The 144,179-nt window shown below is 36.5% G+C and overlaps 1 protein-coding gene across 1 annotated transcript; it reads left to right on the top strand.

The window, feature by feature from the left end:
- Positions 1-53,903: 53,903 nt before the first annotated feature.
- On the top strand, positions 53,904-141,556 carry lamc3 (laminin, gamma 3). The gene is made up of 28 exons (XM_051110486.1): positions 53,904-54,685; positions 60,071-60,375; positions 83,243-83,373; positions 84,031-84,197; positions 89,227-89,415; positions 89,871-89,988; positions 92,354-92,452; positions 93,231-93,367; positions 93,899-94,015; positions 105,933-106,131; positions 108,818-108,921; positions 113,494-113,721; positions 129,648-129,836; positions 130,059-130,310; positions 130,805-130,958; positions 131,334-131,476; positions 132,813-132,991; positions 133,419-133,611; positions 134,986-135,227; positions 135,330-135,406; positions 135,491-135,625; positions 135,740-135,992; positions 136,393-136,536; positions 136,784-136,886; positions 138,446-138,648; positions 138,920-139,063; positions 139,325-139,427; positions 140,669-141,556. Exons 1-28 carry the CDS (start codon positions 54,316-54,318, stop codon positions 140,917-140,919), a joined length of 4,929 nt encoding a protein of 1,642 aa, XP_050966443.1. The 5' UTR covers positions 53,904-54,315; the 3' UTR covers positions 140,920-141,556.
- Positions 141,557-144,179: the final 2,623 nt, after the last annotated feature.

Below are 144,179 nucleotides of genomic sequence, written 5' to 3'. Positions count from 1 at the left end.
ACTATAAGAGCTGCATTTAGAAATCAGTTCACATGAATTAGGCTTTGACAACATTTCAAACAACAAATAATGAGATATTTTTAGACATTTCTGGAGATTTGTGTATATGCAGAAATGGAAAGGTATGAAATGAAAAATATTAGATAAATACTAATATTAAAAATATTAGATAATAATTAATCTACTATGGTTTGAAATCGTTATTTGTACAACGTTTACAGTGTAGCACCACCGGCTTTCAACACAAACACACACACACACACACTCACATCCTAATAAGAATGTCACCAAATCATTCTACATAGTAGATAAAATTGAATTTTCTCCCCCTCTCTGTCTGCGAGACACACCGTGCCAATATATTAGTTTTTTTAGGAGGTTTTCCAAAACAACTAAAGCGCCTGCTGTAGTTGGTGCGACGAGGTGAAAATTGACTTGCTATTTCTGATAATTTCGGGGCAAATGGCTCATATATCTTGCTCGGATTTGGAGCAGCTTTGCTGAGTAGATGTTTTGGGTCTGGGCCAGCTCTTGTCCCTTTAGTGCAGAATAGAGTTCTAGAGTGTTCCGTAGAGAGGAGAGGTAATAGAGTCTAAGAGCAAAGAGGGTATCACTAAAGGGAGTTAAATGAGATCTCTTAAAACATCTTTGAGTATGCCAAAGAGTCTTCCTGTGCAATATGAGAGCGCTGACTGGACAATCTCTCTCTCGCTCTCTCTCTCTGTCTGTGGCTCTCACGTACTCAAACACACAAATGCAAGTCTCTTACATTAAATAAATAAGGAAGCATCTCTTTATTATTCCTGTCATTTCAGCTGTGTTGATCCTTTTTCAGAAGTAGATTAAAAAAGAAGCAGCAGCCGAACGGCAGGACACTCTGAGACACTTTGAGACACTGCTTTTGTTTTGGACGGTTTCATTAAGAGCAGGTGCAAAACAGAAGGAGAGAGTGACACAGTCATACCATCCATAGGCTTCAACAAACGTTTTTTTGTCAGCTCCGTCCACAGGCTTATTTGACCATTTGGTATTCATAGGCACTAATGCAACTCTCTCTCTCGCTCCTTTTGCTCATACACACACACACAGACACATTCACCCTCAAAAGACTTGTTCTCTGTCTATTTCTCATTGCTATTCCTCTATGATGCTCTTGAGCCGCCACTGAATTACCAAGTCAATTTGCAGTGCTTAATAAAAGACTGTCCCTCTTTGAAGCCAGAAAAGGGATGTGAAAAAAGAGGCTAGAACAAGTTTGGCCTTGCCCTCTAGACCCCAGGGCGTGCTTTTCTTGATATAATTATTCAATTCACACAAAAATCTACAAACAACCATTAACAAGGATGACGTGATCAGACAGCTTCTGACACAACAGAGCAGCATATATATTCTAGAGCCCAGGCATAGACTTAAATCTTGGCCTTTAGCACAAAGATATGGCATGTTTTACGTGGCATACAAAGCCAAAAATACTGTGTGTTTATGTTGTCGCCCATTTTAACAGGTTGTAGTTATGCTTGAGCTAGGTGTGAAACAGGCCTAAGGAGCCGTTCACACAAAATGTGATTTGCATTTCACTACACTGCTTTTTCATTGTTTCTCTTTGTAAACATGTTCTTGACGGGCGTATTTAACAGTTGCGCTCGTGTCGTTTCGCATATGACACGCCATTCTAAAAATGCAGTGCTTAAGTTATAAGAAGTTTAACTTTTAAAAAAAAAATCCCACTGCTCTGTGTTTGAAACTGTTCTGTGTAAATGGTCACAAATTCTGTTATAGAGACAGTAAAGTAAAGGGCTTATTCACCACCTAATACAGACTTTAATGAGGCCTTTTGGGTTAAGAGAGCAACTGCATTGGTAGAAATTACAAGCGTGTGAAATGGCATCAAAGATAAAGGAAAAGTGTGGGAATGAAATTGATTTATTATACATTGTTAGCAATTAAATTTGACTCAGGAAGCAACCACAAAACCTGACTCTGCATTTCCCTGTACTTAAATCTGTTTTCAGTTGTAATTTCAGTCAAACATTGATTACTTTTGCTTTTTTAACATTCATCTGACTTCCCTGACATTTCCACAATTCTTAAAGGAATAGTTTACCCTGATTATTTATGTATGACTTTCCAGGATTTATAAACATTCCAGGATTTTTCTCTATTTAATGCAAGTTTACGGGGTTCAACATAGTCAATTTTCAACATGCCAAATCATAAGGGATTTTAAAGGATTAGTTTATTTCAGAATAAAAATATTCTGCTAATTTACTCACCCCCATGTCATCCAAGATGTTCATGTCTTTCTTTCCTCAGATGAAAAGAAATTAAGGTTTTTGAGGAAAACATTTCAGGATTTTTTTTTTTTTTCCATATAGTGGATTTCAATGGTGCCCAGCAGGATGAAGGTCCAACTTGCAGTTTCAAAGCAGCTTCAAAGGGCTCTACACGATTCCAGCTGAGGAATAAGGGGAAGTGATTCATATATATATACTTTTGTTTTGCCAATTGTTTTGCTAAAGACCTTAATTTCTTGGCTGGGATTGTGTAGAGCCCTTTGAAGCTGCATTGAAACTGCAGTTTTGACCTTCAACCCGTTGGCCACCACTGAAGTCCACTATATGGATAAAATACTGGGGCCTCATTTATCAACAGTGCATAGAAAAGGTTCTATATTTTGTCCTTATATGCACACACATTTCTATATTTTAGGGCTGCACAATAAAAATGGAAATGAAATTTTAATCACGATTAATCGAAAGCTGCGATTGTCATGCATCTCTTTCAGTGACACATGGTTCTGTGATCTGCAGAAAATCTCCATTTGAAGGCCAGAGGGCGCTGAAAAAGACAGCCAGGAAATCACAATCGCTGCAGCTGAATAAACTCAAGATTTCACTGCTTTCAATGATTCAACGTGACTAATAAACACACGACTATGACAATGACTGGTTTATCTGAGTTCTAATTTTCCTTATAATACAGTATATAATAATGTAATGCCTTTATCACCGTTTAGAATACTATAAATACTATGCATGCCTTAAAAAAGCCACATCATCTCACAGAAGGATTTATTTCAAACACTCGACTGACGTTGTGAAGTGAGTTTGGAGTAAAAACATGTTATTAAATGTGGTATTTTCATGTGCTTTCAGATGTGGCAGCATTTCTACACAGAGCCGTAGTTTACTGAGAAGCTACGCAAACAGCTGTCATTATCGCGAACCGTTTCCATCGATTTCATAATTGCGCAATTAAATTTTCTGCCATAATGAACATGATATAGCGTAGCTTTTCAGTGAACTATGGCTCTGTTTATTAAATGCTGCTCCATCTGAAAGCAGCTACTGGAGATTTACTACTGATTACACAACCAGCTTCACGGAAAAAATGCGCATGACAATCCCCTTGATTAATCGTGTAGCCCTACTATATATAAGTACAAGTTGGTAGATTTCACACTTTGCATGAAACTGTTCTTACACACGCATCTGTGTGTACGCGCTGTTGATAAATGAGGGCCCTGGAATGTTTTCCAAAAAAATTTCTTTTCAACTGAAGAAAAAAAAGACATGGACATGTTGGATGACATAGGGGTGAGTGAACTATCAACTAACTAATCCTTTAAGGAACACAGTGAACCAATCAGATTGTGGATAAATAATCAGTAATTTTTTTATTGTAAATATTTTTGGGTGAACTATTCTTTTAACCGACAGAATGTACAAGTAGAAATGTACCGTACATAAAATATTGTCTGTGGTATCCCATAAGTATAGCCTGACAGATTGCCAATATTTTAGAAATGCAACCTCCCATGTGATTTTTACCTCCTGTGTTCATTCAGAATCGAATATTTTATGGAAGTAAACATCACCGATAGCAGGGCTGATAAATCGAGGTGCATGAAGAATCTTTGATGAAGTGAGTATTTTGAACACTCATATTGGATTTTTAGTGCACCCAGAGATGTATGTGTTTGTTCTGTCACTGACTCTAATCTGTTATCCTGAAGGATCTGCTGATGTAGAATTGATTGAGAACAGGTAGTTATTTAACAGATTTTTTTTTTTTTTTTTTTTTTTTTTTTTTTATCTAAAGCAACTTGTATGACATCTGTTAGAGGGACAGCTACACTAAAAGAACCTGGGGTTAAGTGCCATACTCAAGGGCACAATACCTAATTATTGTGGCACTATTTGGTTGAAATGGCCTTCTCTTGACACTGTGACTGAATGGAGGTCTAAGATGCTTCCATGGAAGGGTTGCTAGCTGAAATGGGCCTTTCCTTGTGAGTGAATTAATCTGTTTTCCACCAACAGTCTATTTTTTTTCTTACCTCAGCAGCTGTGCAGCACTGAATTGCATTGGTTGTGTGTACATAAACCCTTACAGCTGCAATTAAACGGCCAATATGTTATACCGAGAGACTCCAGCTGGAGCGACTCTTTTCCACAGCAAGTGCCAAATACCAAAGTGATCTTCAGTATGATAGACTCCTGTTTTGACCATTTGGGTTATTTGACCCATGCATGATTTGGAACCCATGTTGCTATAGTATATTTTGAGATATATTATTCCTTTGTTCTCAGACAGTGATAAAATATTTGTCTCATGCCCAGTTTATATGATCAGTAGATCAGGACATTGATTTAAACTTAAGTAATTGAGCAAAAGCCTGTGGATGTTATACCGATGAACTTATTCAGCTACTATATATTCAAATTGATGCTCGAGTGGGTTTTGGAAGGGTACTTTACATGAAGTCTTGAAGTAGATGCAAATCTATTCATGTACGTATCATAGTTATGTTCTGCATTTATCAGTTCATTCTTTTCTGTTTCACCTTCATTTGTCATCACACTTTCTACTTGCTTTCAAATCTACATATTTTATCATCAGTCTCTACTTTTCCCAGGTGGATTTTGCTATTACTGGTTTGGGCACTGGTATGTACATGTGGTTGCATAAAACAGGTATGACATCTTGGGTGCTTTGCTGGTCAGAAATAATGGTCTTTTTGTCTTTGGTGTGTTCTGGCTTTTGTAAATGCTGGAGCCTTTATCCTGGAGTCCTTAATTCCTTTTAAGGACTTATGTAATGTAATATAATAAAGAACGAGTGGAAAAAATGGACCATATAGAATATGATAGTTACAATTAGCCTTTCGGTGACATCTCAGGAGATTAAACATTCTCCCTGCACTCCCTTAAATGTCATCTAAGACAGAATTATACACTGAGTTAAAACCATGTTGAGGTGTACTCTGTTGTGTTGCGTGCATAGCAACACAGTTGTATCTACCTGAGGATGTGTTTGCGCATGTCACATGATGTTAATATGCCAGTCTACAATAGATGTGTTCAATATGTAGTACTAAAACCAGGAACAGAATTAGCTTTTTTGACACATGGGTTCATTCTGCAATTTCCTAGAGTTTTTAGTATAGCAGTTTCTGTGACTAAATTAGGATCTGTGGTTAATGTTACTTGAAGAGATTTTTGTGTTTTGTTCTTATAACATAAAATACACATGGTCAAGATTAGCTGTCCAATGAATTACCCATCAATCGCCAAGCACACAGACCATGAGCAGTAGTGTTGGCTGTTTTTTTAGTAGAAGTTTGTCAGACATTCAGGACCGGCACCAAGGGGGCAGGCATTCGTGGGCCTATAACCACCAGGTTACAGGTTACTGTTGTCTCTATTTCGGTTATACACTCACATCGCATTGCTGTGCTATGTGGGTCATAAAAAAAACAGATCGTTTACACGCATTTTTAAGCACTGCAGTTTAAAACAACTGATTTTAAGCTATTGAAACGCATTCAACAGCGAAGGAGCTCATTTCCCTACATGCACGCTCTGCCTGAGATACTGTTTCTAAGCGCTGTCAGAGAGGCGCTATTTTTGCTGCTTTATAGGCCTTGAACGTTAAATATACACATTTGTATGTGTCCAAATGGCTGTCTTTGCAAGTATCCTCATAAACACAGTCATTTAGGTCTTAAGTGAAAGCAAACAGCTGAGAAAGACAACACATGTATATTGGATCCAAGCAGCTCTTAAAGTGACAGCAGTCATTTGTGTTAATCAAACATCAATAGAGGAAATCTCTCTCACATTTGTAAATTTAATAAGAATAATAAATATATATTTAATTTACACAGGGAAGAATATGCAGTGTTGTTATACATTTAATTACTTAATACAATGAAAATGCAGCATTTCTTTATTTTTTATCTACTGTAGTTTTTTTTTTTTTTTTTTGTCCTATTGCTTGTAATTATTTTCTTATTCCTATTTAATCGCTGATTGTGTAATTGTATTCAGTGAGCTTAAGGTTTTTGTTGTTGTTGTTGTTGTTTTTATTTTATTTAGGCTAGTATTGTTTTGTTTTGGGTTTTTTTGTGATATTGTCTGGTTATAAGAATTAAGAAATTTCTATGGTATCAAAACTTTTGACATCATAACAACTTTATTGTTATGTAGTCATTTAAGGAAAAATGACTACAATGTGATATATATTATTACCACAAAATAAAATTACTCATATTGTGATAAAAGATTTTCGTCATATCACCCATCCCTATGTAGGCCTATTCAAGAAATGAAGCAATAAGTTTAAAAAATAACATAGCTGCTTCAAAATTCGCGCTTGAGGTAGGGCTGCATAATTAATTACATTTCTAATCGTGATTACAATTACAGATGCCACAATTATGTAATCATTCAAAGGCACAATTACAAAAAAAAAAAAAAAAATAATAATAATCCACTTACATTATTCTGCTTGCTTAGGATGTGGGGTGTGGGCGTGGGTGTTTTTTTCCTACAGGTTATCTTAAGAGAAGACGGACGAAAAATGAAAAGTTGTGATTTTCTTGGTCGATATGTCTAGGAACTATACTCTCATTTCGGCGTAATAATCAAGGAACTTTGCTGTCGTACCATGGGTGCAGCAGGTGCAATGATATTAAGCAGCCATCTACTCTGCCGGCTGCAACTCGGCGCTGCGTACGTTTCAAATAGGAAAAATATTGAAACTTTTGGTCATTTTTGAGCGAGATGCTAATGGTCTATGCTAATCCATGCTAAAAGTGCTACTGCCAGACCCGGAGATTGGCTGAATGGATTCAAAAACGGTAAAACTCAACTGTTTAACTCTAGGGAGTTAACTCTAAGCTGTCATTTTTGGAGACATAATGTCAAGTATTCTTAACCATAGGCTTTTTTTACTCACTACTATTCTAAAATCTAAAATACTCAAGAGAGAACCCATGCCGAATTAGTCTTCCAGGTTGGCCTTCAAATTGCCATCACAACTGAACAGCTGGATAGAGATGTAGATACTGCTGCAATTTCCTGAACATGATTTGTGGAATTCACCGGATAAGTCTCCACTGAAAAAAAAAATGGACATGATTGTCTGTCACATTAAAATGGGAGAAGTAAATGTTCTGATAATAAGAAAAATAAGTTACATAGGTGATGACTGAGATAAGATATTGATTGAGGCTAAATTAAGAAGTACTACACTACCATTCCAAATTTTGGGGTCAGTATTTTTGAAATTTTTTAAAGAAATTAATGTTTTTATGCAGCCATGATGCAAAAGTGAATACATACATTTGTAATGTTACAAAAATGAGTAACTGAAATAAATGCTGCTCTTGTCAACTTTTTAATCCAAAAAAAAGTATCACAGTTCTCAAGAAATGTTTCTTGAACAGCAGATCAACAAAATGATTTCTGATGAATCATGTGACACTGAAGACTGGAGTAATGCGTGCTAAAAATTACATTTTAAAATGTAATTCAAATTACTTAATTCAATTATTTAAGATTGTAATACTGTTTTAACTGTGTTTTTGATACAATAAATGTAGCCTTGGAGAGCATAAGAGACCTCTTTCAAAAACATTAAAAAATCTTACCAACCCCAAATGTTTGAATGGTACTGCATGTTATACTTTAGCACTGTGGTAATGGATGGTTAACTGAACATAATATTTGTGCGGTACCATTTCAATCACATTTCAGTGAGGATGTCAGAGCATGACATACGCGATGATGTAAAACACCCAGTCAGCGCTGTCAATCATGATCTAAGTCTTATTGTAAAGTCTGAATAAACGACCATTGATATCATACAGTCTGTTTTGTTTTTTTACCACAATCCCACCTGGGTCATATTGTGCAGTCTGACAAGCAATCATACGGGACAGGGAAAACTAAGTGTACACCTGTCTTAAGTGCTCTATTCCATTATCCCCAGATTTTTTTTTTTTTTTTTTCATTGCAGTGCTTATTCCCGTTCCCTTTTTCTTTTTCTATTTCAATTACTTCTCAGTAAGTAACTAGAGTTCTGCAATGACTTGTCCATTACACAACGATGAGTATCAACCCTCTCTCTCTCTTCTCATGTCTTAGACCATCTCAGCCTCATCCAGGAATGTGCCATCACATCCGATCTGGCTGTGTATCACTCACACTCCCTAGATTTAATTAGCAGCGGATTGGAGAGGCTGCCCTGGGGAAACAAGTTTTCTTTAGTCTTAATTAGTCTGTTAACTTCATCAGAGAGGCAGCACATTGTATGAACCCACAAGAGAAGAGGAGAATATGACAGACTGGTTATTTTATTATGCAAAGAAGCTTACCTGTGAGAGCTTTTGCACTTTTAGTCAACCGTCTATTATAATGAAAGTAATCAATGTATACGTGAAAACCTGGCTGGTGAGCATATGTTTGCTTATATTTAATATTTCCATATTTAACGCATGAATTCTGCCCCAGCAAAGCAGAACCACAGAACAAGAAGATAAGAGGGATAATGTGACTTTTCAGAGCTCTCTAGACAGATGGGATTGAAATCTTGCTTAAACACTTGGGATTATTGGAGCACTGTCACAGACATGCAGTAATCTAAAGAATTAAAAGGATTGTTCACTCAAAAATAAAAATGCTGAATTCACGCTGCAAAAAAATAAATAGTTGAGAAAATGTTAAAGAGCAGGTCATATGGGTTTTGCACAGTTGGTAATCAAAAAAGTTCATATTGTCTCTTAAAAGAAAGAGTAGACTCAGAATTGCCGTAACAAATCATCATATTTTCGAATCTTCTGCCTCTTACCGATCTACGTCACTGGGTAACACATTAGCATAATCCCCACCCGCCCACAAAAACGTTAGTTATTGTGTTTACATCATATTGAGAAGACACTGTGCTCAACGATACCACAGAAATACAATTCAAACCTTTTGTTGGGCATTTTTGTAGTGTAATTTTAGGTTTCCAGGTAAACCACAATATTGCTGTCTTGCTGAAATACTTTTAATAATTCGCTGTGAACCCACTATTTACTAAGAATGCGTGTAACCAAGGTAATGGTAACCATCCATTACCTTGTTCTGATTATTTAAAATAAATATTTAAAAGTTAAGACAAAGAGCGTCTTTTTCTGTCATTCTTCAGACATTACAGTAGATGTATTTTGGTTTACAAAGTGTGTTGTTTCATCAGTTAGTTATGTTAGCACTCAGTTAACGTATACAACATTATTGTTTTGTTAAGTGTTTACAGTTTAGCAGCTACACTTTAGCTGTGGGCACAAATCGCTTGCATAAGTGTTAAACAAAATGTTTTTATGTCATTATTTTAAGAATAACAGATTGGAGCATTATATTATTGATTCATGTAAAGGTGTATGCTAGGGTTGCCAGGTTGCTACAACAAAACCCGCCCAATTGTTACTCAAAACTAGTTACTCAAAACTAGTCCAATTGCATTTTGAGGGGGGTCCCCCATTAAACGTTTTGGGGTGTAAAATACACACACATCTTACGACAGTAACTACATAATTTATTCATGCTACAGTGCATGCTGTGAACTCACAAAGCCCCACAAAGACTGGGGCAGTCATGACCCAATGGTTAGAGAGTCAGACATATAACCTAAAGGTCACAGGTTTGAGTCCTTTCATTGCCTTTCCTTAACATTTCTGCAATGGTGTAATTCTGTTGGTCTGACAAGGCTTTTTATGTAGTTTGTTTCAAGAAATTGCATTTCTTAGTATTTACGACTCAAAAGATTTCATAAACTGGAAAATATGCAGTTGCTTTTTATTACAGTGCAATGTCATGTTGTTCCAAAGCTCTATATATTCAGGGGTTTTTTTTATTTTTCTGCTGATTTGTCCATGCAATGAAAGTCAACATTAGTCTCCTACTGATACTGACTTTGATTGTATGGACAAAAAAGCATTCCACAGAAGAAACAAAGTCATACAGGTTTGGAATGAAGCAGGTATGTTAGTTGGTATTCTTGAATCCAAATTTAGAATGAATCCTTTTTATGTGTTGCTCAAGATGTTCTTATTTCTTTGTGTGTGAGACAAAAGAAGATGAATTTGACAGGTATGCAGGGCAGGAGTGGATTTATGGCCGCTTTATCAGCTGGCATTTACAGACAGTAATGACAAGTGACAAAGAGAAGAAGGATGAGGACTACAAGAAAGAATGACAGAAAGACTGATAGAAGGTAAGAGTGAGAAGGTGGTGGCATTTGAATGTTTGGCAAAAGCCCATACATGGTTGACAGATCCTTGAAGGAGTTGAATTTAGCATTAAAACCCCACTGACAAGTGTGTGTGTTTATGTGCATGTCTATGTCTATATTTCTCTACGAGAGGCTGGAAGTCACTAATTCTAATATTTGTTGAGGATCTCGCAGACACGCTGACACAGCTTACTGTTCTCCGAGTTCATTTCTCGGTAGTTAGTCAGAGTCCTTTCGCCCTTGGTGACATGCCTCAGCCTGAGTTTAAGATAATTAAATGCTCTGAATAGCACCAGCAGCTCTGACCTGCAACATGTGAGTATTACCGTGGCCTCAGGCACGCTTCAGGGGTGTTGAATGCTGTGTATACACCATTTCCCTAGTGTACTTCTTTGTAAACGTGCAGAGCTGTGAGGCATTCTTTTGCACAGCCTTATCTTTTACCCTCAACCCAATTACACTCATTAGAGTCTATTAGATTTGTAGGGCTCTAAGGGTTCAAGATTTACTCTATAGGCTCACATAAATCCATTTGGGACATGTTAGGACTGCGCATGGAAGCCAGTTTCTACCTCAGAGTAAAAAAAAGGGCAACTGGGATATAGTTTAATTTAAGAATTAAACTCACACTGTGAGAAATAAAGTTGCAAATGCAGGATATAAAGTCATATTATGAGATTTAAAGCCACAATTCTACAATTATTCTGTAAGAAAAATAAAGTCAAAATTGTGAAACATACACTACTTCTTTGCGCATATGTGAATTTTCTGCTCGAGGGTGCCTTCTGACGTCCAGTATGAATGAAACCCATCCTATTTTGCGTAAAAATTGGAAAAATAATACCTCTCTCAAAAGAATATTAAGCAGACATTTAATAATCCACGCTTTTTCCAGTGTACAGAGGTTTACAGAAGTATTTTGTTGTTCATTAGATGCAAAAAAACACTCTGATGTGGCAAGCTATCAAAACCGAACTGAAAACCGTGGTTAAAAACCGAGGTACATATTGAACCGTGGACTAACTGTATTGTTGCATCCCTAGTACCTACTAACATTCATCAACCTCAAACATGGCTTTCATCTGAAAGATGTATGTAGTAGCAATTTTGCATGGCAGCTCAATCTAATGTAAATATACCAAAATGTGCACTATTCAAGTGTGTGTGCGGAGTGTGGAAGCTGAATAGTAGCACGCTCACTGCATGACAGATGGAGGCGCTGATGCGGTCACTTGCTCTTAAAATACTCCGTCATTTTTGGTCATGCAGATAAAAGTAATACATCTTTTGAAACTGTAAAGATTTAACGTTTATGTCTGTGCAATCAGAATAACAACAAATGTTGTGCTTTTGTAAAATAATGTGAATAAACAGAATGCGCTTTTCTCTGTCTCTGTGAACTTGAACGTGAAACTTTGAAACTTCGTGTATACTTGCCTTACAGACATGAAAAATATATCTATAGGAAGTGGAATGTCTACTTTAACATGAACCAATTCAAATAGAAAACAAATATTTTCAGATTATGTAATCCTTATGAAACATGCATAAAGGCGCAGCCACTACTGCGGAGTGTCGTCCGACTTCATCTCTTAAGCCGAAAACAAAGAAAGCACTAGTTTATCAATAAATTATTAAAACATTAATGCAGTCTCCTTGCCATTTTTCCCTGACACATTCATAATTATTATATCTGCCAGTGCACTGTGGCAAGCTTTTTTGTGTGTGTGTGCTTTAGGGCTTATCCGGCTAAGTAGGCAATTAAAGGCTCATTATTATGATTTATATGTTTTATTAATAAACATGCGACTAATAGTCTCTAATAAAAATCTTTAGTCATGGCCAGCCCTAATTTTTTTATGTTTTTGAAAGTAGTCTCCTATGCTCAGCAGCATTTATTTGATAAAAAAATACAGTAAAAACAGTAATACTGTGAAATATTGTTTTCATTTTTTAGTGTTATTCAGTTTTCAGCAGCCATTCAGTGTCACATGATGATGATTGAGAAATTATTCTAATATGCTGATTTGCTGCTCAAGAAGTATTTCTTATTATTGTCAATGTTGAACAGTTGTGCTACTCAATAAAAAATATGATACTTTTTTTCAGAATTCTTTGATGATTAGAACGTTTAAAAGAACAGTATTTAAAGTAAAAAAAAACTTCTGGAGCATTATAAATGTTTAACTGTCACTTTTAGTCAATTGAATGTATCCTTACTGAATATAATTATGAATTTCTTTTGAAATTTCTGGCAGTCACAATTACAAGAACTGAAGGTGAAATTATGAGAGTTGTCAAAGTTGTGCGCTAAAAATTTGTAATTACCTTTTCATTTTTATTTTTAAACAGATGCAGACTGCTGTGAGAGCAGACAGAGAAAGCGAGACAAAAGGTCAAATGATTTTGAAAGGAGCGACCTCGCCATTTGTAATTATTTTTTTAATAGTGTTGATGAACATAACAGAAACAAAGTTTACATTTTTCATATACATAAAGGCTATACCATTGAAAACAATTATCATTTAGAAAGAGAAATAAATGGAAGTGATGGTAAAGAGAGAATTACCATAAAAACACTGATTTTGTGCAACCTCTGGTGATACTCTGAATCCCAGCAGTGCTATGTTGAGGTCAGGAATTGCAAAACACATTAGCTGTGCTTAGATTTAGTTCCCATTACAGGCAACGGAGTTCAAGGAGAATCTAACTGCAAAAATATGGCTGCTTTTATTTCTTTAGTGGTGCTTGCCAGAAAAGCAGACAGGAAAAAAAATATGTTTTGTGAATTACAGAGGATGGTTTTAAAATTAGTTTATGGTACCAACTCTTATTATTCATTTAAGAGGTACTGAAATCTTCTCTTAATCTTGGAGTGATGATGACAGATCCTTTTTGAAAGCGTGCGACAGCTCGTAGGTTGTCTGAGGGAGAGATCCAAAGCTTGGGGCCATAGTGACTAAAGGTTGATGTAATAACGGCCTGATATTGATGTTGTATTTTGCACTGTGACAGAACTGACAGAACAGTAACAAGGCATGTCAAAAGTATGCATCAGTATGTGTTGATACCCTGTTCTGACTGTGAATCAGGAATCCAGCTTTGATCCAGATCCATCCAGCTTTTCATAAACACATTTCACTCTGTGTCTCTGTATTTCTTTATGTTCAGCATCTCACTTTTTCACTTTCTGCTTCAGTCTGACCTTTAACTCCATCCTAATCCTTTCATCATTCCTCCTTTTCAGTCTTTCCCCGTTTTGGTCTTACTTACCGCTACTGGATAAAAGCTCACATCGGGAAGGCTGACCAATACAAAACCATTAAACATATCAAAACTTTGATATAATTTGATATAATTAATTGCATATACAAACTACCATTCATAAGCTTAGGGTCTGAATGTTTTTGAAAGACTGAAAGAATCATCATTTGATTAAAAAAAAAAAAAAATGGTAAAACAGTAATATTGTGATATATATATATATATATATATATATATATATATATATATAGTAACTTTAAAGTGCTATTTATTCCTGTAATGGCAAAGTTAACGTTAAGCATAAATTGACCTCTCTCAATCAAAATAAATAAATAAACTAAGTCAAGTAGCGTTTACACTGCCGTTCAACAGTTTTCAGGATTCTTTGATGAATAAAAAGTAAAAAAGAACAGCATTTATTCAAAATGAAACAAACAATTATTTAAACAAAATAAATCTTTTCTAACTATATAAGTCTTTCCTATCACTTTTTATTAGGGCTGGCAAAAGATTAATTATGATTAATAATAAAAAATATAAAAAAATAAAAGTTTGAGTTTGCCTAATATATGTACTTTGTGTAATTATTATGCATATATAAATACAAGCACATTCATGTATATATTTAAGAAATATTTACAAGTATATGTTTTTAAGATAATTTTTATAGAATATATATTATATATAAATAAAATATTTTGTACATAACATATTTCTCTTAAATGTATACATTAATTTGTGTGTATTTATATAATTACACACAGTACAAACATATTAGGCAAGCTCAAACTTTTATTTTGTGTGATTAATCGTGATTAATCATTTGACAGCCCTACTTTTTTATCAATTTAACACATCCTTGCTGAATAAAAGTATTAATTAATTAATTAAAGAACGGCAATGCATATTGTTACAAAAGATTTCTATTTAAATAAATGCAGTTTTATTCTATCAACAATCCTGAAAAAAAAGGTTCCAAAAAATATTAAGCTGCACAACTGTTTCAAACATTAATAATAAATCAGCATATTTGAATGATTTCTGAAGGATCATGTGACGCTGAAGACTAGAGTAATGATGCTGAAAATTCAGCTTTGCATCACAGGGATAAATTACATTTTAAAGTATATTAAAATAGAAAAACACTATTTTAAATTGCAATAATATTTCACAATATTACTGTTTATATATATATATATATATATATATATTTTTATATATATTTTATATCAAATAAACGCAGCCTGGATGAGCAGAAATGACTTCTTTAAAAAAAAATTAAATTAAATTAAATAAAAAAATAAAAAAAAAACATTAATCTCAAACTTCTGAAATTTTTGTAACAAAGTGACTGAACAAAAATCACTTTCAGTATATCACATTTGTGTGTGTGTTGTGGTATGTGTTCTTTATGTCACAATATTTTCCTCATTTTTTCTCACAAAGCACACAACCGCAACCCTCTTATGACTTTCTCCGGTTTCTAGTGTTTTTATTACAAGGATTCTTGCTTTATTTCCCTGTTCATCTCTTCTTTTTGTTTTTACATTGTTATACCCACGAGAGCTATAGTAAAACATTCTCGTGTGTGGGTAAGGCAGTAATGGGTTTCTTCAAAGAGCATGGATGAATACGTTTCTCGGAAAGGGCAGACACACACTCAGACATTTACTTCAAATCTCTATATTTCCACTCATAAAAAGTGACAAGTATATTATGCCATTTTAAGAATCGAGACGTCGCAGCCGCTGCAAAGGCTGTTCGGCTGAAAAAGACGGGCAACATTAGAGCTCTGAGGCAATTATAAGAGAGTTAATGAGAGGATGAGCAGAATGAAGAATCCTGACAGCCACTGTCTTGACAGACAGAAATGTACCTGGAAAAAGGAAGAAGGTGTTTTAGCACAGAAATGAGCTGAATGCTCTTGACACATGAGTTTAAGGAAGGCTGAGTTATGTTTGCTTCTCAGGCAGAAAAAGATATGTTAGCAGACGGATATTATAGGTTCTGTGACAAGCAACGCCTCATCACTGTGCCCTGCGCTCTAGAGGTGTATAGGACCGCAAGAGGGAAGATATAAAACACAGAGAGGTGTAGAGGGGCGCAGGTGGACAAGTAGGTATGGCTGAGAAGAGTTTCTTCATGCGGCTATGGCTGTACAAGGGTGTGCAGGAACCAGATGACATTTACTTTCTTCTCCCCAAGTTTGGGGAGGCCTATTGACAGCGGTAAATGGTGACTACATGTCTCATCACATTTGTGTCAAGATTATAATTTTGCATTTTGGTCCCACTTTATATTAGGTGGCCATAACTACTATGTACTTACATTTAAATTGATTCATTTGATACAATGCACTTATTGTGCATTGCATTCATACGTTTTATATTGTACTTACATTGTAAAATTTCTGTAATTATTTATAGTAACACTGTTGATCTATCCTTTACACCTTAAAGGAGAAGTCCACTTACAGAACAGAAATTGACAGATAATGTACTCACCCCCTTGTCATCCAAGATGTTCATGTCTTTCTTCAGTCGTAAAGAAATTGTTTTTTGAGGCAAGCATTTCAGGATTTTTCTCCATATAGTGGACTGCTATGGTGCCCTGAGTTTAAACTTCCAAAATGCAGTTTAAATGCGGTTGTAAATGATCCCAGTAGAGGAAGAAGGTTCTTATTTAGGGAAACGATCAGTTGTTTTCATAAATATAATACAATTTATATACTTTTTAATGTCAAAAGCTCGTCTTGTCTTACTCTGCCTGAACTTTTTTTCCGATTCATGACAGTTAGGGTATGTTGAAAAACTTCCATCTCATGTTCTCCCTCAACTTCAAAATCATCCTATATCGCTGTTTTACCTTATTAAGGATGTTTGATCTTTTTTGCATGTTCACTTTGAAAAGACTGGGTCGGTACTTCTGCTGCGATGTAGGAAGATTTTGAAATGATTTTTTAAGTTGAGGGAGAAAATACGATTGGAGATTTTCAACATACCCTAACTGTCTTGAGTCAGAATACACAGAGTTCAGGGAGAGCAAGACAAGACAAGCGTTTGAGATTAAAAAGTATTTAAATTGTATTCTTTTAATGAAAATAACCGATCATTTCGCTAGATAAGAGACCATTCTTCCTCCGCTGAAATCATTTACAACCGCATTTGGGCGTTTAAAGCTGCATTTAAACTGCATTTTGGAAGTTCAAAATTGAGGCACCATAGCAGTCCATTATGTGATATATATTTCCTGTAAATTTTTGTTCTGGAAGTGACAAAAATCCAGAACAAAAAATTTGATAATTTACTCACCTCCTTGTCATTCAAGATGTTCATGTCTTTGTTTCTTGAGGAAAATATTCCCAAATTTTTCTCCATTTCTCCAAGTTTAAACTTTCAAAATGTAGTTTAAATGCAGCTTCAAATGGCTCTAAACGATCCCAGCCGAGGAAGAAGCGTCTTATCTAACGAAACAATCTGTCATTTTTTAAATAAATTGACAGTTTATTTACTTTTTAACCTCAAACACTAGTCTTGCCTTGTCTCTGCATTGCACATGCGTAGTCTGTGTAATCCAGGTCAATACAGTTAGGGTGTGTCAAAAACTCCCGCCTCGTTTTCTTCTTCAGTGTCGTCCTACATTGCTGTTTTACCTTTTTTTGTAAAGGGCGTTTGATCTTCTCTGTATGTTCACTTTGTAAACAATGGGTCAGTACTTCTGCAGCGACGTAGGATGATTTTGAAGTTGGGAAAGAAAACGAGATGGGAGTTTTTCGACATACCCTAACTATATTGACCGTATTGAACCGGAAAAAAACACAGACTTAGACAAAATGAGCATTTTAGGTTGAAAAGTATATAAATTGTCAATTTGTTTCGAAAATGACTGATTATTTTGCTAGATAAGACTCTTCCTTCTCAGTTGGGATTATATAGAGCCATTAGAAGCTGCATTTAAACTGCATTTTGGAAATTCAAATTTGAGGGCACCATAGAAGTCCACTATCTGGAGAAAAATTCTGTAATTCCTCAAGAAACATCATTTCTTTACGACTGAGGAAAGAAAGACATGAACATCTTGAATGACAAGGGTGTTAGTAAATTATATGTACATTTTTGTTCTGAAAGTGGACTCCTTTAACCCGCCCTTAAACCTACCCATACCACCAAACGTGTCCCTAACACTACCTGTATTTCAATAGCAGCAAGTATGTTTTGCAATAAAATATGAACATAAGTACTTTGTACTTATTTTTTATGTAAGTACATAGAAGTTAAGGCCATCTAATATAAAGTTGGTCCAGTTTTTTATATATAGTACTGTGCAAAAGTTTTAGGCCACTAGTATTTTCACCAGCTAAAAAATGGTTTAAAGTAAGTTATTTCTATCTTTTGCTGTAGTGTGTCAGTAAAAAAATATCGGTTTACATTTCCAAACATTCTGTTTGTGTAACAGGATTCGAGGGAAGTGTGTAAGATCCAGATGCGACCTTTATTAAAACACAGCGTAGTCAAGACAGGCAGGGTCAATCTCTAAACAAACAGTAACATGTAGGCAAGACAAAAGCAAGATCCAAAATAAACAGGCCGAAGGTCAAAGTCCAAGTGAGCAGTCCAAAAGTAACAAATAAACAAGGCTATGAAACTAGGCAAAAACTATGGCAATGAAACAGAACAAAACAATGGCAAAAACAAGGCAAAACTATGACAAAACCGTGAAAATAGCAAAACAAGGCAATGAAATAGGAAAAACGCTTGGTAGAGTCCGCACAGGCAAAACAATACTTCGCAGGGTCCTGTTTGGTGTAGGCCTCCTTAAATGGCCACCAAACAGGAAGTAAAAACAGTCCAGGAGGGTGGGGGAACAGAGGCAAAACAGGGGGTGGGACGGTCCGTGCAGAGGAGGTGGGCCTGGATCGTGGAGCAGGGACAGACAGTGAAGCACTGGAGGACCTGGACTGTGGATCAGTGGCAGACAGTGGAAACTTGGAGGACCAGGGCCGTGGAGCTGTGGCAGACAGTGGAAGCCTGGAGGACCTGGGCCGTGGAGCTGTGGCAGACAGTGGAACCTTGGAGGACCTGGGCCGTGGAGCTGTGGCAGACAGTGGAACACTGGAGCAGAAGTCCACCATGTTTGATTCGGAGGAGCCTGGAGCCATGGTGGAGCAGGGAGAACAAGCAGCCATGGCGGGGTAGGTTGAGCAGGCAGAGCAGGAGGCCATGGCGGGGCAGGCAGAGCAGGTAGAGCAGGGAGCCATGGCGAGGCAGGCAGAGCAGGTACAGCAGGGAGCCATGGCGAGGCAGGCAAAACAGGGAGCCATGGCGGAACAAACAGAACAGACAGAGCAGACAGGAGCAAAGATATCCACAGTGGAACTAGTGACATCCACAGCAGAGCATAGGGTTCATGATAAGCCTTCTTGGCCGTAACATGATGGGCAGAGAGTTCATAGGAGGACGCCGCCCCCATAGGAGGTTCTGCAGCCGGAGCCACCACCTCCAGGGGCATTGGCGCAGACTCGTGGTCAGACGTGGCAGCAAGTTCATGAGTGGACGCTGCCTCCTTTGGAGGATCTACAGCATTAGCTGACATAGGCGTGAATTCATGGTCAGACGTGGCAGTGAGTTCATTAATGGACGCCACCTCCTTAGGAGGTTCTACAGAGCATGCTGACACCTCAGGAGGTATTGGCGTAAATTCTTGGACAGACGAGGCCTCTGGAGCAGACTCGTGGACAGACGAGGCCTCTGGAGCAGACTCGTGGACAGACGAGGCCTCTGGAGTGCAGTGTGTGGCCCACACGCTCAAAATGGCAACAGCCATTGCAGGCAGCACAGTAGATAGTGGGATCCTGCCGGTCTTGAGGGTGTGGACGCTGTGGACATGTGGCTTGGGAGCATGGGCTCTGCGTGGCTTGGGAGCGTGGGCTCCGCGTGGCTTGGGATGTCAGCTGATACGCGACGATGCTCTGGATGATCAGCTGAGACATGACGCGGCTTTGGAAGGTCAGACGGGACCTGGCAGTGTTCTGTACTAGCAGCCATGTCGTGAAGAGGCTCTATTAGGAGCGCAGCTGTGTCTTGACGTGACTCAGAGTGGTCTGCTGTGACTTGACGTGACTCAGGGAGGTCTGCCGTGACTTGACGTGACTCAGGGAGGTCTGCCGTGACTTGACGTGACTCAGGGAGGTCTGCCGTGATTTGACGTGACTCAGAGAGGTCAGCTGTGGCTTGACTTGGTTCATGAAGGTCAGCTGTGGCTTGACTTGGCTCATGAAGGTCAGCTGTGGCTTGACTTGGCTCAGGAACAACAGCAGTAACTTGACTTGACTCAGGAACAACAGCTGTGACTTGGCTTGACTCATGGGGAAGAGCTGTGACTTGGCTTGGCTCATGGGGAACAGCTGTGACTTGGCTTGACTCATGGGGAACAGCTGTGACTTGGCTTGACTCATTGAGGACAGCTGTGACTTGACTTGATTCAGAAGTAACAGCTGTAACTTGACGTGGCTCAGGAAACACAGCTGTCACTTGACTTGGCACTGAAAGTGCAGCCCTGACTTGACTTGAGGATCAGACATCACTTGATTTGCTTTGGGTGTGGCAGATATGGGATGAGATTCAAATGACATGATTTTGGACTGATGAGGCTCAGGTGTGGCAGCCATCTTGTGAACAGGCTTGGGGACAGCAGCCATCTTGTGAACAGGCTTGGGGATGGCGGCCATCTTGTGAACAGGCTCGGGGATGGCGGCCATCTTGTGGACTGGCTCTGGGACGGCGACCATCTTGTGGACTGGCTCTGGGACGGCGGCCATCTTGTGGACTGGCTTGGAGATGGTAGCCATCTTGTGAGCTGGCTGTGGGAGGGCAGCCATGACAGGAACAGACTCTGGACGGGCAGGCATGGCGTGAGCAGGCCCTGGAGCGGCAGGCATGGTGTGAGCAGGCTCTGGAGTGGCAGGTATGGCGTGAGCAGGCCCTGGAGCGGCAGAAGACGTGACGGGAGCAGGCTTTGGTTTGGTGGGTATAGTGTGAACTAGCTCTGGCTTGGTAGGCTTGGCATGAGAGGGCTCTGGTGTAGCAGACATGACATGAGCAGGTTTTGGTTTAGCAGGCATGACGTGAGTAGACTGTGGCTTGGCAGGCATGGCGTGAGCAGGTTGTGGTATGGGGGTTACTGCAGGGTTGCGGGGTCCCTCGTCCGCAATCCCAACAGTAAAAGGTGATCCACTTAATAGCAGAGCATAATCAATATATTGTTCCAGAGACCAGTTTATTTTCCCTCCAGGTAGGTAGGAACGAACCGGATCGTTTAATCCGTGGCGGAAAATGTCCTTAAGCGCCACGTCATTAAAAGTCACCAGATAGCACAGCTCACAAAAATCAATTACATAATCCTCAACAGGCCGGTTACCTTGGCGGAGACAGAAGAGGCGTGATGCTGGATCCATGGTTGTCTATGTACAAAAGCCGCTGGATCTTTGGTAGGCGAAGTATTCTGTAACGGGACTCCAGGGAAGCGTGTAATCTGATCCAGATGCGAGCTTTATTAAAACAGAGCATAGTCAAGACAGGCAGGGTCAATCTCTAAACAAACAGTAACACGTAGGCAAGACAAATGCAAGATCCAAAATAAACAGGCCGAAGGTCAAAGTCCAAGTGAGCAGTCCAAATGTAACAAATAAACAAGGCTATGAAACTAGACAAAAACTATAGCAATGAAACAGAACAAAACAATGGCAAAAACAAGGCAAAACTATGACAAGAAACAAAACCGTGAAAATAGCAAAACAAGGCAATGAAATAGGAAAAACGCTTGGTAGAGTCCGCACAGGCAAAGCAATACTTCACAGGGTCCTGTTTGGTGTAGGCCTCCTTAAATGGCCACGAAACAGGAAGTAACCCCTGAAGCAGCAGAGGGAGCGGTAACAGAGAGTCAATGGGTGAGGGCTCCCTCTGCTGGCGTGGCGTTACAGTTTGCCATTAATTGTAATAATCTAGTGAGATTTTTGTTTGCACAAGGAGTCTGAGAACAGCCAGTGCTCCACACAGACATCTGATCTCACCATCATCCAGTCTTCCTGAAATGACATGAAGACAGAACAAACTGAAACTGAGAAGAACTGTGGCAATGTCTCCAAGATGCTTCAAGAGACCTACCTGCTAAGCTACCTGGAAAATTTTGCGCAAGTGCACCTAGGGCAAAAGCTGCTGTAAACGCAAAGAATGGTTGCATCAAGTGTTGATTTCATTTAGTTAATAGAAGGTAATTGATAAAGAATATCTATTTATGACAGCATCCTCATTTTACAGCATTTTTACACAAGTGCTTAAAACTTTTAACAGTGCTGCAGCTTTGCAGGTAAGTTTCTTGAAGCATCCTGGAGACTTTGTCACAGTTCTTCTGGATTTAGTCTGTCTGAGTTTGTTCAGTTTCTTCATGTCATTCCAGACAGACTGGATGATGATGAGATCAGATCTCTGTGCAGAGCACTCGCTGTTGTCAGACTCCTTGTGCAAACAAAAATCTCACTGGATTATTACGATTAATGGCAAAATGAATGTTTGGAAATGTAATCTGATATTTTCTACTGACACACTACGGCAAAAGACTTTAACTGACTTTAAACCATTTTTTAGCTGATGAAAATACTAGTGGCCTAAGACTTTTGCACAGTACTGTGTATATATTTTTTCCATTTTTAATTTGTTTATTTTTAGTTAGCTTCAGCAGGTTTTATTTATGTTTTTCCTATTCATATTATTTTGGCATATTTTAGTCAGATGTCATCTAGGTATTCTATACATATAGAAAATTTGCATGCTGTATAGTATACACACTAGAGTTGTCAGAAAACTGTTTACCTGATAAGATGTAATAAAATATTTACCATTAAAAATGCAGTAGCTACACTACCATTCAAAAGTTTGCAGTCAGTAAGATTTTTAAGATGTTTTTTTAAAGCAGTCGTATGCTGGCCAAGGCTGCACAGTATTACATATTTAGTAAATATATACATTAAAAGTAATGATTTTAAAATGTAATTTATTTTCTTCTGATGGCAAAGCAAATTTTTTTTAGTGTCGCATGATCCTTTATAAATCATTATAATATGCTGATTTGGTGGTCAAGAAACATTTAACAGTTGTGCTGCTTGATATTTTTGTGGAAACCATGATACATTTTTTTCATGATTCTTTCATGAATAGAGCGCTCAAAAGAACAGCATATATTTTATATATAATTTTATGAAAGTGTATGTGATGATGAAAACAAATATGGCATTTATTTTTATTACTTTATTTAAAGGGATATTTCACCCAAACATGGAAATTCTGTCATTAATTACTCACCTTCATGTCGTTCCAAACCCAAAAGACCTTTGTTCAGAACTTCAGAACACAAATTAAGATATTTTTGATAAAATCTCTCTACAGGGTCAAAAAGCTGTATGATTTCATCAGAAATATCTTAATTTGTGTTCCAAAGAAAAACGAAGGTCTGAAGGGTTTGGAACTGGATCTGTTTACAAATATACTGACAAAATTCAATATTTTCAAAAAATAATCAATAATCAGTCTAGTTTTTGTACACTTATTTCACACATTTACATAACACTTGCAAACAGGCACAAAATTCCTGAATGAAACCTTACCAAACTGTTGGCCTAATGACACCTATTCATGCTGCTGGCATACTTTTCTCTCAAATTAAATTGGCGACAGTTCTAAGACAGCTTTTCCCACAATGCATTTCATGTCCTGTAATAAGAAATTTGTCAGCTTCAAATTAGCTCTCTCAGACAATTGAAAATGACTTGCATATATCTGCATATTAACATGGACTTCTATAATATGTGCTGCAAGCGTTTGTCACACTATAAATGTAACACACGCACCCATAAGTCCAGCAGACGCCCTCCATTCACTTCACTTCAACTGCACATTGCGCTCTCGCTGGAGACATTCTCTTGAAGAATAGTGCAGCCTTGGAATCTAAAATCCCCATTTACAGTCTATGTGTGTGAGTGAGGGTAAAAGAGAGATGATGATGAGCATCCTTTGTTCTTCTGGGTCTTTTATTCAGTCCAACATCTATCATCAGCATGTATCACATAACCTTCAGAATTATTCAAAGAGAAATAGCAAGAAAATAGAAATAGCATGTGTTATAAACACAAAAAAAAGTGGCTAACAAAAGAAGGAAAGAACTTAACTAGACTGGACTTTGTGGATATTTGAAGAAAATAAACACAGTCGAATTTGATGTGTTAGGCAGGGGTCTTTAACCTTTTTAGGCCAAGGACATCTTCGTGGGCAAAATTTATATATAGATACAATGAAAAGAAAAATTAGGGTAGACATCAGTAAGCTGATATTCATTTTCATTTCATGGCAGATGTTTTTTTTTTTTTTTTAGCATTTCAAGTTAAGAAATTAATATGGGCAAACCAACAATGATAAAACTATAAACAAGTAAAATAAAACAAATAACAAAAAAAGTGGGATAGCATTAGCATTGTTTTCTAAAATTATTAGGAAAATGTGTCTAAATGTAATTTTAAATGTAATTTTTGTAGCTTTTCATGCACGGTTGATTTTTGGTATGGAAAGAGGTGGGAAAAGTTATGTTAGTGAAACTTTTGATTTTCACCCTTTTTTGATGGAGGAAAAAAAAATACACTGTATAATTGCTTTTCGATGAGCTGTTCCTTTTAAACTTGTAGTCTGTATGTTTTCTAAAATTAAATGTGCAATTATTTTTTAAAGTCAACCTATCTATATTTTTCATGTGTGCTGATTCAATAGAATAAAGAAATTGCATCATTTAAAATTTACATTATTTTAATATCAATGGTACATTATAGCCTTTATATTTAAATGTAAGAATAAATCATGACTGAACTTTAGCTTATTATATTTTTTAATGCGTATTTAATTTAATTCTTTTTTTTCCCACAAAAAATTGTTTGAGATCAAACAATAATTGGTGGATCCCCTGCAGTTTTGCCTTAGACCCCTTAGACTTAGCTGAAGTCCCCTGCTGTTAGAGAACAAGAGAGATCAAAAAATCTAAATTAGGAATGCGAAAGTTATTTGTGTGTGTGTGTGTGTGTGTGTGTGTGCATGTGTGAAAGAGAAGGATATCAAGCAGATGTAAGTGGAAGTGTGTGCGGCTGTGTGAGTTCATGCGTACCCAAGTACAGCATGTTTGCCTCTATTAAAACAGCATAAACACTGGCATGGCTCCGATTGCTGCAGTGTTGCTTTGCACTGTATTGTTGTACTGATACCAACTCTGGGTGTGAGGAAATTCATTAAGAAATCATTTAAAACTCGCTCTCTCCGGGAGTGGAAATTCTGGGCATCATTCCAGCTTGAGATTTATGTGCGACATGTGAAGCGTCTCCTGGCCCTTTGAGACAAGAAGCTAAAGATTTTATTTTATTTGTGTACACATGTAATAGCCGAAATAGGGAATTAGACTTAGCACGAGACAATCTGTCAACATCTATATGTATGTTAACACATATTTAACGATTTTCATTAACCTTAGAAAGCTGTACAAATTGGGTCAATCTCTTTGTGCATCTGTTGAAGTCGCTGAGATTAAAACCATCTAATGTTTATATCCACTTTATTTAGACTCCAGTCCTCATTTTGATAAGTTTTGGAATTGAATGAGATACAATGAGGATTTTGAGTTCCATATTGTGTTTTTCTTGATTAATAGTAAATATTGACCCTGCAACACACTGTAGGCTTATTGGAAAAATGTGCCTATACCTACAATTTTGCCAATCTCCCAAATAATACCTATACATAGAATTCACTGCAGTTTCAAGCTGAAATGAACACTAGTGGCACCTGTAACTTTTATTTATTTTCCCGCAAAACATAATTACAGGGCAAATAATTGATTAATAAAGATGTTTTCTCACAGTTCCTTGCATAATAGTATGACTTCAAAACACTTTTACCTTATTTGCATAATTTGTAAACAAATACTTTTTCATATCAACTCCAGGTGTATGGCTTTTCTAGTAAACTTGCTCTGTCTCAACTACAAGTCTTACAAAACAAGAGACATAAAAGATTTCACAAACTTACAGAGTCATGCCTAAAATGGCATAGCTGCTTAATTCAGAAAATGTGTTTATATACTTTCGTTAACACTATTGGTTAGGTTTATAGTGCAGGTGTTGTGCATTATTTTCCAACATGATAGAACATTAACATTTTAACACCACTCACCGGAGATTTTATTTCAGAACTGCCACGTTAAGTACAACATTTAACATTAAAACATTGCTAGATTCACATATGAATATGGCAGTGTTTTATTGTTAGACATTTCACTGTGAAAGCACACCAAATGTGCAAAAGGCAGCATAATATCATTTTCCAGAAGTGTTATCACAGGTACATTTTTATTGTAGTTTTTCCTGTTGAGCCTAGGTTGTACAACATCACAATATCAGTTTATATTTGTTTAGTTCATTTCATCAAAAAATCTAAATCTGCTCTAACATAGAGTTTAAGTGTTGATTATTAAAACTATTTTCAGTCACTTTTTTTTCCCTCATTTTTGACAAAAGAAAAAAATATATAAATTGGGTAAGTAACTGGTCAGAATTATTTTTTATAGGGTCATATTTAGAAAACAAGTATCCTAATAATGCAATAAGATGTCATCTAAAAATATTAGGCTGATGATACACGGGGCAACTTTTTGACCAGTGTTGCTTTTGTGCTTTCCTATTGAGATTGGGTACAAATTTCTATTTCAATACTATAGAACGGTCATGTGTCTCGCCCGGTTGCCAGTATACGGTAATATTGCTTAAAAAGTTGCCCTGTGTATCATTAGCCTTAGGGAAATGTCTATTTGTGAAGGTTGTCAACCTATATTTAGCTTTTCATGCACACCTGTTGATCACCTTGTATAGTCTGGGATAAGAACAGGAAGTTTGATGATTTCCTCCTGAAGTGCCACACATCTAATGGTATTAGTTCCAGCCTGGTTCACTGTTTTGTTTGGTCTGTATGCAAGTAATGTCTTTAGTGTTCATTTAGAGTTCATTTTAGTGTTAATTTAAAATGAGACAAATCTGCTACTATTTTAATCTCCAATCTGTTATTTATCAGTTTAAATAGTTTATTAATGCTTCGCAAACCATCACTAACCAGTTTTAAATTCCAGTCGCGCAGATGGGGAAAGTTGTAACACTGCGATACAATGTGCCCCGCTATTATTAAACGATAATATTCTATGACATTAGCGATGTAATTTACACAATTAACTTTTTAGTGAATTTTAATGAGAAACCACAAGAAACAAGTGAATAAAGTCTGACAATTGATGTTTAATGTTCAGAAATTAATATTTCAAGAAATATTAATTTCTGCATTTTGGCTCGTTTATGAGTCTCGTGTTTTATGAGAGCTGTGTGTGGAGGGAAGGGAGTGTATCTCTGTGTTTTCCTGAATGTGAATGTGTTTCTTAATGTGCGCATATTGTTTTGAACTATACTGTATAGCTGTGTGTTGCGATCAGGGATGTCCCAAGCATGGTTGCGATGTGTTCATTGTCAAACTCCAAAATTAGATTATTTTTAATTCTTAAAAAAATGCCATTATTTTATTTGAAAAAGTTGATAGTTTTATTTTATTGACAAAATATTTTAGTTTCTCTTGTATATATTTTTCATTAGATCAGATAACATTTTAAACTGTCATATGTTCATGTTACAACATGCCTCTCCTACTGCAGTATGTTTGTTCATGTTGGTTTCTTTGTGTGTGCTTTTGCGACTAGTTTTTATTTTTCTGTGAGTCAGGTGAGTCAACTAACGCAACCTTGATACTGTCAGTTATCAGTCACCATTTAACACAGAAAGTAACAAAATCAGAATCATTCTCACCAAAGTTTCGGTGCTGCCCTAGTTATTGTTTGTTATTGATGTTTTAATCAGGTTACTTGACCGGTCGGGCAAGTAAAATTCTCTTTCACTTGCCCCTTTACAAAATCCTCTAATCCCGGACAAGTGGACAAGCGTTAAAGTCGAGCCCTGAAATGTGTATGTTGTATACAAAATAAATGTATTTTAAATACATTTGAATATATATATATATATATATTTTTTTTTTTTCACTTGGGTTGTACCGTTTGGTTTTTTTGGTAGCCCTGTATTTTTCCAGTATATGTAAGCATGAAAAGTACTGATGTGAATGCTAAGAAACATGCAGCAAAGTCAACAGCTCAAGCTCTTGGGGGACATGAGCAGCAATTCAAATTGATCTGCTTCTACTTACTCAACCAGGACGTGCTGGCCAAGCCAGAAACCAATGAAAGGTCCACTTGTCGAAACGGCCTCGGGTGAAACTGGATGTATATGAGGAACTTCGTTAGAGATCAAAGTAACATGCAAGAGCAGGTCTGAAGGTGAGAGGGGTTTAAATACTGAACTCGGTCTCAGATAAAAGCCAAGCAGCTTCTCTTTGAATTCACAGAGGAAAAATAGGTTTCGATATCGCCCCACATGAAAGATGTGTCAGACTGAACTGTGTACAGGTCAGAGAGGCTTCAGTGTTGGGCGGCCCCCCAGATGAAAGCAACACTATTTATGGGTCAAAGCATTTAAAGTGCTCTTACAGAGACGCGTATGTGTGCATGCATGCACGTCACTGCTTGATCAAAAGCAATATTCTTCATTTCTCTCCTCATAATAACAAAGACACGCACTGGCTTTCTGATCTTTCGCTTCAGTGATGTTTTTCTCTTCTTGAAACACATTTTAAAATCAAACATCAATATTTAAGGTTAATGATGGTGGCAAAGAAAGTGAGAGGAAATCTGGATGAAGGTTGTACTTGTTTGAACTGAACTTTATTTTATACAACATTAGTTTTAAAAGGATGTGAAGCATTTGAACTTACTGGATTCTTACTGTTAATTTATAAAGATAAACGTGAACATCATCGCCTTATGAAGCTCAGAGCGGGTTTATTACAACACAACATTCAGATTTCTTTCTGATTGTGATTATGAGGGAAACTATTGCTGGGTTTTACAATTTAACACCACTGGCGTTTAACACGCTTGGTTTGTTTACTTATTCCAATACATTATGCATCCCATTTATATTTTGCATTTTATTTGTCAGTTTATGCAAAGTAGGCCCACCAATAACACCCTAGCTATTGCAGCCAAACTAACAAAAAAATAAAGACAATGAAATTATGAGGTTTTCCTCTAGATATTTTGGTAGCCCTGAAGTGCAAAAAACTCCCCAACTCCCAAACCAAATCAGAAAACAAATCAATTCCACAAACATAATAACAGTTTTTGTTTTCAGAATTATTGTTTAGCACTTCAGGGCCACCATATGTTTTACTTCAAGGGTGTCCAATCGTACTCCTGGAGGGTCAGTGTCCTGTGGAGTCTACATCCGTCACTAATTACAACACATTAACTACTTATGAAGGTCTTTTGAGTTGCTAGAAATGTCCAGGTGTGTTAGAGCAGGTTGAAGCTAAACTCTACATAACGTTGGCCCTCCAGGAGCAGGACTGGACACTCTTGTTTTACTGTGTCAAAACTAGCCAACATGCTAATATGCCTGACACTCCAGATAACACAACAGAGTTACCTTTCACCATTATTGTGACTGTGATAAAGCTTGAGCAGTGCTGACTATTGAACGGTTTAATTGGAGTTAATCTATCAAAGTCTTCTCTCCATGCCCTCAACTCTGGTCCGTATCACACGTTAATATTTTATAATGAACCCCGTGGAGAACTGAACTAGATTGGAGCTTTGAGGCACTGTGGTTTAGCTTTTCCTGTCACCTGCTGATTTATCTTGATCGCTCCATTCATGTTTATCTTTATTGTTTACGACTGCCTCCTCGGTTCCTTTAGCTAATTACACTTGGAGGTCACTGATATCAGACTAATTATAGGAAGTGGATTATTGTCATTAGTAGAGTTATTTACTCTCCCCTCTCTCTCTGTGTGTGTGTGTACATGTTTGTCTGTTTCACATATGTGCAGGGGATGCTCTCTTTAAGTTTGTATTGATGTTAAGCTTTAAGAATGTCCTCTAGAGGGCACACAGGATCTGATTTCAGCATGAAGCTTGATCCATTCATGTTTACATTTATTCATTAAGCAAATGTTTTATCCAAAGTGATTCACAAAACAATAGAACACAAGTGATTTATCAGTAACTTGAGAAGAGCTGCAATACACAATTTTACAATTTGATATAGACCTTTTTCCTAAATGCGGAAGTCACACCTAACTTTTAACCGGAAGGATGCTTTGCTTTTCCAGTCTCCAGTGTTTCTAGTCAAATTAGCGTATATTCCGAGCTGATAATCTAATGTTAAACCTATTAAAATGTTTTTAAAAAGCACATGGCTCCATAGCGCCATCAATTTGCAATGTCGCAATGACCATCATTTGTTACTGCTTCACTCCACAAAGTGTGTAGATGACACAAAGCTGCCATTGTTACAGAAACAGAAGAGCATCCAAGAATTAGAATTTGTAATGGCGGCACTAATCGTTTAGTCAGGAAAAAGTTCTATAGTACAAACATTGTATTGTGAAACAATGTATGTAGTGCTCATGAAAGAGTCTTTTGGTTGAAGTTGGAAGTTTGAAAAAGTGATTATGTGCCTCTTTAAGCCTCACACACTGACCTTAGAAAACCTGAATAACAGTAAGCTTTTCATGTCCAAGTTGTCTCAATGCTAAATATGGAATGTTGAGTTTGGTGCCCATCATTTATACAAATGCTTTCTGTTATGTTTTCTACTGTTTTCTTGATTTCATCCCATTGCTGAAAGGCTCAAATTGATTTAAGTAGTGTCTGAACGAACAAATCTGTACATAATACGTCCCTTGACACTTTTCATCTTTTCATTTTGATGAAAAAGTATCAACCTCAGGCCTGTAGTTTCCTGTTGATGTTGATCTGACTACAATTTTTAAGAAGCTCTCATTAAAGTTTCTTGCATCTCCTTCACTTTGCCTGAATCTGAGTCTCTTAAATGGATGATTCACCCACACTCTAAAAAATTCTGGGTTAAAAACAACCATTTCTGGGTTATTTGGCAACCCAGCGCTGGGTAAATGTTGGACAGAACACATGGCTGGGTTATTCTGACCCAGCTTGTTGGGGTTTATACATTAATTATTATTATTATTTATTTATTTTTTTACGTAGTGCTGGGTCAGTCAACCTATTGAAGGTTTTTCATTTTAAATAATAAAAATGCACTCTAAAATCTGTTTACTGTATGCAGGACAAGCACAGTTCATATACAGTATTTTTTATTCAATGTCAAGTCAGTTGTTTACAATCTTAAATCTTAAATAAAAAAAAAATGTTCAGTTAAGGTTTTAGGATGTGACAGGAGCAGTAAGAGCAGCCAATGGGAATGTTAAGTCAGTCGTTTAACAATCATAAAATCTTAAAAAACATGCAGTAAAGGTTTTAGGACATGACAGGAGCAGCAAGAGCAGCCAATATGGGAATCTGTGGGAAGACAACTGCTATCAGTAGGCTGTTCCAGTTTATTAAATGACTTATATTCATGACTTATTTTATATTCATGTTCGAAAAGTCAATCAAAAACAGCTTTACCTTGTGCCATCTTGTCTGTCCGACATTTAAGTTTCAACTCGTCAAACGCATAGCGTGATCACAGCTGTAACAAAGGGCGCACTAGATCAATAGTACTCCTATAGAGGGTATGCACATGACGTCACCTTCAGCTGGAGTGCGTGCGGCTCAGCCCACTGAGTGGCAAAAAGACTGAATGGCAGCATTGGTTTCAACATGAATGCGACAGAACACACAAATTAAATCTAAAATGAGAAACCTGAGGCATATTTTTATAGGATGCCAAAAGCTACAGAAAGGAAAAGCAAATGGATCGCTGCAATTCTAAGAAACAAGAGACTCTAGGCGACGAAACATGGATTTACATTGATATAAGTTATCACCGGGGTTTAGACCAACCTATTTTGTTTTTACAAAATGAGTTCACAGGCAAATCTGCTTTGTATATTTCCCCAATGTTGAAATCATGCACATATAAATGTAAGGAAACACGATTCCTGGCTGCATATCAGTATCCATGGACTACTGGATATTTTGTAAGTTGTAAGGAACATCATATCGAGTCAAGAAAAATGTGTTTTCTGAGCTTCTCTATTAAATCTGTTCACGCAGCAGCTCTTTTGCCACTCTGTCCGGCTGAAGGAGTGTGTTTCGGCGGGAAAGTGACATCAGTGCAAACCCTGTATTGTAGTCTGTGGGGCGCACTGAAAATTTGTCACATATAACAGTGAAGTCTTGTCCTATTTCAGCCCTGGTCATATTTGTATGGCAGGAGGTGAAATTTCCACGGTGGTGCTGGCACTTCATTCACTTTGAGTGTAGATCTGATGAATGCTGCATTTAAGGCTAGCATTTCAAACAGGCATTAACTGGGACATATATTTAAACAAAACAAAAAAAGTTTTCCTATTTATACAGTAATAATTTGATAGGAATACAACGTGAACATACCTTAATTTCATTCAGGAAGTTTTCTATGAGTCAAGTTTTCTCTCAGGACAGAAGACACAAAATGACCGCTGACAGTTTTAACCAGTTTGGCACAGACTACCCAATATTGGGTTACACTGACCCAGTTTGGGGTAGGTATGTGAGGGTGTTCATCAGTTGTATTAACAGTAAAAATTACCCAGCAGTTGAGTTACAGAAATACTAAAAATAACCCAATAAAATGACCCAACAAGCTGAACGCAGCATTTGGGTTAAAAAATAAATAAATAACCCACAGATTTTTGAGTGGGTAAAAAATTATATAGCATTTTTAGAGTGCAAAAATGAATAATTTGTCATAATTTACTCCCCTTTGAGTCTTTCCAAACCTGTATGTGTTTATTTTGTCTCCTGACCATAAAATACAATATTTTGCTGAGTTCTAGTTTCAGTCACTATTGATTTCTGTTGTATAGGGGAAAAACACAAAGGCATTTCTCAAAATATATATTCTTTTATGTTACAAAGAAGAAAGAAATGATGTAATGAGTAAATGATGACTTTTTTAAAAATCCCTTTATATTAGCTCTTGGTCTAATGAAGGCTTTCATGTGCTGAGCATTTATTTACATGTTGTGAATAACATCTCTTTATATTCAGGTATCTAAGTCTCCCCTAAATCTCTCTATTCTCCCTTCATGATTCTTCTCACGCTTCATTTCCAGTGCTGAGCGTGCCGAACGACTTGAATACAATAACATCAAACCAATTCTTGCTAATATATTAGCATTATAGCAACTCCTACGTGCCACTTTACAAAATAATTCCATTACCTGTCCATTGCAGTCACTGAAACATGAATATTGAGTCTATCGGATCCACAGGTGTACAATAAAATGGCTGTAAAGAATCTCAAAGGCATGACGGCCTACACTTATAGAAAAACAGGTTCATTAGGCAGCTATATCGAACCATTTCTTCCCAGAGTGTAACATGAACCCTCCACAAAATTGAGGTGAGTAAAGTCATTATGCATGTTAAATAAGATTAGGTATTTTAATGCCCATGAACAGTCCTTTCAAAAGTGTGAAAAAAGCTAGTTACAAACAGTTTCAGCACAAATGTGAGCTGGATGCACAGCTACATAGAGGATGAAGTGTCTCAGGGGGTGGTTGAGAAGAGAGAGATGTGTGAATCAGAGGCTGCTGGAAAGCTGCAGAGTTTTCAGCAAGGCTATAGGAGAAAAACTACAACTGAATGTTGATCAGGTGTCGACCTGTAGCACTGAACCCGGATTAGCTGCAGAGTACAGCTCTGAAAAATAAATCATCATGATGTTTTGATGTGTGTGGCTAATAAGAAGTTATCGTTAATAAAAGTTATGTGTGGGAGGGGAGGATAATGAGCGTCAGAGAAAGTGTGCCAATAAGTTCCGTTCACGTTGATAGCAATTTAAAGTTACAAAGCGAGCTTAAGTTGTTAGTTCAAATTGAGAGTTTCCAATTTCTGGCGTTGTGCAAGATCGCATTTTTCCAGTTTTCTTAACCAGACTAACTTACTTTGCACACAAAAAGTATTCTCGTTGCTTCATAACGTTACCGTTGAACCACTGGTGTCACATGGACTATTTTATCGAAGTCCTTACTGCCTTTCTGGGCCTTGAGTGTGTCAGTTGCATTGTCAATTTGTGTTCTGAAGATGAACGAAGCTTATATGGGTTTGGAATGACAAGAGCGTGAGTAATTAATAACAGAATTTTCATTTTTGCGTGAACTATCCCTTGAAAACTTAGCTGGTTTCACTCTAAGAAGCGTGAATTGATATATTATTGAAACATAATTTCGACAGATATCTACAGACAGACATCTTAATCAGGTTGGTAGGAACTGTACTTACCTAACTAGAAACAGCCCAGGGACATCATAAAAATGTCCGCAGAGTGAAAAGACTTGCCTTTAGGGACTTAGTCTACAGGAGGGAATTATTGACCCATCATAGTCAGGTTCAGTGATACTGTGAGAAATGTTCTTATTATGTCTACATTTCTTAACGGGAGCTAAATATCGAGCCTCAGTCGGGGTCAGTTGTCTAGGTAGAATGAGTCGGTCATTAAGAAATGATTTACTCTTTAGTCGTTTGAAAAATGGGCAGTTAGAGAGTAGCTCATTTACTTTCCCTGTCAATGGGACATGTTGTTCTCGCTGTATGAATCCTGAAGGTGAATGATATATATAAATGTGGGTGGTTCTTGACAGCTCTATAAACCTAATAATCGTAAAACGCCCATAGGCACGCTCGTTGAACCTCATTGAACAATTTCATGGCCAAGAGTTCTTAATCTGTCTATGGGTGTTATAAAGCTACACTTGAAACGTACAGTATATCATGCCAGTCAAATGCACTTTGATACTATTTCGTATGAAATAGTTACGTTTCTTAAAGGGGAAATCGGATTCAAAATTCAATTTTACATAGTGTTTTGCTTTTAAATGCAGTGTGTGGACTACTCTACAATGATAAAAATCCATTTACAATTATTTTTAATTCCCAATATTACTTAAACACTCTCAATTATCAGTATGATGTCATACTGCTCAGGCCCCACCCACAAATGCTGACAGACTGTCCCGTATTAACATATTTCCACCCTCAGCCAGTTACACACTGTCCACCATTTTCTCCATGCTCAAAAAGCTGTAGCGACAATAGTGCAGTGCAGGTGTTTTGTATTTGGATGTAAAAGTGAACATAAGACTCATTTTATCCCAACATCAAAGCCACTGAGAACGCAGTGGATTAGTTTTGCTTTTGACTGTAACGCGCCACTGAATACACAACATACGGAAGAGGGGGTGGAGTGAGCAGTAGCTCATTATCATTTAAAGAGAAATGCACAGAAACGGGTCGCTGTGAACAGAGCTGTTTTTGACAAGGTTTGACAAAGGTGTTGTTTTACACTACCATTAAAGAACTAAAGTATGTTGCAGACATTTCATGAAGACCCTAAAGAATCATACCAACTTGTGGAAAATTGGCAACGAATGTCCCCTTTACTGTTTTTGAAAGAAGACTCAGTAACACTTTACTTAAAAGGTTAGTTCACCCAAAATTTAAAATACTCACCGTCATGGGACCCGAGGTGTATATGACTTTCTTCTTTCAGATGAATGCAATCAGAGTTATTATAAAAAGGTCCTGGCTCTTTCAAGTTTTATCATGGTAATAGGCAGGTGTTCCTCTTCAACAGGTCAAAACAAGTCCAATAAAGTGCATCCATCAATAATAAAAAGTGCTCCACATGGCTCCGGGAGGTGAATAAAGGCCTGCTGTAGCGAATCAATGCGTTGTTGTAAGAAAAATATTCATACTCAAAACGTAGTAATCATTTTAATCTAACTTGTGCTCACTGTTGTATGCAGATGCAGCTCTGGGCAGATGATGTAGGTTGTCAGCATTGCGCATGCGCCTGTGAGTCTCATGAAAACCAATGTTTGTTAACAGGAGCAACAGAAGAAAAGTTTCCTTACTTTAGCAAAGGAAAACCAGTCTCCTCTTGGCTTATATTAAAATCCTCCAACATTCTTCTTTATAAATCCTCATTTTCCGCTTCTAATTCGTGACCTTTGTTTTGGTTTCTACCCTGCGCATTCGCGTTTGTCTCTTCTGAGCGACGCATGAGCAAGCCGATGTCCTACGGCATCTGCCCGGAGCTGCTTCCGTGTACAACAGTGAGCGCAAGCTAGATTAAAGTGATTATTGCACTTTAAATATGGATATTTTTCTTACAAAAACACATCAATTCGCTTCAGGAGGCCTTTGTTTCCCCCAGAGCTGTGTGAGGCACTTTTTATTATTGATGGATGGACGCACTTTATTGGACTTGTTTTGACCTGTTGAAGAGAAACACCCACCTATTGCCATGGTAAAGCTTGAAAGAGCCATATTTAAATATAACTCAGATTGAATTCATCTGAAAGAAGGAAGCCATATATACGTAGAATGCTGTGAGGGTGAGTAAATATTTGGTTAATTTGAATTTTTGGGTGAACTATGCCTTTAAATCTTTATGTATGCTTTATGTATAATCAATGCATTATAAAGGTATTCATAATGTGCATCATAATGCATTATATCTTTTTATACATAACTGTAATCTAAGTTAAAATGCGTTATAATACTTAAAAATTTGTTTACGTGTTTTAATGCATTATATTTTATAAAGGTCTAAGAATGAAATAGTCTGAGTATTATAATGTATAATAAATGTGGTTGCAATTATTTATGACATCATACAGTGCATTAAAATGTGGTTTTCAATGCACAATTAATGCATTAGCACTATTTTATAATGCATAATAAATAATATAAATTTTAACTTTACTTTAAGTAAAGTATTACTGAAGTCTCTTGTGCTCGCCAAGTCAAAAATACAGCAAAAATAGTTACATTGCAAAATAATATTGCAGTTATTGCAAATATTATAATAAATGCATTCTATTTTAATATTTAAATGTAATTTATTCCTGTGACAAAGCTAATTAGCAAAAAATATTATGCACCGGAACTGTTTTCACCATTGATAATAATACAAAATATTAAAATGATTTCTGAAGGACAAAATATTAAAATGATTTCTGAAGGATCATGTGACACTGAAGACTGGAGTAATGGCTGCTGAAAATTCAGCTTTGCCATCACAGGAATAAATTACATTTTAAATATTAAAATAAAAAAATAAAATAAAAAAATATTATTTTAGATTGTAATAACATTTCACAATATTGCATTACTGTAAATGCAGCTTAGGTAAGCATAAGAGGCTTCTTTCTCAAAAACATTAAGAAATCTTAATTATTCCAAACTTTTGACTGTAAGTACACACCCTGACTTCTAAAAAAAAAAATAAATAAATAAGTGTGTGTGTATACAATATAAAATGTTCACTTCAAACACACACACACACACACACACACACACTCTTTACTCTCTACTCATCTGGAAATTCAATTTTCTTTAAAAGTGCACAAGTTGTTTGATAAATGTTTTAAACGCATCAGAAAACAGGTATGCATTGACGACTATATGGAAAATGTGTAAGCGAAGGTGTGTGGTTAGCAGCAGTGCTGACTTGCATTTGGAGATGATATTATCTACATCTCATTTAGGAAGCAGAGAGCCAGAGCGCTGCCTATATAGTCCTGGCCCTCCGTCAGTGGTGATATAGGGCACATCACACACAACCTCTGGTACCCGTACTGGAGTTTTTGTGAGTGCATGAAGTGGAAAAAAGTATGTAGGGAGGGAGATGAGTCTTGACTGCCCTCAGGCTGTAATCTTCCTGCCTGGTCTCCCTCATTGAGCGTGCAGACGTTGCCACTGCAAAGGAACGTCAGACACGACTGCACTTAATTAATGTATGGCTACATCCCGAGAAGTGTGAGCTAAAGGCAGAGAATGCAAATATGTCTACTTCTTTACACCAGGACAATCTACTGTACCCAAAGAATAACATTCACGGTCTGTAGATACTAAAAACAGGCACAGATAGGGTAGAAAAACAATAGTAGAAGCACAACGTGGCCTAACAAACACCACACAACCCCAGGAGTCTAGTATTGACGTTCCACTTATTATTCTACAATTAACGCTCCTCAGGGGGGAATTAGCCGGAAATCTCATTACTACACAAAAACCATAACTCCACATGAGTGATGGTAAACAGTGTTCAGTGCTTAGGGAGAGCTGATGATGGTGACGGCTTGGCTTTTTCATTCCTTATTGACACGCTGCATGCTTCCTGCACAAGTCGTCTAATCGCAGCGCACACCCCATAAATCATATTATGGCTTTAAAAACCCCTCTGTCAATTGAGCATGTTTGATAACAGTGATTGGATTGAGAACTGGCTTATTTGCATGAGGGCTAGGCTGCATGGAGGACTGGTTTGCTGGGTGTAAGTACATTTTGTAATTCAGACTGAAACAGATTGATGGGAGTTTGGTCCATGTTTGTATGTTGTTTTGGCACTGAAACAAGTGCTCCATCCAAGTACATAAGATGTTTTAATCATTTACGTGACTTTTTATAGGAATTTATTGTGTAAACATGCTTCTTTCATGGTTTATCCCCATGTCTAATTCTAGCTCAAGAGGCTGTATGTGGTTCTCATGTGCATCTTGGTGTTTTCATTCATTCATTTGTTTGTTTGTCCCAATGATGAGCATAAGAAAATGAGGCTGGAACCCTGGCTAGTGGTGCTCAGTGTTATTATTTATTCACTGTTATAATAATGTTTTGTTAATGTTGATTTAGTTTTTAATTTTTAAATTTTGTTGTGTGCTTTTTTAAATTGTATATTTAGTCAAGTCACCTTTATTTATATAGTGCTTTTTACAATATAGATTGTATCAAAGCAGCTTTACAGTATTAAACAGCAAACAATGTGTTGATAATGCAAAAGGACAGTAGTAAATAATCAATTTTCAGTTAAAGTCAGTTCATCGTTGATTCAGTGATGTCATCGTTCAAGCTAAGTTCAGTTCAGATAGCTAACTTAGCTAACTTAATATAACCTAAACTTATTTCAGTTAGTTGTCAAAGCATCATTTCTTTTTTCTTCTTTCCAATTTGTTATGTTTAAGTTTTAAAAAGTTTAGTTAACATAATGCTATGATGCTGCTTGTCTCAGAGAAATTTGTTGGTTGCTCTTTTTATGACATAACTTTCTGGAATACTTATCTTTCTCTCTCTCTACATTGTAATAATAAAAAAAAAAAAACTATGACATTTACGGTAAAATGCCGGCAGCTGTGGTTGCCAGAACTTTACTGCTAAAAAGCAACATTTTAGGCTTTCCAGACTTAACTTAAATTCACAGTAAAAAAAAAAAAAAACATTTGAATATATGAAAATATTAATAAGAAATATATAAAAGGTGCTAAAACTAAACACTAACTACTAAAAACCATCGTGAACACGCATGACACTGAAATAATGCAAAATGCATTAATTTAACAACATTAGATGTAAGATAAAACCCTAATGTACACAACTGAAAAAAAAAAAAAAAAACTAAGAAGAAATGGTTATCTCAGTGAAAAAAAACATCAAATATGAACTGTCATGCAGAGAATTCTAGGTTATTCACTGTAGGTTATACAATGACTTGTTTTTCTTCTTTTTCATTTCCAAAAACATTATTTTAACCATATTTTTCCTGTAAAATGACATTAAATGTAATTAAGGTTTCACCGTATATAGTAAGTAAACCTATGAGCAATTAACAGGTTTTTACTGTAGCATTTTACAGTCTTTTATAGAGTTTTGTATATAGTTGAGGTCAAAACTTTACATACACCTTGCAGAATCTGCAAAATGTTAAATATTTTACCAAAATAAGAGGGATGATACAAAATGCATGTTATTTTTTATTTAGTACTGACCTGAATAAGATATTTCACATTAAAGATGTTTACATATTGTCCACAAAAGAAAATAATAGTTGAATTTATAATAATGACAGTGTTCAAAAGTTTACATACGCCTGATTACTGTTGTTACCTGAATGATCCACAGCTTTCTGTTGTTGTTGTTTGTTTGTTTGTTTTGTTTTATTTTGTTTTTTAGTGATAGTTGTTCATGAGTCCCTGTTGTCCTGAACAGTTAAACTGCCTGCTGTTATTCAGAACTTCTTTGGGTTTTCAGCATCTTTGTGTATTTGAACCCTTTCCAACAATGGCTGCATGATTTCACACTGAGGACAACTGAGAAACTCATATGCAACTATTACAGAAGGCTCAAACACTCACTCTGTAATAGTTGCATATGAGTCCCTCAGTTGTCCTCAGTGTGAAAAGAAAGATCTCAAAATTGTACAGTCATTGTTGGAAAGGGTTCAAATACACAAAAATGCTGAAAAACCAAAGAATTTGTGGGCCTGAAGGATTTTTCTGAAGAACAGCGGGCAGTTTAACTGTTCAGGACTCATGAACAGCTATCACTAAAAAAAAATTAAAAAAACACAGCTGTGGATCATTCAGGTAACAACACAGTATTAAGAATGAAGTGTATGTAAACTTTTGAACAGGGTTATTTTAATAAATTCAACTATTTTCTCTTATGGACAATATGTAAACATCTTTTATGTGAAATATGTTATTCAGGTAAGTGCTAAATAAAACATAACATGCATTTTGTACGATCCCTCTCATTTTGGTAAAATAATTAAGATTTTGCAGATTGTAAACTTTTGACCTCAGCTGTATATTGTATGTAGTGTATATTGTTTGTTCAATTTTTAGTCATGTAAGTACAGTGCAAATTGAACATTTTAAGAGACGAGAAAAAATATGTTAAGAGAACAGTAATGGTAGGTACAGGTCACATGAAAGATAAGAAGTGAGTAAGAGAAACAGTGAGAAAGTAAAGCATGCAGTGAGCATGTGCATTATTGAGGCTGTGTGTCAGTGAATGTGTAACTGCGTTAGAGAGTTGAAGAGATGCAAACGTCCACCTGAGAAGGGAATAAAGACAGTCAAGAGAGACATATGGACCAGCGTGTGAAGAACAGCTCCTTCATTCTGTCTCTTATCGCAGAGAACGTGCTCGCTCTCTGATTGACTGACTAATCTCCACCACTGACAGCAGAACACCAGTGTGTGTGTGTTTGTGTGTGCGGCAGAGAAATACATATAAAGGGCACAAAGGAGCAAACTGATGAATAAATGCACAATTGCCCAAGGCACCTCGCCTCGGGGAGAAAGAGAGAAAGTGAGAGTGAGAGAAGTGTAGATGGAAAGAAGTGAGGAGAATGAATTCTGACAGCTCCTGAAGAGGAAGACACAGAGCTAAAACAAGGATTACAAAAGTCTGAGGAAAGATAAATACAAATGCAAGCACACACACTGTGAGCAAACAAATAACACAATGATTGTCCTGAGGTAAGACAAGGGGGCGGCGTAAGTTATGCCTGTTGAGAAAGACCACATTTTCTTTTGAAAGAACACACACGTAGTTGCAAACAAAAAGACGGGAGAAAACGAGAGAGAGAGAGAGAGACGGAGAGTAAATAATAGGGTTCCAAAGCATTTTTAAAATAACAATTGAGATATTAAACCTTAAAAACTGCGGCGAACAAAGATAGACAGTGAACACTAGCATGACAAAAAGCTATGAAAAAAGTTTAAGAAAGAAAGATGTGGCAGTGACGGGCTCTTTCTATAATACTATTTGGGATGAAATATTAAACAGGTTTTAAAGATTGAAATCAAATTAATTAATTTTCTTTTATCACAGTATGAGTGATTAAATGAAGACAGTTTTATCATTTCACTATGCTGTCATTTTTACTATATGCATTTCTGAAATAAAACATTTTAAAAGTATTTTTAAAAATAATATGTTTATTGTTTATCTCATAGAAATGTTAATTTTATTATTTTGTTTTAATTGGCTTTTTTTTTCTAAAATTGGCTTTTTGTTGGGACAATAACAGCATGCAATTATAAGCAATTGATGATTTTTTTCTTTTCTGTTTTTTTCCCTTTTTTTAAAAATTAATTGGTGTTTCACCTTACAATATTCTGTTATTACAGATTTGGTAAGACAGGACTGCTATTACAATTTACAAAACAAGTAAAAAAATAAGTAAATATACAGTACTCTAAATTGGCAGCCTCATGTGAACTTCCAGGCTGTTTTTTCCAGGCAGAACAATTTTCTGAAAGTCTGGTTTAACTTTTGTAGAAAACTTGAGAAACATAGAGCACAATTTTTTAAAGGTGCTCAAAATGCACCGCATGACAAGAATAACCTAGTAATCCACCTTACACACCACTTTTTCAAAGTCATTTATGCTTTCTCTAACTCATCACTTTATGCTGATGACATTGATTTTTTACTGCTTGAACATCTACAAATTAATTCTGGGGTTAATACAATGCAGTGCTATTAATTATTCATTTAATTGCAATGCGCTAATGCGTAGCAGCAAGCTGTCCCTATTTCTATGGAATTCCCATCGCTGTGGATATGGTACAGTCATTACGGCAATGTTATTAATTTACCGGTAAGAACATGGCAGTAGCACAGAGAGCCAGACAAAAGCTGTTTTTAGCAGCAGGGCATGTAATATTCACTTAGAAGGTTGTTTTTAATTGTATGATCGCAATATTAGCCAGGATGGAGGTATGACGTTAGTAAAATGAGTAATTATTGAGCTGCAGCAGACCTCATTTACATTTATGCTCCTAGCAGACACTTACTTACCAACGAAACTTATAATAAAGTGCCTAATATCACAAAAGAGGAAATTAACAAACCCAGCAAGAAGGGTCAGTACTCAAGACTATAGGGGAAAAATTACTAGGAAACCACTGGCTTCTAAAATATATATGAAATAATGTTTTTTGAGGAAAACATTTCAGGAATTTTCTCCATATAGTGGACTTCTATGGTACCTGTGAGTTTGAACTTCCAAAATGCAGTTTAAATGCAGCTTAAAAGGGCTCTAAACCAAGGAAGAAGGGTCTTATCTAGCAAAACGATTGGTTATTTTCTAAAAACAAATTACAGTTTATATACTTTTTAACCTCAATTGCTTGTCTTGTCTAGCTCTTTGACGTACATGCATACTCTGTGCACTCATCTGTGCCATCTCTCTGTGCCATCTCATTTTCTCCTCCAATTTCAAAATCGTCCTGCATCGCTGCAGAAGTACCGACCCAATGTTTACAAAGTGAACATGCAAAGAAAGCCAAACGCACTTAAAAAAAAAAGGTACAACAGCGATGTAGGACGTTTTTGAAGTTGGAGGAAAATAACCAATTGTTTCGCTAGATAAGACACTTATTCCTCAGCTGGGATCGTTTAGAGCCTCTTGAAGCTGCATTTAAACTACATTTTGGAAGATCAAACTTATGTGCACCATAGAAGTCCACTGTATAGAGAGAAATCCTGATATGTTTTCCTCTTCACGACTGAAGAAAGAAACAGATGAACATCTTGGATGAGAGGGCGAGTAAATTATCTGTAATCTTTTGTTCTGGAAGGGAACTTATCCTTTAAGTAGATCATGTTACATGAAGATATTTGTAAATTTCCTACCGTAAATATATCAAAACTTAATTTTTGATTAGTAATATGCATTGCTAAGAACTTAATTTGGACTACTTTAAAGGCAATTTTCTCAATATTTAGATTTTTTGAACCATTTAATTCCAGATTTGCAAATAACTGTATCTCAACCAGATATTGTCCTATCCTAACAAACATCAATGGAAAGCTCATTTATTCAGCTTTCAGATGATGTAGAAATCTCAGTTTTAACAAATTGACCCTTATGACTAATTTTCTGGTCCAGGGTCACATATGAAACTGCCACTTGTGTTTTTAGTTGATAAATTACAGTTCAGCTTGTTCAGAAGCGATTCTTGTTTCAAGCTGCCATTAAATTGATTCAGCTTATTTGTGACATATAGCCTAAATGTCACTCTCAGAATATTTAACAAAAAAAGTCAAATACTGTGTTCTAAAATGTTATTGTTCCAAAATGTCAGCCTTGTCAGAATTGGAAACCAAGAAATGATTTGCAGTTCAGTGAGGAAGTTGGTTGCAAACTCAGTAACAGTTCTGACAGATTCACTCACTTTGATTTGTGCCAAATGAGAGAGGCCATGCTTCCATTTCACAAAAAAAAAAAAAAAAAAAAAAAATATATATATATATATATATATATATATATATATATATATACATATATATATATATATATATAAACTTGGTTTATAAATGTTGTTGAATGCTGAATAATGAATACCACTATAATTTATGCTTTTTTTTCCTGATATTTCAGCAGGTGAATCTTAAAGAGGCATGTCTTGACATTTGTTGTTTTTGGTGGCAATAAGCTTGCTAATGTAATTTGCTTCATTTGGCTAGTAAGGTCTTTTGAGATGATGGCATAATGTATAAATTTATTCTTGGCATCCTCATACAATTAGGCAAGTATTGGACTTTCTCTCAGGGGTGGCGACAGACAAGACCACCAAAGCATAAAAATGCACATTGCTGTGGCGATTTGAATATTTAAAACACCATTAGCATGTACTGTGCATATCTAAGATCTGAACTGCATGTCTAGAAAAGTGTGCACGTGCACGCGGGGACCAAGTCCAGAGTGGTCTCTTGAGGAATGTGAAAAATCGGTTTCAAAATTAAGGATGACAGCTATACCAAATTCCACCGGAGATGTGAATGCTTGTAATTTACAGAAATCAAATCAGTTAAATGTATGTGTCTTTTAACCTCTCACAATTTTTCTAGTCCAGATCTGTCATTCACTGTGTATTTTTTCTGCCTATCATTCTCCACATTTTTCCCTTTCTCTTTCATCTGTGGGGTACGGGGTTGATGCTGTGGCTTCCTGCTGGTTCTTTTACTTTGTTTGAAAAACAGGACTTTATACAGGGAAGACAGATGAAGAGAAAAGAGAGAAATAAGGGGCATGATGATCTCCACCTCTCACTCCACTGCCCTGAAGTTTAGTTTGCATCCCACAGAGACTGTCTGGTCAAGACGACCAATAATGAACTTTTGGATCTTATAAAGGTCACATACACACACCCTGAACCCCACACAGAGTAGTGTGGATATATACTATATATACTGTGCCAACCCAACACAACACAACACAACACAGTATCAAACAGAAATGTCCTTAAAGGATTAGTTCACTTCCGAAACAAAAATTTATAGATAATTTACTCACCCCCTTGTCATCCAAGATGTTCGCAAGTCGTTCTTTCTTCAGTCGTAAAGAAATTATGTTTTTTGAGGAAAACATATCAGGATTTCTCTCCATTTAATGGACTTCTATGGTGCCCGCGAGTTTGAACTTCCAAAATGCAGTTTAAATGCAGCTTCGAAGGGCTCTAAATGATCCCCGCCGAGGAAGACAGGTTTTATCTAGCTAATCTGTTATTTTCTAAAATAATTGACAATTTATATACTTTTTAACGTTAAACAAATGTCGAAAAACTCCCATCTCATTTTCTTCTTCAATGTCAAAATCATCCTACATCGCTGCAGAAGTACCAACCCAGTGTTTACAAAGTGAACAAGCAAAGAAGATCAAACACCCTTTACAAAAACAATGATTTTAAAAAATGACATGGGAGTTTTTCAACATACCTTAACTGTCATGAACCAAGTTCATGCTGAGCTAGACAAGACGAGCATTTGAGGTTAAAAAGTATATAAATTGTAAAAACATTTTCAAAAAATAACCGTGTCGTTTCGCTAGATAAGACCCTTCTTCCTCGGTTGGGATCGTTTAGAGCCCTTTGAAGCTGCATTTAAACTGCATTTTGGAAGTTAAAACTCGGGGGCACCATAGAAGTCCATTATATGGAGAAAAATCCCAAAATGTTTTTTGATGAAAAAAAATATTTCTTTAAGCCTGAAGAGAGAAAGATATGAACATTATCTGTAAATTTTTGTTCTGGAAGTGAACTACTCCTTTAAAATCAAGTCTGCTTTGGTAATATTAGACATAGTAGTAGATGACTGGCTTATTAGTGGCTTTAAAGGGATAGTTCACCCAAAAATGAAAATTCTGTCATTAATTACTCACCCTTGTGTCATTCCAAACCCATAAAACCTTCATTCATCTTCAGAACAAAAATGATAAAAGATATTTTCAATGAAATCCAAGTGGTGCTCTTGTGAACGTGTGCCGAAGACTGACAGGAAAGCGTAGATATTGTTAAATAAAGTTGCTATTTATGTTTTCTTTGCTCACAAAAAGTATTCTCATGGCTTTATAAAAATACAGTTCAACCACTGATGTCACATGGACTGTCCTTGCTACCTTTCTGGGCCTTGAACATGATAGTTGCATTGCTGTCAGTGCAGGTTTAGAAAGCTCTCGGATTTCATCAAAAATATCTTAATGTCTTCAAAGATAAACAAAGGTCTTCCGTGTTTGAAACGACATGAAGTTGAGTAATTAATGACAGAATATTCATCTTTGAGTGTACTATCCCTTTAAGCATAATGATTGATGTTCTTATTAAAAACTGGTCCTAGCTGGTCTGGGCACAACAAATTTATAGCTGGTCTTAGGGATCTGTGTCATGGGCTTGTCTGGTCACTGAAGCGTTTGCAGAGTTTGGTCGATCATGGATGTAGGTCCACGATCTGATCTGGATACAAACCGGATCCGGCTGACTATAGTAAACTTGGGATAAGGATGAGACAGGCAGACTAATATAAACATAGATGCCATTTCTTTTTCAGTGTTTGTCTTTGAACGAGACATGAACATCTTTTCCATTGAGAGCAGACACTGAGCTCTGAGTCAGCAAGCCTTTTTTGAAATGCTGTGAACTGAAAACCCAGCTGTGAGAACCTCTCTTTGAAAGAACAGAAATTATTGCGAATATTAATTGTGTGCATGTGTGTGAACATCTATCTTAAGAATTCATTATGCATGTGGGTACTTTAGGACAAGTTCATTTATTAACTAAATGAATAATCTTTTAGATGATTTATGGTGACTGGAGCTTCAAGCCAAAAGTCAGTTAAAACGCCACAGTTTTTAATTGGTCTAGGAGGACAGCGAGAAGGAAAAGACCGTGATGTTACTACGGAAACCATGAACCTCTGCATGAAACATATTCAGCCGAATATTCACTCATTATGTGAAGTGTATTTGACATTTACTTGTATGAAAACTAGTTCCCTGTTTACGGACCATATGACCACATAGAATGCAAGATAAAGCACTGGAATTGAACCTGTGCGTATCACAATCAAAATCAGTGATAAAAACTGTTTCATGCAAACTCTCTAATCATCAGCTTTCTATGATTCATACATCAACATCTGGCAGTGTTTATAAATAGCTGGGTCGGCTAAATACTAAGTACATGCAGATGACCTGCATGAAAGTACAATAGTCAAGGTACTGGAATTTGTTTTGCACCAGGCATGAAATGCATTCCCTCCCTGGAATGAATAGATAGTTCTAAAAATGAATTTCCAAGTCGCTTTTATGTGTTTTCATTTGAATGACTTTGTAGGAGTCATTCATTTTAAGATAATGAAATCATTGGACTTTGTATAGTCTGACTGAAATAGAAGACCTAGAACTCATACACAGCCTTTTCTTGGGCAGTCTGAAGATAAGCAGAAGGAAAAGTAAAAGCACTCCTGTTTTATTGGTGCCACTGCTCTTAATTCTGGGGCTAATGGTGAAGCAGCCATGCCATTTATCTCCCATAGCGTTCTCAATTTGACCTTTACAGATGCTTATCACTGACCGCAATCTGTTCTGCTCCTTCTGTCTTTACAAGTCTTTTTTGCTGCTGCTCCATTTCTCCTTCTTTTTTGTCTCTATCGTTTACCATTTTCAGTTCAATGTTGTTCAGCTTTATTGGTATGACATCTGTAGGACATATTGTCTCTTTCTTGCACTCTTCCTCTCACCAGTTCATCTATCTATCTATCTATCTATCTATCATATCACTGTATTGGTATAAATATTGTACCGTCTTTTTCACTGTCATGTTCGATTTTAATAGTCATCTGTCATTTTAGATAATTATCACAAATGCAATATATGCATTTGCTTTCTGGTTAGATAACCATGTTTAATTTCATCTCATTTGATTCTAATTTGTTTTTGCACAAAACACACAATTGTTGTTTTTTTTTTTTTTTTTTTTTTTTTTATCTGTGTGTAAATGCGTTTAAATATACATCCATTTGTGAGCCGAGCACATTTGAGTTTGCTCTCTTTTCTCCCTAAGGAATGAAGGCCACAGTTCATTCAGTTCATTCAATGTACTTAAACTGCAATCAAAACTCAGGTGAGAATGAAACCATCTTTGGTTTTAAATAGAGGTGTAGAATGGAGTGGATTTTAATGGAGTGAAGCAGGATGCTCCAAGGGGTGTACTGCAAGTGCTCTACATCTGTGTTCTCACTTTTTCAGTCACCGCACACTCAAGATTCATTAGGGTTCTGTATGAAATCTTTTCATCTAACAGTGTGGATGCACACCTTGATGGAGTGGTCTCATCTTTTCTATATCTGGTTGTCTCCACCACCCCCATCCCTCTATTATTGTCATTTGTTTTTCATCTTTATGTAACATGTAGCCTACCTTCTATCTATGCATCCACCCACCTTTCCTTCTTCCATCACCTAATTGTCTTCTTCTGTCTTACTCTCATCATGTCTTCACACATGTCAAATGTGTCATTGCTCTCTTTCTCAGTCTCATTTGCCTCAACTTCCTTGGTCTTGTTTGAGCCTGTCTTTCCATAATGTGACAATCCATTGTGCAATTAAAGCCCCCCACTGTCACACAAGAGCACACATATTCCCCCTGTCTCTCTCTGTTTCATCTAGATTAGTACCTTTTCTGTTCACCTTCTGTAATTCCTAAATTGGCAGACAAAATCATTCATAAATCATACACTTTGGCACTTGTTCTCATAGTGTCTGTGTGTTTGTGCTGGTGACTGACTAAGCACCATGTTCAGGTGCTTATGGCTCATTTCCCCTTAATAATATCAATTCATTTTTAAAGCACACACACATCTAGCTTGCCCATTCATCTAAAAGCAAATCAGCTCAAATAATATTGTAAGTCTTGTCCTTTTCAGAGATTGTTACATGTCCTTTCTCAGCTGTAGGGGTTGTTTTTTGTACACATAGGAAACCTTGTACATGGACATGTATGCATAGTGCATATTTCTGAAGCTTTATACATTCATTGTTGCTGGGCGATATACTGGTTCAAAATGGTAAACCGGTTTGAATTACGCACACAGTGTAAAGCAATGTAAACAATGTTGTAAGTTGAGAGGAGATTCCCACTAACTATATAGCCTACACTTATGACTAATGGTTGGGGAACTTTTAGAACTATTAACACACGACTAATTCTTTAACAAGGTGTATACCCTGTGTATTGCCATCAATAAAATGCACCTGTGTTCGTTGTCCATAACATACACCTGCCCATACCATAACCCCACCACCACCGTGGGCCATGACATCAAACCGCTCACCCACACGACGCCATACACGCTGTCTGCCATCTGCCCTGTACAGTTAAAACCAGGATTCATCCATGAAGAGAACACCTCTCCAAAGTGCCAGACGCCATCGAATGCGAGCATTTGTCCACTCAAGTCGGTTACAGCGATGAACTGCAGTCAGGTTGAGACCCCGATGAGGACGACAAGCATGCAGATGAGCTTCCTTGAGACGGTTTCTGACAGTTTGTGCAGAAATTCTTTGGTTATGCAAACCAATTGTTGCAGCAACTGTCTGGGTGACTGGTCTCAGATGATCTTGGAGGTGAAGATGCTGAATGTGGAGGTACTGGGCTGGTGTGGTTACACATCATCTGAACTTGCAACATCTGTGGCATTGTGCTGTGTGATAAAACTGCACATTTAGAGTGGTCTTTTATTGTGACCAGCCTAAGGCACAGCTGTACAATAATCATGCTGTCTAATCAGCATCTTGATATGCCACACCTGTGAGGTGGATAGATTATCTTGGCAAAGGAGAAGTGCTCACTAACACAGATTTAGACAGATTTGTGAACAATATTTGAGAGAAATAGGCCTTTTTTGTACATAGAAAAAGTCTTAGATCTTTGTGTTCAGCTCATGAAAAATGGGGGCAAAAACAAAAGTGCTGCATTTATAATTTTGGTCAGTGTAGAAAGTAAGGACTAGTGTGAGGAAGTTTTCAATTCCAGTTTAAACAGAAAAAAACAATATATGCACAGTTGTACAACGAGTGAAGCTGTCTCAAACCACTTATACAAAAGCTTGTTTAATTGTTTGTTGGAAATTTGTTTTACACAATAATATATATACTGGAATTTTTGAAATGATTTGATTTGGTTGGTTGTTTGATTGAACTTTTAATTTTAATATTGACACATGAGCAGTACAGAACAGTCCGGTATCTTTGAAATAAAACACAAAACAAAATAAATAATTTAATAAATGCAAACGGTATATAAAATATGTATAAATAACATCAACGTGCGTCATTTATTGGACATTAGATATATGACGCACACAAGTCTCTGAAGCACTTTAGATGCACTAATCAAAGCCACTAAGGTACAGTTGAGTGAAAATGTAAAAACTGCAGTGTTATTCCAGCACAGAGCAATGAAAGCGAGGGACATCCTAATGAAGGCTTTTATAATGACTATTCCCTGACTTAATAAACCATCAGCTAATCAGACAGGGACGAAAGGTCAAAAGACAAAGGATAAAGAAAAACATTGCGTACATATAAAAATCGCTGGACCTTCATAAAACCCTCTTAACTTGTCTTCGCCTTTTTTTTTTTTTTTGGTAAATAAATGTAGGTAGTAAAGCCATATAGAGTGACCATTCCCATCGTTTGTAACTTAAGGTTTTGGTTCACGTACAAAAAAAACACTTTGTTATAACAGATTTTGTGTAGCAAATGATGAATGAATATCTGGCCCCTTACCCCTGCACTTTTCTCTCCCCTGAATGTTTAGCAGGTCCTCTGAGTGAAGTGTGCTCATTCATCTTGATAAAATAATGATGGGCTGTTTTTACAGCAGTTCTAGCTCTGAGGTGCTGCCCGGTAGCACAATACTATAAAACCACTATTGCACCCTGCATACTTGACAAAGCTGAGACAAAGCTGATTAAATGTCAGTTTACCAGTACAGCTTCAACTGCAGACATGTAAATGTATAAGAGAGAATTTTTGAATTTGTAAAAAGCAGTCATTACAGAGAAACAATGTAAAACTCAATACACTTATTGGTTTTCATTTGCTATCTGATTTTGTGCTGCAATGAAAGCTAAACTGTCATCATTTATTTTTACAGCCACTTATCTCTTCATTAAAATGTATGGTAATGCTTTTGAAACAGTAAAATGCAGAATCCTGTTGGAATGAAAAACATTCACACCTTGAAATATAATCCACTTATCCAGCTATATTGCAAGCCTGACACTTTACATTTGGCGAGTTAAATATGAGACACATCATTGCATATGCCTGAATGATGCTGTCTTTTGCATTGCAGTCTAAACACAGCGGAAATTGTGCCGCAGCGGAATTGAATTACTGTCCAATCACAGTCCTGTCAATGAAAAGCAATGTCATGAGTGTGGTGCATTTATTCTACATGTTTCTCTGTAATGATTGTATTTCTGTGTGGTGTGAATTTTCCTTCATATAAAAGGTTCCCAGAAAGGAAAATCAATCATTCTATTCTCTTTACTGCATACCGTGTCCTTTAAACAAATGATTATGTTGTTGCTTGAGATTACCTTGACTTAATGAGTGCACACAATCAAATTACACTCAACTGAAATGAATAGTTACATTGCCATTTACCACAAACACTGCAAGTATGTCAGTTTGTTTGCTGAAGGAAGGAGTCGAGTGCCGGTGATTGCTTCAAATATTTATGTTTACATAGGAAACTTCAGGTTATTTGCATGTGTAAATATTCATTGACTGGTATTCGAAAAAATGTGCCTCTATAGGTTTTATCATCACTGGTTGCTATTCGCAAGGAGATCTATAATCCTTGGAGAAAGTTATCCATTTCCCATCCCACTGGCACTCTCTCGGCTGTCACAGTGTATCCTAAAAGTTTTTTGTTTTGCAAAAGAGGGTGTGATTTAAAAAGTAAGGAAAGATTGGAAGATTACCCTAACATTTTGCCCCACAATGTTGCAGAGAACAATAAATCTAATGTGTAAATGTATGCATTTCAATAGTTTTTATAATTTGTTAATTCATTGTTCAGATACACTCTAAAAAATGCTGGGTTAAAAACAACCATTTCTGAGTTATTTGGCAACTCATCGCTGGCTAAATATTGGACAGAACACTTGTTGTGTTTTATATATTAACCCATTTGCTGGGTTGTTTTCTCTCTACACAGAACGCAAAATGTATATCCAGTTTTAACGGGTTCGCCACATACAGCCCAACACTGGGTTACACTGACCCAGCATTGGGTAGGTATGTGAGGGGGTTCATCATTTATATTGACAGTAAAAATGACCCAGCAGCAGAGTTACAGAAAACTACCCAGCACCTAGGTAAAAAAAAATATATATTAAGAATAACACAATAAAATGACACAACAACCTGAACCCAGCATTTGGGTTAAAAAAAAAAATAACCCATCATTTTTTAGAGTGCAGAAAAACTACCCAGCATCTGAACAAAAATGTAAAACAAACAAAAAAATAATAATAATAAAATAAAAATAACTCCAAAAATTGACCCAACAGACTGAACCCAGCATTTGAGTTAAAAAAAAAATAAAAATAAAAATAACTCCAGCACTTGAGTTTTAAAAATAACCCAATAAAATGACCCAACATTCTGCAGCATTTGGGTTAAGAAACTAACTCAGCATTTCTTTAGAGTAAAAATGTTAAAAATAACCCAATAAAATGACCCAACATTCTGAACCCAGCATTTGGGTTACAAAACATAACCCAGCATTTCTTTAGAGTACAGAAAACTACCCAGCACCTGAGTAAAAATAACCCAATAAAATGACCCAACAGGCTGAACCCAGCATTTGGGTAACAAAAATAACCCAGCATTTCTTTAGAGTGCAGAAAACTACCCAGCACCTGAGTAAAAATAACCCAATAAAATGACCCAACAGGCTGAACCCAGCATTTGGGTTAAAAAAATAAATAACCCAGCATTATTTAAAGTGCAGAAAAACTACCCAGCACCTGGGTAAAAATGTTAAAAAATAACCAAATAAAATGACCCAACAAGTTGATTTTCGTTAAAAAAAAAAAAAGAACCCAGCATTTTTCGAGTGCAGAAAACTACCCAGCACCTGAGTAAACATGTTAAAAATAACTCTCTAAAATGACCCAAAAGGCTGAACCCAGCATTTGGGTTAAAAATAACTGAAGTGCATTAATGCATTAATTCTATGTTCTATGAATTATTATTATTATGGGAATAATATACTAGCCTGAATTTTAAATGAAGGGATTGTCATAAAATAATGGACTCATTCAGATTACTTAATTAATTAAATAAAACAAATGGTGTAGAAACATTTTTAATCATAAATTGCTATTAAATGTCACAATTAATCCCAAAGAAACAAAGTAATGTTGAATTAAATGTAAAATTCTGAAGCAGAACAAAGTGTTTTGTGCTGTGTGTTGTAGTTACAGGCATCCCCCAGCAGGGATACTGGGGTCATAATAACCAGCTAAACCTTGACCCCTCGGTTGTTTTATGATGTATACTTGCTAACAGTGGTTTCTCTGTACCCTTTCAAAAGAGGGCGCTGCTCTTCCAAACTCTCTCACTCCTCTTTCTACTTTTTTTCATACTCTCATGTTGTCCCTCCCTCTATTTATCTAATTATTGGTCAACCGCAGTTGACTTCCCTCTAGCCCCCTCTCTCCTCCCTCTACTTTGTCTGTCTGCGAATCCACATGAGGGGAGCTTGTGTCCCAGACTTCTTAGAGTTGAAACACATGCTGATAGAAAGAAAAAAGCACTGAAGACAAAGGCTGAGGATGGAGGAATATTCCAGTTTCTTTATACCTTTTCTTCTTAACTGAATGTATGTGTGCATGCAACTATTGTGTACTGAATGAAACTTTCTTGCTGCATGCAAACTTGACTTGAATTGTTTCTGCATTACAAAAAATGTGTGTATCTGCATGTGTGTTTGCTATATCCCATACTTTATTATGCTTGCCTTTGAACACTGAACTACTGAACTTCCCTTGAAGTTTTTTCCCTGTAGCATGTGGCTCTGATTTAGATTATTTGCTAGACTTGTTTTGGTTCGCTCGGCTCTTTTGAAGTTGTTTCTGTTTCAGACCGTTGCACTGAAGAATGGATTCCTCTGCACTTCACTCTCTTTTATTTCTGCTTTTCACCTTCTTCTCCCATGTTCTTGGTGGAATGGACTCCTGTTACGATGAGGAGGGCGTCCCGAGCCGCTGTTTGCCTAAATTTGAAAACGCGGCCTTCAATCGTACAGTGATCGTTTCGAATGTGTGCGGTATCCCACCTGAGGACTATTGCATGCAGACGGGGTCCACGCGGTCGTGTCACTTCTGTGATGCCTTGGACTTGGAACTGAATCGCAACGCCACTTACCTGACGGACTTCCACACGGATGAAGAGCCCACCTGGTGGCAGAGCCAGTCCATGTTCTATGGAGTTCAGTATCCTAATTCAGTCAACATCACACTGCATCTTGGTAAGACACCCAGTTTGGGCTTTAATATCAATCAAAAAATGGGAAACGAAGCCTATTTGTGCACATGGAATGTACAAAAACCATAAACCAAGTGTTGTACTTAATTGTGCTAAAATGTGTATTTGAATATATGTATTTTTTATATTACAATCAACACTTTTGAGACCATAAATCACTATCTAGACACTATCTTTCCATCATAACAAGTATGTGAATGTGGGCCATCCAAATGCATCCTATTCTTTATCTTACTAAACCTACATGTAGGTCTATCTATTTTTTATTATATTAAACATTTACCCCAGCATTATACTGTGTAAACTGAATGTTATCTGAACAGCATCTAAGAAGCAAGAGGCTTGCTAGTCACAATGAGTTTCCCAGCTGTGAATCTGATGCTGTCTGTAAATGTGAACACCTCTGAAATCTAATGTCATTTTGGTGGCCCATAAGATGAGATGACTCTGATATCTCAGCAGGTTTCTGGTTTTATTACATTATTGCCCTGCAGACTTTACGCTACAGTGTTTTCAATCACAAGCATTCCCATATGTCTAGAATGTAACTATTATGAAACTTAATGTTATTTGTATTCTGAAAGGTGAATTTTTGTTCTTGTTTTTCTGCTTGAACTCTCAGAGACCCAGCAGATTAGAATTGCAATGTTTTTAAACAGCAATTAAAAAATACTTAACTTTCACTGAATATGGGTAAACACGGTAGATGACATTCTAAAATCGATCAAAACAATGGCTTTGGTTATTAGTATATTAACTGCCACAGCTTTCTAAAATCACGCAAAACAACATACAAGCCAGCAGACACAATTTGTAACAAATTCATCTATTTACGAAAAAATGTAAACATTTATAGTATATATATACTGCCATTCAAAAGTTTGGAATCAGTAAGATTTATGCTTTTTAAAGAATTTCTTCTGCTTATCAAGACTGCATTAAATTTAATGCAGATAAACTGTAATATTGTGAAATATTATTGGAATTTAAAATAATGGGTTTCTATTTTAATATACTTATAATTTATTTCTTTGATGCATAGCTGAATTTTCAGCATCATAAGTCTTCAGGGTCACTTGATCCTTTAGAACTCATTCTTATATGCTGATTTATCATCAGTGCTGGAAACACTTGTGCTGCTTAATATTTTTTTGGAACCTGTGATACTTTTTTCAGAATTCTTTGATGAATAAAAGTTAAAAAGAACATTTATTCAAAATATAATTGTTTTTTTAACAATATACACTACTGTTCAAAGGTTTGGGGTCTGTCTTTTTGTTCTTTTTTTTAAAAAAAGAAATTAATACTTTTATTCAAAAAGGACGGGTTAAATTGATACAAAGTGCTAGTAAAGACTTATATTGTAAGAAAAGATTTATATTTTGAATAAATGCTGTTCTTTCAAGCTTTTTATTCATCAAAGAAATCCTGAAAAAAATGGTTCCAAAAATATGAAGCAGTGCAACTGTTTATTTGATAATAAATAAGCATATTAGAATCATTTCTAAAGGATAATGTGACATTGAATACTGAATGCCTGATAAAAGTTTAGCTTTGTATCAAAGGAATAAATTATATTTTAAAGTATATTAAAATAGAAAACTTCTGTTTTGAATTGCAATAATATTTCACAATATTACCGTTTTTCTTTTGATCAAATATACTCAGATTTTAAGAGCAGAAAAAGACTTCTTTAAAAACATTAAGAATCCTACTGATCCCAAACTTTTGAACGGCAGTGTATATATAATTTATATATAATTAAGCCTTGCATGCCCTGACATTCTGGACATTTTTCGAAGCAAAGCACTATGCATTAGGGGTCAAACCTTTTTCTATTTTTCTTAAAGCTCATTATTATCATTATTGTCTTATTGATATAACATTTAATAGTGTGTTTGTTTAATTAAGTAATATTAAAATAACTATTTTAATTAAAATACGTTTTGATATGAATGTTTACCACAGTATTTAAATGGTCAAATAGTGAATTTGTTAACTTATCGTGACTGTAAAACTTTAACTTACTGTATCAAAAAACAGTGTTGAAATTTTGCAACTCTAAATGCCCAGCATTTCCATTTTTCAAAGTTTTTCCATATTATACCCTTTTGCAAATTTTACCTCAAAGAAATTGTTTTTATAACAAATAGCTTCCTAAAGACATGTTTAAGGGTAAAGCCAAAGTCATTGGTTCAGTTCCCAGGGAATGCACAAACTGATCAAATGTATATCCTGAATGTAGTGTGAACAGCTTTAAAAATGCAATAAGTTACAAAGTCAGTGTGAAAAACAAAGACACACATAAACTGTGGATGGTCTCTTCACATGTTATAGGCTACAGATGGTTTCTTCCTGTCTCAGTGGGAGGTTGTAAGCTGCGGTATGAAGCAGACTTGGTTTTGTAAGAAGTCTGGCTATGAAGGCTACAGTATTGAGCATGTAGTTGCATCTTTTCCTCAATGCTAAAACTGTTGATTCATAACGCAAACAAACACCTGTCATTCGGATTCTCTTGTCATAAAACGAGCTGTAATCACAGTGCATGTGCTTCTGCACATCAAAAGTTCAGATGTGATTTGGTGATTCTCTTGGAAGCACATTTTGTGAAAGAGAGAGAGGAAAAAAAGGAGATGAAAGGGCACTGAAATTATGTTTAAACAGGCTAATCAGGCATAAAAGTGTATTTGCTCACATTCAAAAATGCCTTGCAGTTGGGTGTCTATGAAAGGCCTTCTCACATTTCCAAACCAAACAGATACATCCTAGGGAGGCCGACACAGACAGATAGACACACGCACTGTGGAGAGAGTGATGGGGGGTGGTACAGAAAACGTTACAAAGAATAAGACAAGCACAAAAAGCAGCAGAGGTCCAGTGGCAGGTCAGGTCTTTCCCATACACACATGTAAACATACACAAACACACACTTGCAAACTTCTAAGGAATGTTTCCACATCTGGTTTCCATTGTGGGTTTCATTCAAAGATGTTCAAAGGTCCGATATGAGATACAGATGTTTGCTGCAAAATACTTCAACGGAACATTAAAGATTGTTGTGTGCAAATCAGTGTTTAAGAACATGTTCACTTGGAAATCTTATATATGTAGATGTTGAAAGAATACAGTTAATTACTAAACATTTTCCAGTTGGTCTGCATATCTTCAGGTTTTTATGTAGTGCACTGAAAATTGTGAATCTTAACAGGATTTTGTTTTCCATTCGTTTACCATCTCTTTTTCTCCAAATCTTAATAAAAGAAAAAATTGTTTCAGTTTTACTATACACAGACGTGATTACTTTATAGTTTATTTATAAATATTGAGTCTGGGCAGGTTGAGTCGAGTTCAGAACCAAACAAACGCACACATATCTGCGGATACGTTTAGTCTACTGCATCATGGTGGCTTTCTGTGAAGGTACAAATGAATACACATTAAACCTGTGGGTGACATACACATTATATGTATGTACATATTCAAATTCAAGTGCTGCTGAGTGATTTATTGTTTTTTGTTTTTTTTTCCTTTCTTTTTTTTCCAGTGTGTTTCATCATCATGATTAGAGCTGGAGACCAACTCTTGTTTTTGTTTTTTTCCTCTTGCCCGTTTTTCTCCATTTCCTTCCTTTTTTTTTCTCCAGCCAAGATAATCTTCTGACATGCTGAGATGAAATTATGCTTAAACGATTTCAACATGGCAACCGAAATGGTGTGAGTGAGCATGTCTATGTAGTATATGACAGAAATTATGATTTATAAAAGAGAGATACAAAGATTTAAAAAAAGATATATCCTTCTTTCTGTGGTAGGGACTCTTTCTGCAAATTACATCATTATGCCAATAGGTGGCGACAAGTGACTTATGTCTTTATGAGTGAGTCAGTGAGTCATTGAAGGAATGGTTCATTCAAAAACTGATAAATTCATTAAAATACTTGACTGTTCCAACTTGGAATAGCATATTAGCCTACTATTCTTATTATATCTTAAAGGGCACTTATGCCCCGTTTTACAAGATGTAGGGTACAATAGGGCTCTTTCCTCTAAACCACTAGATGGCACGAAAACGTGACGTAGCACTTTCTAGAACATTCGCTTTTCAAGATGCACATGCAAATTTGTCTGATCCTTGACGTGATCGCGTGCCACAGTGCAAAGTTGATTCTGTACTTACTTCATCTAATATTTGATGTTTTTTAAAATGTTGTAGATTTAAGTGGCAAATGAGAATCGCTAAAATGAATGCATATATTTTGAGACAAATTTCTTCTTAATGATTTTCAGTTTTGTTTAAGATAATTAAAGCAACAGTTTTTAAATAAAGAAAGAATATGTGAAAGTATTGATTCAATTCATTTTGAAAATGCCTATTTTGAGTGGAATCAGGAACATTCTGTTTTATCTTTAAATGCAAATGAGCTGCTCCTCCCCGCCCCTTTTCCAGAATAGAACTGTGCTTTTACAGCTTGTACAAGCACCTTTTACACCTTGAATACTGTTAAAAAACATCTGTTTGGTTTTGATTATCATTGTCCTAAAATCATGCATTTTAAAGCCATATTAGTTTCTGTTATAAGGTTTTCCCAGCACACACATCCTAAGCACACACACAGAAAGCAACGAGACTTCCAGTTCTTTAACCACTGTAGGGAAATAACGAGAAGAATAACAATGTGCAGTAAATTGTAAAAATGTAAATGGTGCTGTTTGTCTGTATATATCAGTATGGTTGTGTTATTGTTGCTATTTAGACTACATGCAGTCAGTTACCAGCTGTAGAGTTTATTAGTTGATGACGACCTGATGATCATGTGGTAGCAACACTGGTAATAAGTATATTAGTTTTACAGGAAAGGTAGCAGATTGTAAAATACGGCAGAACAACAGTAGACTTTCTGTTGACTAAATATAAATGGACTTAAACTAAATAACTGTCTTTTTGTCACAGTTATATCTCTTTCATTGCACTGGCTGCAGGAACAGTCCCTTTGAAGAAACCCAGGGTTAACGACTTCTCAGGAACTCTCCAGTTCATTTGGACACTTATATTCAAGCAGCAATTAAACTGATAAAGTACCACCAAGGCACAAGCTCCACATATTCTCGTCAGACACACAAGAAAGCTACTTTCTGCTCTAAATTGGATAAAGTGTCCTCATCCTCTTTTTCCGTTTTCATCCTTAATTTTCTTTTGGGTTGATCTTTCACCTGCTCACTCTCAATTTTACCAATCACCACTGACATAATAAAAACTAAGGGACATTTAATAACCTGGACTTTAATTCTCAGACTACGAAGGTACTGAATTTTGTGTGACCTGTCCATAATAATTGTATTGACATAAACACTTTTGTTGTTTTTCCAAGGCAAGTCCTTTGAGATCACATATGTGCGTCTGAAGTTCTACACCAGCCGACCAGAGAGCTTCGCCATCTACAAGCGAACCGGGGAGAATGGACAATGGCAGCCGTATCAATATTACAGCGCTTCCTGTCGGAAGATGTACGGGAGGGACAATAAGGGCTTCATACGTCCAGGTGAGAATGAAAGGACGGCACTCTGCACGGATGAATTTAGTGACATCTCACCACTAACTGGCGGAAATGTGGCCTTCTCCACACTGGAGGGACGACCCAGTGCCTACAACTTCGACCAGAGTCCTGTGTTACAGGTATGTCATGCTATTTTATGAGAGTTTGGATGTCTTGTAATTCTACGGTTTATATTTAACCCATCTGGATGCGTCTTTTAGCATGCCAAATACAAACACAAACTATTTCTAATGTAAACCCGAGGCATTTACAGTGTGTATGTGTGCAAAATATTTATCTTCATGGCTTGTTGACAGTAGCTTGCTGTTTTAGTTAGCGGCTCCTCTCCTTGGCCTTTAGATATGCAGATGGGTGTGCTTTGTTGTTGCAGAGGAGAGCTTTAAGGGAAATATACCTCACTGTCAAGCTTCTCTAAGTTTCAAACTTTCACAGCAGAATCTCACAGGCTAAACATGAGTGTGCTCAGCATGCCGTGCAACTAAATACAGCCTGCAACCTTTTCCGAAGATTTCTTTGTACACAGTGATGCAGTCACAGTCGTCAGATGAAGTTCAGAAAATCACAGATGACAGGCAACTGCCAGAGCTAACCCAACTCTTTGATACACTGTATATGATACACATACATATGGGTGTTTCTGCAACTATGGACATTTTGGTCCTGAGGAATATAAACTCTTGTTTCACACTTTCACTAGCTTGTCTGCTAGAAATTTCCAATGGTGTGCACACATACCTGACAGAAAAGTTTTGTCTTTAGCATTTTTTTTTTTAAAGTCATGAACGTTTTCACTACAGTGTCACTTCCAAAATATCTGAGGTGATGTATTGTGGTTTCTATCTTTCTTTAATGGATAATTACATTTTTAAGATTTTTATAATGCAATGACCAACTTTTTTATCTTGGTAAATGCATTTATGTCACCTTAATACTAAAAATGTTTTAACATTTTGCATATTTTGACAAAATTGTGATGGAAAATGTAACACAATAATTGGGTCCTGAGCACTGGTGCTGTGAGGACCCTATTGTAATTGCTCAGATTCTTCTTCTTCTTCTCTAAAATGAATTGCATTTTTAGGGCCTAAACATGCTCGATAACTCGGAAAACTTTGCACACAAGTCAAAAGTGGTGAAAATGTACATCTGATATGGGTTTCAGATGTGGGTGTGGCAAAATAGTGCCACCTATAAAATTTCAACAAAGTGCCCTTTGAGCTATGTTTCACACACATGTACGAAAATCAGTAGACACATGTAACACACCAGTACCTACAAAAAAGTCCTTGGTGCGAAGTCCGTAACCCAACAGGAAGTCTGTTATTTAGAATTTTCTCTGCAAGTTCTGTGCCATTTTTGGCCATTTCAGGCATTTCCTCCTAGTGATTTAAACAGATCAACACCAAATTTGGTCAGTCTAATCTAAAGCCCTTTGTGACTTTAAATTGCGAAGATCTTGAGTTTTTGTTGAAGGGTGTGTCAGTGGCGGCCTGAGAAACTTTGATGTTTCGCCATGAAAAAAGTTGTTGTTATAATTCAGGCGTCCGATCTGCACCAAAATTCACGTTTGATAAGAATCCTGTTCTGAACACATGCCCATGACCATATTCGGTTATAGCCATAGCACCACCTACTGGCAACAGGAAGTGTCTGACCCAAACTTCACACGTTCGACAAGAGTCCTGGCTTGAACACATCTAAAGGCCAATATTCTGTTATAATCATAGCACCACCTGCTGGCAACAGAAAATGACTTGTTTTACACTAACTTACACATGCAATATCCAATCTACACCAAACTTCACACGTTTGGTAAGAGTCCTGGTTTGAAGACATCTACATGCCAATATTCAGTTATCAATATAATCAATAATAGATTTATATAGAGCCTGTTTAAATCTATAAAATGTACATACAATCCATTTGGAAATCATTTAAAAATTAAATTATGTTGAAGACATGCTAAAATGTTTACAAGACAGATTTAACGTGACCTTCAAAAAAAAAAAAAAATCTATTCTGACTGGAACATTAAAGTGTCCAAAGTTGAAAAGTGCCCATATATTGAAATGGGTGAAGCCTAAATCAAACCATATTTGACAGGATATTAGATCATCAGTACCTGCAAGAAGAGCACTCAGAATAAGAGCTCACCGCCTCCACATCTATTTTTGTAACAAGAAAATGGATGGAAGGAAAAGAAAGTATCCTCGATAACAGAAGGGTCATAGCGATTGAAACTGATGTGATTATGCCTCATGAAGTGTTTGAATGCAGCTTTCTAAAAAAAAGTAATGCAAATATTAAATTGCATGATTATTGTTAAGATTTAAAACAGAAGATGTTACAATTGAGCAGGAGATAAGGATTTTAGCCTGTGATTTTTGACTGTAATGAATGTGTTTTGGTTCAGTGCAGCAAAGTTTAAATGACTTGTGATTTAAATGATTTTATTTGTCTCATAATGATCAGATATAAGTAGGTGGCTAAAATCCATTCACAAAATGTTTGAGGCCCCATTTACACCTGTATCAAGCGCTGATCTTATCACAAAAAAATGGATGTTAATGGGTAAACAGGGACCTCGACATTCAGCGACTGAACAGGCATAAAGATGTTTGGACCTACTGAGGTTTGTTGTGGAATTTTGAACAGGCCTATTTTAGGTAAAAGCTTTTTCACTTTCAGTCTCTTCATCATCCTCTTTTCTTTCACTGTTTCAAAGAAAAACAGCCAGCCTGTCTGTTTACAAAAATAAAAGCCACTAGAGGAGGACAAGAGAAGGGATGTCATTTTGTTTAAGAGCAGAGATAACAGTTTGACTTCTTGTGATTGAGGCTTGTAGCCTGATGTGTGAAATAGAATCTCCCTATCACACAGATGGGAGATGAATTGGGTTTTTAAAATCAGTATGTAAGGAGACTCCAGTGGCCTCACAAAAAAGGAGAAGGAACTGGAAGAGAGTGCTTGACTTGATGTAGTCCAGCTGCTGGGCTGAGAGGTAAATAGTAATCAGCATATGTGTATACACATACACACACTGTCCAGTGTGTCTTCCACTATGGACTTGGATCCTGAAGGCTAAGCTATTATATTTATGCATTTAGCAATTGCTTTAATTCATGACAATTCATCAAAGAGCCAGTGGGATTCATTATACACAATGCCAGGTTTATTAGACAATTATATTATGAAGCAAGCTATAGAAGAAATGCAAAAACTTCAGTTTAATTCTGGCTGCATCTTTGAGCTAGTGGAGTGAAATCAGGAGATCTGACGATAACCATTTTATTCAGTGAAGCCTGTTTTAGTTTGACCTGTTTATAATGGCTAATAGCTCAGAATCTATTTCTCACACTTGCGTCTGTATTGCTCCTCATAATGGGCTCTGTGAAAGTGGAAATGGATCGTCTGCAGACAGAAGAAGAGCTAAGATTCTCCAATTACCCAAATGTCACCCTGTTGCTAGCCTGGTTATTTGAATTAATTTACTTGTGATTTCCTGTGATTGACATGAGGGAATGCAGAGAGCAGGAAGGATGGAAATAAATGAGATGAGAGTTGAAAATAATCACTTATGAGAATGTAATACTTCTGGTTTCAGTAAAGTAGCACGTGTAATGCAGATATGTACTGTAGTATGCACTTTAAGAATTGTTTTACCAAAATCTAATAAGCATATTCAGGCTACATTTACATTAGCGCATTTCAGTTTTAAAACGCATAACTTTTGCTACAGTTACGCATGTTGTTTACACTAATCCAGCATTTTCAGCCCTTGAAAATGTTGGACTTCAGCACTACTTCCGCACAATTAAAGTGCATTAAGTACAAAATTAGTTTCTCCAGTTTAGCAGACTGTAAATATAACTGTTTAGTACACTAAAGGTACAATTGCCGGGGATTTTTTATTAAGTACATACTATGTAAATGTATTTGTATTATACTTAGCATTAAATAAATGTATTTTAAATACATTTTAGTACATTTATTTTTCACTAGGGTTACTATCAATAAGCAGAAAATTAGGAGTATATTGAGAGAGAGCTCTTAATTAATAGTGAATATGTTTTCTCTAATATAAAGTGTTTTTATGGTTTACCAGCTGGAAAAGAATCACTCTAAAAGTAATTACAATACCTTTGTTCTGTGCTGTTTTTGTTGGAGTTGTGGTATGGAGACTGCCATTTTCTTCAAGTTGTTTTTATTGGTTTTATTTTTATACAGGGCTCAATTCTTGATTTAAAAATGTTTGATTACTTTGCATTCTAGAGTTGTGCAAAATACAGATTTGAAATTTGAGTTGAATTGGCCACACTCTACAGAAAGCTGAGTTAGAATGACAGGAAGTAGAATTTACTGAATCACAATTCAGTAAAACAAAAGTAATGCCTACACAGAAATGTGTTAAAGGAGAAGTTCACTTACAGAACAAAAATTTACAGATAATTTATTCACCCCCTTGTCATCCAAGAAATTCATGTCTTTCTTTCCTCAGTCGTAAAGAAATTATGTTTTTTTGAGGAAAACATTTCAGGATTTCTCTCCATACAGTGCACTTCAATGGTACCCTTGATTTTGAACGTCCAAAATGCAGTAGGCTCTAAACGATCTGAGGAAGAAGGGTCTTATCTAGTGAAACAATCAATCATTTTCTAAAAAAATTACAATTTATATACTTCTTAACCTCAAATGCTCGTCTTATAGCTCTGTGTATTCCAGTGCTTCTCCAAATTCAGGATCGTCCTACATTGATGTTTTACCTTTTTTTTTGTTTTGTTTTGTTTTTTCTTTTGTAATGGGCGTTTGATTTTCTTTGCATGTTCATTTTGTATACACCGGTCTGGTACTTCTGCAGCGATGTAGGACGTTTTTGAAATTGGAGGAGAAAATGAGATGGGACTTTTTTAACCTACTCTAATGGTCTTGAACCCGAATACACAGACAAGCATTTTAGGTTTAAACTTATATAAATTGTCATCTTTTTTAAAAAAAAATAACCAATCGTTTCGCTAGATAAGACCTTTCTTCCTCTGCTGGGATTGTTTGGAGCCGTTTGAAGCTGCATTGAAACTGCATTTTGGAAATTCAAACTTGCGGGCACCATAGAAGTCAGAGAAATCCTAAAATGTTTACTCAAAAAACATTATTTCTTTATGACTGAAGAGAGAAAGACGTGAACATCTTGGATGACAAGGGGGTGAGTAAATTATCTGTAAATTTTTGTTCTGGAAGTGAGCTAATCCTTTAAATATAAAGATGTATACGTATAAATGAAGTACAAAATGTTATCGGTGACATTTCCAACAGATTCATTTGGATACACATGCACATCTACACAATGTACACATATGCAATACCTTTTCTTATTACCTTACCTTGATTTTACTTTCAGATTTGAATTGCAGTTCAGTTCACTGTTTGCTGTAATACAAATTTCAGCTCAATTCAAAAGGCTCACAACCCTGTTTCAGACAAAGTCCATGACTGATCAATTATAAATACTTAATAGTATTGTGACATGCTTGAGATAGAGAGTCAAGGATTTGCGTACATGAAAACATTTTTTTACAGTTTCTTCTCTGCCCTACACAAACACACACTCTTGAACTCCTTCCTCCATTTATCTCCCTTTGCGCTCATTACTTTAATCACTAATTCGTTCACTCTGTAATTAGGGAGTGGAAGTAGTGATTTAGCCACTCTGTGAAACAGAGGGGAAGTCAAGTGTCTTTCATTTTCTTGCCTCCCCTCTTTTCTAAAGTCCAAAGCCCTGAACTTTCCACTGCCACCAGGTTTCTTTTACAGTACAGTTTTATTTATGGCAGCCCCAGTCTGACTGCTGTGATCAGATGCTTCTAGGGGAATAAATTCTCCCCCGCTTCCACATGAAAGGCATCGCTTACCTAAGATCCAAAAACTTGCTACATTTTCTGTTGTTTATATTGAGGAAAGATCTCATTTACTCTGTGTTTTTTAATATTTCAGTAGTCTGCTTTGACTTATAGTTTATGATGTTATGACTATATGCTGAGTACGGGTCACGTAGGATAGCTAAATTAAATATTTTGAGACACGAAAGGAAACGACAAACATCTACCACACATGGAAAAGTTTAAGTATTTTCGCTGACTGAGTGCCATTCTTAATTCTTTGCTTCCGGAGTTCACTCACTGCATGTGTGCTGTTTTTAAATGGAGATATCTAGCACATATAAAAATATCATCTTACAAAAATAATATCGTAACTTTTGTTTCTTTTGCTCTAAACATAACATTTTTTATATTCAGCTATATTTATAAGATTCGTTTTAAAATGCTTTACTTCTCTTGTTAGCTTTTAATTGATTCTAGCAGGTATGAATGTTTTGAATTAGTCTTCTGAACGTTGATATGTGTTTTAGTTTTATGCATATGTACGCGACTTACTCTGTCCGTCAGACTGCGCCGAATCTCATTTTAGCAGTTAGATTTATTAAGGTAATGTGAAACGTAATACATCTGTAGGCTGAAACTCATATTACATTCAGTCACTTGTTGGAAAGCATCTGAGCGGGAAGTAATGTAAATATGTTGTGGCGTATCTCTCTGGATTCAGATTCGGCTGTTATTTTCTGTTACCACCCAAGCTTTCATAACTCGTCTGACGGTTTTGTGGCAGTGCAGTTCTGCATTTTTGTGATCGTTAACAAGAATGATGGCACAGCACGCTTCCCATTTCCCCTCTCCGTCACTTCTTTGATGATTGATCGTTTTTAGCTTTCAAAACCTCTGTCAGATTTTTTAATAGCTGAGCTTTCCCTAATGGCCCAGTTGCCCATAGATTTCTGCTCAGTGAGGCGTTCTTCGACATGCTGATTATAAAGCAAGTCCTGATCAATACGCAAGCCAGTTTACATGGAGGTGGTGACAAATCTTGGTGACAAAACTAAATCTTTTGTTTTTTTGTTTGTTTATTTGTATCCACGTGGAGTATTCTTATCTTTTTTCTCATTCTCTCATTTTTTTCTCTATCTTTGCACGCCTCTATGTTAACGAGAAAATGAGCCCACATTCACTTCTAATCTGAATGAAAGTGAGATCAATGAAGTCAAACCCTTTCATTACCACACACACACACATCTCTCTCTCCATCTTATTTCTCCCACCGACATATTGTTAAATTAAAATGTGAAAAGGGAAAATGACTCATTTGACTAGCCATTTACAACTCTTAGTTTTTTCTTCAGCTGAGGCAGCCTGAATTTTCATGGAGATGAGCTGAATTCTGTGGATGTTATGAAGATGAGCTGACCTTTGTTAATATGGCAGACATGACTTGTGAAGCATGTTCTTCATTATGGCAACTTGCCTTTTTCAGTCTAGACAGATAACATTTTAAAGTCCCTTCAGCTCACCTCCTCAGCCCAAATAAAATCTTCCATAGTGAGCTTTAAAGAAAAAAAAAGCAAGATCACTGATATGAACATATAATTGCAGAAAGGCAGTATATTTTTCCCTTAATCCTCAAAGATCTGAGCATTAATACTGACGTATTACTAATGTAATACTGATTTTCTGCAACAGATGTCAGTTACAAGATTGTCTTTATGAACATTGATATTTTTGGTGAATGTAATCTGTTTTTAATCACTACAGTATATTGATCACATATCACATATTTAAAAAAAATTAAATTGCGACTTTTTATATCACAATTCTGACTTTTCTCAGAATTGTGTGATACAAACTCACAATTGTGGGTTATAAAGTCAGAATTGCATATATTTTGAATTATTAATAATTCACAATTATTACTTGTTTTCCTCAGAATTGTGAGTTTATATCTCGCAACTCTGACTTTTTTTGATATATGTTGGGAGATATAAACTCACAATTCTGAGGAAAACAAGTAATAATTGTGAATTATTAATAATTCAAAAAGTAATAATTGTGAATCTTTGAGTAATAATTCTGAGTCTTTTTCCCTCAAAATTGGACTTTATAACGCACAGTTGGTATATATCACAATTCCGAGAAAAAAGTCAGAACTGCGCATTTATGTCTCACAATTCTGAGTAGGAATATAAAGGAATATATCACTTATATAATAACGCAGGCAGTGTTGGGTAAGCAAGTAAAAAAAAAAGTAATTAATTACTAGTTACTAATTACATCTTTAACAGTTTAATTAGATTATTGTACAAATTACCCTCTCCAAAAAGTATTTAATTACTTTTTACTAATTACTTTCTAAATCCTATATCAACCTCGACAAGTTAATGATAGAAGGATAGACATGAAGTAGTTCTTTTAATTCTTTCAAATAAATAATAAATAACTACGTAAATTAATCTGGTCACATTTTAGATTAGGATCCAACTATTAACTATATTGCCTCAATATACTCCTAATTACTGCTTATTAATACTTTGTAAAGTAGTTGTTAAGTTTAAGAGCTGGGTAGGAACTGGGTAGGTTTAAGGATTTAGAATAAGGTCTTGCAGAATAAGACACTAATAATATGTGCTTTACATAAGAAGTAGATTAGATTAGCATCTAATACATAAGAAGTAACTGTAATTAAATTACAAAAAAAAAACCTTACTTTTTCAAATGAAAAGTAATTAAATTACAATAACTAATTACTTAGTAACTTATACACTGATTGCAGGTCAATATTATTAATTCCTTGGAAAATGGCATTTGTTTCAAAAGTATTAGCCATGTAGCAAGTAGCAGTGACCTTATTGTGTGACTTTAGCTAACTATGTCATATTCAGTATTTCTTTTTAAAATGCATAAATTGCTTGCTGCGCACTTCAGCTGCTGCTGTATGCCATTTTTATATTTACATTTATTCATTTAGCAGACATTTTTATCTAAAATTACTTGCAAATAGATAACAATAGATACATACCACCATGCCAAGTTTCAAGAGTAAACTGGAGCAGTGCAGAAGATAGCAAGCAGAATAGTAGAGAAAGAAGAGTTTGTTTGTGTTTACCTACTTAACCATATTTTGGGGACAAATATGTACCCAGAATTTAGCTAAATCTGACAAGACTTTCAGGGCCATCCACATTTGTAAAACCACAGTTTATACATGGTAACACTTTCATTTAGGGAACCAATTCTCACTATTAACTAGTTGCTTATTGGCATGCATATTACTAGCATACTGACTGTTTATTAGCACTTATAAAGAACATACTGTATTAATGGCTTATTCTGCACAGTCATATTTTAAATTCCTTAATTCTACCTCATACATAAACTTAACAACTGTATTACTAACTATTATAATAAGGACCGAATTATACGTTTTACAACCACATTTGGGATCATTTGAAGCCGCATTTAAACTGCATCAAACTCGGGGCACCATAGCAGTCCATTATATGGAGAAAAATGCTTCTTTAGGACTGAAGAAAGAAAGACATGAACATCATGGATGACAAGGGGGTGAGTACATTATATGTGAATCTTTGTTTTGGAAGTGAACTTCTCCTTTAAGTTAACGCGTTAGACTGACAGCCCTATTATAAACACTAATAAAGAGCCAACATGCAAGTAATGTAAGCAACTAGTTAATAGCCAGAATAGGTCCTTAAAATAAAGTGTTACCTTCTTAACAAATTTTCATGAGTAAAGCACAAAAAAGAGGCGCACCCTGACACATATTCGACCCTGTCTGTCTCCTCTGTGAATCCATCCATATTTCATCAGCTTTAACGGCAGCAGACAGCATCCTGCCTTTAATATTAGCATTTAATCCCAGTGTGTCTCCTACAGCGCTTTCCGTAGAAAAAATTTAACAGACACCCTTTTCCACTCTTAAACCTCTCAGAAGAAAAAAGGGGAGAAAAGGAAGGAAGTTTGAACTTCAAATCTGATGACAGAGACGAGAGGCCCCCTGGGTTGTATTTCCATTCTCAGAATAATTTGAGAGTGGGAAAAAAAGAAAGCTCAAAGAGAAAAAAAATAGCACTCAAATCAACTGCAATACGCTCTATACAGTCATGTCTGCTTATACTAAACCTTTTTATGAAGGTTGTACAAAATCTTTAAATTTAATACTGGTGTTCAGTGGTATTATTTCTTATGTTTTTAATTTAGGGCAATTTGATGACGCATATAATTAATTCTCTAACACAGCATTTACAACTGGGCCCAGTTCCACAGGGGGTTTAAATCAGCCTAGCCCACCCAATTATCAGATTAGCATCTAATTATTTGATCTGCATTGGATTACTCTCGTAGTTCTGTTTAATTTGTTGTTCTTCTGTCACTAGTCACTAATTCAATTGTTTCTTTTTGTTATTAAAGTGGAATCACTTCTCCATGGGGGAGGAGCCAGATGTCAATCTATTAATATATGCATGCTTTCCCTTTTTCATCATTACTAAACAAATTGGCTGGAATAAAAAACCCTCACCTTGTAACCTGATACTTGATGGTTTCTTGCAAAGTAATGGGTTACTTCAAAGGGAGATATTTGTATGTTTTTTTAGTCTGAAAGGCATTATTATATTTTTTCCCCCACCAAAAAAAATCCATGTTGAAGATGAAAGTTGTCCTATGAATTCAAATTTAATTTGTTCAGTCATCCATTAAATCGCCGTGCATGCTCTCTCTCTCTTTCTCTCTCACTCGGTTGAGGCTGGAGAGCTGGGTGTTAAATTGGAACGCCAGGTTTGAATGAGAATGAGAGATAGAGCACATAAAGCGAGCAACACACAGTGAACTTAAGCAATCAAATTAAAAAAAGTTATTCAGTTTGAAATGAGGGACAAGCTTCTTCCTGATGCATTCTAATCATAAAGGCCCTCCTGGCTGTGACCCACGTAAGAGGGGAGGAAAGGAAGATGGCAAAGGGATGAAAAAATGGTGCACCGCATGATGTGAAAACAGGAAATGCAATTGAGAGGCAAATGGCTAGGGGGCGGGGGTGAATAATTCACAGAAAAGCGGCACAAAAAGTAGAAAGTGCGACTCCTCTAAACTCTTCAAAGAAGAAAGAGAAATTAAAACAGACAGAAGATTGAGAACCGAGAGACTATTTCTTAATTTTCGCTTAAACGCTTTGTACTTAGTCAGCAGTTTTTATGAACTCATCAGGCAAACCGGTAGAAGCAAATGAAGACTAATTAAGTGCGTGCTGCCGTTTGTGCAAAGAACCGCCAATAAACGATCTAATAATTAACCTTTCAAAGATTACTTCCATCCTGCCATGTAAATAATATCTCAAAGAGCAACTCGCTCGAGACAATTAGGCATAGTTCAGCTGGCATTAATCAAGAAAAAATGGCATGCAAATTTTTTTTTTTTTTTTCATTATGATCTGCATTCACTTTGAATGTCACTGCCATAGAGTACTGGATTATTTGTATCAGAGTAGTAGCCTAACCCTTTGCGCTTCTTTAATGGAAATTAGAACGCTTGTTCTATAAGAAGTTATTTATTTCTTAAAGGAGAAGTCCACTTCCAGAACAACAATTTACAAATAATTTACTCACTCCCTTGTCATCCAAGATGTTCATGTATTTCTGTCTTCAGTCGTAAAGAAATTATGGTTTTTGAGGAAAACAGTTCAGGATTTTTCTTCATGTAATGGACTTCAATTGTGCCCCCGATTTTGAACTTCCAAAATGTCGTTTAAATGTAGCTTCAGAACTCTCTAAATGATCCCAGCCGAGGAAGAAGGGTCTTATCTAGCCAAACGATTGGTCATTTTTTTCGAAAAATAAAAATTTGTATACTTTTTAAAGTGCCCCTATTATGCCATTTTAAAGGTTGCTAATTGTCAGAGTTCTGTGTGCCATTTGGACTGTTTATGTTTGTTTTTCCCATTGTGCCCATATTTGGTTCTTCCTGTCCTCATTTTGTCCTGATTAGTTTATTTACTACACCTGTCTGTGTCTTAATCACCACCCTTTATAAGTCTGCTTGTGATTTGAGTTTGCTGTCGGTCCTTGACGTTATTTGGATGTGTGTGGATTATCGTTCTGTTCCTGCCTGTTCCTGCCTGTTCCTACTTGTTCCTACTAAGAGTTATATTAAATTGTTATTTGTATCGTATCTCGTCTCTCTACTCATCTATCCAGCACGTACCGTGACAGAAGGACCGACCCTACAGTTTATCCCCGGCGTTTCCCTGCTTTATTTTTTCCTTTTTTTTTTTTTTTTTTTTTTCTCAGTGTTTGTTTTTTTTTTTTTTTTTATGGATAACCCTGCTGTCCTCCTCCTTCTCCTGGAGCAGGGGAATCGCTCTCTCGTGGACCACACTAGAGACTTTGTCCACCTCGTACCACTCACACACTTCCCGGACAGCAGCCTTTGCACATTTTACCGTGCAGGACTGAACATCGCCACGAAAGCGCAGCTGTCCGGGGAGGGTCCACGAGAGAGCTTCGCCGACTACATGGAGTGGGTGCTGGTGTCCTGTAGATCTTCGTTGACCGCGGAGGATGACACCAGCCCCACTCAAGACCCAGAGCCCAGCCAACCAGCACCCCGACACGCGGAGTTTGAGCCCGAGCCCACCGCGGATGACGAGCCAGAGCCACGAGCGACAGAGCTAAAGATCGCCACAGAGCCAGAGCCCTACACATCCGATCAGGTGCGAGAGCCGGCTACATCTACCATGACGGGGAGTGCAAGATGGAGCAAGTGAGGGCTATGGAGAGCCCTGCCCACTGCACCACTGCTGGGGGTGAGCTGGATGATAACTCTGGGGACTTGATTGACTTTTCTACGGAAGATCTAGAGAATAACTCTGGGGATTTAATAGACTTCTTTACAGAAGTATCTACCTGTCTCGTTATGCCTGCCTGTATGGAATCCCCACCCACCCTCCCTCTTCTGCCTATGTCAACATCTGTCTGCTCACCGCTGTCCCCTGACAGCCCCTCTGCTCACCCTCAGCCCACCACCTGTGCAGTGGGTGCGCCGCGGGTCTGCCAGCTTCCATCGGCGTCAGGGCTGGAGGATCCCTCATCTCCGCCTCCAGCCTCAGAGTCCAGAACTCCGCCTCAGCCCTCCGACCCTGCGGCTTCACCACGGCTCTCAGCGCCCTCGTCTCCATCGTCGCCCATCGGTCCACCAGCTCCACCGGGCTCCCTCGTCTTTCCGGCTCCGCCCTGGTCGGTCGTCGGCCCTTCATCACCTCAGGACTCTGTTCCTACGGCTGCGCCTCGTCACTCCGTCCCACCGGCTCTGTGGACCTCCTTCCTCCCTCTGGCACAGCCTCCATCCTCTGTCGCTCCGGCTCCGCCGCGGACCTTCGGATCTCCGCCTACGCCTCGGTCGCCAGAGCCTAGGGCTCCGCCTTGGCCCTCCGGATCCTCGGTGTCGCCCTGGATCTTCGGCTCTCCGTCTCCGCCTCGGGCTCCTCCGCCAGCGGCTCCGCCTCCGTCGGTCGCCCCCCTGGAGTCGTCAGCCTTTTCTCCACCATGGCTCCTCCCTCCGTCGGCTCCACCGTGGGTCGTCATGATGGCTGTGGTCTGGGTCTCGCATGGCTCCTCCTGCTCCGGGTCCCTCCTGAGTTCTCCCTGGCTCCTCCCTCCGTCGTCACCACCCTGGACTTTGTTTATTGTCCTCCTCCCGGAAGACCGTCCGCCACCAGAGCCTCCTCCCACAATGACTTTATTATTTTCACTCCCTTTCCACGCCGCGAGGTCGCGCCTTCCGGGAGGGGGGAGTAATGTCAGAGTTCTGTGTGCCATTTGGACTGTTTATGTTTGTTTTTCCCATTGTGCCCATATTTGGTTCTTCCTGTCCTCATTTTGTCCTGATTAGTTTATTTACTACACCTGTCTGTGTCTTAATCACCACCCTTTATAAGTCTGCTTGTGATTTGAGTTTGCTGTCGGTCCTTGACGTTATTTGGATGTGTGTGGATTATCGTTCTGTTCCTGCCTGTTCCTGCCTGTTCCTACTTGTTCCTACTAAGAGTTATATTAAATTGTTATTTGTATCGTATCTCGTCTCTCTACTCATCTATCCAGCACGTACCGTGACACTAATATTGTTTTAATAGACTCCCAAAACAGGTTTACATGTATGCAAGGTCAAAAAACACTTTAGTTTTCACCAAAAATAGATTTAAATTTACCCCGTTTCTAAATGATTCCTAAACGACTCGTGCGAAGCAGTTCGAAGAATCAGTCTCTCTAAACCCCTCCTTTCCGTGAGCCCTCACTGCTGTGATTGGTCAGATGGCGCAGGTGTGTCGGAAAACGAAACGCCCATTGCCATAACTGACTGACAGCACTGGATACTTGTCAATACATAAAAAAGATGGCATCGATTCCAGCCAGAGTCTGATGATTAAACGGCTGAAGTGGCTGATCCACAAGTTAGCACGGTCTACCGTGGAAAGTGCTTGCAATTTGCTTTTATAACCGAACCGGGCACACCTCTATGTTGTAAACTTCAACATTGTATAATGCATTAAGCTGCTTTCACACCGAACGCGGAAAGCGCTGCGCTGGCCACTGGGTTCAGTGCAGCCCTTCAGAGCGCAGCGGAAAAGGTTCATTTGAACAACTCATTTGAACTTTGCTCCGCTGCGCGTCCGCTTTAGTCGAGGCCGAAACAAGCCGTCCATGCAGGGCGGAAGCAGTTGTGACGTGTGGCCGTAACAGAGAAAGATTCGAAATCCTGACGACTCGTTTAGGCAAATGTGAGTCGACTCTTTTTTTTTGATAGACAATAATTTTATGTATCGTGCACTGTCGGCTTCACAACTTTGCAGATAGTTTATGTTCACATACAGCTACATGACACACTGCATGAAAGATCATATTTGAAAACGCATAATAGGGGCACTTTAAGTACAAAAGCTTGTGTAGCACAGGCACTGATATGCGCGTTCATGACACTACGTACTATTGAATCACGTCGAAAGGTCATGCCGAACCACAGACCCAGTGTTTACAAAGCAAACGCGCAAAGACAAACAAAGTCCAAGTAAGTCAAACGCTGTTTACAAACAAAAAGCTACAACATTGTCGGACTATTCTGAAGTTGTAGGAGAAAATAAAATGTTTTTCGCCATTCTCTACCGACTCGGACCTTTGAGTCTCGTTCAGCAAAATGAACAAATCTTTTTTCAAGTCATTTCGTTCATTTTAGCAAAGTATAATTAAAATGTTACGTTACTTCCCTAACTAACGTTGATCACGTGACCATAAGATGAACGAACGACTCGAGAAACCCTAAGAATCAAAACAGGTGAACTAATTCCTGTACAGAACCTAATAGGATGTTGCACATGCGCGACCGAATGAATCACTCCTTGAGACGACTCGTTCTTCCCGAGTCACATTAAAGATCCGTTCTAAATGAACGAATCATTCAAGAATGCACATTCCAGAGCTTTTGTGCTTAAAAAGTATACAAATTTTTTTTTTTCGAAAAAAATGACCAATCGTTTGGCTAGATAAAACCCTTCCTCCTCTGCTGGGATTGTTTAGAGCCTTTTGAAGCTGCATTTAAACTACATTTTGGAAGTTCAAAATCGGGGGGCACAATTGAAGTCCATTATATGAAGAAAAATCCTGAAATGTTTTCCTTGAAAACCATAATTTCTTAATGACTGAAGACAGAAAGACATGAACATCTTGGATGACAAGGCGGTGAGTAAATTATCTGTAAATTGTTGTTCTGGAAGTGGAGTTCTCCTTTAATCACTCTCTGAGTTTTTAAAACTTTGTAGGCATATTCTGGTGCCATATATGCAATTATGGATTAACAACCCTTTGATAGTCGCCTCATGGCATTTGAAATCAAATGTGTGCTTTTAATACTAACCCAGGGGACTTTCTTTCATGGCACAAGGTTAGAGCCAGTAAGCTGAGCTGTGAAGTGGCAATATGATTAATCATGGCACAAATGTGGCGAGATGACAGAACAGTTGCTAACACAATCCTGACTGGGCAGATAAACTTGTAAAGAAAGCTATGCATCTCTTGCTTTTCTGTTGGCTCATACCGGCCCACCTTTGGTAATTAACACTATCTTCATTGAATTTATCAGCTCAGCTCATTTTAATAAGCCAGTTTCTGTGTGGACATTTTTAGGCTAGTGTCACATGTAGTTGAATCATACTGACAGCATTGTGTCATTTAAATAAAAAATATTATACCATTACTCATTTTAAAAGCTGCTTAATGTTGTCAGGTAAATAAATAAATGACTTGTTGTTTACTATTACTAATGTCAGAGATGTGAACTGTAACTTCTGCAGCGTCGATAAATCAACGAGTGAAATGAGTCTAAATGTCAGTTGAGTACCTGTATGACACTTGTGTTTAAATGAAGCACTGCATGCTTATTTTTCCAAAGATCCACTACACTGAGAATTTGTTTAGTCTAGTAGAGCCCGCCACAGTATATATAGCTCATTAGTACAGGGTCAGAGCAAACCAACTAACCTTTGCTCTTCGATTCCAAAACCTTAGCTGCCTACATAAGCAGCCTATTTAATGAAGTGTAACCTAAGTGACTGATTTGGAACATACACTACATATTAGTCAATATACAAATGCACATATTCAAAAGTTGGAGGTCAGTAAGATTTTCACAGTAAGATTTGCTCACCAAGGCTGCGTTTATTTGGTCAAAACAAGCAAAAATATTATAACATTGTGAAATATTATTACAAATTAAGACACATTTATAAAATGTAATTTACTCCTGTGATGGCAAAGCTTAATTTCCAGCAGTTTTCAGTGTCACATGATCCTTCAGAAATCATTCTAATATGCTGATTTGGTGCTCCAGAAACGTTTTTTATTAACACAACTGAAAACAGTTGTGCAGCTGCTTAATATTTTTATTATATTGTTTTCAGTATTTTAGGTTTTTTTGGATAATTATTTACCTAGAGAGTCCAGGGAATTATACTGCAGAGTTATTTTCCAGATTTTTTTACATTTTCTCAATCGTTTAACAAATGATTTGATTGGCAGCAGCAATTCTAAAGGCAAAGTTGTCTGGAGTGTGGAGTTCTATCAAATGATATGAATTTCGTGTGCATGTGCGAAAAAACCGTGCAATGTACAATAGTTTACGCCCTTGAAAAATGTGATATTACCTCCCAGTGGCTGATATCTTTCAAATTTCTCACAGATCTTTGGGGCCGTGAGTCAAACAGGCCCACCGAGTTTTGTTCTGATCGGCCTTCTTTTAACCCTGTCTAACAGGTGCTCAAATTTTATCAGTCAATCACGGCCATGTTTTTTGAGATACATAAATGTCCTTATAGACACTTGTGGCACTTCGGACCGAACACCGATTTTCATGTTGATAGGACAAATTATTGCGTAGGTGTAGCCATTTTTAACATTTTTCCCTCTTATAGTGCCACCAAGCGGTCTGCTTACCCTGCCCCTCTCTTCTGTGGAAAAAGAAAGACGATTTGCAAATAATCATATAAAATATAAAGTGTGAGACTTACTTCTTCTGGTGGTGCAGCTGGAACAGGAGGTACTGATCCATCCGTGAGTTTTAGCTTTTTAGCAAAAACCTGCCTTGAATTGTCCCTCGTTCAGAAAGCAGTCTGGAATAAAATGATTTCCACACATAGAAACAAATTTAGGTGTATTCGGTGGCACATTACCATCAAAAACAAAACTAATCAATGCAAACACCATATAATAGTAAATTTTGCATCCGATGTCCCCTTTAAATACAAAATTTTGAAAGCTAGGTAGAAAGTCATAATAAACAGTGAGTGACCTGCTTCACAGTTGATTTCAATACGGACAATATGACAGGAATGAAGCAATACTTTAAAGGAGAAGTCCACTTTCAGAACAAAAATTTACAGATAATGTACTCACCCCCTTGTCATGTAAGATGTTCAATTATGTTTTTTTGAGAAAAACATTTCAGCATTTTTCTCCATATAGTGGACTTCTATGGTGCCCCGAGTTTGAACTTCCAAAATGCAGTTTAAATGCAGCTTCAAACGATCCCAAATGCGGTTGTAAATGATCCCAGCCGAGGAAGAAGGGTCTTATCTAGCGAAACAATCGGTTATTTTCAGCAGACATATACATAGCATACACATTTTGATTTTAAATAGTCAGTTTTCTGTTATTTTAATAGTTTAATTGTAATAGTTTTGTAATGGTTTTCAAAATTAAGTGAGGGTATATGTAAGTATTTAATATATATATATATATATATATATATATATATATATATTTATTATTATTATTATTATTATTATTCATTACTACTTAGATTTGTATATCTTATTCCATCTTGGAGTTTGTTGTAGTGCATTATGGCATTGCCACCACTGTGAAGGATAAATGCAGTGCCTCCAATAAATAAGCTAAAAGAAGATATATTAGAAGGCACTATAATTAAGTTGCCTAGTTTTTGGCACAGACTTCACATCGGGACTGTGACTACGATGCCTTAAAATACTGTCTACAGAGGCAGCTCATTAGGTTGTAGAACACATCTTGTGCCTCTCTCTCTCTAGACTCCTCTCACTCTGTAGTACTGGAGCTGTTATTGTTTATGATTCACAGCACATTGTTTCTCCCTCAAAATAAGTCTTTTCTACATGATGCACAAGTACTGCAAAAACAAAACAAGAGAGGCAAAGAAGAGAGAGAGAGAGAGAGTTGAAAAAGGAAGGTAGGCATAAAAAACTGTAGCTGTGGATGGGGAAGAGAAAAGACAGAGAAGCTGGGGGGGAAATAAAGAATGTTGTACAAAGAAAGAGGTGGAAGCAGAAGAACAGAGCGACATATATAATAAAAACAGAAACGGAGTCAGAGGAGCATCGTTAGAGAGACAAAGAGACATGGAGGGGTTATTTGTTTCTCTCTTTTGTTTACTCAACTGCTCTGAATAGGAATGGACTTACCATCCCTCCGAGAGGAGGCTTGGATGTGCTTGCAGGGATGTGCTGGCCAGCTCTGCTCCTTCCTTTATCTTGTTCCACCAGAACGAAAGATGTGTGCGCTCACCTCCACGCGCCAGGCCGTCACACCGGGCTCAAAACCCATTAACACGGACAGAACAAGGGTCAACAGGCCAGCCACTGATAAGGATGACCAAACTCTATTGGTTTCACACTAACACACAAATGCATGATCAAACCAAAACACACACTTGACCAGACACGCAGCTGCACACATGCGTGGTAAAAATAGGGAAAGCTCTGTTTTTGTCTCTTATCTCATTATTCCTGAGTCTGTCTGTATAACATAAACATGAATGCACAGAGGTGCTAGCTTTGTTTTCCTTGAAGTTTACTTCAACACAAGAATTATGAAGAAAGTTCTAATTCTCAGTGTTCTATTTTCCATGACCTCAGATCAACCTTTCACCATAGCTTCTCTTATTTCGAATTTACTTCTAGACCGTTGCATTATGCATGCGTGTAGTATGCATATATGACAAGCAGTGCGTAAAGTCATTTTAGCCATGGTCTGATATTAATGTGTGCGCAATATATTGTGGGATTCACACATACTATTATATAGGCGTGAAATAAAAACGTGCTGCTCACACTGTATATGTGAATCCCGTGATTGTGCATACAAAAACACATTACAGCAGGGGTTCTCAACTCGGGTCCTTGAGATCCAGTTTCCTGCAGAGTTTAGATCCAACCTTGACTGAACTAACTTGACTGTAACTTGTGTTTGGCACCTAACTGCAGGAAAATGGATCTCACAGACCGGAGCTGAGAATCCTGGGATTACAGCATTCTCACTGTTAGCGTGTTTTGCAGTTTCGCATCCCGTTCACTGAAAAGGAAACGCTTTGCTCATGGATGTGTGAATCTCAGCATTGCACTGTCACTTCATACTTGCAGCTGGCAAAACGCAATTAGTAGTGGAAAGTATGGACAACTGACTTTATAGCTTTATTTTATGACCAAAACCTCACAAAATAGCTACAGAATAGTAGGTTTATTGGAAACAAGACCATCCACGTCCTTTTGGGAAAACTAATCTTGAGTACCTACTGCATCCTTCATATCTCTGATATTTATAAAAGAAAGATACAGCTTTCTGCTTCTCTCCGAAAAAAGTCAAGCTCCTGGAGGTGTGCTGTGGGTGGAGCTAAATAGTCACGAGCATGTGAAACTTTTGCATAGCAATCGATAACTAAAAACTCACTTCTTTGGTGACATTGTTGATTTCGAGATCTAGAAACAAAATGACAAATCCTTCTCAAGCAAGTCCTATGCAGCACTGCCGACAACTTCCATAACCCAAATGAAGCATGTTGATGGGCATGCTTTCGCTCTCGCTTCGGTTGATGTGTGTGCGCGATGTTCCAGGAAAAGTGCCCATACAAGAAATTCCCCCCCATTATGATATCATACCGGGCCACTTTCAGAAAATTGTACGAACCCTGAAGGAGTATAACTGGCAGTGTCATATGTCAAACTCGTTTTTGAAACTTTGGCCATGTTTAGCATGAGAATCCATCTCTATAACTGTATGAACAATTCAGAATGCATAAAATAGCATTAGACCTCCCCTTTTAAATATGAGCGAATGAGCCAAAAACAAATGACTAAGAAATGACTCTCTGCACTTTCTTTGTTGGCCATAGAGTCTGAAGTGATTAATGGTTTGAATTTTTTTAACAATGTTTATAACCAGTTTTCACTGCAGTATCAAAAATCTAGAAAGAAACTTACAAAAACAGATTTTAGTAGGCAGGTGATCATGATTATCTGGATCTCAACATGTTGTAGTGACTTTGCAGTTGTGCAGATTTAGTTTTTATAATGATTAGCTATATTTTGTTCAAATTTATATCTTATCCGGAAACAAATGGTTATTACCCTGCAGAAAAACAATAGACACCATCACAAAATTTGTAATGGTTTTAATGGGACTTTGGTTTTAATGGAAACTGTAATGGACCCTGTTGGTCTCTACTGGTAATTGGTCACCATCTATTTATGGCTTGTTAAAACTAATAAATCCTAATGAAATATGTCTCAAAACACACTACAGAAAACCATTTTTTAATGGTTTTAATGGTTAAAGATTGATGGTTTGTAATGTTTGTAATGGTAGGCCACTTGTAGTGAAAACAATTAGAATTTTCTGTGATGGTTCCCTTGCTTTTTTAGCAGGGTAACTATGTATAGCTGTATTATATATAGCTATAACATGCAGTTGTTTTTAAATCCATTATATTTTGCTGCATACATGTTCAGGTATTAGAACAGACTGTTAAATCTACAGCATAACAGTTGGTTTGCATTTTATCAGCCTGTCCACCTATTTCTTTCTGTAAGAGTTGGCACAGTCATTTGTAAATTTTATGGGTCTGGCTTCCGGTCTCATCCACGTCCAGCTATTTGTAGCTTTACAAAACAGCTCGTTTTGCTGCTTAATATTACAGGTTGGTGTGTCTTAGGGCCCTAACACACCAAGCTGACTTCAAAGATCTAGTGGGGACAAAATTTGACAGTGTTGTGGCCTTGCGTCGGCAGCGTCTGGACCAAAAAGCTGCAAACCTATTAATTTGGTTAACTTTGGTTAACCGACTGTCCCGACGCCGATTCAACATGTTGAATCGGGCAAACTCCCGCCGATGTCAGCCTGAGGAGAGCCGACTTGTAGAACACAACAAACAGACTAGCTCGACAGACACTGCCCAGCGGTCCGATGTTGACCGATGGCCGATCGTCGGCTTGGTGTGCTCCGGGCTTTACCATATTAGTTTATCGTATTATCTGAATTATGAGTACACTGGTTTGTAGTGCAAACATTTTTACCATTTACCGCATGTTGTTATATGTCTTGTTATTTCCCTATCCACAAGTTTCCAAGGGGGGCGCTACTGTAAAAAAGAACATGGGTACAACTTCCAGTGAGGCGGCGAACGTAGTATACCAATAGTATTTGTGTGCTAACTTGTGTTTTTTAGACCATTGTTTACTTTGTAAAGATGCACATCTTTATGAGAGATGCCATTACGTTCTTACATGCACAGCATATGCTTTTCGAATTTGTGTTCCCACATCATTTGCAAGTTTGGATCGCTAAATCTTGAATGACTGTCAACTAGTGAAATGATATTTGAGCCGAGACATTAGAGCTTGTGTTAAAGGGAATGCCAGATGAAGCCTCGATTCAAGGCTTGTTAACGTAGAAATCCCTTTCGTAAAAGCCTCACTTTCTGTCCAGTCATGTGCGCGATTCACTTTCGACCCCCAGATCTGACTTTGCGAGTACATTTTCATTGGAACCTATTTAATAATTACATTTTTAAATACCCAGTCATACAAGTAATATGAAGAATACAAATTATTACAGGAAAACTAAATATATGCCATATATATGCAATTAATATATTTATACATTATTCTTCTATTATATCATGTTGATATTCGTACTTACACTATTGGCACTATTCAATAGATAAATTAATTTATCAGTGTCAGAAATTCAACCAACAAACACACACACGGTTAGGCTTTTATTTATGCATGTAACATGGACCGATCTATGGAAAATTGTGGTGAATGCTTCTTCTGACGGAGCTTTAGTCTTTTGGCTGCTTTATTTTTTACTAACCAGCAGATCGTGCTGTTTTCGACACTCTCGAAGCTTTGAATCTTTTCCCGAAACAGTCAGAGGAAAGTCTGGGTGCTTCACTAGGCTTCATTTGCATTACTCCTGTCAACTGTTGAATGAATGAGTGTCAGGTCTTGTTTGTTTACTTTAAACTGGAAGACGCTCCCACTTTTGACACAAGGCCTCATGGGACGTAGGAAACTTGTGGTAATGAACCGGAAGTCTCGCCAATAGCCTAACTTCCACGTTCAAGAAAAAGGTGGATACTGTAAAACTTTGCATTCTGCATTTGTAACATTTTTCCACTACTCAGTCTAACATTTAAAAATGTTTATTTAACTGTATGTCATCAAATTACTTTATTAATAGTTTTTCATATTTTTAAATTAAGTAAATATGATTAATTTATTTTCCCTCTCTCTTTCTAGGACTGGGTCACAGCTACTGAAATCCTCATTTCTCTGGACAGACTGAACACTTTTGGAGATGAGTTCTTCAAAGATCCCAAAGTGCTTCGTTCATATTTTTATGCCATATCTGATTTCTCCGTAGGGGGCAGGTAATAAAAAAACACAACTATGTAGATGTGTCTTTCAGCTGTCACTGACATTTCGTTGGCAGATATACTGATGATGAGAAATGAGAAAGGGAACAAATAAAGGAAAATGGCAATTGGGGACATGATGAATAGGACAATTACAAAGAGAAAGAGCACTAAATATCGAGGGGAACTGGACTTAGAGAGAGGGAGTTTTCCCAGCCATATGATCTGCATTCAACATCATCAGTGTATTTGTAGTATAAACAGGATGTGGAAGAGACAGTGTTTGTGTATTTGTGGTTGTGACCATCTGTATATTGTTTGTGTCTGTGAGTTTGTACATGACTGATTTTTTTTTTTTTTTTCATCAGCAGCTCAAATATCAAAGTGTCCTTTTAACTTTTCTCTGATTATTTGGTCTTACAATAAACTGCACAAACATATTAATGCTAGTTATCAGGCCAAGTTGTTGAAAATACATTTTCTTTTAAGGTCCCTGTAGCATATCATAATTTGCTTTGTGTTTTGGTGTGATTTGGTTTTCAACCATCTGGCTCATTTGTTCCTCCCCTCCCACTATGCCACATTTTTTTAGGCAAAGGGAAATTTTTATGAGTGTCCACAGAAAACAATAAGCCTTAAAAGTATGCTAATGTTCTCTCAACTGTTTTCCAGGTGCAAGTGTAATGGCCATGCCAGTGATTGCATGACCAATGAGGAGGGACGTTTGGTGTGTGCTTGTGAGCACAACACTGCAGGGGTCGACTGTGAGCACTGTGCCCCCTTTTATCAGGACCGGCCGTGGGCACGGGCCACTGCCGATTCAGCCAATCAGTGTGTGAGTAAGTATGGCCTGATTCTTTATTTCCGCTTGAGTAGATTCACCCTGAACCTGAAAATCCCACTCAGATTGGATAGAGAAAATGGCAATAAATAAACAACATTAATACTACAGGAGAATTAAAAATAGGGTAAAATAAGTATTGAACACGTCACCATTTTTCCAAAACAAAACAAGTAAGTTCCTAAATTAAGTTATGTATAATAAAATGAAATGACACAGGGGAAAAGTATTGAACACATGAAGACAGGGAGGTGCAAAAAGGAATGGAAAGCCAAGACTCCAGCTGAAATCTATCAGTAATTAGAAAGCAATCCTGCCCTTTGTCAGTGGAAATTAATATTAGCTGGTTCAGTCCCAATGCCTCCAGTACCAGGATGATGAAGAGGAAACAAGAGTGGACATTTCAGCAAGACAATAAAGCTGCTGGAATGGCCCAGCCGATCACCTGACTAGAATCCAATAGAAAATAAGAACTAAAGATCAGAGTTCATAGATGAGGCCCACAGAACCTTCAAGATTTGATGCATGTGACTTGTTTCTTCATACAGGTGGCGTCTCAAAGCTCATTACCCACAAAGGCTTTTGTACAAAGTATTAAATACATTTTAGTAGTTCAATACTTTTTCCCTGTGTCATTCCAATTTATTACACATAACTTAATTTCTGAAATTATTTGTTTTGTTTTATTTGTATGTATGGATTGATTTGGTTGTTATTGACATTTGGTGAAAATTTCATGTCAACAGCAGCTTTAGAAATACATTTGCCAGGACAAATGGTGACATGTTCAATAATATTTTACCCGCTGTATGCATAACTAAACATAATGCATTAGGTATAAACATATATTGTGTTTTTTTATTATAAAAAGTTCTTTGTTAATCCTGTTAAAAGGTAAAAGTTTTATCATATTGTTCATTAATTTATTAACACCTCAACCCACTGAGTTTATAATCAAGAAAAAGAGCTGAAAAAAGTCATTCGGCCCCATGGATAATTTAACAATGTTTTTCATTTGACTAGTTAATAATAAATGATTTTTAATCAGTTTTCTGTGTTTTGAAGTAATATATGTAAATTTAAATCAATCAAACTGAAGTTTTTGCTGAGGGCACATTTGTGCATCTGTGCATTTGTATTTGGAGTATCTGAGAAATGTAAATTAACTAACAGTGAATTTAGCTTCTGTTCAAGTCTCTGTATCTGCATTATATATTTAATGCTTTAAACTTCATTAAACATGAAAATCTGCTGGAAACTGTTTTACTTTCTCAAATTAACTCTGAAATGAAGTTGTTTAAAAAGTGAATTTGTTGCCTCTTGTGCATTGGCTGTGATTGAATTTGCTTAGTTTATTCAGTGTAACTGAACTGACTTAATGAAAACAAATAATTAAAATGTGGTAAGTCTATCCAAAATGTACTGTAAATCAATTGTGTGCAACCAAAGAAGTTTGTGAGATTAGAAAAGTTAGCATTGTATGTTGTACAATGAAGTTACCGGTATCAGCAGCACTTGCTGTAAATATCATAGCAATATCTTGAAAAGATCACGTTAGCTACACTGTATTTACAGCGCAATCTTACGTGAAGTAATTCAAACAAACAAGAAAGTTCCATTGGTGTAATGTGTTGTGTGCGTGTGTGCTGTCATGCATCTCTGCTAAATACTTTAGGGGGATGCTGTAATTGGCTATTCTGACAAACCCATAAGGCGAAAAAAGCCATGTTAATTATTTTCATTCTGTATTCCACTAAGCTCCACGTTCCTTTAATTAACTCTCTGTTTCAGTGGTCAACAGATGGGTTTCTGTTGGTAATTGTTGTCCCTTCTCATCAAAGTGGATTTAATGAATAAACAAGTTTCTGGTTGCGAAAGCAGCACTATCTGTTGGTGAGGAGGTGGAATCAACCGGCGATGCATTCTGTGCATGGTTGCTTCCTAAAAGTTTTTCGTCACAGACTCTGCCAAGTTTATCATTTGCATGGCAGACTCTGAAAGCTTCCACCATATGTCCCTCTTGTAATGCCTCAAACAGATGGACATAGGACGTCTTTTTTTTTTTTAATCCTCCGATCTGAAAATGTGAGTGAAAAGATGAAAATCTAGCTTGCAAAGAGCAAAAAATCCTTATTTTCCTTTTCAAGAATGTTCTCATATCATTTGTTGCTGTTTGTTAACGTGGCTTTCTTTATATATGCAATAGAAGTGATTTGTTAAATTGCAGTACTCTTCTCTGCATGACCAAAAATGATTAATTAGAGCCTCCTAGAAATGTTTATTCATTACATCCACACATCTCTTAAAGGCACAATATGTACAATTTTTTTATTAGAATATCCAAATTTAGAACAGTGTTATATATTTTGCTGACTTGTGTACTTACATTATCACAAATATATCAAGGAATTTTTAAATCCAGACAAATAGCAATTTTAACTAGTAGCCCGTCCCTTGTTATTGCATCATATGAACCAACAATTTATTTTGTATAAATCATGGAAACCCCAAAAACGCTTTAATATGTTACGTTTTATTAGACACGTGACGAAGGCACAGATTAGCATTATAACAGAATTTTCAACACATTCGGATGCATGTAGCATGATAAAACAGTGCTGCTTTACCCCACATATACATGACCGGAAAGAGCGGAAGCAGTCAACTGTGGCATAATAAAACCTCAGCTGCTTTTGAGCTGTGTCGCGCTCGTCTCTCATTAGCAATCACTCCAGCAGCCTTGATTTATTCTTGCTTCATACTACAATGATGTTAATAAATCTTTAATACATTAAGTCATCCATGAACATGATTTGTACATCGGCTGTGGGGATCAAGACCGTAACTCCCTTGATTCCCTAATTCTGTGTTTGTTTGAGCATGCGCCCTCTAGCAGCAAAAACGTACTGTGCTTTTAAATGTGCAGATTTACTAAAACATGCTTCAACTACCAGTCATTATTAGAAGATACCAATTGCTCCTAGGTTTGTTCCTAGTTCTTCAGTCTGCTTTGAAAGCAGTAGTTTTACAGTAGTATGTGTTTGTTTGTTTCTTTTTTTCCTCTGTGACTACACTGTAAAAAATAAAAAACACAATTTGTTGAGTAATTTGTTACCCTGCTGCCTGAAAATTTTAAGTTCAGTCAACTAAAATAAGTTTATTCAACTTGAAATTTTAAGTTGTACTAAGTAACAACTTAGATATTTGTGTTTGCTAAACTTAACAGATGGGTAAGTAACCCAGCTGCCTTAAAATTTTAAGTTGATCAACTCAAATATCTAAGTTGTCACTTAGTATAATTTAACATTTCAAGCAGAATAAACTTTTTTTCAGTTAACTGAACCTAAAATTTTAAAGCAGCCAGGTTACAAATTATTTTAAGTTGACTCAACAAATTGTTTTTTACAGTGGCACTATAGTGGCACTGAACAGAATTGCAAAAAATAATGATTTCAGAGGTTTTCAAACAGGTTTTATGAACACTGCCCATCTGTTATTGTTCAACAAACATGTAGTCCTGCCCCACATTCACACCAAATCAATAAGTACTTTTACATGTTTTTGTGTAGTTTGTCAACTCCAACGCCATTGTAAGTTTATAATGTATATATGCCGAATGAAGCCGAACTTTAGCATCACATTAGCTAGGTTTGTTAATCCCAAAAAACTGACTTATTTCAATCAGACTAAAGCATTTACATGACATTTTTATAAATACAAATTACTGTTTTATTCCAGCAGAAATCAAAATGTTTAATGTGGATGTATTGTCTTCACACCTAATGTTGCTGTTTCAGGCCAAAAAAAGGGTTTCAGTAGCACCAAAAACAGTTTTTTATCATTATTATTTAAAGTAAAAACAATTATGAAATAGCTATTTTCTATTTTAATGCTTCAAAATATATTCCTGTGATGGCAAAGCTGAATTTTCAGCCGTCTTCAGTGTCACATTTTTTAATTTTCATATGCTTATTTGCTCCTCAGGAAATGCTTCTTATTTTCAGTTAAAAACAGCTGTGTTTCTGCCTATTTTAATGTTTTTGTGGAAACCATGATACTTTTTTTCAGAATTCTTTGAGTGAAAGGTTAAAAAGAACAGCATTTATTTAACTTGAAATTTGCTGACAGCCTTTACTGTCAATTTTGATTCATTTAAATGGGTCATGAACTGCCTCTGTTTTTTATTTTGTACTGTTCTCTGAGGTCCACTTATAATGTCATCTGGATTTCTACATTAAAAACATCATAGTTTGGAAGTAATAGGCTATTTTCTGTCCTGTTTTTGAGCCCCCTCATTTGAACGCTCTGTTTAATAAAAACAGTTACTCACACTTGTTTGACAGAGATACTGTCTGACAAATGTCAAAAGATCAAGAGAATTTTGGTTTCTCTGTTCATAACCCCTTTAATGCTTCTTTGCTGAAGGTATTAATTCCTTAAAAAAAAAAAAAAAACTTTGGAATGTTAGTTCAGGTTTTAGAGAAATCATTGAAAAATTGGCTTACTTATTGCTTAGTTGTCTGTGCTCATTAAGTATTTTAATGTAAAATAAATTGAGATTTAATTAATTTAAATAAGCATTTCTCCCTTTCTTTTGGACGTATCCTTTATTGTAATAGCTGAATAGTATGCATTCCTTTCTTCAGCGGCAGCTCAAGAAACTGTGTCCCATTAGAGAGTAATAATGTGATAGTTATTGCAGAGTCAATAGACTGACTGAGCTGTAATAAAACGAGTAATGTCCCACAATGCCCCCCTAGGTAGCGTGTGCATAAAAAGCTGACTTTGTACGTTCTGGTTCGATGATATGTTGAGAAGAAGGGGCCTGTGGCAGGGGAGCTTATTAGGTAGTGTGTGTGATCTAAAGCCTATTGAAACTGAACATGCTGGTGTGAATTTGACCGAAAGCTTTAAATGAACGTCCATTGCTATTTCAAATCAGTTTCATTGGTTGTTCTTCTTGTTTGGCCTGTTTTTCCTCTGTTTCATCCATATACGTTCCTCTACTTCTTTCTCTTGTTTCTTAGGGTGTAACTGCAATGGTCTTGCTGATGAGTGTGTGTTTGATGCAGAGCAGTACCGCAGCACAGGAAGTGGGGGGCGCTGTGTTGGCTGCAGGAAAAACACAGCTGGCCCTCACTGTGAGAGATGCAGAGAAAACTTCTTTAGATCGTTACCACAGCAATCCTGCCAAAACTGCAAGTGTAATGCAATGGGTGAGTTACGCATACACTCACTCCAGTCACACTCATTCACACTTTCACTGCTATCTTGTTTCAACCCATGTAATCGGTTTTAAATGCTTTCTATCTTAAAACACTTATGCAAATGAACATACATACAAATACAAAAAAATGTGGATTGCAATGTCAATTGATTTAAATTCCCACAATGTTAGGGAAAAAATTGTGCACTTTTAAAATGATTTGTTGCTGTTTAGTTATACGCTAATTATGTTCGTCTTGTATGTGAAGTATTTGATTTTGCTTCAGGTGGCAAAATGTGTTTATAAGATATGTTAAAATTAGCATTTATTAACCTTTTGGCTGAATTTTTAGATGAGGAAATGATTCTTTAATGCAGCTGAAACTATCGATGTACTCATTAAAAAACCCAAAGGCTATGAAAGTCTGTCAAAACCTGTCTTCTCGTGCTTTCTTTCTTTCTCCAGGCTCTGTGAGTTTGCAGTGTGATCCAGAGGGAGTGTGTATGTGCTGGCCAGGTGTGTCTGGTGTGAAGTGTGACATTTGCAAGTCCGGTTTTCATTCTCTCGGTCCTGGCGGATGCAGGTAATGAGAGGGAGAGAGTATTCCTACCAAGAATTCGCCAAACGAGAAAAACATTTGATTTACGCCTGCTGAATTCTGCAGATATGTCTGACTAGTAAATTGGAAAACTTCAACTCATGCAGATCAGAATTAAGCCTATATACTTCACACTCATCTTTGGAACAGAACAATACTGTGAAAAAACAAAACAAAAAAAAGTTTAATCAAATTAGACCACAAATGAAACAATTATATCTCATTTAGGAGACATTTTTAGGGATAACTAGTACACCATTGCATCTGTACATATTGAAAGATTCAAAAAGGGAAAACAAACGTGATGAAATATGGAATTATTAGACATTGCTTGTTGTACAGGAGAAAAGATTCTGTCTAAATAATAATCTTGTACTATGATATCATATTTAAAGAAAAATAAATAAAAACATTGTAATACCATAGTACTTTGTTTGTAACAGTATGAGGAAACAGTGAGTGATTTTACTCATCTGCGCCTTTACCACTGAACTTAGAGTTAAGGTCAAAATTTACATACACCTTGAAGATCCCACATTTTCTTTGGTTTTTCAGCATTTTTGTGTATTTCAACCCTTTCCAACAATGACTGTATGATTTTGAGGTCCATCTTTTCACACTGAAGACAACTGAGAGACTCATATGCAACTATTACAGAAGGTACAAACACTCAGTGATGCTTCAGAAGGAAACATGATGCATTAAGAGCTGTGGGGTGAAAAGTTTTGGAATTTAAAGATCAGGGTAAATTTAACTTATCTGGTCTTCTGGGAAACGTAAGCATCTTCTGTAGCTTCTGTAGGGCAGTACTAAATTTAAAAAAAAATATATGATATTTAGGCAAAATAAGAGAAATATACACATCTTCATTCTGTTAAAAGTTTACACCCGTGGCTCTTAATGCTTCTGGAGCATCAGTGAGTGTTTGAACCTTATGTAATAGTTGCATATGAGTCCCTCAGTTGTTCTCAGTGTGAAAAGATGGATTTCAAAATCATACAACCACTGTTAGAAAGGGTTTAAGTACGCAAAAATGCTGAAAAAAAACAAAGAATTTGTGAGACCTGAAGGGTTTTTGTAAAGAACAGCAGGCAGTTTAACTGTTCAGGACAAACAAGGGACTCACTATCACTAAACAAAAAAACACAGCAGTGGATCATTCAGGTAACAACACAGTATTAAGAATCAATGGTATGTAAGCTTTTGAACCAGTTCATTTTTATAAATTCAACTATTATTTTCTCTCGTGGACTATATGTAAATGTATTTTATGTGAAATATCTTATTCAGGTCAGTACTAAATAAAAAAATAACATGCATTTTGCATGACCCCTCTTATTTTGGTAAAATAATTAACATTTTGCAGATTCTGCAAGGTGTATGTACATTTTTTACCTCAACTGTATGTTTGTTATTGCTGATACTTTTTTTGTCTTTTTTGTATCTCTTTAAATTATCTTTTGTACCTAAATTTTTTTAATTATTGTACACCACAATAGTTTGAGTCAGTATGATTTTTTTTTTTTTTTTTTTTTTTGATAACTAATAAAATGTCATTTATTCTTGTGATGGCAAACTGAATTATTAGCACCCATTATTTCAGTCTTTATTGTCACTAGATCTTTAAAAAATCATTCTAATATGCTGAGTTCAAGTAACATTTCTTATTATCAGTGTTGAAAACAGTTGCGCTGATTAATATCTTTTATAACATTATACATATCTTTACTGACAGTTTTAATCAGTTTAATGCATCTGTGCTGAATACAAATGGTAGTCTGTTGTTTAATTTATGCTTTATATTAAATGTATTGTTTAAGAGTCTGTTACTTAATTTTGCATCCGTTATTTTAATTATTTTAAGACGGAAAGAAAGAAAAACATTTCAGGATTGAGCTGCGTACAGATTATATCCACCTGAGAAGATTTGCACTTTGCATATACATAGTCAATGACGCAAATAATGGCGTAATGCAGAAGAAAACACAGGAGAAAGGCAAACGTCAAACAAAAATTTTATACACCACTACACTTTCGTGTGGCCCATGTGGGTCACTGTTTTTGGGTGCAAATTAGTTGGTTCACTGGAGCGAAACGTGAAAGGAAAAAATGATGAAAAGAGAGAGAATAGGCGGAGGGAGGTTACTTGTCAGATAGGAGAATTATGGGTAATGGCAAGCCAGGTAAAACCGTGGTTTCAGGCCATGTAGCAGATCATGGTGAGATTAAAAAAAAGTTTACACCTGACAGAGCAGCTCTGACCTGAGGGCATCAGCCAACTGACCCGCACACCTCAGCACATCAATTGTGGCTCTCTCATCTGTGTGTGTGTGTGTGTGTGTTCAAACAGGCCGTGTCAGTGTGACAACAGGGGCAGTGTAGGAGTATGTTCACCTGAAGACGGACGCTGCTATTGCAAGACTAATGTGGAGGGTCAGTCCTGCAACAGGTGACTTGCTGCTTCTCACCCTCGCATACCATGTCTTTAATTTACATCTCATTTATTGTTTTTCTAATCTTCCACCTTTGGCATGCATTCCATTGGCATGTGTACAATAAGAGACATTAATATTATTGTATTTAGCACAGCGCAGATCTATGACAGAAATCAATTTGCATAGTGGTGCTACAAACAGTGCAGAAATAGACCTATAACACCTTAGAGCAGTATTTACTTATAGTTATATTTTAATTTTGTTACTTACTTTCCACTTCCAGAACAACAATTTACAGATAATTTACTCACCCCCTTGTCATCCAAGACGTTCATGTCTTTCTGTCTTCAGTCGTAAAGAAATTTTGGTTTTTGAGGAAAGCATTTCAGGATTTTTCTTCATATAATGGACTTGATTGGTGCCCCCGATTTTGAACTTCCAAAATGTAGTTTAAATGCAGCTTCAAAGGGCTCTAAACGATCCCAGTCGAGGAAGAATTCTATCATTTTCTTGCCCTCAAGTTGTTCGAAACCGGTATAATTTTCTTTCTTCTGCTGAACACAAAAGAAGATATTTTGAAGAATGTGGGTAACTAGTTTTATCATACAGTTATTAATTAATCAGTGGAGAAATGCTCATTTGCACTTTTCTCTTCACAATGCAAGCTCAGTAAATAAGCCACCACATTTTTCAGATTTTTAGATAAATTGTTTTGATAAATGTGAGGAAGCCTGAGCACTCTACTACCTGTATGCTGTATGTCTGCCTTACGTGTCTTTGTGTGCATTATAGGTGTAAACCAGGCTCTTTCAACCTTCAGCTGGAAAACCCAGAGGGGTGTAAAAAATGCTTTTGCTTTGGACATTCCCTCGCCTGTACGTCCTCCAATCAGTACATGGCAATTGATATTACTTCAGACTTCCTAGAAGGTAATTTCTCAAACATTTACAGTGTTTTGGCATGATTTACATTCTGAATATCAATGTTCACAATTCCTGGCTCCCACTGCAAGACACTTCCTTCTTCAGTCACTTCATCAGCATTTTTTGTGTTACTTTTCAGGTAATAGTCTAGATATTCAGTGGGGTATTCAGTATTCAACTGAGAACACTTTAAAAACACTTTAAACACTTTTTTTTAAAAAAGTTTAAAATCTCATTTTAAGTTTTGGGATTTTGAACATTTAAAATAAGAGAAAAATTTGTGGTGCCCAATTAATTAGAACTATTTCAGATTTTGCAGCTTTTTCAGATCATTCGAACTGAATGATGAAATTTGTGCAAAAGAGAGACAAACCAATTACAAACACAGTCTGAAATGTACAAAACTTTAAATTTAACAATTAATGTCGATCATTTAATTTGAAAAGAACATTTTTTTGTATTAAATAATAAAAGACTGCATAATGGAAGCACTTTCACCAGAAATCTTAGACTTTGTTATGTGCACTCTGTGTTCAGATCCAGATGGCTGGAAGGGTGTGTTCTCCGGAGGGCACGAACAATCCCTCATCTGGAAGGAGGGAGAAGTCTATCTGTTGCCCTACAGAGAAGAGAATGGCTTCTACAAAGCACCTGGTAGGACAACAAATATACACTTCCTCTAAGAACATGTGTTGGTATTCTAGGAGCTGGCCTGCTTTGAAACTATTCTAGACTGTAGTCCAGATTTACAGTCTCTGCCACAATTGTTGAGTTATTATATAGGATATGCTGTCAATTAGAAAAAAAAAAAAAACTAATTTAATGAGAAAATATCTACAAGCTAAATTTGTAAAATAAATTTTCATGATTTACACTAAAGGGATAGTTCACCCAAAAATAAAAATTCTCATGTCGTTCCAAACTCGTAAGACCTTTATTCATCTTCGGAACACAAATTAAGATATTTTTGGTGAAATTCGAGAGCTTTCCTACCAGTGTCGGGCACATTATTAGTTAAAAAGTTATTAGTTATAGTTACTTGTTTCTTCTCACAAGTAGTAACTGAGTTAGTAACTGACTTACATCATTATAAAAGTAACTAATTACCAGGGAAAGTAACTATTGTGTTATTTAAAAAAATATATATATATATTAAATATTAAATATGCTAAATGAATAAAACATTGTACACTAATCTACACTATTTTAATGTTGCTGTAGGACAATATGACAGACACCTTCCAGGGGCTAAATATCAGATTTAAATAAAGATTTAAGTATTTGTATTTAAGCATTTATCTCCATCACCTCTCTTCACAGACATGTAAATAAAACAACCTAATTCTCAGCGAATATGTGTCTCACAGACATGAAAATATATGTATAGAAAGCTTGAAATGTCTAGTTTTAAATGAAGTAAGTCACATTGAACACAAATATTCTCTGATGAAGTAATCCGTATGATACCAACGCAAGCTCCAGTTTTTACCATCTAAACTTATTATCTCTAAACTAATCATGCCCACGAGCGGCTCCACGTAGACATGTAGGCAAACACCCACATCACCTCCGTAAACAAAAGTGAATATTCATCAACTTTGTCTCGGCTACTCTTCATTTCTGAAAAAAGAAGCACTGAGAGGAATAAACCTGAATTTACCTCAGAGGAACGCAACGCGAAAATTATAGTAATGCCACATTTTATTGTCAGTAAGAGTAACATTTGATTACTCATTGCTGAAAAAAGTAATGACGTTAGTAACGCCATTTATTTATAACTCCATTATTCCCATCACTGTTTCTGACCCTGCATGGACAGAAACACAACTGAAAGTTCAAGGCCCAGAAAGGTAGTAAGGGCACCATTAAAATACTCCATGTGACATCAGTGCTTCAACCTTAATTTTATGATTTTTTTTTGGTGTTCTGAAGAAGAACAAAGGTCTAACGGGTTTGAAACGAAATGAGGGTGTGTAATAAATGACAGAACTTTTATTTTTGTGTTAACTATCTCTCTAAGTCTCTGCTTTTCCTAACAAATCAACTAAGCTGAACCTACCACAGCTTATGGTGTGACTCTGTGTGGTAGTGTAATTTATTCTTAGCTTTTTTTTCAAGCAAACAAACAAACATGATAAACAATGGGCTAGAATTAGCATGCTTGGCCATAAATAATATTTTATAGAGCAGTCTTTGAAGATAAACCAGCTGTACAGGCCAGTCCACAGGCTAGTTTTAGTCCAGGTCCCTAGAGTGCAGTGGACAGGCTGAAGGGATTTACTCTTGTCTACACAGCAATTTACTGCCACGGGGAGACACTTAGCCAGACCAACTTGGCTGCTCATTCTGGGATAAATCCTGTTAACATCACGTCTTCATGTCTCACATTGTTTTTTGATGGATTACGGGTGGCACATAGACAAATAGACACCAAAACAACGTGAATGGGCCGAATACTCTTAAAATGTTGCTTTTTTGCTGCTTAAAGTGAATAGTAAGGTTTCTTTTGTATCCACAAGGTCCTAATGTGTGTGTTTAGTCTCATCCATCTTTGTTTCCCCACCGTCGACTGGCCACAGAGATGCAGCGCTGCCCTTTTTGCAGCTCTTTGCAGCACTTGGTGCCGTTTCTCTTATCGCTGCGGCGCAGAGCTTGTTTGTGCCGTTCTGGCCGCTCGGCTAAAATGCGCCGAGATCTATTGCTCCCTCGATGCGTTTAACGATCTCATTTGCTCTCCTTCCCTCCCTCTGTTTTCCCACTCGCTCGCATCTCCACATTCATGTGCGTTTGCTTTAGAATACAGCCACCCTGTGCAACAACACCCAAGGACTTTTTAGATTATCCTTTTTATGAACGTCACTCTCTGATTTGCGCTGTACGCTTTATTTGGATCTTTAATGCTTTTTACACATCTCAGCGGAGCAGCAAATTTCTATGCGAAGGGGGAACGTTTTCCTGATTAAGTCTGTCTTGAGGTTTGGAAGGAGTTTAATAGATACTATGAGAGTGTGTGTTTGTGTGCGAATGTTTCTTCACTTGAATAGCTCATCTAGCTGGGCACAGCTTTGGGCTTTTGACACCGCTGAGGCTGCCATGTCAACAGAGGGGTGACGAGATACCATAGCCAAGCAACCAAGCCAAGAGTTTAGCTGGCTGACTGAGCCAGACTGTGTGTATGTGTGTGTTTGTTGTGTGATCTCCCCAGAGGTACATCTGCTCCATGGTGAGAGGACAGAGTGGAACATTTATCATAGCTTTGAGGAGAAAACAACATGTCACGCACACACACACGCTCACATAAACACACATACACACCTCCCAAAAGCTGGTCGCAAGCTGTCTTGGAGTCACAAACACAGATGGAGAGAAGCGGAGGTCGCTGTGAGATTAGAGTTAGAGAGGGATGGGTGTTGGAGGCAGATCTAACCACCTCCCGTCCTCAGAGGGATGAGTCCAGGTACCACATTGTGTCCGTGAACAACTTGGCCGGTGCTCCCTGACAGCCAACCATATGCCTGGAATAAATCTCTCCGGCAATCAGGACTCGCTGGTGAGACGTATCAAATGTGATCAACTGAGACAAGTGGCACAAATTATGCTCAATCCTTTAATCACTGGGATCGATGTTTAAGCCGGGGTTTAATCGTGATATCCAACCCAGCTTCTCCTCCCGTATGTGCGATTGTGCTGATTGTAAAATGCAGAAATATCAATAGAACTGCAGCAATATGGCCAATTACATCTGTGAACAGACTCCTCTGTTAAAAGGTCTGATATATGCCGCATTGATGCTGCTGCTGGGTTTTTTAGTACAGTGGGTGGCGTGGGATGACACCGGGAAAAAGTGCAAGCACACCTCACTGTGGTTGCAATGAGGTAAATACTGAATAAATACCTGATTTATAAGCCTGTCCACCCTCACTGACTGATCTGCCTCTCTTCTGTGTAACAGCTGCAGGCTCTTCGCTGTATTTTATGTAACTTAAAGGGATAATGCACCTAAAAATTACAATTCTGTCATCGTTTATTCAGCCTCATGTTATTCCAGTTCTGTGTGACTTACTTTCTTCAGTGGAACATGAAGAAATTTTGAAGAATGTTGGTAACTTAACAGTTTTGGTGATTGTTGACTTTCATTTTATGGACAAAAACACAAGGTGAGAGTGAGAAAATTTGGGGTGTTTTCTTTTTGGGGTGAACTATCCCTTTAATAGAGCTTTAGGAAAAATCCCTTTTAACAGTTTATTTTTTCTTTTAAAGGGATTTTCCACCCAGAAATGAAAATTCTGTCATTAATCACTCACCCTTGTGTCGTTCCAAACACGTAAGAACTTTGCTCATCTTTGAAACACAAATTAAGATATTTTTGATGAAATCCGAGAGCTTTCTGACTCACAACTACCACGTTCAAGATCCACAAAGGTAGTAAGACCCACAAAGGTAGTCCTATATAAATAATATATAGGTTTGATTTTTTGCATTGCATTTATTTGTATTATTTGTGTTATCATGTAGGGTACAACTGGGCTAAAGGCACACCCTAAGAATTATTGTTTTCTACTGCGCCCAAAGTGTATGATTACAGAAAAATATATACGTTTGTTTTGAACATTCATGGAGCAACAGACTTTGTGTGAAAATAGATCATACAAGTCATTTAATTTGTTTGAAAATCTTATAAATATATAAGGTGGCAAGCGTGGGGAAACAGTATTAAAACAAATACTTCAGCTAAAATAATGTTTTTTTTATCATGTCTAAGTTAATACTTAGTTTAACAAAGTGTGTACTGTTTTCTGCTTATTTTGATGAATCAAAAATAATTAATTTTGTTCAATAAATATACTGTCATTAAAATTTGTTAATATAAAACATTTTGAAATACAAAAACAAAATCATTTAAAAAAGTTTCTGAAATCATTGAAAAAGATCCCATAGTAATTTAACATAGATTTACAGTAGTAATAACAAATTATATTTTATTATGTGATATGCTCAATAGCATGTTTTTAAATATGATGGTTTCATTAATAAACATGGTGATTATCCCTGAGATGGACACCCAACATAATATATGATATTTACAATCTGAATCTAACAATGTCATGTCAGCTAATGAAAAAGTCAGCCTTTTAAATATCATGTTAATTATTGTGCCTTCTTAGCCCCAACAGCAGGGAAGCTTTTAACACCAAATACCATACTTTTACATATTCTTTCCTTATTTAAACACTGCTGTTTTAATTATCTTAAACAAAACTGAAAATCATTAAGAAGACTTTTGTCTCAAAGATATATTCAAGAATTTTAGTTATTCTTATTTGCTACTTAAATCTACAACATGTTTAAAAACATCAAATATTAGATCAAGCAAGCACAGAATTGACTTTGCTTTGCTGTCCGCAATCGCGTCAAGGATCAGACAAATTTGCATGTGTATTTTGAAATGTTACACAGTTTTTGAAAGTGCTACGCCACTTTTTTCTGCCAACTGGTGAGTGATAGTTCACTCAAAAAATGAAAATCATGCCATTGTCATCTGAAAGCTGTATGACTTTCTTCTGTGGAACATAAATGAAGATATTTTGAAAATATGTTTCAAAAGTCAAAACCAGCATTTTTCAAAATATCTTCATTAGTGTTCCACAAAAAAAAAAGTGATCCATTCATTTTGGAATGAAATGAGGCTAAGTAAATGATGACAGAAATTTTATTTTTGAGTGAACTATCCATTTAAAATAGTATTGAATGGACTGAACTCACAGCCTTGCTTTCATTCACATCATATTGACTATGCCGTCTACCCAGACTGAGTTTTATTGCAGCTGTTTAAACACTGAATGTTTAAAATAAATTGTTTCATTTCCGTTATTTCTTCACATTCTGCCCTTTAAAGTACAAACCCAAATTACCAGAAAGATGTAGAAAATGCATTTCAGCAGGCCTCTCCCTATAAAAACGACCCAGATGCTCAATCCATCCCCTCAGAGGGAATGTTTGTGTGAAGCTGAGGAAATTTAATTGAGGCTCAGTGGGTTTAATTGAGTCAGGGAAAAGTTAAAGCCCGGATTGATTGTTAAGTTTGATGGCGACCCGCTAAATGTCACCAGGCTTTGTCGTCGTGGTGACGATTAATTTGTTTGTCTGAGAGAGGGTTAACACCTCCATTTAATCAAATCTGATCTTGAAGAGATGGGAGTTAAACAGGTAGCGCTGGAAGCTATGAGGGATACTGTATTCTTTTGAACCGCTAACACTGTTGACTCTATTTTCTCATTCATAGCTTCAGTTGTTCCACCAAATACAGATTGTGTGTCTCCTGAGTTCTGGGTGTTGGAAGAAAAACACCCACTGTAGATCTTGTTTTTTTTTTTGTTTTTTTTTTGAAGTTGAAATTTGCCTCAGCATCTCTACGGGTGCTGGAGATTGTGAATAAGCTCTCATAGGGAAGGTTTCAGCGTGCTGTCAGACCTGAAAACAACAGGAATCCAACAGGTACAGAACATTTTAGCCTCCTTTTGTTGAAGTTGACTCATACTTGTCTCTGCATGTGGAACGGCAGGGGGGGCGGAGAAGAAAAAATACTCCCGCTAAGTATCTAACAAGCTTTCAGGTTGTCATGGCTTAGAATGCTTTACAGCTCTTTGTTTCGGGTGAAGCATGCGGCGCCGTGCATGTATTTCAGGGTTCAGTTCGATGGTGAAGACATGATGGGAACAAGGAACTCCTAGGGGTGCCATATATTGGTCCAGTGAGAGATTTGATCCCACAGAGTGGCCAATGCTTTAGATCACAAGAAGGACAATAATTTTGCTATGATTTGTGCGTTGATTTGCGACAGTATGCTTACCAAAAAGAAGTATACTTCAAGTTTATTTTATTAAGTATACTTAAGTAAAGTTCAAGTATATTTTAAAGGGGTCATCGGATGCAAAGTTCACTTTTACATGTTGTTTGAACATTAGTGTGTGTTGGCAGTGTATGTACAAATCTACCCTATAATGATAAAATCCATGCAGTGGTTTTTAATTCATCTGTAAAAATAATATTCCCTTTTTCAAAAACAAGCCATTCTCAGATGCCTGTCGTTGTGGCATCACACTGAAAGAGGCTGCTCCAACAATAGTTGATTGACATGAGCGTTTTATCTCAGATCAGCTGTAACAGTCCGCCCTCTTTGTTTTAATGACGGAGCAGGGATGTAAGTTAGACAAGAATATCTCCGATTGAGCGATTGAGGTGTTGTGTTGCTGGATATATATATGGTAATAATGAACGTAATGGTCATCATTTACTCCCGACACCTGAGCTGCTGAAAATGCAGTAGATTACGTTTGTTTGTGAAGGGAACGCGCCTCCCGATCTGCATATATCCGTCTATGTTTGTGCGAATCATTCATGATCCAGCTTCACTTACAGCAGAAGTATAAGGGTTTTTTTATGAATCTTTGCCATCGCCTTTCCTAATAATGTGCTAGTTAGCAAGTTTAGCAGCTAAACGCGGCTAAAGTAAACAGGCTCGTCTCTCCACAGAGAGTAGAGAGGGGCGCGGCGAGCAGAGCTTATTTGTATTTAAAGCAGCCTCGACCAGAATAGGATGATTTTTGCAGAGCTGATTTTGGCAAGGTAAAAAGGGTGTTGTTGTACACTACCATTAAGAATTTTTAACCAAAGTATATTATAGACTTTTCATTAAGACCCTAAAGAATCTTGTGGAAAATGGGCATCCGATGACCCCTTTAAGTATACTTTATGTAGTAAGTATACAAATATCAGTGTACTATTTCAGTACTCCTTGGGACTAAACTGGCCCACTTTCTAGTATACAGAAGTATACTTTTAAGTGTAACAGTATAACAGTAGTAAACTTTGAGTACACAACTAGTTTACATCTGTTTTTAGTTTGTAGTGCAACTATATTAAAGGTGAACTTACAGGTATACTGATACTTTACTAATTAAAGGAGAAGTCCACTTCCAGAACAACAATTTACAGATAATGTACTCATCCCCTTGTCTTCCAAGATGTTCTTGTCTTTCCTTCTTCATTCGTAAATAAACTGTGTTTTTTTTTTGAGGAAAACATTTCAGGATTTTTCTTCATATAATGGACTGATATGGTGCCTCAATTTTGAACTTCCAAAATGCAGTTTAAATGCGACTTCAAACGATCCTAAATGCATTTGTAAATGATGCCAGCTGAGGAAGAAGTGTCTTATCTACCAAAACGATTGGTTATTTTCATTAAAAAAGTACAATTTAAATACTTCTTAATCTCAAACGCTCGTCTTGTCTTGCTCTCCTTGAGCTCTGTGTATTCTGGCTCAAGACAGTTAGGGAATATCGAAAAACTCAAATTCAAAAATCATTTCAAAATCATCCTACATTGCTGCAGAAGTACTGACACAGTCTCTGCAAAGTGAACATGCAAAGAAGATCAAACACCCTTAACAAAAAAGGTAAAACAACGATGTAGGACGATTTTGAAGTTGAGAGAGAACATGAGATAGGAGATTTTCGACATACACTAACTGTCATGAACCGGAACAAAAACAGTTCAGGCAGAGTAAGACAAGACGAACGTTTGACATTAAAAAGTATATAAACTGCATTATTTTTATGAAAATAACCAATCATTTCACTAGATGAGACCCTTCTTCCTCGGCTGGGATCATTTACAACCGTTTGAAGTTATCGTTTGAAGCCGCATTACAAAACTACATTTTGGAAGTTCAAACTTGGGGCACCATATCAGTCCATTATATGGAGAAAAATCCTAAAATCCTCAAAAAACATAATTTCTTTAGAAATGAAGAAAGAAAGACATGAACATCTTGGATGAAAAGGGGGTGAGTACATTATTTGTAAATTGTTTTTCTGGAAGTGGACTTCACCTTTCAATACTTAGTTGTACTACTTGTAGCATTTCAGTACACTTTGAAGTATATTCCCAGTAAGTTTTCTTTAAGTGAACTTTACATCATACTTTAACTATACTACTATGTCCCTATTTAGGTATTAATTTGTATATGTTTTGTTAGCTGAACATACAAAACATCAAAAGAAAGAACAGCTTGTAAACAAAAACATTTTATTCTATCATTTTATTCTATCCATGCATTCTTTTTTATACTTGAATGCGGGTAAGTTTCATAATTAAAAAAAGAAAGAAAGAAATACACATTTTGAGCACATTTTGAGTTGATCAACACTCCAAAGCTTGACAGTCATTATTACCTCTTCATGGGTTGACATTTTTATTCCACAACGTTACACAGTTTTGATGCTGTTTTATGCCTGATAATTGTGTTAGATTACATGTGGAACCATCTGTTGTATCGGTTTCTTCTTCACTTGTGTTTTGGATAATTCTGTACAGTGTGTAATAGCGCCCCCTAGCGTATAACAGAATTGACATGGATTCTCAGAGCACAAATATAGCTCAAATATATTTAGACTTTTTTTAAGTATATATCAGGTATACTTAAATGTCATTTTGTCAAAGTATATTTCTGAGAAGTACATGAAAAGTAAACTGAAAGTATACTTTCCTATTTTGAGTTTAAAAAAAGTATACTAATAGCACACTTGAATCAACTTTTTCGTAATGGATTGCAAATGCAAAATCACAATTAGACAAGTGAAACCTTTTAATATATACTGTTTCTTTACACATTAATTCACAGATCAGCCCATAAGACAGAAGTATTAAGAGTGAAAGGGAAGGGTTGACATTACTGAACTGCTATCACAGCACAACCACTATCTTCAAGCACAGTGTCTAATCACTGCCAGCAGGTGTAGGCATTTCTCTCAAAGTCCCAATACAATAAAACAATTTTACTGTAACCACTGGCTGTTCTAGTGTCTGGGATTTTTTTTTTACAGTTGGTCTTTCCCTTAGCTCACCCTCTCCAACCTATTCAATCACATTTTTCACAAGTATTACTATCGTTTTATGTCCTGAGATGTGTAACATCTCTGGAAAATGTTCTTCGACTGAAGAAAGCATTAACTTCTGTGAGGAGGAAAGACTAACCGCCTACAGATACAGTGGCTCCGAGGAGGAATTATGGTCCTGTGAGACCCAGGGGGCACCAGCTGCTTGGAGGCCCCCCATCAAAAACAAATAATTAAACTCTTACACACACACACACATACACACCTTGGGGTTGGTATAAACATTGTTTAAAAGGGTGTGCAGTATATGAACTTACAAAGAGTTCAAATAAGATGAAACAAGATTGTTGTGAATTTTCATTCTGCAGTTGAGAATTTTCCTCAATCCTAATTTTGACTTTATATCTTAGAATTCCTTCTCATAATTGCAGTTTTATATTAGCTGACACTTTTATTATATGTAGTCACTTGTGAAGTGACTATTTTTTGCATCGTGCCAATTAATTTGGAATGCATTCAGAAAAAGCATTTGCATTTTTCTACATAGAGCCACTGTGTTTGTGCAAACATAAAAAGTAACCGCTGAAAACAGATAAAGTCACTGCACAGCATCTGTACATAAATATAGTACAAGAACGCCAGCTCTGTGCTATTGAATTTAGAAATGAGATTCAGTAGTTGAGCTAATGGCAAGCTTGACTGCTGATGCTATTTAAAATGTGCCAGCTACTTAACATCCGCTCTGGCCTTTTCTATATTATGGACTTATTCAATGGAGATGAATTTATGAGCTCCAAACGTTTAGTGATTTAGGCCTAACAGTAGGTTAAAAAAACAGGCATTTAGTTGCACACAGACACACACACATGTTTGTTTTCATGAATTGTGGGGATATTTTCTATCCCCTAACCCTAAACCTAACCCTTACAGAAAACATGTTTGCACTGTTACATTTTCAGAGAAACATTTACTATTTTTAATCATTTTTTTACATTTTGGGGACCGCAGGCCGGTCCCCACCATGTCAGAAATTTCAGGTTTTACTATCCTTGTGGGGACATTTGGTCGTTACAATGTAGCAAGAACAAGTACACACACACACACACACACACACACACACACATATATATATATAGGATTAAAAAACAATCTAGTACTAGGTCAAATTTGCAACTGGGTTGTTTTGCAGTTGGGTTAAATGTTTCTGGGTAGTTTTATTTAACTCAGCTATTGTTTAAAAATTACTTTATTTCTTACTTAAAATGAACCCCAAATAGGTTGGAAATTAACATTTATTAATATGTTCAATAAATGAACATTTATGAATAAGTTGAATATATAATGATTAAATAGTAAACATTTTTTAAATTGCTTATAAATAAATGTTGATATTGCTGATGCCTCTAGAAATTATGTGTCTGATTTGTAGATAAATCTATTTTGGGTTCATTTTAAGCCAGCCATATAGTATTTTTTATGGAAGCCACTGAACAAAAATGTAACTTTTTATCTCACAATTCAGATTTTTTTTTTTTTCTCAAAATTTCCGTCATTTTAAAAAAGGTTGTTGCGGTTTTTTTTCTTCTCAATTCTGACTTTTTTCTCAGAATTGTGATAAAGAAACTTGCAGTTGTGAGTTATAAAGTCCAATTTTGAAGGAGAAAAAGACTGAAATGTTCTCAGAATTGCGAGTTTATATCTTACAATTCTGATTTAATGTGTGTTGTGTCAGAATTGCAACAATTGTGAGTTTATATCAGGTGATTCTGAAAAAATGTCAGATTTGTGAATTTATATCACAGAATTCTGAACTCATTTCTCAGAATTGCTTATATCTTACAATTCTGAGAAGTCAAAGTCGCAATTACTTTAGATTTTTTATTTAGTGGCAGAAACAGGCATCCATAATTTTTTGTAGTGTAAAAGTATTTAATAGCTGAGTTAAATAAAATTACCCAGAAGGTTGAGTTAAACATCTTATCCAACCACTGAGTCAAAACAACCCATTTGCTGGGTTCGACCATTTATAATTTTTTGTGTGACATATATGGACAGATACACACACACATATATATACATATGTATGTATATATGCATACAGTATATGTGTGTAATTGTGAAATATATTACTGTGTGTGTGTGTGTGTGTTTTGTGTCCATGCATGTGAATTTTTGTAGGAGCTCAGCATGGGGTTCTTTGAAGTCTTGTTAAAAGCCCTTTAATGAGGCTGGAAGATATGAGTGGCAATTATGGTCGTCCTCTTACACTCTCTTGCATATAGAGATGTACAAACACAATAAGATCAGAGAGCTCCAACAGTCTTAGTTTCTCCAAAGCAGAAAAATCCACTTCTTTCTGTGAACTGAACATTTTGGCTTCCTATTATATTTTTACAGTTGTTATCTTTAACGGTCACACAATCTTCATTGTGCCAGTGTTTATCTTTGGCAATCGTGTCGTTGCGGCTCAGTGGCTGGTGTAATGTGCTGGTAATCTGCAGGTTGTGAGTTTGTGTTCCAGAAAATTCTGCGCTGCCCTTGAGCAAACCACTTAACTCAATTCACAGCCCAGCTGTTGCTATCAGATAGATGTTACACTCATGTTTGGTCAATCACACCATGGTCATACATAGTGGAATATGTGTGGTAATTGTTTTATCTTTATATTGCAGATAAATATCTGGGGAACAGGTTGCTAAGTTACGGACAGACCCTTAGCGTGTCGTTTACAGCTGAGCTGGAGGAACTCTTGCCCAGAAGTGTGACCGTGATGCTAGAGGGTTCGGGAATATCGGTTACTGCTAATTTGTACTCTCAACAGGAGACTTACTCCTCATTGGAGAGGACGCCCATCAACACTTTCACTTTCAGGTGTGTATGTGAGTGAGTGTGTTATTCATTACCATTTGCTTGTAGCTAGATAGTGAATACATTGCTAAAATATGGCACGTGGGTTCAAATGGATTCAAAGATCAGATTTGGCCTGAACATTTCAAACTTGGTGGTCTGGCAGGATTATTTCTAATATGTATTGATCTTAAATGTCATGGTGCTTATGTAAATGGACAGGAATCGCTCAAAAACGTCACTTGTCTTTGCCTTTGTACTATAAGACAACTGATTTTATAAGATGCAGCTGGTCATTTTGGCCTCATCTGTACTTATTGCAGGTATAATAAAAGTAGCGAACTAAACCAAATTTAGCCCAGTAGGTGTTTAAAGCAACATAACTGATAGGGCAAATACATTGTGCATATTTGATTTGTCTCTAATTATGCTTCATTGTGTGCTGTTAACAATGAACTGATCATTGTGTGTGAATAATTAAGCCAAACAGTCTTCCCACATAAGTATGCTGATTTTATATGTTGATTTTATGTTTTCATGGCTTTCTGGAATCCTTTATCCTACTTTTATAAGTGGATTCGGGTAGTTTTCATTTACCAGTTTTGTCACATAACACATATATCTTAATCTTTTGTACAAAAACAAATTAGTGAAAAGAGAGATTCTTCTTCTGATGCAATTCTTCTCTATACTATTTCTTATCTTTATTTTACTTAGTCTCCTCTGAATGTTACTGCCTCTTTAGGAAGAATTGCTTTGTGGTATTCCTTATTACAGGAGTGGCGAACGTCGGTCCTGGAGAGCCACAGCTCTGCATAGTTTTGCTTCAACCCTAATCAAACGCATCTGAACAAGCAAATCAAGGTCTAAAGGGTTACTAGAAAGCAACAGGCAGGTGAGTTTTAATTAGGGTTGGAGCTGAACTCTTCAGGGCTGCGGCTCTCCAGGACCAGAGTTTGCCACCCCTGTCTTGTTAGTAATAAATAAATACAAATTGTACAGATCTAAAGACATGTAACATTACACACAAGTCAGAGAAGTGAACAACCAGAAAACACAATGTTTGCCAGAATCCACGGATGCCATTGTAAACCAGAAAATAAAATACAGTTGAGGTCAAAAATTTACATCCCCCTTTTCAGAATCATTAAAAACTTTAATTATTTTACCAAAATAAGAGGGATCATACTCAATGCGTGTTATTGCTTATTTAGAAAAAATCCTTCAGGTCCCTCCAATTCTTTGGTTTTTCAGCATTTTTGTGTATTTGAACTGTTTCCAACAATAACTATAATTTTGAGATCCATATTTTCACACTAGGGACAACTGAGGGACTTATATTCAACTATTACAGAAGGTTCAAATGCTTACTGATGCTCCAGAAGGAAAAACCATGCATTAGGAGCTGGAGGTAAAAACTTTTGAACAGAATAGAGATGTGCTCATTTTTTTATTTATTTATTTTTTTCATTTAGTACTGCCCTTCAGAGGCTACAGAAGATAGTTACATGTTTCCCAGATAACAAAAAAAGTTAAATTTACCCTGACCTCAAATTCAAAAAGTGTTCTCCCCCGGCTGTTAATGCATCGTGTTTCCTTCTGGAGCATCAGAGAGTGTTTGAACCTTCTATAATAGTTGCATATGAGTCCCTCAGTTGTCCTCAGTGTGAATAGATGGATATGTTTACTATATGTAAACATCTTTTATGTGAAATATCTTTTTCAGGTTAGTACTAAATAAACATGCATTTTGTATGATCCCTCTTATTTTTGTAAAATAATTAACATCTTTAATGATTCTAAAAGGGGGGTGTAAACTTTTGACCTCAACTGTATAAAATAAACATAATGCTATTGAGTAAAATTTGCAGGCTGGCAGGTTCACATCAATAAGAATACTGTTGTTCATGTTGCTAATAAAGATGTTCATTGCATTTCAGTATAAATGTACAACCTGATGCATGAAAAAATGCCAGATTTATCACAGGGGCTTTCTGTTTAAAAATATACTATAGCTGTTCTCATGAAAGTGCTAGAGTTATAATTTCTTCTTGCAGTACTGCTAAAAGCTGGTTATTACAGCAATTGCTCTGTCATTTTTACCTGTATTTAGCACTGACGATTTTAAAAAGCCATCTTAATACCAGGTGGATTCAGAGCTATGTTATAAGGGAACATTTCTGTGAAATGCTCAAAATAGGTTTTCTTTTGTGTTTTCGGGGGAAGGTATTTCAGTTTCCATGTCAGACTGAAATATTTGCCCACTGAGACCATATGGCGTATTATCAAGTTTTTAAAATATAATTATAAATGTGTGAACAACATGAATAAACATCAGAAAACTATTGTGATTTCAGTCGTGACATCTCTGTGTGTGCGATACGTCTGTCAGCATATAGCAATTTTACTTGGCCGTGTTTTCAGCTAACCTGAAGCTTTTCTGTTCATAGACGCTTTTTACATTTGCATTTTTTTGTTTTGACAGGCACTTTCCTGGCAGAGTGACAAGAAAATTCATATATTTTGTGACTCATTCATACAGAGAGACTTGGTTTAAATTGACTAGACCTAGTGCACTTTAATGAAGAGCCTCAGCTTTACGTAAATAAAGTCTGGGGAGCGCTGTTTCTCGAGAAAAACAGTCTTGTAGTTATTATAGCAGACACAACACATGTTTCTAACTATTATCTCTATGCTTTCTGGTTTCCAGGTTAACAGAGAAGAGCGTAAATCCATCTATTCCCTCATTTGAGTTTCTCCGAATGCTTTACAATCTAACTGCACTACATATCAGCAACGCCGGTGGCCAGAACTGTAAGTCATTATATGTATATATGTATGTGCATACGCCATTGTTTAAAAAAAAAAGATGAGTGAAATGAGACTGAAACACAATCATTAAAGACTAAAAGAAATTGATTTAAAATGGCAAGGGAACATGCATCTCAAACTTGGCAGTACGGACTGTACTGTAATCAACCATCGATTAGTCTAGTGGAGCCTGTAACTTTGGTCATGCCCCCCAGTTTGTTCCTAGCCTGTGATTATGTTTAGTGATTGCCTTGCATTGTGGCATGATTTCTGTGCTGTGTAGACTCAATTGCAAACTGGCATCATTGAGATATATGCAGTGATGTACCTAATCAACTTGCCAAGTGGAAAGTTTCACACACTGGAATACAATGTCGCTTCTGTTGTGAATTTTGTGTTTTATTCGTTTAAACATAAATCGCCATATGTTGTTTCCCCTTTACCAGATTATTTTTTGACATTAAAAACAATGATAATGTTGCTTTTAATTCTGAAAAATAAATGAAAATTAAGTAGCTAACCAAAAGCAATATCGTAAGTGTATTGCATTTAACATTACTGCTGCATAATGATTGTGTTTCAGTGTACAGTAGGATAAGTTTATGCGTTGATATGTGTTATATTATTTTCTATTCTTATTTAGTTTTAAGAAACTACTAAAGCATTACATTTAAATTTACAATGAAATATCTGAGTTATTTTTTAAAATAAGTAATGCATGTTACTTTGTTTTCCCATTTATTCACTAATGCATCCATAAAAAGTAACTCAAGAGTAACACAGTTAGTTACTTTCAAATGGATTAATGCAATACTGTAATTACTTTTAAAAGTAACTTCCCCCAGCACTGCTCATGGCGCTTTACATACACTGCCGTTCAAAAGTTTGGGATCAGTAAGATTTTTGATGTTTTTTAAAGAAGTTTCTTATGCTCATCAAAGCTGTATCTATTTGATCAAAAATAGAGAAAAAAAAAAAAACGTCATTTTGTGAAATATTACATAACAGTTTACTGTTTTAGTATCCTTTAAAATATAATTTATTCTTATGAAGCAAAGCTGAATTTTCAGCATCATTACTCCAGTCTTCAGTGTTAAATGATCCTTCAGAAATGATTTATAATCAATGTTGGAAACAGTTTAATATGTTTAATATTTGTTGGACCTCTGATACTTTTGTCAGGATACTTTGATAGATAAAAAGAAAAAAAAAACAGTGTTTATTCAAAGTAGAAATTTTGTGTTACAATGTATACTATTATTCAAAAGCTTGGGGTCAGTAAATTTTTTCTCTGTTTTTTTTTTAAAGAAATTAATACTTTTATTCAGCAAGGATGTGTTAAATGGATAAAATAAAAGATAGTAAAGACTTATATTGTTAGAAAAGATTTCTATTTTGAACGAATGCTGTTCTTTTGAACTTTTTATTCATCAAAGAATCAAAGAAAAAAGTATCACAGGTTCCAACAAAAATATTAATCAGCATATTAGAATAATTTCTGAAGGATCATGTGACACTGAAGACTGAAGTAATGTCTGCTTAAAATTCAGAGCTGTCACATGAATAAATTATATTTTGAAGTATATTAAAATAGGAAACCGATACTAGAAATTGCAATAATATTTCACAGTATTACAGCTTTTTTTGTATTTTTGATCAAATAAATACAGCTTTTTTGTGCAGAGACTCCATCAAAAACATTCAAAAACATACTGATCCCAAACTTTTGAAGAACAGTGCATGCACAAACGTACATACAAACATACACAAATATCCCATAAAAGTAAGACAGATATAATACAACCCTTAAAGATTTGAAAGTTTAATTTCAGGCCAGAGCACAACAGAAAGCGACATGCATACACTGCCCTCCAAAAGTTTGGAAACGCCCTAGAAAAGTGGGGTTTTGGATATATTGGCATGAATCCTTTTTAATTTGTGATAATTTTGCTCTGATAAGGGACAACGCAAACTACGAAAACATATTTTATTACATAAACAGTTAGAAAAAACGTACATTTTGGATTCATCAAAATATCCACCATTAACAGCTATTACAGCTCTGCATAATCTGGGCCTAAATTCATTGTATTCTAAACTTAATTGGCAATCAATTGTTGAAGCTATTAAGGTGTGCTGACCCAAAAATCTTTTAAAGACCTGGGCCAAGTTTAAACCAGTAACCAGGCATCACAGCTGACAAAGGGGCATGTGTGACTTTGACATGTATGTATTGCCATTATTATATAATCAAAATGAAAATTATTATTGCTGCTCTTCAATGATAATGTCAAGTTACTTCAATGTATTTGCACCAAAAAATGATAAGGATTTATGCTAGTATCGTCCAAAACCACACTTTGCCAGGGGTGTTTCCAAACTTTTGGAGGGCAGTGTACATATATGCATCAATTACTACACGATTTTCAAGATTTTTCTTTTCATAGATGTATTAAACACTTGCATTTGTTGTACATCTTCATTCAGGAGATAGTAAGGAGCTGTAGAAAAAAGTGAAAATGACTATAAGAGGAGACTAAACTCTGTACATCCCTGCCAAGCTGCACTTAAAACATACATGAAACATTTGAGACAAACCGTGTGGTTCTACGCAGAAGCATTACTGTGAATGTATCTTCTCTCTCACGCACACTTTGTCTCTCTCTCATCTGTTTTCTTCCCCAAAGGAAGCAAATTAGATCTTACCAAAGAGCATAATTATTCCTCTACCACATCCTGTACTGACAGGTCCGCTCATTGATTCTTGGAAACTGCTGCGCTGAAATTCGTGCATGCGTTTGAACTGTTTTCCCCTTCTGCTACCATGTGCACATGATAATCAGTTTGTCTGTATACAGCCACGCACACGCACATGCTGGTATCTCCCAAAAGTGCGCATAAACATTAGTCTTCCCGGCCATGTCCTGATATGAAAGTTGAGAGTTGAGACGATAGGACACAGAGACCCTGGAGAAAGAGATAGTTGTGGTGAGAGAGAAATTTGATCTGTGTACAGTCTCTCTCTATCACTATTTATGAGGCGGTATGGATCCCTGAGAGAAACAAAGACCCACTCACCTTCACCATGTTCCACCTCTCCCCACTCAGCCCTTATTGATTAATTCATTCCTTGTTCATTTATTCATATGGTGATCAAAGATTCTATCTGCTTGCACCCAGTGGTCCTGATGTCTGTCTGTGTGTAAGCAAAGGTGAGAGAGAAGCAGAGGGGAGCTTTAGCAGGCAGGCTAGCTAAGCTACATCGTGAGGGCAATTACAAGTGGACGGGACACACTGATTTTACATTCAGTGTAGATTCATGGTGGAATGCGCTTTCCAAATCCATCACAACTGCTGAATCCTTTGCCTTCAAAAAAAAACTTTCGATGAGCACTTGACTTACTCAGCACATGATGTTTTCTACTCTTAAAAAAAACAACTTGTTTTTCTGTCACACTGTATCTTACATATCTTTACTATTATGGCATTTCCTTGCACCTCAAGGATTAGAAGCGTATTTACTTATTTATTTATTTGCACTACTGCACTGCTACTACTTTTTAATAACTACTAAACTACAACAAAACAGTAATATTTTGAAATATTATTACAGTTTAAAATAACTGTTTTCTAATGTAATGTATGTTAAAATGTAATTTAATCCTAATTTAATGTGTTGAAAACTTAATATTGCTGCTTATTATTTCTATGGAAGTCATGATACATTTTTTAAGGATTCTTTAATGAATAGACAGTTCAAAATAAAAGCTTATAATTGAAATAGAACTTTTTTGTAACATAATATATATGACCCCGGACCACAATAAATAAATAAGCTTTCCAGTGATGTATGGTTTGTTAGGATGGGACAATATCTGGTCGAGATATAACTATTTGAATATCTGGAATCTGGCGTTGCAAAAAAAAATCCAAATATTGAGAAATTTGCTTTTAAAGTTGTTCAAATTAAGTTCTTAGCAATGCATATTACTAATAAAAAATTAAGTTTTGATATATTTATGGTAGGAAATGTACAAAATATTTTCATGGAACATGATCTTTAGTTAATATCCTAAGGATTTTTGGCATAAAAGAAAAAATGATAATATTGACCCATACAATGTATTTTGACTATTGCTACAAATATACCTGTGCTACTTAAGACTGGTCTCAAAGTAAAAATTTGAGTTTGCCTGATATATGTGTGTGTGCTGTATGTAATTATGATGTATATATAAGTACAAACACATTCATGTATATATTTAAGAAATATTTACAAATATATGTATTTATTATAATATTTATATAATCTATATTATATATAAATAAAAATATTTTGTACATAACATTTCTCTTAAATATATACATTCATTTGTGTGTATTTGTATATAGATAATTATATATACATAATTACACATTGTACACATCACACACATACATATTCTAGGCAAACTCAAACTTTTATTTTGTATGCGTTTAATCGTTTGACATCCCTAATTTATTTGTTTATTGTATAATTTATAGGTAGGTTGTAATATTGGAAGCAATGTAAATTTTTCTTTTTCTTGTTGGCAGACACCTCTCAGCTCTCCAGGGTAAGCCTTGAATCTGCAGTCCTGACATACTACAATATGGCTTCACATGCTCCGTGGGTGGAGGAGTGTACTTGTCCCACAGGATTCACTGGGCAGTTCTGTGAACACTGTGCTCCTGGATTCACCAGGGAAACCCCTAATGGTGGACCCTTCTCCCCTTGTGTGCCTTGCAACTGCAATCAACATGGGACCTGCCATCCTGAGACAGGTTAGGAGTGTGTGTTTAGCATGCAGTCTGTACCCAACTTTCATGCTCCAATATGATCCAATAACATGACATACACGCTGTTTGTACACGTTATACTATATATACACCATAGTATCTTGGTTTAATCTCTAGGCAGATATGTGCTGATAGAAAATGACATTTATTCACTAAGGGTTCATATCATCCATGCATTTCCAATCATTTATCATGCAAGTGTCAGATGTGGCTTTTTCTTTGAGCTCTTTCTAAAGGCCAGCAGCATCTCAGTGTCTTCTCTTGACTACTGCAGATAAAGCTGGTGTTTTGCGTGTGCCGTTCAATGAAGCTTCAAGCTGAGCACCAGTGAAGGGTCTCTTTCTTAAACTACAGGCTCTTATGTACTCCGCATTTTGTTGTGAATCTGGGCCGTCCACTTCTTTCCCCTGTGCTAGTCAGATCCTGTTTGCTTTGCTCTTTTGTTCTTGTATACAGAATAGCCTCTCAAAAGAGCAATAAAAAGACTAGAAAAAATGTGTTTGTGTTGGGCCATTTATAAAACCAAAATTTCGAAACTGACATTGTACAGTGGCTTGCAAGAAGTGCAGATATATTCACTACTTTAACAGCTGAAAAAAGACTTGGTACTGCAATTTCCACAGTTCATTAAACAACACAACCATTCTCAACTGTGCTAATAATAAGAAGAAGTCTTTTGAATACCAATCAGCACATTAGAAGGATTTCGTAAGGATTATATAGCACAAGGTTTTCTTAGTATACTGGATTAATGGCTGCTGAAAATGGGACTTTGCAATCATATATATTTATACAGCAGTTCTTTCTGGTCCTCAAATCTGATTGCCTGAGAGGACTGTGATATTCTAGTGATATCAGAACTTCAACCGTTTCACCATTTGTATCACTCTACTTGCGGAATTTCTCACAGTGAGTGTTATGGTGAATGCTCATATCCACTATCATTTTATAAATAATACTGTTTTTTTGTTACGCAATATAGCTTTAAGAGTTTTTTAGGTGAGAATGTACTTGTTTAGACTTCGAATATGTGGTTTGTTAATAAAGAAAACATCTATTTTGAAAATTTGCTTCAATATTTTTGGAGATGTGAGCTCCAGGGCATCAGCAATCTCACCTCGGCCAGTTCTTCTGGAATTCACTGCTGGCTCTGATGTCATAGTGGATAGGCATGAGATTAAATTTGTTTTGGGTAAATGTAATGGGCAGTCTCTTTATCTGTTATCATTATTTTGAAATATTATTATTTGTTCCAGAGCACATCGTTTTGGCTGAGGGCAAAATCAGGTTATATTTTATGTCAATTTAATACTGTATGTCAGAGCACTGCTTTTGTACTTTTGACTGAATTGTCTAGCAACTTTTATGAAGCTGTTGTTATTTATTAAATATTATTCAATAAATATTATTTTATTTAAGTAGTAGTATTTAATAATGTGTCCCAGCACTGGGGATGCACAAGTTAGTGCACTCTCAGGGCTGGGTTGCGGCAGGAAGGGCATCCAGCGTAAAACGTGCCAAATCGGCTGTGCGAATCACTCCGCTGTGGCGACCCCTGATCAAGGGAGCAAGCCGAAGGAGAGAGAGGGTAGTATTTAATAATAGTATTTAGTATTGGGAAACGCTGTGTGTGTTCGTGATGGTGATTTTAGTTACATTATTCCACCATTCCAGCGATGAGAGGCTGTTTTTATGAGTCAGCAGTAAAGACTTTTATATTGAAAGAGACTGAAACAGGGTTGAAAGCAAGGAAGTTATTTTTACTTTCAACAACACATCATAATACTCAGCTAACAAATGCACAGAGCAGCGCTGTCATCGGAAATCACCCTTAACCAATGAAAGAAAAGTACGATAAAGATATCGCTTTCCTCAGTGGACATTCAAACTAATGTTTTACTGTGAATATGAGATTAAGCTGAAGAATGATTGCTGAATCAGGTGCAGGTAATTGCACTCGCTCAGACCATCTCTCTCTCAAAATAATCTACTACACATAATACAACAAGTTTTTAAAGGGGTCATTGGATGCAAAGTTCACTTTTACATGTTGTATGAACATTAATGTGTGTTGGCAGTGTATGTGCACATCTACCCTATAATGATATAAATCCATGCAGTGGTTTTTAATTATCACACCGACAGAGGCTGTTCCCACGATAGTTGATTGACATGAGCATCTTACCTCAGACCTGCCCTACATCAGATGTAAAAGTCCGACCTCCATTGTTTCGATGCCAGAGCAGGGATGTAAGTTAGACATTGACTCTGATTGAGCGATTGAGGTGTTGTGTTGCTGGATGTATTAATGAACATAGTGGTCATCATTTACTCCTGACATCTGAGCCACTGAAGATGCAGTGGATTACATTTGTTTGTGAAGGGAATGTACCTCCCGATCTACATAAATGCGTCTATGTTCGCACAAATCATTTGTGAAGCAGCTTCACCTACAGCAGAAGTGAGTCTAATGGTTTTATTATGAATCTCTGCAATCACCTTTCCTAATAATGTGATAGTTTAGAGGCTAAACGCGGCTAAATGCAGCCAAAGTAAACAGTCTCGTCACTCCACAGAGTGGAGAGGGGCGGGGCAGATCAAATTTACCTCATTTTGATAAGGTAAAAAAGGGTGTTGTTTTACACTACCATTGAGAATTTTTAACCAAAGTATATTATGGACTTTTCATTAAGACCCTAAATAATCATATCAACTTGTGGAAAATGGGCATCCGATGACCCCTTTAATACAGTAATAGTTTAAAAGTTTTCAATGAAGCAACTCAACGTTCCTTTGTTACTAGTTCTAAAGCGACGTTTTCGAATTAGTAAAGGACTAGGGCTCAGCAGTCAAACTGTCAACTAGAGATTTGAATCCATGGAAGTAAGGAAGTAAGCAGTTCTGCACAAAAGAGGGGTTTTAAAGGCACTCCATTGTTGTTTCTTATGTATTTACACACTCATGCTGTCGAACTGTTGTATAAACGCAATATCACATGAGTAGCAATGGCTGTATATCATCACGGCGTGATTACCTGCGGCCTCGTGCCTACAGCCGAATCACAGCCATGCTGATATATAGCCATATCACACTGCTACTCGTGGTATTGCTCATACAGGGTCATTCATTTAATTGAAAGTTCATTAAATATTTTAAAATGCAGGTTATTTCCTCGAATGGCAAAGCTGAATTTTCAGCAATCATTAATCCAGTTTTCATATGATCAGAATCATCTAAATGTTTATTTGGTGTTCAAGAAACATTTTGTATTATTATCCATGTTGTTCGGTGGTGCACTTATTTGAAACTGTAATAATATTTTTAAACGGTATTTGAATGCATTTTTACTCATTAAGAGCTACATTTGTGAACAGAAGGTTCCTTTGTCTTTAGATTGTCTTTAGTGTTTTCGAACTTTTAAAAAGTGTAGTACACCTAAAAGTACAGTTCTTGTTTCTTCTAGATTGAAAGAAGCCTCTATCAAAAAGCCCATTTGCTCTTTTCCTGCAGCCAGTATACTGACTGCTGCAATTTCTCCATTTATCTGCAAGTGGTCTGCTTATACTGTCTGTAACTGTAGGCATTTCTGTACCTGCAGCACAATCACTCAAATGTTCCTCTCACAAACCTCTTCTTGTTCCTGTCATTTTCTGTACCGCTTCCCCTTGTTCCTCTCTCACTTTTTCATTCCTCCTCTTGTTCTTTCCGTGACCCCATTAGCAGCTAGAATGGCGGGCTGTCTTTCTGTACAGGGTAGATAGAGTTCACGCTCACTCCTCTCTCCTCTATTAGACCTGCGAGCCAGCCACCGGCTAATTAATTGTAATGTCGATAGCACAACAAAGAGTGTTTGTTTGTGTGCGTCTACTTTCAGCGACGACTCCTGGCATGGATTTGAGCGTTTGTCCTCCCATCTTTCTCTCTCTCTCTCTCTCTCTCTCTCGCCCGCTCTGACTGTCTTTCTTTCACACTGATGAGTAATTTCACTCTTTTAATATGCGGCAAATTAAACCTCCATCGCTCTTATTATGAGCGTAATGTGTGATTAGTTTGGTACAAGTCTTTAACATTACAAATTAATGTCAGACATGACTTTATCTACCACTCGGGGTAGGCGAAAGGACAAACGCGAGCAAGCGATTCGCATGTATGCCAGAAAAAGGGAGGGAATGGAAGGAAGAAAGAAAGAGGGAATCAAAGCAAAAGGAGCTCAAGGGGGGCGAAAGATCGAACGAATGTATTCACAGGAAATCTCCACCTCCCCGGAGAAAAGGAGGAGCCCGTTCCTTTTATTTATTTATGAACCTGTTTAACTTCAAAGCAGATTTCGCCTAAGTCACAGCAGGCGCTGTTCATTGCCATTTAGCTGCTTAAATATTTTCCAGGCTCGTAAATAGAACTAGGCCCGCAAGGTCCCTGCTGAAAACCAGCACGCTTTTCATTAGCATATGCATACGTCACTCTTCATTTTTCTCCGCACTGAAAACCAAAGAGTGTTTTAATCTCGTTTCGTATTCGTAAGCCTAATTATGTTTTGTTAGTCTTTTGATGAGCTTTAATTTAATCTCGTTTCCGCTTCGGGAAGGGTTTGTGCACTGACAGGCCACGCCCCTTTGATTTATCATTTCTGAACAAGAAGGTGTTTCTCACGGTAATGTAATATGGTTGTAATTGGTTGTTAATTGGTTATTAGTCTTGTCACTCAGCACAGGTGGTGTTTGTTTGGTCGGAGATAAGAGAGGAGGGAAGCTCACCTCTCCGGGCTGGATCCAGTGGTACTTCGTAATTGTGATTTATGTAAAGTCGGCCTGTTTGTGTCATTTCTATTTTCCTGCGAGCAATACAACAGATTGGAAAATGTTAATATTTGCAGTGGAAGTATGGAACGGTGGCACTGTGTTGCGCTAGAGGGCTAATGAAGTCAAGCATATGTCCTTCGGATGCACATATATTTTGCGTGCGTGTGTATTCTCTGGTCTCTTTCTTGAGTACTTTTCCCAAGCATGTTAATTTAAGGGATGCCATCCATAAAATTAGACTGAGAGGGCTTGTATTTGTCTTGGAAGAATGAGGAAAAGATAGAGAGAGCCGCAGAGAAAGTGTGGTTTGCTGAGAGTGTGGGTTTTCATATAAATGTGCTTACATTAAATGCAACAAGCACAGAAAGGTGTGAGAGCATTCATATCTCACCTTGGTCCACTGTGTCGTTTTCATTCTGTCTTCTTCTCTTCGCACCCTTTGTAAAGTAGATGTGCATTCGATATGGATCAGTAAATATAGCAAAAACAATGAATTACTTTATAGCGCATAACAGCACATAAAAATAACATTCATCTGCTTTGTCTGAATGTTTGCTTAATTAAAACCAGCAAATAAAGACGAAAACAGCACAAGCTTGTCCAGAGAGAACTGAATGGTCAGACTTCTATATATTCTCATATCCTCGAGTTATATGAGGTCCTTTGTTCACATGGGTTTTGAAATGTGTTTTACAAGGGTGAGTCATACATTTAAAAGGCTGTTTTTCTGTATGCTCTATTCTGAATTTTTCTCTCTGTTTCTACTGTCATCATTGTTCCTACAGTGAAGGCGACCTTATAAAGGAGGTGAAAAAGATAATGAAAGTAGAAGGGAAAATACATGGAAAATGTTCTGTAGTGAGAAAAGACAACTGTCTGTCTTTGTCATGGAAGATCGGCACATATCTTCAAGTCAAAGATTGAATGAAAAGACTCAAAAATGAAAAGACTGTTTTCAGTCTTCGTAGTTTTTCTTTTAGAAGGGATGTGATTTTTCCGGATTAATCCGGAATTCCGGATTTTTCGACCTGAAAATGTGACCTATGTGAATCATGCACATCTGTTAAAAAAAAAAAAAAAAAAAAAAAAAAAAAAAAAAAATCGATCTCACAGCCGTCACCATGGTAACCCGGGACGGAACCACAATCGCCGTCCCCGAGCAATAGGGCCACACCGGGCGACACGTCAGATGGCAAAGAGGTGCATTTTTCCTTCCTTTCCAAGTATCAACAAGGACGTATTTGCGACCGTTCGCAAATGGCGGATGGCGAAGTATGATTGGTCAGATCACCTGTCAATCAAGCTCCCTGCTGCGCAGTGTAAGTTACCTCAGTCGCTCATTTCGGTTAATTTTCCCAGCCGACAACCGCAAATCATTGTCCGATTATTAACCGTTAACTGATAAGATGGTAAGTTAACACTTTTCAATAAGGTTCATTCAGCGCTGCCGCTCCCACCACGCGCATCACGCACTGTGCGTAGGGTACCGAGTGCTGAGGGGACACCAAAAAATAGTCTAATGAAAAATCAATAATTATATTTTAATTATTATATTAGATATATAGCTCACTGAATCTGATGGCCGCAAATAGTTTCTCCCGGAATCTAGAGCGAGGGAGTGAGTGCGCCCGCGAGACAGAGACTGTGCTCCAAACCGCGTAGCGCGTGCATGACGAGAGAGAGCAAGAGACCGCGCGTGTGTGCCTCATGAAGCACATGTAAGACAAACTCTACATTATCCCGCTTATTACATGGCTACCTACAAAATAAATCAATAATTTGACACAAAATATTGATTTTAAAAGGAGTTTATTGATTTAAAAACGATTTATATTGCTTCCGCTAAAGAAAATAGTCCGTCTCACTTCTCGTTCTCAAGTAGAAGTACAGATACTTGTGTTAAAAAATACTCTGGTAAAAGTAGAAGTACTGATTTAACTTCTTTACTCAAGTAAAAGTAGCCATGCGAATGATAACCATTTTTTTTTATGCAAAGCTAACGTTACCTGGACCACACAAATGCTAGAGTGCAAGCTGAGAAACCTAAGTGGATATGGAAAAAAGTTTCTTTATAAGCCATTGCCTACATTTTAAATGGATGTCTGCAAAATAGGCCTAAAACATCACAACGCCTATATGATTATTGTGACAGAGACTGGGACTCCAGGTTAATGAGATTCTGACTGAGTAGCAAGATATGAATTCAATCATGAATTCAACTGTGATTCTGTGAGAATTGAATTCACAGACCCAGTTTCTCTTTTTTAATCTTCCCCTTAACATTTAAAGGAATCTACATGTAGACTATGTAGGCCTAATGATTTTTCCGCGAATGAATGCTGCCGAATCTGTCGAGTCGTCTTGTAGTGATAGGTCAAGTGCAACGTATATTCCCATTCAATATTTTATTATATTATGCGTCGCTTGTCGGACATAGCAACAGTAACTAAAGGGAACGAAAGGGAATGGTTTTCTATAGCCGCTAAAGAAAATACTGTTGTACCAGTACTGTAGTTACTACCCACAGAGTGTACAAAAATAAGTTAAAATATGTGTACAAAAATAAGTTAAAATTTATTTGTTGTTATAGAGAGAGGTGGTGATGGAGGGGGGGGTTGGTTGTCTTAGTATATTTTCCTGCTTTTTTGTCCTTAACCAATCACATGCCTGTTTTAGAAATGCTTTCAAGCTTCATTCTGAAGCTTCAGATGTCTGTTTGCCAGTACACCTTGTGCATGGTACACAATACAAGAATCATTTATTCATTAAAAAATTATTTTATTTTATTTCTAGACTGCTATATATTCCTTAGTTTTCTTACTCATAAGCTCAGGGAAGGTAAGATATGTTTTTTTTATGATTTTGGAATGTCTTTTAGGCTCACCAAGGCTGCATATATTTGTTTAAAAATATAGTAAAAACAGTAGTATTGTGAAATATAATTACAGTTTAAAGTAGCTCTTCTATTTTTATATATTTTAAAATGTAATTTATTCCTGTAATAGCACAACTGAATTTTCAGCATCATTAGTCCAGTGTACATGATCTTTCAGAAATCATTCTAATGTTAATTCGCTGCTTAAGAAACATTTCTTATTTTAATAGTGTAAAATGTCAGTAACACACTGTAAAAAAACAAACAAACAAACAAAAAAAACTATTTGTTGAGTCAACTTAAAATAATTTGTTTCCCTGCAGACTTAAATAAGTTTAGTCAACTTGAAAGTTGTTAAGTTGTACTAAGTGAAAATTTAGATATTTGAGTTGACTAAACAAACAATTTGGTTTGTTAAACTTAAAAGCTGGGCTTGTTACCCAGCTGCCTTAAAATTTTAAGTTGAATGAACTCATATATCTAAGTTGTCACTTAGTACAACTTAACATTTCAAGTTGACTAATTGTCTTGTTATAATAGAATAAAATAATTTATTTGAAGAAGAAATTCAAATATTGGACTCTAGATGTCCATACTCATAAATGCTGTGCTAAGCCCGATTCAGATGGTAATTGTTTCTCACTGGGACCTTAGCTATTTTCATAATTGTTCCTATTTTTAAACAGGAAATTTAAATAATCAAAAAATAAATAGAATATTATAAAATGTGAATTTATTATTACAAGCATATGACATTTTATATAAAGCAGACTATCGTGCGATCACGTGAGAAGAGCATTCCTAGGATCACAAAATTTGCTTCTCCACTGTGAAAAAACGGCATATGAAACTACGAGTTTTTGCCATGTGAATTTATTTTTACAGACGTCCACATGAGAAACAATTACCATCCGAATTGGGCTCTAGACATAACAGCAGACGGTAAAACAAAGCATAAATAAAGACACATACAAACTCTTAAATAAATCTTATTACTGTAATTGATTCCAAAGATTTATTCTATCTGATGCCAGTGCAACATAAAAAGTATTCGGCTAACCATCTGGAGCCTCATAAATGAAAATGCTACAGTCTAATTAGCTCTTTAATGTAGACCAAACTGTAATGAATATTCTAACGAGCTCGGCCGCCTTATGACGGATGTAGTCTGGCAGGTACCGGGGGTCAAGAGCGCCCTTTTCCCAAAGGACAGCTGCAGGGACGGGTCCTTTTCATGCCTCTGTTTCTGGAAAGAGAGGGACGTCTTTATTTTACTCTCATTCTTTCACCCCTCTCAAAGAGTCAGGAAGGGCCCATGTGGAGGTGCTGACATTTAGCCACCCTAAAGCAGTGAATAATTCAGAAAGAGGAAAGGTACAAATGTCAGACTCTAGGAATAAACTTGCCTGAAGAGATGTGAGATTTCAAATAAAGACATTGATATGATAATCCCAGCAGACCTCTGGCCGTGGATATCGTCCTGTTTTGCATAGCACAGATGAGTCTGTGAATATTTAGGATTCTGATTTGAATATAAAATGAACCCTGTCTCTTTTGTGACCATTAGTTGGACAGCGTGTAAAATTAACTTGAATAATTTTTTGATTGATTAGCCATTAAATATAAGTCGGACTCTGGGAGAGAATGTTGATCTGATCACTGTCAGTTGTGAAGCAGTTTGAGGAAATAAGGAGACTTTTGTTTCAGAATGCAAATGAATGCAACTTCCATGCCAGCAGCTTTTGATCTGCACACAGGGAAGTGCTTGTTTCTGTGTGTGTTTGGCTTTATGTGTGTGTGTGTGTATGGCATCTGCCAGTCAATAGCTGCCACATCTGTCTCATATTACCATAAGGGCAACTTTAACATCCGCCGAGGCCGACAGACAGATGGTAGCCAGCATTTCTTTTACACTCAAACAGAATTAAATGTAACCTCTCTCACCTTCCCATTCTCCCTTCTGTCTGTCTCTTTATACCTTTGTGACCAGGTGTAACTGGCTGTTCGTGCTGAAAAATGTCCTGTGATTAATCATTTCAGCTGTATTGCACACATTCTCATCACCGGTTGCAATGCTGACAGAAATGTCATCTGTCATCTTCAAGCCCTCAGTTATAATTTAAATGAATCTGGTCCAGATTTTCTATGTCACCTGTTGCCTTTGGATTGCAACATTACTGGGGCAGTGAAGTGAAAGGAAATGGGTCACTAAAAAAATCTGTAATGCTGTCTCATTTCATGACCTTGAATTTAGTGTTTGAAAACCTTATATTTTGTTCACTCAGAAATGAAGATTGTCGTTTCTTCCCCTTATCTGCTTTCTTCCATAAAACTAGGGGTGGGTAAAATATACTGATTTCACAATTTTAATCAATTCTCATTTTTACGAAACAATATTAATTCTTAGATCCCAAGAATCGGTCAGCCAGTAGCCTTGCGGTTAGTGCATCGACATACAGCGCACCTGCGCTCACGGCGACTCGAGTTCGATTCCCGCCTCGAGTCAATGCCAATCCTCCCACTGTTTTCCTGTCATCTCTCCTACTGTCCTGTCTACAAAAAGACAAAAATCCCAAGAATCAATTAGTCTAACTTGTTTTCAGTCATGGATCGTTGTAGTCACCTCTCATCCAATAAATCACAGTAAGTTTTAGATTTCAAAGTCTGTCTATTTTATTGCAGTATTCAAACAATAATTGCCGTTTTGTCACTGTATAAAGTGACAGATCGCTGTAGCGCCTCAGTTCAAGAGAACTGGCACTTGAACTGATCATCTTCATTACTTTAATACCAGTTTCAGCATGAAATAACTATAAATCTGAAGGTTAGAGAAAGAGTACAAATTACCGAAATCTGTATCCTGTCTACTGTAACTGCTTAATCAGTGTTTTAAACACAGAAAAACAATGTCACTTAACGTCACATTTACCTCAGAGAAAACATTCAGTGACCATGCGCTTATTAGTCAGCTAGAAAAATTTACTCTGGAGAGGAGAATTTAGCTAAATATATGCATCATATAACATATTTATTATACGTTTTACAGTTCTTCAAAGTTTAATCCATGTTTGAATAGACCAATTTAGTGTTTGCAAACAGTGATGACGTTTTTTTTTGGGCGGAGCTTATCTGGTTGCAGAAAATGACGGTTTTCAGGCAGCAGTCTATGGAGCCATGGAATAAAAGAATTAAAAAAGAGTAAATTTGAGTTTATATTTCAAAATTATGACTTTATTCTCGCTATTCCAAGATTAAATCTCACAATTCTGATTAAAAAAAAATCAACTTATCATTCTTTTCCCCTCTGCTCTGGCTTTTTTTCCACTGAGAACTCATTATTGTTGAGTTAAATCAAGTTATAAAGTCTAAAGATATAACCTGGAATTTGCAAGAAAAAGTCAGAATTGTGAGATAAAATAAATGTTATGTAAAATGTTAATAGTAATAGGTTTAAATATTGTGTCATGCTGTAACTGCAGGGGTATTACAATGCATCCCCTACGAACAGCATATGTGAACATTATGTATTGTTTAAATTAAATATATGCTTTAAAAGTAGAGTAGTCATAGCAGTTTTCATCCAAAGTCTGTCCGTTTAAACATCTGCGTTTAAAGGAGAAGTCCACTTCCAGAACAAATATTTACAGATAATGTACTCACCCCCTTGTCGTCCAAGATGTTCATGTCTTTTTTTCTTCAGCCGTAAAGAAATTATGTTTTTTGAGTTAAACATTTCAGGATTTTTCTCCATATAATGGACTGTTGTGGTGCCCCAATTTGAGCTTCCAAAAAGCAGTTTAAATGCGGCTTCAAACAATCCCAGCCGAGGAAGAAGGGTCTTGTCTAGAGAAATGATCGTTTTTTTTAGTTTAAAAAAATTACAATTTAAATATGTTTTAATCTCAAACGCTTGTCTTGTCTTGCTCTCTCTGAACTCTGTGTATTCTGGCTCAAGACAGTTAGGGTATGTCAAAAAACTTCAATCGTATTTTCTCCTTCAACTTCAAAAATCATTTCAAAATCATCCTACATTGCTACAGGAGTACTACTGACCCAGTCTTTGCAAAGCGAACATGCAAAGAAGAACAAACTCCCTCAACAAAACAGGTAAAACAGCGATATAAGGCGATTTTGAAGTTGAGGGAGAACATGAGATGGGAATTTTGAGACATACCCTAACTGTCATGAACCGGAAAAAAAACTGTTCAGGCACAGTGAGACAAGACAAGCATTTGACATTAAAATGTATATAAACTGTATTATTTTTATGAAAATAACCAATCGTTTCGCTAGATAAGACCCTTCTTCCTCAGCTGGGATCATTTACAACCGCATTTGGGATCGTTTGAAGCTGCATTTAAACTGCATTTTGTAAGATCAAAATTGGGGCACCATAGCAGTTCATTATATGTGTCACACCCCTGTGGACTGTTCTCCTTGGTTTTTCCCATTGTATGCCCTTATTTGGTCTTTCCTGTTCCGTTTCTAATTATGACGTCATTGTTTAATCATTCACACCTGTCCTCATTGTCACACCCTTGTGGACTGTTTTTGTGGTTTCCCCTTGTGTATGCCCTTATTTGGTCTTTCCTGTTCCGTTTTCAATTATTACGTCATTGTTTAATCGATTACACCTGTCCTTGTCTGATTAGCCCGTGTATTTAAGTTTGGTTGAGTTCCCCATTTAGTTGTCGGTTATTGTAAGTCACTTCATGTTATTCTACGTCTTTGTAAGTTGTGTTGCGTGTGGATTCCCTGCTGTTCCTGTTCGTTCCTGTTCCTATTGTGGATTATTTAATAAATGTGCATGTTCCTGATCTCCTCGTCCCTACTCCTCATTCCCCGCACACGACGCCGTGACACTCGTCTGATTAGCTTGTGTATTTAAGTTTAGTTCTGTCCCCCTTTGGTTTGTCGGTTCTCAAAGTCTTTTACGTTGTGTTTACGTGTGGATTCCCTGCTGTTCCTGTTCGTTCCTGTTCCTAGTGTGGATTATTTAATAAAAGTTTATGTTCCTGATCTCCTCGTCCCTAATCCTCATTCCCACACACGACGCTCGTGACAATATGGAGAAAAATCCTGAAATGTTTCCCTTAAAAAAACTATTTCTTTATGGCTGAAGAAAAAAAGTACATTATCTGTCAGTTTTTGTTCTGGAAGTGGACTTCTCCTTTAGCTATAAAATGGCGACAGTATTCTATTAAAATTATTTACATTCCGATTCTAGCATCAAAAGGCATGCTTTTTTTATCTCTCTTATTCCATGGATTTCACCCGTTTCCCTCCACTTGTTACCAGTGTTTTTCTGCCACAACTATGCGTGCACAGCTGCAAGTGATGTAACTGTGACGTCTACTCCAAACTGGTTTGTAAATCTGTCAAGTTTTTATGACAGCCACCATTTAAATGTTTGTATTTCAAAAAAACAAACTGGTGTAGAAATATAATTATTTATGTAAAAGCTTCACTGAGTGTAATTTTCATCTTCAGTATAGTAATGTAGTACCAACTGACTCTAATGTATATTTTACAGCCTTAGTTGAGAGATTTTTTTTCCTTGAAAACATGTATGTACTGTACCTGATGTATTTTTTTAAATAACTGATATTGAATCACAAGCTTGTGAATCAGAATCGACTCAAAACCCAGCCCTACATAAAACTATAAAAACACACAATCTTTTTCATGCAGTTGCAATAAATGGAGACTAAAGCTTTCAAATTGAAAAAAACAAAACAAAAAAAAAACACCCGAAAAAAAAATAAAATGCAGTCCATATGGCTTCTGTACTGTATTCTGTCTTCTGTCACCATAAAAAGACCAAAATAGTTTTTTGTTTAAGGTATAGCGGGGTGTACAAAACATTTTTGCTCTGCATTATGTTGTGTTGCTTTAAGTCCTCTGTTTTGTTGTGTAAGAGAGTGGTATTGATCTTTGTGAGGGTTCAGGGTTGTCTTGGTGAAGTGATATATGGGGCGGTGGTTCTTTTAGTGAGACTTTTCAAGTTAATTTTGTTTCCTCCAGGTTAGACCAACACAGACGCATATGTCTGCGCATACACACTGTGTTCCCAGACTTCCCAGAGACTGAAAATAAAATGCCTCCTAAATCTAATTCAGCAGAACAAATAAACAGAGGAAGAAGAACACGGCCGAATCCAGCTGCTTATAAAATAAGACAAAAAAAAAACAAAAACCCAGACACCCCTACAGTCTTTTCTTTAAAGACTCCAGACTTCTTTATGAGCTAAGGTGCTTTTCATTTGAAGTTATCACACGGGTTCCCGTTATTGATCTCTCCGTCCATCTGTCTGTTCCTCTCCGTCTCCTGCTTTCTTTCTCTCTTTTTCTCTGCCTCTGATTTGGATCTATTAACGGTGGTCAGAATCTTTGAAATCACAAGGTCTTATAAGGCAGCATGTCTTCCTATACTATATTGAAGGATTAGTTCACTTCCAGAACAAAATATTACAGATAATTTACTTTCTGTCTTTCTTCAGTTGTAAAGAAATTATGTTTTTTGAGGAAAACATTTCAGGATTTTTCTCCATATAGTGAAAAGCAATGGTGCCCGTAAGTTTGAACTTCCAAAATGCAGTTTTAATGCAGCTTCAAAGGGCTCAAAACGATCCCAGCTGAGAAAGAAGGGTCTTATCTACTAAAAAAATTACAATTTATATACCTCTTAACCTCAAATGCTCATCTTGTCTAGTTCTGCGATGTGCATGCATACTCTGTGCAGTCCCGTTCAAGGCAGTTAGGGTTTGTCGAAAACTAATTTTCTCCTCCAACTTCAAAATCGTCCTACAGTACAATACTTATAATTCCACATCAGTGCATTCCTACCCCTACCCATTACTTAATTTCTTTCTGAGGCTCTCAACTATCTCTCTCAATAAAACCTTACTAAATCTGTTAGTGTTAACCTTGCAATTTCTCTCAGTGGCATTTAGTGCATTTGAGGGACAGCAGGAATCTGAAGTCTTTGTCCTTTAATGTTAAGGATGTGATTTTCTAATTGACAGGTGTGAATTAACCATCACACAAAGTGCCTTTATCTCGAAACAACCTCATTGGCAAACAGACTGAGTTGTTTTTCACCATCAGCTTGTACTATAGTGGTTGTGTGCTTATTCAAACCATCTGAATGTCTCAGTCGCTTTATTACCTTTAGTTTCTGAAGGCATCTTTTCCATAGGTTGTTTTAAGGACAGAATTTCTTTAACGCTATAGTTTTATTATGGATTGTTTTTTTTTTTTTTTTGTTTGTTTGTTTTTTTTACCCTGGTGATTGGTCTCTGAACTGTCTCAGTAGGGAACTTCAGCACTAAGGCTAATACAAAATTCAGAAGTTGTAAAGGTTTTGGCTGAAATACATGTTAGAGTGTGTGTTATTTATAGTATTATTTTCTTTGAGAGACAGAAGGACATACATCTGGATTTTATGCCCTCATTGGTAAAGAGAATAAATGACCTTTGAATTAAGTTCTTACCAGTGAACCAGAAATAATCGATGACCTTTTGAAGACAGATACATCTGAACAGTTTGTGAGAGACAAGCGTTTTAGAGCAATTACCGACCGTCAAGCTGCGTAGTTACAGACTAGTCACATCGCATTCTTTCTCTCATTTACACGTTAAACGTAGTAGTATATTGCCATCTGCTGTTTCAGATGGTTAGTGCAGTTTTTCACCTTGATCACAGATTGGTCTGTTTTTGTGTTGTATTCTGTAGAGTGATTCTGTACACACACATTTCTTAAATATAATATTATAGTCTTTGTTTAGTATCTGTGAACATTTGTTTATTTTGTTATTCATGTAATGTACGTTCTTGCTTGTTTTGTATTTTGTAGTATAACTCGTTTTTAAATTCAGTGAAATGAAACAGTCAGGGCATGTGGGCAGAATTCAAATGGCGATGACATACTGTTGCGTGTGTTTTTGTGCTGACATTGGCAGCGTTGAGCTGCTTGTCTGAACTGATGAGTTGATGCGTGATGCTCACACCCTGGTGTTTCTGCACTGAACCAGAAAGCCATTTGTTTGCTTTTGTAGAAACTCATATTGCATTCATGGTGCTGAGTTTCAGTGTGTTTATGTGTTAGGTTCAATGAATCTGATGATTGTCTGACTTCTCTTCTTGTCACATTATATGCAATGCTTTAAATTAAAAAAGGATCCTTTTTTGTTTGTGTGCAAGTTGTGTATGCTTTCTTTGTGTGTGTTTTATTGCAGGTGTGTGTGACTGCAGAGACTTCACCGCAGGCCGTCATTGTGAGCTTTGTGAAGATGGTTACTATGGCAATGCACTGACTGGCAGCCCAGGCGACTGCTTACCTTGTCCTTGTCCAGATCGCACCACCTGCGCCCAGGTGCCAGAGACGGGGGACGTGGTTTGTACCAACTGTCCGACAGGCCAAAGGGGTCAGTTGCAGTCAGTTTATGTGCTATTTACATAATCCTGACACACAAATGCTCAGTTTGGCATTAATATGCAAATAGATTAGTAGTTAAAAGACATTATGCACTGACTGTAAATAAATGTGCATTTAGTCGTTTAGCAGATGCTTGCATCCCAAGCACAAACACAAAGAGCGATAATAAATAGATTGTTGATTGTGTTAATGGATTTTAATGGATTCCCAGGTGTACGGTGTGAGTTATGTGATGATGGTTTCTATGGCAACCCTCTGGGCTGGGGAGGCAAAGTGCAACCGTGTGTGAGGTGCGAGTGTAATGGGAACGTGGATCCTAATGCGGTGGGTGTGTGCGATCCCATGACTGGACGCTGTCTGAAATGCCTGGGACATACGACTGGGGACCATTGTGAAAAATGCAGATCGGGTTACTACGGCAACGCTCTGGCCAATGAACTTAATCCAGAGCGAAAGTGCAAACGTGAGTATCATTTAAAACATGAATGTGGCACATAATGAAGATATTTCATTATTGATTTCGGTAGAAAAAGGCCTGCTTTATCCCTATAAGAACAGTAAAATTTAAAATCACCTACATTGTGGAAACCCGCCAATAAATGGCTTAATAAATACACTGCAGATGTGAAAATGTAAATGTAAATGAGCGTGAGGGAAGAAAATATCATTAGCTTAGTATAAAAACAATAGAAGTCAGAGGAAAGTCGTTGGTGCTTTGAGGCTTCAAAACTTAGATTAAATAGTTTTTGAGATGTTCAGCAACATTAAGCGTTTTATCCTTGTTCAAGATCTTGCTTTGTTGCATGCCTCATTAGAACGTAGACATTAAAAAAACATTTTGTGCATGAGCACAGCATCGTTTATCATTGTGTGGGTACGACGATTTCTTGTGAACTTCTTTGTAAAATTAAAAAAATATATTAAAAAATTGGCATTTTGTGGATTTCTGTTTTTCAGCTTGTGCCTGTAACGTGGCTGGGACGTCCGGGTCGCCGAATGACTGCCACCCGGATACAGGAAAATGTGTTTGCTGGAGTCATGTGACAGGAAGAGACTGTGGACAGTGCGAAACTGGCTACTTTAATCTGCAGCCAAGCTTGGGCTGTGAGATGTAAGTTTTGCAATCTGTCTGTCAGTCTGTAAGCTTATTTTTCAATCCAGAAGTAAGCTGTTTTCTGGTAATGTGTTAATGTTCATGTAGGGAAATAACAAGAAGAATAACGAAGTGCAGTAAATGGTAAAAATGTTTACACTACAAATCACTGTGTTCATAAGATAATGCATTAAATTAATATGGTCAAACAAACCAGTTTTCAATATCAAGCACCAAAACAAGTTGTTTTGTACAGCTAACATCAGCTGGAAGCCGATGAGGCCGGAAGCCAGACACATTAAATTTCCAAATGGCGGCACCCACTCTTAGGGAAAAAATAAGGTGGATAAACTTATCTGCATAAATTCTATAATCTCTTTTTCTGTTCTATAGGTGTAACTGCAATCCCATTGGCTCCTCCTCATCAGCATGTCATCCAATCACAGGACAATGCATGTGTCGAACAGGTGTAGAGGGGCTGTGGTGTGACACTTGTCGAATGGGATTTTTTGGTTTCTCCTCTAGAGGCTGCAGAGGTATTGAAATCAATAATTGGAAACAGGATTTGCCCTGAAACTCAGATTGACTTTTTTAAAAATAGTTTAATATTTAAGTTTTACTTATTTTATATTTATTTTAGTTATATAGTTATTCATATTTATTTACTTATTTTATATATATATATATATATATATATATATACATATATATATATATATATATATATTTTTTTTTTTTTAATTATAGCAAATTAAAAATAAAAATGTTAATATAAACTAACTATAATTAAACTAATACTATTTAAAGGAATTTACTATTTAAAGGATTAGTTCATTTTCAGAATAAAAATTTCCTGATAATTTACTCAGCCCCATGTCATCCAAAATGTTTGTTTTTCTTTCTTCAGGCGAAAAGAAATGATGGTTTTTGAGGAAAACAGTTTTTCTCCATATAGTGGACTTCTATGATTCCCAATGGTTTGAACTTTCAAATTGCAGTTTAAATGTAGCTTCAAAGGGCTCTACACGATCCCAGCCAAGGAATGAGGGTCTTACCTAGCAGAAGGAAATAAAAATGTATATACTTGTCGGTGGCAATGGCCTTATGGCTGGTGTGCCGACATATACAGCGCGTCTGTGCTCACGGCAACCCGAGTTCGATTCCCATCTTTGGGAATTACGTAATGCATGAAGTCGCACATTACAGAGCTAGTGCAAGACAAGCATTTAGGTTAAAAAGTTCAGATGCAAACGCCTCTAAATCCATCTGACGTATTTCATTAAAATTAGCATTTCTTTCTGGCTACTTTTACTAGGTTTTTATGTAAGTACCGTTACTTCTGATTGGGCTGAGGCTGGAATGTAGTGAGTTTGAAAAATAAAGTTTGCAAAGTATTTGACAGACGTATAATATGTGTCAGGAGCGTTCACTCAGTATCATTATCTCATTTTTGACCGAGATGGCTTTTAGCTGGTTTTGCATCTGAACTCTTCAAAGTGTACAAATGTTATTTTTTTATAGAAACTGATTGATTGTTTCGCTAGATAAGACCCTCATTCTTTGGCTGGGATCATGTAGAGCCCTTTGAAGCTGCTTTGAAACTGCGGTTTGGACCTTCAGTTTCAAATACTATATGGACAAAACCCTGGAACATCTTCCTCAAAAAACTTAATTTCTTTGCGACTGAAGAAAGAAAGATATGAATATCTTGGATTTTCAGTAGTCAGCTATCAGTGTTACTCTGCTCACCAGTGTATTTTACTGTGAATACAGCTAAAAATGTGTACATTTCATTCTGTCTCTCAAATGCCTATTTCAAGTGATGGAGAGTCATTGCTTCTCTCACCACCTATGTCAATCTCCCACCTATAGCATGTAATTGCGATCCCATGGGCTCGACCTTGATGCAGTGCCATGACAACGGGACATGTTCTTGTCGCAGTGGGTTTGTTGGTTATAAGTGTGACAAGTGTGAGCTGAACTACTACCAGAACCGGCTGACCCACCAATGTGAGGAGTGCCCTGTGTGCTACAGTCTCATCAGGGACCAGGTGGGCCTTCCCCAATGTGTGAATAAGAGAGATGATGATGATGAAGCATAAGAAGTGATCTTTTGATGTAATGGTTGCTCTGCAAATTAAAAGGTTCCCAATTACTTGTTATCTCACCCACTTACTAAGTTCCTTTGCTCAGATGCTGTGGGTTTCCCTGACCTACATCTTCCTGGTTTATCATAATGAGCATGAATGGGCGGTAATGCAAGGCTGGTTTTAGTTCTGCCCTTTAAATGATAGTGCAAAGCTCAGTGGGGTTCAAGCTAATAAGGTGTGATGGATATTTTTAATAATCAAACCTACTGCTGTAATTGAATGCTTTGGTTTTGTCTGGTTTTGAATATAACTACTTTTTTTCACACTGTCTCTTCATTTTTCCCATGGGTTTGTTAATGATTTTTGTCCACATTTTTTTTGTGTACAGGCCAGTAAACTGAAAGCCAAACTGCAGGAGTTGGAGACGCTGCTCAGCAGCTATGACTGCAATAGATACAGTCGGCATTATCGTGGGCGCCAGCAGCACAGACACCAACATAACGGCCTGGACAATCACATACAGAAGGATCAGGTTGAAGACTATCTGCCCAATGCTCTGGAGGACCTCCTAGCTATTCAAGGTAAAAAGCTCTTAGACAAAAGTGCTTAACCTCCTCAGTCCTGAAACTGAATTCACAAACAAGCTATATTTAGTAAACACATAATAAAGGATTAGTTCACTTTCAGAATAACATTTTCCTTATGATGAGGAAAACATTCCAGTATTTTTCTCCATATAGTGGAGTTTAATGGGGATCAACAGGGATTCAGTGCAACTTCTAAAGGCCGGGACACACCAAGCCCGATGGTCAGGCGGCTAGTTTGCTTGGTGTGTTCGACACGTCAGCTGGAGTTTGCCTGATTCAAATGTTGAATCAGCATCAGGACCGTTGGGGAGAGTGCACTGCAAAAAATGCTTTTCTTACTTAGATTTTTTGTCTTGTTTCCAGCCAAAATATCTAAAAATTCTGAAATCAAGAAGGATTTTCTAAACATGTAAAAATGATTTGTCTTTATTTTTTTAAAAGAAGTCAAAATTAAGTGTGTTTGTTTAGAACAAGCAAAGAAGAAGACACTTTACATGCATATGAGTCCCTCAGATGTCCTCAGTGTGAAAAAAAGATCCTGAAATCATAGTCATTGTTGGAAAGGGTTCAAATACACAAAAATGCTAAAAAAAACAAAAAGAATTTTGTGGGACCTAATGGATTTAACTGTTCAGGACAAATAAGGGACTCATGAACAACTATCACTAAACAAAAAACAGCTGTGGATCATTCAGGTAACAACACAGTATTAAGAATTAAGTGTATGTAAATTTTTGAACGGGGTCATTTTTATGAATTCAACTATTATTTTCTCTTGTGGACTATATGTAAATGTCTTTTACGTGAAATATCTTATTCAGGTCAGTACTACATAAAAAATAACATGCATTTTGTATGATCCCTCTCATTTTGGTAAAATGATTAACATTTTGCAGATTCTGCAAGGTGTATGTAAATTTTTGACTTCAACTGTATATATAAATATATGTTCATATAGATTTTAAAACTGCAATCTATGATTCAATATAAGCCAAAAACACCGTTTGGAAAATGGATTCATGATGTACTCACTTATTATATAAATTTTGTAAATTTTGAACACAAAAAGTTATGGACTGCAGCTTTAAATTGTAGTGGTTTACTGTATTTCTAATGAAAGAAATGCAGCCTTGGTGAGCATGAAAGTCTTACCTCAAAAAACTTTCAAAGGGCATTGTATGCTAAGAAAATCTAAAACAAATTTGTCTAGTATAGTTTGTACAGTCACTTTCCAATTCATCACAGTTTGTTTAAGACAAATGTAGAACATATTGTGCCTCCATTCAGCTTTGTTGCTTCTTGCCAGTGACAGTCGTTTTGTTGGAAACTCACTATTGATGCAACACTGATGTTCCTCCTTTGATGCAGAGGCTCGAGAGGCCTTCATTAAACAGTTCTCACAGCTGGAAACATCTGCCCAGACCTTACAGCTGCAGCTGCGTAGCATTGCAACGGCGCTGAACTGCAACTTAACAGACATCAGAGAAGTTACACAGGAGGAAAAGACTCTGAAGGGTGAAAATGAGTGTCAAGAACTTGTTGACACTTTATCCGCTGCTCTGAATATGCAGGACCAGCTTCAGAAGATGACTCTTGACCTTAACAGCATGGTGAGACTGCACAGATCAATTAAACGAGCGTCTAATCCATCTGGCCAGAAAACGTGTCCTAATGGAGGCTTTTGTGTCTCTCTTCAAACATCTTATTCTCAGGTCATCCCATCTGTAATCCCTAAAGAACCAAACAAATGGAACGTCATAGTGAATGAATCTGAGGTGCTGGTGAAAAGGTTAGGAGAAATTTGTATATTTTCAACAAATGTGTCTCAGTGTCAAAGAGTTTTAGATGTGACTTCTGCTTTTTCTTTTAACAGTCACACAGACGCGGCAGCTCATATAGAGCAGATAGCAGAAGATGCCTTTAAAATGGCTAACAGAACCTATTCACAGCTGATAACGTTGTTAGAAGACAACTCCACAGAGACTTATGTACAGGATCTCACAGAGAAGTGAGTTACATTATGTTTGTGTCTGCATTCTTTAAGCGCATTTTGCAGTTCTTTGAGTTTTGACCATTAGTAACTTATTTTAAATGTCACTGTCTGTCTGTTTTTGTCTCAAAGGCTGGAGGAGATGCAGCAGCTGAAGGAGAATCTGACACTTGAGGTTAATGAGACTTTAGTGACACAACTGTCACTTCAGAGGCACAACTCAGAGATAGCCACCATTTTAGAGAACATCACCGCTTCGCTATCTGAACTACGTAAAACGGATGGCAATTTCACCCTTGCAGCGCAGGAGTCCAATATAACGTCTTTCTCACAGATGCTTAATCAAACAAATGTCACAGCAACCCAGGAGCCTGAAATCACAGAGGTTTGTTCATACATTATGGATGGACATTGTGGTACTGCTATTGATGTCTTACTACATTATTATTGCACAATGTATTTTATTTTATTACCTTAGATCTTATATGACTAGAGTTGATTTACAAGATGATTATAAATTAGTTTATAGTTAAAATTAATATGCTTTGTTATCAGCTGACATATGGCACACCATGACAAACAGAAATAATCTTCAATAGCATTCGTAAGCATTATTATTTTATGGTCCAATATATTCTAAGAAGCATATCTAACTGAAATGTCATACTTTTAATGCTAATAGGTTTTGATTTTATGTAGAAAGTTTCATAATGGATGTTTTTAAAAAGTTTCAAAGTGCTCTCAGTCTGGAGGTCATCGATTTCATCGATTCATTTGCATTTCAGAGCAAGAACCTGATGAACAGGACAACTGAGTTGGACGGTTCTGTCCAGTCCAAAGAGCACTTGATAAATGAGACCAGAGAGAAAATACAGCCTCATGTGGACAGTGCTGAAAAACACCTGAAAACTGCTCAAGAGCTCAAGCAGGTAAAGCCTGACCACACTGAGAAAGCAACACACAAAGAAGTATAATAAAGTCGTAGTAATTAGAGGTCTAGCAGTCCTTTCATCCTGTGAATTTTAGCACCTCCTGCCAGTCAGTCTGGTGGGAAATGTTACAGCATGAGAGCAAAAACAACAGGGATGTGTTCTCAGCTCAAATCAAATTCAAATGTGACAATTTCCTGCCAAAAGACAGTGTAATGAGATGCATCTTTTGTCTTTTTATCTGAAGTTGACGGCTGTGGCTGAGGGATTTAAGGTGTCAGCCGTCTCCTCTGTGGTGACAGGGAAAGAGGTTGAGGCGGAGATCCTGTCTCTACAGAAGGGTCTGGAAGGTAACCGTTTCTGCTTTATACTTCTTTTTCTTTTACGCAGAGCTAGACAAGATGAGCATTTGATGTTAAAAAGTATATAAATTGTCTTTTTTTTTTTGGAAAATAACCAGTCGTATCACTTGATAAGACCCTTATTTCTTGGCTGGGATTGTTTAGAGCACTTTGTAGCTGCATTTAAACTGCATCTTGGAAGTTCAAACTATAGGGCACCATAGAAATCCGTTACATGGAGAGAAATCCTGAAATGTTTTTCTCAAAAAACATAATTTCTTTACGAATGAAAAAAGAAAGACATGAACATCTTGGATGACAAGGGGGTGAGGACATTGTAAATTTTTGTTCTGGAAGTGAACTAATCCTTTAAGAAATAATATGAAAATGCTTTAAAAAAAAATCTCTAAAATCAAGGTAACTCAAATTCAAAATGACTGACGGTAGAACACCAGTATTAGACTATATATATTAGACTATTATTAACTATAAATGTTGTGTAAAAACAATGAACAGCAGCTTTCAGCCTGTGATCATAATGCATACATGAAATATCAGATATACAGTAGTAGTTTTTCACAGGTTTTTTTATTCGATTGCACTGCTTTTCCATAGTTTTTTTCTATGTAAACATGGAAACGCTTGACAGTTGCACTCGCGTCTCTTGCAGCGTCTCATACATGAAACGGCATTATATAAACGACGCTCAAGTTAAAAGAAGTTCACTCCCATCTTCTTGCATGTTTTCCTTATTCCAGTGCCTGCATGGTATCTTTGTCAACACAAAAGCACTTTCTGTGTGAATGGCGCCTACCAATATGAGCATGTCACACGTGAGTGGTTAATCACGTGCGCCGACATGCGGTTGGATCATTCTTTTATCTTTATTGTTATCAATAGCATATTGTCAAAGTGTCGAATTCTAACATTTGGTAATACTTCTATTCAAAATTAGGATTCCTCGATTTCTAAAAAAATAAAATTGTGGCAAAACATTAAATTCAGATTAATCGCTCAAATTGGAAAAATCACCCACCTGTAGTTATGGGTCTGAAACACCATAAGGGTGAGTAATTAATGACAGATTTTTCATTTTTGGGCGAACTATCCCTTTAAGCATTTATAGTAATAATAATAAAAAATGGAGAATAAAAGTAAGTATTATGGAACAGCTGAGGACTGTGAGAAATACAGCAGTAGAACGGCATACCGTCCAAAATTATTATTATTAACTTCAGTTATGCTTCCTGAGCAGTAAATCAGCATATTAGAATGATTTCTGGATCATATGGCATTGAAGACTGGAGCAATGGCTGCTGAAAATTCAGCTTTGCATCAGAGGAATATATTCAAGTTTAAAACATATTAAAATAGAAACCACTTATTTTAAATTGCAATAATATTTCACAATTTTACCGATTTTACTTTCAAATAAATGTAGCCTTGATGACAATGGTGGGCATAAGAGGCTTTCAAATCTTCGCAAACTTTTGAATGGTAGTGTATAATGGAAATGTAAAAATGTTGTGATAATGTATTCTACATGGTAAAAATGTTCTCTGCTGTAGACGTGGAGCAGGACTGGCCTCAGCTGCCCACATACAGCAAAGGATATCTGAAGAGAGAGAAGATGCTGAAAGAAAAGACACTGGTGGATGTGAAAAAAAGAGTTAAGCAGACAGAAAGAATGATCAAGCCCGCAGTGGAGAATGCGACGGCTGCGAGTAGCACAGCTAAACAAGCTGAGGAGTCTGCAAATGCTGTAGCTAAAGTAAGATATGCTGAAGTTCATGTAAAAATAATACTTTTCTCAAAGTCACTGAATGATAAAACTTGTCAGTAAGATTTTTGATGTTATAATTAATTCTTTTAAACAAATTGTGGTTGTAGACGTTGTGTATAACACAACTTTCAAAGGCAATTTAGTCAAATCAAATCCCTTAAACCCAAGATGAGTATAAACACTGCATTGCCTCGAGAACCTGGATTGAAGCAAGAACTGATGGGAACTGAAAGCCTTGTTATGCTGTTATTCATGACAGAATGCCAAGGTGTCCTTCACGCAGGGAAAACGTACAAAACACGCATCTGGACAGTTGCGTTCAGCTGTGGACGCCACCCTGGAGCAATTGACTGAGTTGGAAAGCCAAGCTGCACAGAAGCAGGAAACCATAGAGGCAGAGGAGGTAAGCAATTTGGCATCAACTTGATAGTGGAATTGCCAGTGTTTGTCCAGTTGGATAGGACCTCAATGTCATTATTATTAGAACAGACTTCTGCAGGACATTCAGTACTTTCGCTCTGTTTAGGGGGTTTGAGACACCACAGGACACGTTCCAGAGAAAGACTAGATCAAAAAAGTATTAAGCATAATACTTACCAGTAAAGTCCTGATTTGGTGACCAAGGAGGTTGTTTTTGCATAGCTGATATGCCATTTCTCCTCAGGGCATCCAGCTTTCTTCAAGGAGTGTGATAGACAACATGGAGACAGCCAAGAGTCAGCTGGAGTCCTTCACAAACACGCTATCTCTGCTCCTTAAACAACTGGGTAAATTCACAATTTTAGTTCGTTTTCTTTTGTTTTCTTTTATTTTAACTATTTTATTTTAATTGAATTTATTTTTTTTTTATACACGCTATATCTGCTCCTTAAACAGCAAATTCATGATTGTATTTTATTTATTTTATTTTATTTATTTTTAATTTAATATTTTTTAAAAAAAAAAATTTTTTTTATTTATTTATTTATTTTTTTTTTATTATTTTAACTATTTTTTTATACACACTATCTCTGCTCCTTAAACAACTGGGTAAATGCATGATTTGATTTATTTTGTTTTGTTTTGTTTTGTTTTATTATTTTAACCATTTTAATTTTATGTAATTTAATTTAATTACCTTTTTTACACACACTATCTCTGTTCCTTAAACAACTGGGTAAATTAATGATTTTTATTTTATTTTTAATTTAATTTAATTTTAATTTAATTACTTTTTTATACACACTAACTCTGTTCCTTAAACAACTGGGTAAATTCATGATTTTTATTTTATTTTTAATTTAATTTAATTTTATTTAATTTTATTTATTTATTTTTTTAATACACTCTGTCTCTGTTCCTTAAACAACTGGGTAAATTCACAATTTTTTGTATTATTTTATCTATTATCTATTTTATTATCTATATTTATATTTATATATTTTAATTATATTATTTTAATTTATTTTTTTTTAATACACACTATCTCTGCTCATTAAACAACTGGGTAAATCAATTATTTTATTTATTTTATTTTAGTTTTATTTTAGTTTTTTTTTTTTTTTGCAACCTTATATGTCTAGAATTTTGTTTATTTTTGTGTTTTTTAATGGAACAAAGTATTTTTCAAAGTATACCTTAAATATATATTTTCTGAGTATATGTTAGAAAATCTGAATGAACAAAGAATTCCATTCCTCTTTCTGCTGTATCGTATTTTATAAAAGCAATTCTGAACGTATAAATGACACATTAAAATATAAATTCTTCCTAAACATTAATTTGTTGTAAATACAGAGTGGCTTCATATACTTTTTTACTCTATTGGCAAAAAGTAAAAATTATATTATCTTTATAAAATAACAATTTATTTTTTTTATTTTATTTTATTTTATTTTATTTCTTTTTTTATATTTCACCTGCAACCGTATAGTTCAAGGACTTTTTTTATGTTCATTTTTATGTGTTTTAAAGATGGAACAATGTATTCCTCCAACAAATCTCAAAATCACACTCTTGATGTGTGCAGATGCTAATGTGGTGCTGGAGAACTACGATCGCATCCTGAATGAGACGGCAGCCCGTCTTCGCGTTCTCCAGGGTGCTGTGGAGAGTCCGTCTCTCACCGGAAAGATTCAGAGGCTCCACAATGCTGCGCACGATCAAGAGAAACAGCTGCAAAATCTTGAACAGAGCCTGCAGGAGATAAGAGAAGAAAGAGACAGTCTGACAGACATCGCCCAAAACTTGCCTAAAACATGCCCACAAAAAGGGCACTGAGCCGGGGCGAGAAAGAAGTCTATCAGTTATCTAGTCTTTGAGGTAGCTCAAAGGAGTTAGTCACCTCAGAAAATCTGAATCAAGGGAAGCTAAAAGAAAAAAAAATGCCAACAAACTTCTGAAATCACCCTTTTCATTCCTCTTTCAGCTGTGTCTTGGTTTATAAAAGCAATACTGAACATATAAATGACACATTAAAATGTAAAGTCTTTCTAAACATTCATTTGTTGTGAATACAGAGTAGCTTTATTTACTTATTTACTCTATTGGTAAGAAGTCAAAATGCAGGTGATGGCTTTTATACACTGTAGCACTGAATTGAAATCATCAGTATTCAAGCAAAATGTCAGTGTGATCTTTATTGAGCGTCCATAGATGATCACATTGACATTATTCTTGAATATTGATGTTTTGCAGACTGACATTATGAGGTTCGCATGCCATGTACTGTAGTAATATGCCATTTTCCCATCCATTAATCTTAACTAATGGGAGTTCCTGACAAGATATGGTCTATTTTGGCCACATGGTGGCGCCATCTACTCAAATTAATCTGGTTGTTGTACACAATGTCCTGCATATGAGTTTGAAAACTGAAAAATTTGGTTTTAAAGTCAGTAAATCAAGACCAAATAAACATATTGTGTGTCATTTCTTTTTTCAAGAGTGTGATCATGCATTATGTGCATCAGTGTGTGTGTGTTTACTTCTGAGCCTGTTGACATGCAACTTATTACTTATTTAATATCTAACATGGCATATTAAATATTTATTTTTGTGCTTATTATCCATCTGTTCATGAATTTTAGTCACAAAAGAAGTTGGCTATGAATAGCTAAAATTTTCCATTATTTGGAATATTTTATCAACAAGAATGCCTGTGTGCCCCATTGTTTGCTTGTTCTCAGTTTTGATGTATCGTGACTTATTGTATTAGCTGCTTCCTGTGAAAACTGAGCTTTTGATCTGTTATCAGAGCCATTGACTGAGCTAGTAACTTTTTAATGTTCTTAACCCCACTGAACCCAAGACTAGAGACACTTTGCTTCATTTATTTCAATACAAAAGGAGCCATTTGTCAAAAACAACAAAGACAATCCGATTAAACACTTCACACTTTAGAATACACATCCATACTGCATCACAAAAAAAACCAAATTCATAACAATAGCCATATTTGTATAGATTATTTCAGTTATCACTAGTAGTTATAGACACAAAGCTATATGTTTAACGTTGACAGATCACTGACTCTATATAAGCTTTTAACACAAAATATAATATGCTACTTAAAGGGACAGTTCACCCAAAAATGAAAATTCTGTCATTAATTACTCACCCCCATGTTCCAAACCCGTAAGACATTTTTTCATCTTCAGAACACAATTAAGATATTATTGATGAAATCCGAGTTTTCTGACCCTCCATAGACAGCAAGGGTCCTACCATGTTGAAGGCTCAGAAAGGTAACAGGAACATTGACGAAATAGTTCATGTGGCATCAGTGGTTCAACCTTAATTTTATGAAGCTACAAGAATACTTTCTGTGCACCAAAAACTTATTCAACAATAACTTTATTCATTTGTGGGTGAACTTTCCCTTTAAAGGGGTCATCGGATGCTAAGTTCACTTTTACATGCTGTTTGAACATTAATGTTTGTTGGCAGTGTATGTACAAATCTACCCTGTAATGGTAAAAAAAAACATGCAGTGGTTTTTAATTAATCTGTAAAAATAATATCCCCTTTTTTCCCACGATAATTGATTGACATGAGGTTTTACCTCAGATCAGTTGTAACAGTTCAACCTCCATGGTTTGATGCCGGAGCAGGGATGTAAGTTAGACAAGAATTGAGCGATTGAGGTGTTGTGTTGCTGGATGTAATAATGAACGTAGTGGTCGTCATTTACTCCCAACATCTGATCTGGTGAAGATGCAGTAGATTACATTTGTTTGTGAAGGGAATGCGCCTCCCGATCTAAGTTACATATATCCGTCTGTGTTCGCGCGAATCATTCATGATCCAGCTTCACTTACAGCAGAAGTGTGTATAAGGGTTTTTTTATGAATCTTTGCAATTGCCTTTCCTAATAATGTGCCAGTTAACAAGTTTAGCGGCTAAATGCGGCTAAAGTAAACAGGCTCGCCAATCCACAGAGAGAAGAGAGGGGCGGGGCGAGCAGACCTCATTTGCATTTAAAGCAGCCTCAACCAAGAAGGGCATGATTTTTGCAGAGTTGATTTTGGCAGGGTAAAAAGGGTGTTGTTTTACACTACCATTGAGAATTTTTACCAAAGTATATTATAGACTTTTCATTAAGACCCTAAAGAATCATATCAACTTGTGGAAAATGGGCATCCGATGACCCCTTTAAAGCTGTCGAGAACCGCTATTAAAATAAATGCTGTAGTATTGAAGTAAAATCATTGGCAGCAACGATATCAAACCCACACACATCAAGTCAAACTTCATTTATCAACTGCACAATAAAGCATGTGACAGTAATTACAGGAAATGAAATGTTTCTGACTTACAGATCCAAAGCAGAGATAAAATCACAGATATAAGCTAAGTTCAAATTTAAATGTTAAAATAATGAACGATAAGATAGGAGAAAAGGAAAAACCTTTTAATATGTATTCTAATAAGAGTTCAAAAGTAAAGAGTAAAAAAGTAAAATATTCACAGCTGTGCAAATCGTCATGCACTGTGAAATGCAACATGAAATGTCCAAAACTAACTAAATGAAGCATGCAACAGTAATTACAGGAAATTAAATGTTTCTGACTAAGTTCAAAATTAAACAATGAGAAAGATAAGATAACAGCTGTGCAGTACAATATATTAGGCCTATGTGCAAAACTGACTAAACAAAAAGTGCTATAACAGTTTTTCAACCCTAAAGGCGTTATATTGTCATATAATATGACTGATGAATTTACAAAGAGCTTTACACATTGTAGAGAATTGGTTCAAAGTCAAGAGTTGGAAACGTCTTGAAGAAAATGTGTCTTTTTCCTACAAATTTTGTATGTATGCAAGTTGTATAATATCCAAGGTACACAGTTCTAGTAATTGTGCAGTTAATTTTCATATTGTATTTTCAGAAAGTTCTGGAATATTCGTCCTCTCCGCAAATTTGTCACTACCGAAACATAGTAATATATAATTTAATAAGAAGGGTTATATTGACCTGTTAGGATTTTGCTTACATCTTTCTTGTAAATACATTTGTTCTATTTTATTAAACAGTTTTC

Source organism: Labeo rohita, chromosome 5 (assembly GCF_022985175.1).
Source record: "Labeo rohita strain BAU-BD-2019 chromosome 5, IGBB_LRoh.1.0, whole genome shotgun sequence".
NCBI classification, from domain to species: domain Eukaryota; kingdom Metazoa; phylum Chordata; class Actinopteri; order Cypriniformes; family Cyprinidae; genus Labeo; species Labeo rohita.
The sequence above is the reverse complement of the archived record's forward strand: the minus strand, read 5'-3'. Positions and strand labels throughout refer to the sequence as shown.

Excerpts from the sequence above, each read along its gene's own strand:
- lamc3 (XM_051110486.1), top strand. The coding sequence starts at position 54,316 with ATGGATTCCTCTGCACTTCACTCTCTTTTATTTCTGCTTTTCACCTTC. Across the intron at positions 94,016-105,932 it reads TGGCTTCTACAAAGCACCTG|ATAAATATCTGGGGAACAGG; the intron begins GTAGGACAACAA and ends TTTATATTGCAG. Across the intron at positions 113,722-129,647 it reads GACCTGCCATCCTGAGACAG|GTGTGTGTGACTGCAGAGAC; the intron begins GTTAGGAGTGTG and ends GTTTTATTGCAG.